At 39.9% G+C, this 144,179-nt stretch overlaps 2 protein-coding genes across 4 annotated transcripts; both read right to left on the bottom strand.

Annotated features, from left to right (window-relative positions):
* Positions 1-2,484: 2,484 nt before the first annotated feature.
* Positions 2,485-96,129, bottom strand: JAK2 (Janus kinase 2). 3 transcript variants are annotated; one of them, XM_063295076.1, is made up of 25 exons: positions 95,935-96,129; positions 75,408-75,464; positions 58,724-58,974; positions 49,960-50,083; positions 46,823-46,940; positions 46,371-46,516; positions 44,929-45,250; positions 43,789-43,908; positions 37,279-37,436; positions 30,513-30,624; positions 29,086-29,272; positions 27,141-27,268; positions 24,768-24,902; positions 23,519-23,606; positions 21,276-21,403; positions 19,880-20,018; positions 19,206-19,357; positions 17,901-18,051; positions 17,586-17,722; positions 16,512-16,701; positions 14,302-14,426; positions 11,175-11,347; positions 10,883-11,000; positions 8,697-8,810; positions 2,485-6,566 (listed from the first exon to the last, which is right to left on the bottom strand). In XM_063295076.1, the coding sequence occupies exons 3-25, from the start codon at positions 58,941-58,943 to the stop codon at positions 6,459-6,461; spliced, it is 3,393 nt and encodes a 1,130-aa protein (XP_063151146.1). In that variant the 5' UTR covers positions 58,944-58,974; positions 75,408-75,464; positions 95,935-96,129; the 3' UTR covers positions 2,485-6,458. The 3 variants fall into 3 exon arrangements, with proteins under 3 accessions (XP_063151146.1, XP_063151145.1, XP_063151147.1); XM_063295075.1 differs by lacking the exon at positions 75,408-75,464; XM_063295077.1 differs by lacking the exons at positions 75,408-75,464; positions 95,935-96,129 and adding an exon at positions 87,552-87,596.
* A 13,801-nt stretch (positions 96,130-109,930) lies between these two features.
* Positions 109,931-131,408, bottom strand: RCL1 (RNA terminal phosphate cyclase like 1). Its single transcript, XM_063295078.1, has 9 exons — positions 131,115-131,408; positions 126,153-126,224; positions 124,654-124,829; positions 121,704-121,778; positions 121,380-121,504; positions 118,649-118,774; positions 117,400-117,556; positions 115,449-115,552; positions 109,931-110,463 (listed from the first exon to the last, which is right to left on the bottom strand). Exons 1-9 carry the CDS (start codon positions 131,248-131,250, stop codon positions 110,313-110,315), a joined length of 1,122 nt encoding a protein of 373 aa, XP_063151148.1. The 5' UTR covers positions 131,251-131,408; the 3' UTR covers positions 109,931-110,312.
* Between the last annotated feature and the right edge of the window lie 12,771 nt (positions 131,409-144,179).

Genomic DNA, 144,179 nt, shown 5'->3' on the forward strand with positions numbered 1-144,179 from the left:
CCTCACCTCATGATACTTCACAGGCAACGGTAATCACAACAGAGATGCACAGGTGATCTCCACAGTTCAGTACATTATAGGGACTGCCACAGAAGCAGATGGAGCACAAGAGATTTGATAGTTCTCCATATCAGGACATTGGTTTCTTCTCAAACCACAGGAAGTTTCTCCCTTGCTTAGTTTCAGGGGATTCATTTGACTCCTTCTCCTGACCATCTTCTTATTGACAATGAGAAGGAAGAGACATTGGTGGCGCTGCGGGTTAAACCGCTGCGCTGCTGAGCTTGCCGATCGGAAGGTCGGCGGTTCGAATCCACGTGACGGGGTGAGCTCCCGTTGCTAGTCCCAGCTCCTGCTCACCTAGCAGTTCAAAAACATGCAAATGTGAGTAGATCAATAGGTACCGCTTCGGCGGGAAGGTAATGGTGTTCCGTGTCATCATGCCGGCCACATGACCACGGACTGGTCTATGGACAACGCCGGCTCTAATGGCTTAGAAACGGAGATGAGCACCGCCCCCTAGAGTCGGACACGACTGGACTTTATGTCAAGGGAAACCTTTACCTTTACCTAAAATCACTCTTACCAGACAAAGAAATAATTTAGTTTGCTTCATTTGCCCATGCCGTGCAGTCACCAACAGGAGACTGGTCACAGGGTGATTGTTTCTCTGTTGCATTCCAGTGCAGTCTTTCCAGGGCATTTGGGTCTACATGATTCCAGTAATCAGGTCCTCCTGCCTCTTTCTGATAGTTGTGTGATGTTAGATTCCAATAGGGATGAAGGCAATCTGGGAAGAACTGTAGGCTCATACTTCCCTATAGTATACATAGCTTATTCAAGCCAGATTTATACTCAAGGGTTACTAGGCAAGGCACCTTGACTATTGAAATTGGATCATTTGATACCTTCTTGCCCATCCTCCGGAGACTAAGGAAAGGGACGTTCTGATATCTTGACTAAAGAGACATAAACAGAGCTAGCTGTACCTTTTTCCATTTTTTTCCTCAAGCCAGCCAACCAGCCAAGCTGAAAGCTATCCCAATTCAGGCAAAGAAATTTCTTTCTCTGCTAAAGGGCATCATCAAGCTTATTATAGATGAGCCCATTGCTGTACTTGTTGCATCTCTTGGATGTGCCTAAGGAGGGCAGGAATTCACCATGGGGAAGGGGGCCCCTAGGCAGCATGTTTGCTTTAAGCAGTACCAGAAACGGTTAAGCACCTCTGAAAAAGCATGTGTCAACTCAATAGATTAGCAGAATGTTTGTCCATACTTTTGATGGATGGTCTCTATGTTTTGCTTAGGCTTTAGCTTCCAAGTTCTCTGGCTCATGCACTGGTATTAGATGTTCAACTAGGGAAGGATGTGTAGACATTACTGACCTCAATCCCGTGGAACTATGGAAAAGCCAAGCAAATAAAATAGCTGGGTTTGCCCATAGAAGAGGTTCAAATCAGTGGAGATAGCTGGGTTTCCAGGTTGTATTAGTTTTACTGTCATGTTCACCGTTCCAATGTTGCCGGTACATCGTAACGTTTCGCATGTCATTTGGCTGATGCGTGTTTCGTCTGGGAGGGGAGGAGGATTCCATCTCGTGGGATTGTTATATGTTGGCAGCTGGATTGGAATATGTTTGGGTTATCTCGTGTGTTCAAGGTTCCTTTCCCAGGACATCAGCAGCACCTGGGGGGAGGGGGGCGTTTGCAACGGCAGGGCGAGGGGCGGGATTACGTTTGAGCCGAGGGTTTTTAGTTTGTATTTGGCGCACTTTTACTCATTCTCAGCTTTCCCTGTATTTGCATACTATTCTTTTAATAAATCAGATATCATTAAGTTACTGCTTGTGAGTCTGAGCCTATTAGAGTAGGCAATCATTACATTTACAAACTGGCCACCAATTAAAGTAAACATTACCTAACCCTTGACCCAAGATTTTCTGAGCTGCAGGAAAATCAAGAAAAACTATTTGGCTTCCAAGGGCTTATATGAGTGTCACCAGTGAGGGTAGTTCAGCCTTCTCTGGGTGTTTGAGTTGGTTTTAAAAGTGAAATGCTTACTTCTCATCAAAAAGAACACACTCAGCCCCATTGTGGGAGAGGGATTAATCGGTAAAATGGGTGCTTAAGCCTCTGCAAACCTTAACAGCTTATTTTGACCCTTCAAATCATGCCCAAAGAACAAGGCAGAATCTTTAGTCCTACATAGCACCAGGAGGTTGGATTCTGCAAATGGGAAGCAGGATGTGCAATGCTGAAATCTGCCATTTCCTCAAGTCTTTCTTTTTTCTTGAGCTTCAAAGTGCTTCCATTGGCAAGAGTAGGTACTTTTATGAGTCAACTCATTTATGAAATGCCTGGATAGGGCTACACTCTTAACAGCAACACATCTGGATCATTATCCTTTATTTCAGCAGTGAAATAGCTTTAGCTTTGCAATTTGAGGAAAGGAGTCAAAATTATGTGGAAAAAATTAGAGGAAACAAAGTTCTTAAAAATATTTAATACTCTGATATCTTAGTATACATTTAAAGCAAATTATTCTGAAAGCTAGCATACTGGACCACAGACCAATTAGCAAATAAAAGTACAGAAGTGTTTTACAAAATACAACCTATTTATATAAAATGATATAGATTTTAAAAAGTTCTAAAAAGCAGTAGTTGTGATATTATCACTTTACTCAACAGCAGCAGTCTTATCTGTGCATTTTTTTCTAAAGCAAGTCACAGCAATTGTTGGTATCATGGTAAACCATTATGATAAAATGAATAGCAACTCTGGAAAAGGAAGAATCAGGAGGAGTCTTGTAGTACCTTTTTATATTAACAGATTTTATTAAAACACATACACTTTTGTGGGCTACAGCTCACTTCATCAGAAGCATGCTGTGGCTCATGAAAGCTAATGCTTTTTAATAAAATCTGTTAAGCTGAAAGGTGCTACTGGATTCCTCTTGATTTTTGGCTATCATACACTAACACAGCTCTCTTCCTACAGTGGAATAGGAAAGAAACTGAGAACATTGCTGTTGCACGAATTGTATAATATAATGTTTAAATGACATGTACAAAACTATTATCGCAGAGTTACAGACATTTTTTGAAACGCACTAATTTTCAAAAGAGATACTGGTTGTTGTTATTGTATTTGAATTGTATGAGCGACTAAGAGTTATCTGAAAGCACAAATGAAATCAAGATCTCATGCATATGGACAAGAACCAGAGACAGGTGCAATAGCTCAGCAAACACATTAATTTTTTTGAGAAGCCTCCTCTCTTGAAAGCCTCTTATGTCTTTTAAAAAGTTGCACCTGAACATTTTTAAAGCAGTCTCCAATCCAGCCTGAAAGACTGTATCCAGAAATACAGTTTTAAGAAACTTCCATGAAAATGTGGAAATATTTTTGCCAAAAAGCAGAATCTGCTTGAATTTCCATTTAAACAGTGCCAAAGTGAAATTAATAAAATGAAAAAGAAATTTGGACAAAGCTTAATTTTTGACAGCACTATCCTATACATGCTCACTTAGAAATAAATCTCACTAAGCTCAAAGGGATTTACTTCGTGCAAGTGTCTATATGACTGCAACAATGGAAATTCAAAACAGAGTAGGTTTCAAAACTCTTAAAATACTCCAAATATTTCTTAAGTATCTGAAATTCCTTATATCAGGAAACTAGAATATTTCAATTCTACTAGATCAAACAAAAAAAATACTCACTTGAAAAAATAACATTATGGAAGATCTTTTCCTTGCATTACACAAAATTCCCTGAGTTTTTTTTTCTTTATATGGAACATGAAATCCTTGATCAGATGGATGAAGTTCGATAATGATCAGACTGCTGCATATGTTTATCCTGATGCCTAGTGTTGCTTTAAACCTGATGCTACTATAATTTGGTTAACATGGGAATCCCCCCACCAAGCCATTTACCACAATATTTTACAAAACCAAAATGCAGTTTCTGTATAATAAATTCTAGATCAATGTACAAATGTGCAATGTATTGACCAAAGCCATTAAAAATATACACCAACTGTCTCTTAAAATGCTAATTATTTGAAAATTTTCAGCCATCAAAGGATAACAGACGTTTACAAAATATAACTATTTACAATTTCAACTTCCCTGCCCCTAGTTGCTTAGCATATTTCCCTACTCTTTAAAATAAAATTAAGGTTTTACCTGAGCAAATTAGATACTGGGATGCCTCCTCTCATGCAGGGGCTTCCTAACACCTCCCACCAATAGAACTACTGTTTGTACATGGATTCTCCAAAATACATGGGACCTGTACCCCTACTAGCAAGCTAGACTGAGGCTATGCCAGACCTACTCAGTCCCCTTTGATGCATATGCCAGTGCTCACAGCGGCACAAAACAATTGTAAACTGGCACTCACAGGCTGGACATCTGCATTTTGAGGTACTTGTTTAATCCTATACAAGATTCACATTGCTGCACCTTCTTCTATGCTTGAGGTAGGTACGTAAGTAAACTGACTAGAGGCTTACAGAACATGGCCACCTACCCTACATTTTGCCAAACATTCAAATGCACTTCAAGTTTTAATTTGGCTTTTATAGCAAAGAACCACTGCTTCTTTGACCAAACTTACTCATTTGATATTAGGAATTTAACTGAACTCAAATTTACCTAAAAGATCCCTTACGTTTCAAAAGCAAGACTTGGCGGTCAAACTATGGAACAAGGTAGAATATCCAATTCACTTGCTTTCCTCTGAATTACTATGGTCAACCCTTAAGTTGCCATACAGTTTGAAGACACAAGAGTGCCAGAAAGCGCTTACTATTTTGCAAGCATGAAGTTGTGCCACTGATACTGACAAGCATGAATCTGCAGTGACTAACACTTATTTCACAATTTAGGCAGTATAATGGCAACCAAGCCCTATTACATGGCTGAAGTTACTTACAGCCAAATGGCCCAATATCTCAAGAGAAGATGGGCCATGTTTGTCCTGGTAACATCAGAGACATATTTCTGTTGTTAGGTGAATGAGTCATCCTATGAAAGTTAAGGAAATGACAAGATTAACAAGGATTAAGCTGCTACAAGATGGTTTCGATCTTTGTACCTTTAGGAGACATAGCTAGAGCTTTACAAATCCACACACACCAATGTAGGAAAATAGACTGCTATATGCTTATTTAAAAAGGCAATTTTAACAGGTTTTCTTTTTAGAGGTACTTATTTGTTCCCTTTTTTCCCCAAAATATATACATCATACCACCTCAACATGTATCTGCTTCTCTCACTGGCCAGCCACTGGCTCAGATAGGCATATAGACAGTTGCTCAATCAAGTACTAAAAATATGGTTTGTTCTGTTCACTGGAGCCATAATGCCTTGACATTGGGAAAACTACCCAAACCCATTACAAAAATGCAAGCCCTTGTGTAAGCCATGAAAAAGGATGCCAAACCGTTCTGTTTTCTACCGAGAAGGCAAACAGGAATTCCAGGGAGCTTTTTGGAATGTAGTTAATGGCCACTCAGATTGCCTTTGTGAATACCAGTAGGGCATATGCCTCTTCTGCATCTTTTGGAGGAATCTGCTTCTGGGTGCCATGTTGAAAATATGGGGATATTCCGTGATATAAAGGTCACTCCAAGAACCAGTTGTGTTATCTTCCTCTCTCACCTTGATTGATAACTCTTTGCTTCTCTACTACACTTCCACTGTCTTTTTATATTTAATGCATATTCTCAAAGAACTGCATAATCATATATAAGAAATACACATTAGGCGAAGGAACAAATTAATCTCATCTACTTACGGAAAGCACAATGGACAAATGGGGAGTAAAAGACAGATTAGGCAGAATCAGTACAAGTGACCAGGTGAATTTGAAGTCCATATGCATTGCTAAGCTTCAGTTCAAAACATTTGTTCCTCTTGAAAGTTACGTTTTTGGGAATGTGAAAATTTTTAACAGTTGTGCTGAAACTGAATCATACAAATTCTGCATGTAATCTACTGTTTAAGAGCACAAATCTATATGTCTTCTTAAAATAAGTCCCACAGAAATTAATTGGGCATACCCCATGTACAGGATACAGGATGGCAGCCTAAATTATCTTCAGCTCAGAAAAAAAATTATGTAGACCAACTCTCCATTTTTCCATAACTTTTCTTCTTGGCATTTTTATTTGCAAATCTGTATTAGGTGATCCTGACTAACCACGGTTTTACTTTTTTAAAAAAGGAACTCCTTTTTCTATCGAAGAGCTTTCCGTTGGTGCATCGTGGCATTCCTGATGAAGAAACTAAGCAGAGATCTTCACCATGTGCAAGTTCTGATGGGATGATTTCCCTAAAGTCTCTGTCTTCAAAGATGGATGGGAAGGCCAATAATCTGCAACTGCCTAAGGAGCAAAGTACGTTTGCTCTGCATGTTTTCATGTCCCTTTGGATGAATTCCAGTATTTTCATCCACCCATGCTTTCCCTTATGAAATCCACTCTCAAAGCAAGATCCCTAAAAGATGGTCGCAGACTTGAATTATTATTCCAGCACTCTGCCATGATGGCATAAACCTTGGTAAGAGAAAAACATCAATATGAGATCATCATCATCATCATCATCATCATCGCAGCAGCAACAATGGCAATAACAGTAATAGCAATAACAACAACAATAATGCATTAAGAATCATAAGGAGCTGCTTATTTTATTTGAGACGATTAATAACCTTGGGACCAAAGACACTGAATACTTTGGTATACTATACATTATCTCATATAAAAATCTTCCTCTCTTAGCATCTTCTCCCTTGATATTCTTTCTACTAAATACATCTCATTCATACGCATACAATTCCTTCATTAAGCAAGAACAAGAATGAGGCACTGGCTTAGCCTATATGATTTTACAGAAAGAGAATAAAACTTAGCAAATAGTTGTAAACTGTACTATGGGAAAACCAGGAATTGATTACTTTCCCCAACTTCTATGTCTTCTTCTTTATCTTACCTATTAACTTTCTTCTATTGCCAATGAGGCCCATGATGGACATCATAATACTTAACTACGGAGAAAGAAAAATTCTCATTCCATTCAGCCATGAGGTTGTATCTAATTTAATATCCCTTATCGAGTAAATTTGGGGAAGCTTTGTTATACACATAAGATCATTCCTTTTTTTCAAAAAGGACTTCTATATTCTCTTTTGAGAATAGTTTCATGACATTTTACATTGGGAAGCGAAAATAATCTTAGGTAAAGGTAAAGGCTTCCCTTGACATTAAGTCCAGTCGTGTCCGACTCTAGAGGGCGGTGCTCATCTCCGTTTCAAAGCCGAAGAGCCGGCGTTTGTCCATAGACGCTTCCATGGTCATGTGGCCGGCATGACTACACGGAACGCCGTTACCTGCCCGCCGAAGTGGTACCTATTAATCTACTCACATTTGCATGTTTTCGAACTGCTAGGTTGGCAGGAGCTGGGACTAGCAACGGGAGCTCACCCCGTCATGTGGATTCGAACCACCGACCTTCTGATCGGCAAGCTCAGCAGCTCAGCGGTTTAACCCGCAGCGCCACCGTGTCCCCTTGAAAATAATCTTACCAACGTCAAATAGAGAAATAGAGAAAACATGTTATTTGACAGCTTTGCTATTTGTTACATTCAGACTGAATGTAACAAATGTAACAAATTTGTTTAACAAATCATTTGTCACCATAATAAACATCCACTGGAATATTTATTCAGGAATGTACCTTGCTCAATGTATCTGGTGGTATTAGATTTTAAACAAAATATAGGACTTCTAACAGCCAGGAAGCTTTTTAGACTGAAAACATGGATTCCAGATGGGATTACTGACAGTGAAATTATTATATTTCTAGGCTGCTGCTTTGTTTTTAATCGAAACTGCTAATTAGAAATTGAACTATTTTTTGATTTTGTAACAAACCTACTGAGAGGTAGAAACTGATCACAAAACTACAGGTAGTCCTTGCTTAGCGACCACACATTCAGTAGCCATTCAAAATTACGACAGGACTGAATGAGGGGGACTTATGACTGGCCCTTGAAGTTGCAGCCATCGCAGCATCCTCGCGGCCGCATGACCGTGATTTGGGTGCTTGGCAACCAGCCTGCAATTACAATCGTTGCAGTGTTCCGCAGTCACATGATCATCACTTGCAACCTTCCCTGCCACCTTCCCATAAGCAAAGTCAAAGGGGAACCTGGCAGGAGGTCACAAGTTGCTCCTGGCGCTTTTTCTCCCAAGGAGACCCCAGATGGCAGGAGGATCTTGTATTCCATAGTGCCTACCTGCGGCACCCGCCTATAGCTCTCGCTTGCTGGCCTGCTGGCCTGGGATGCAGTTTCAGTGGTGTAAGCAAGTGCTTCTGGATTACTGCCTCTTCCCACAATGCGGTCACATGAGGTCCTCACTTAATGACCCATGCCATCCTAGCTTAATGATGGCAATGGAGACTGCCTGGTTTGCTGTCACTAAGTGATGCGGTCATGTGACATCAGGCTTTACGACTGCATTGCTTAACAACGGAAATTCCGGTCCTAATTGCTGTGGTAACTCAAGGACTATCTGTAGTCCTATGACAAGTAAATATAAGCAATCTTTCTCTGATGAAACCCTCTCTACTAACTATAGAAACAATTCAGGCATACTCATTACATGTAAGGTACAACCCAATACCTCATCAGGGCATCCGTCAGGTCTTGGCAGCCTTCCATTATTCTTCAAAAGCTCTATCAAATGGAATACAATCATCTGGTTTTGCTTATCATTTCCAATCATGCGCATGAACTCCTAAAATAAAAATCTAAAGCTGAATTGTTGTAAGAATAATGATAAAGTTCTAGGATTATTTACTATTTATCTTTCTTTGTGAAATTTGGATATCAAGGCAGGTAATAAATACAGATGAAGTAACAATAATCTTAGGGTCAGTGCACACCTTTACTTAAAATTCAGGTAGATTTTGCACACCTTTACTTAACATCCATATAAATGTAAGATAGTGAAAAGCTTACTCCCTATTTAGGTAAGAAATGACAAGTCCAGCATTTTGAAATGGGCTAAAAAAATTGACCAAGGACTGTTATAGCAAGGAAATCATATGTCCCCCATAACTGGCTTCTATCTACAGTCTGGGTGCAGAAATATGGATCAGCTGAAGTTTCTAAACATCTGTCAAAGGTCTTAAGGAGTATAATTAATATACAACTCAAGCTTGTGCCATAATGGTCTGATTTGACATCTCTAACAATAAGAGCAGTTGGCCTACTAGCTTTAGTTCTGCAAACCCTGCTTACTACTTGCCAAATTATGAGCAATACCACTTAGGGCTGAATTCGGGAGTATACTGAAATGTAAACCTGAGCCTTCAAGGCAAATGTATCTCCAACAAATGTATGTTAAACCTCTGTTCTCTGATGTGTTTTATCTGAATTAATCTTTAGTTTATTTGACTGCATTCACTGGTATCAGCTAATGGTTTCAAACCTGAACTGTTTCCTTAAGTTATAAAGGAAGGAAATGGAGTTGGATGACATCAAGATACCAATAGCAATGAATCCCGAAATTTTGAACAGACTTTCAGAACAACTTAATGAATAGGAGACAAGTTCAAAACCAGATGGATCCTACAGATCAATGGCATGGCATCTAACGGGAATCTCCCCAGAGTGCCAATCTCCCAAGAAAGTCCAAGGTCATTTTAAAACCGTAACAATAATCTTATGCACTGTCCATAAAATTATTGTTTTCAAGACCCATCTTAGCCGGGCAGTGTGAAGCAGGACTATTCCACTATCTTTGCTGAAAGAGCAGCACTGCTCTCAGTGTTCCATCAATTGCACCTCGCATCAGCCAGTGCATCTGACAGAGAGAGAAGGGCCATTCCATTAGTCACAGTGAGAAATCAGCTCTATTTGGTTCTTCCTCTCTTTGAAATTTTTCCATTCAATCTGGTAATTGTAAACACTTCGTACGTTTAAATATTTACACTGCTTGCTTTCCTTTTCCTCCATATTCTTTTTTTTTCTTGCATTTCTCTTTTGAACACAGCAAAAACACATTTCAGGCAAGCTGTTCTGGAAATCTTTTCAACTGAAGACCTGGGAAAAAGTGCTTCAAGCAAATGAAGAGTGCTTTTGCATTATGTGCTTCAAGCATGATCTGTCATGAGTGCCGTTGAGCTGAAGACATCAGCACAACGGCACACATGACAATAACGAGGAAGCAGAGGAAGGGGCTCAAGGTAAGCATAGCACGCACAACAACAGCCACAGACTCTAGCCGGAGGAAGCAGCCATCAGCTCACAAAGCAGAAAGAAGAAAAGACAAAGGCTAAGCGGATCGCGAGGCACACCCAAGCTGTTAGCACAAGCGCAACGGAGATCGCCCAGCTGACAGCAATCACCGGCTGAATGAGGAAACCGATGATGGGCGATCCCGGGGCACCAGCTGGGGCCTCGCAACCCTTCACCTACCGGCAAGACAGCATGCGGGACAAAGGGGGGATGACGTAACCCTGGGTGAGGGGGCGCTGACCGGCGCGGGGTATTTAAACCCTGCACCGGCGCGCTCCTCTCACTCTCAGCTTTTTTCGCAACTGACACTACGTACGAAATAAACCGGAACCTGCTCTCCTATGAATCAGCGTCTGTGTTTTACTCTGCGGTAGGCAGTGCATGACATGATCTTTCAATGAGTCCCTGGTAATACTATATTTGACTCAAGGTACTTTTGGAGGTATGGCAGAAACATGTAAGAAAGTAGGGTGTGCTGCCCAGAAACGAATCTTGTAAGTCAAGAAGATAACTACAGCACTATACTTCCACATATAAAAATGATGTAGGCACATACACATTACTTACCGCTGGAGGGCTTTTATTCTTGTCTATATAAGTGAAGAGTTCATATAAAACCACACCAAAGCTCCACATGTCTGAGGCCACAGAAAACTTGTTGTCTGTTAATGATTCCAGAGCGTACCTGCAGGATAAAATCAGAGGACTCAAAAGTCTGCAAATGCAAATATCACTTTGTTCATAACCATGTTTAGTGACCTTTTTGTTGAGCAATTTATTATTGTTAAAAGCCAGAACTCTTATGAAATAGTCTATTGCATTCTTCTAATTTAGAATCAATCAGCAGTCAGAAACATACCAAAATATAGGACTCTCTCCTGGCTCCTTTACTTTGTAATACTCTTTATCCTGTGGCAAAACTTTTGTCAAGCCGAAGTCTCCAATTTTAACTCTGTTTTCATTCTCCACCAAGATATTTCGTGTTGCCAGATCTCTATGTACATATCTTTTTGAACCCAGATACTCCATGCCCTATGTATAAATGAAATGATAAAAGTAAAATTAATTGGTTTAGTGAGCACCAAAGATTTGGTGGAAGACATTATGAGTCATGTAGCTAATTTTCTGAATATTGGACACTTCTTTCAATATCATCTCATTAAGCTGATCAAGAATAAGGTACTGTAAATGATCAAAAATTGTCTTGTACTATCAGGGGGGGAAAAAAAGAATTTTACAACAGAATGTTGAACAGCAAGTTCAAAGTTGATTATAACTCACCATTTTCTGTCAATTACCACTAGATGTCATCTTTGTCTTTGTCAAGCGATGGGTCAGAATGATGAAATGAATTGTTCGGCTGTTAGCCTTGTTTCAGCATGCACTGATTTGTATACACTACAACTGACATTTACTATTCTTTGACATGCTATGGCAGAATGAGGCTTTGGGAATCTCTGACCCAAGCTTTGCTTTCTTTTTTTTTAGTTTGTATAATTCTGTTTTTAGCCCACTAAGAAATTAATATCAACTATTGCAATGTATTATTTACCTGCTTCGGATAAAAGCAGAAGGAATCAATCAATCTTTTATTACGGTCACAGACCAGAATTGTAGAAAGAATTATTTCTGTTCCTGGATATCTTTCAGTGAAAACCCATTGAAGTAAGATTTTGGATCTTGTATGTGACTGTGACTGCAACATTGCTAAAATTAAATCAGTATGGGCCTTTTTGGCCCCTGAAATAAATGACTTATAAAAAAACAGGATACAAATAAAAGCATGGTTTGCAATGTCAGCGTACCAGAGCTTTCAAGTAGCTCCAAATGTAAAATCAATTACTGCTGTTATAATCAAGGGAACGCACTGCATCAGCCAACAAGTGGAGAACTGTGCTTATGTGTAATGTAAATGTTATTACAGAAGACAAAGGATGAAAATGTTTTGCTATTTTGCCTCCTGTTTCTTCCCTCTAGTCAAACTTCCTTCCACAGTGGGTTTATCTGCAAGCTGTATGGGATGTTGCCAGGGTCTAGTTGGGACTGCCTGCTATTAGCGCAAACTGTTACCAGTCCCAGCAAACATCTTGTTACCAGTATCACTTTTGCTGTCACTATGCAAAAGAACCCTCCTCACTTTCCAAAATTCAAGTGGCCCATTTTCTGACTGAAAAGAAAGATTTTGGAAATTGACAGGTGGCAGCAGCAGCAGCAGCAGCAGCAGCAGCAGCACATGCATTCAATCCTATCCAGATTTCATTTGCAGCTGCTAGGTAACATATAACTCCATCTAGTCCAACATACCATGCCCGAAAGTAGCCAAAATTCATATTATAGTACAATTTCAAAGCATGCCTTTCTTCTTCCTTTACCTTTTAGAACTAGAAATTATCCTGAGTGGAAGGAGAAAGGATTTGTAGTACAGTAACACTGTGAAGAGCTGGGCCTCACTCCAGATTAACGTAAGAGAACAGAGAAGGGGCGGGTTGGTCTGCCTGGCTCTTCAGCACAAGTCTTACCTCCTTCCTCACAGTCCCTACTGTGGCAACTTCCCACAATCTGGGGAGACCTGCCTGACACTGACACCCCCATTTTTTAAACAAACGATATAGATAGATAGATAGATAGATAGATAGATAGGTAGTTTAAATACACACACACACACACACACACATTTTTTAAACAATATCTACACTTTTCTTTAGGAGGTGGTAGGTGGGACCTCCTCTTTTTCTCTTCGCTTCTGGCCTTTCTATAGCTAATAGGGGAGTCAGGAGACATGATCAGCTAAACTCCTGGTCAGAATGAGGCTACTAATTTCAGGAGTTTCAAATGATTTATTATCTAAATTAAAAATTAATGAACCACTTTATCATGGAAAGGGTAGCATTTTTTTTTAAAAAAAGGAGATCTGGATCCCTGCCAGCAGGAAGGATCCTACATGCTCATATATGCACATCCATACACCTACACACACACCCCGGCAGAATAAAATAGTAGTGAGGACATGAAGTACAGCTCAGATCATTCATAATGCAAGTTAACAAAAGAAACAAATTGTACTGAGCTCCACGTTTTCCTAAATGATTAATTTCTTCCAAGTCACCAGTGCTCCATCTAGGATGGGAGTGGTGGGTCCTTATGTGGCAGAAGCCAGCAGAGAGAGATTCTGTCCTCTCATGATGGGAGGTGAAGAACAAAAATGGCCCTGTCCCTCCCTTTTTAAAACCTCACTGGAGTGACAGCCATCAACTGCCCAGCTTCTGACTGCAAGCTTGGAATCTAGTTTCCCCTAAACAGGTCTCTGCCCCATGTCAAGAGTGGGAGACTTAATTTTGACTGATTAATTTGTTTGTATCTGGATATATGAGAGCTTCCTCCCTCTTTACTACAATTATGAACACTGTTTCCCTGGCATTTTAGTAATTTACACAAGAAGGCTCAACACTTAGCGATCTTACAGCTCTTCATGAAATGAAAGGTTCATTAAAAAGCTACTTCAGAGGAGAATGGAATAAGAAGTATCACTATCAAGGGCAGAGAAAAATTAGTTGACACACAGTGCAATCCCACTCTATACCTATGGTCAATTACAAACGGTTTGCACTGTTAATACATTATAGAGCATAACCTCTCTGCCATATTCTCTGGCAGCCACAGAAATGTCTTCCCTCCACCCTCATCAGCCAGATGAATAGGAAACTAGTGCATTAAACTGCTTTTCACTATTAGAAACTAGCATCAGGGGACTTCTAGATGTATTTAAAAAAATAAAAAATAAAATAAGCAAGCAAGAGGAGTCAAGATTGTGTTATGAGAAACAGACTGATTATAGAAAGGGGATGGATCTATTCTGTGTTACTGACAAGGGGAAAAAAAACAATTCCCTACAAGAATATTTAAGGTCTAGAGTTTATGGAAAACAATTAAGAGTTTAATTCTGTTTAATCCCATAGCAGGTTCAGGAGGGTTAATTAATTTATTACCTTACATATCTGAGAAGCATATTGTAGGAGTTTCTTATGATCCAGCCTGTCCTTGTGTTTCTGGAGATAATCCCGTAAACTTCCATAGGGTAAATATTCCATTATCAACTTCAAATTCCTCCGCCCTTTCCAAACAAACACAAATATTTAGAACTATAGTTTAAAATGATTTGTCCATATACAGTACTGAAATTCTCCTGCATGAGGCTAATCTTGACCTGATTATGGCCAGCAAATACATTTCTAAAAAAGAAGGGAAGCATCACAATAATTTTCTCTCTTCAGGTAACAGCATGCGCTAATCTAGAAATATCACTGAATGGTAGATGATCCTTAATATACATTAAAGCTTCAGAACATTGCACTTAAAGCTCTAATTCCATACAATTACTCCATGCCAACAAAACAGAAAACAGCGATTAGTTGAGCAAAAGCTCAATAACTAAAGACATTATATCATCAGTATGCTGATGATACCCAATCACATCTTTCAACCCTGGGCCAGCCAAGGGAGGCTGTTGAGATTCTGTTCCAGGGCCTGGAGGCTGTTTGGGTTTGGATGGGTAAGAACCATCTCTGACTCAAAGCTATCAAGACCAAGTGGTGGTGGGGGTTTGGGTCACCCAGATCTGGGGATATTCTATATGTGACCTTGGATGGGGTTGCACTTTCCCATTCAAGAGCAGTGTGTGATCTGGGGGTCTTTCTGGACTCACAGCTTTGGTTCGATGAGCAGGTGGCAGCTGTAGCCAGGAAGGCCTTTGCACAGCTTTATCTGCTATGCCAGTTGTGTCTGTTCCTTGATCACACAATCACTCATGCCCTGGTCACTTCACGGCTTGACTATTGCAATGTGCGCTATGTGAAGCTGCCCTCGAAGACTGCCCAGAAGCTTCAACTGGTCCAGAATGAAGCAGCATGGGCAGTGATGGACATACCTTGAAATGCCTATTTAACACATCTACTTTGTGACCTGCATTGGCATTCCAGATGTGATGCAAGGTGCTGGCTGTTACCTTAAAAGCCCTACACGGCATAGGGCCTGGTTTCTTGAGGGACCACCTGTCTCCCAAAGTATTTGCCCAGCTGATTCGATCTAGCAGGGTTGGCATGCTCCAGGTTCCTTCAATTAAAGAATGCCATCTATTGGGACCTTAGAAGTGCACCTTCTCTGTAGTAGTGCCTGCCTTCTGGAATGAGGTTCTCCCTGAGCTTCAAATGGCCCCCACCATACTGATGTTTCAAATGGATCTGAAGTGAGGGTGAGTGAGGCTCCCTTAGATCCTTTTTTTCCATTCCAGTCTGGTTTCTGTCATCTTGCTATCTTTTATTCCTTATTTCTGTTTCTGACTGTATCTTTTAAAAAAGGTTTTTACTTGTGAGCTGTGCAGAGTCATTAGGAGATAGGTGGGACACAAATTTAAGGAGGGAGGGAGGGCGGGCATATAACTTTCTATTCCGCACTAACAGCAAGACAGAAATATGAGAAAACTAAAGCAACAACTTCTGCTCTTCCCTGGCCAATGAACAAGATCTTAATCTGAGCATCAGACACGCCCTCAATAAAACAAGTGTCTGAAATGAAATCACACCTTTCTCAAACTATTAATATAGAGAAACATGTAGCACCCACATATTGTTGAACTATAACTCCCAATAGCCCCAGACAGCCTGGCTAACATGAGGAATAGTGTTGAGGATGGCCCCAAGCTCACCACCTTGATACCAGGTAGTGAACTTAGTAGCTTCTGTGACTATTAGTTTTGTGATTAAGGTAAGAAAGAGATGCCAGGATTATCTAGTTTGGTTTTTAAATACGATTACTTTGCTTCTAGCATCAATTAGCAGCTTTAAAAGTAAAGCAAAACAAGTTTTAGGTTTGACAGTACACTTTTTCCAAGCAAATATAAATATGTGCAATAGCTAAGAGATAATCTACTTTAGAAGCTATGAAAAAATAATTTTGCAATCATTTAAAAACTACAGCTAATCATAGTCTATTTCATGCAACAACTACAAAAAAGAAAAGAAAAAACCCCCCACAAATCAGGGGAAACAAATAAGCTTCTCAAATTTTGTGTGCAGCAGAAACTAACCAGAAATGTTAAGACAAAAACAAAAATGCTTCAATACGTTAACACCAAATATAACAAATCACCAACATATTTCTTAAGTAGGTAAAGAATAATGAGATTAAATGTGCAGGGTACCAGCACTATAGCACACTCCTTTGTATTTGACAATATTATCATGTTGCAGAGATTTGAGAATTTCAATTTCTCTTTCAAAATCTCGCAGATATTCTTCTGTGCTGTGCTGCAGCTTTTTCACAGCCACCACCTCCCCTGTATTGTCCTGCAGTGGATCATATCGACACATTTCCACACTGCCAAAATTACCCTGCAAAACAAAGAAATAGAAGCCTTTTGAAAAAGGGGTAAAAAGACAGAAAAGCGGGTACTATAAACTGTTCTTTCTGCACCAATGCAAGATTGGGGCTGATATAAGATGTGATCTGTCTAGCACTGTGCTGTGCAATATTCCAGCCATTAATGCAGGGCTTCTCAGCCAGGGTTCCGTGGAACTCTCAGGTTCCGTGACAGGTCACTAGGGGTTCCCTGGGAGATCACGATCTATTTAAAAAATTATTTCAAATTCGGGCAACTTCACATTGAAGAGGTACAGTAAGTTTCATTCTTTTAGTTTAAGAACATTGTTAATGCATATATACAGGCCTACCCATGGAACAAATGTAGTATTTTTGTAACTTCTGGCCTATATTTGAGCCTGAACGTGCAGGGGTTCCCCAAGGCCTGAAAAATATTTCAAGGGTTCCTCTGGGGTCAAAACATTGAGAAAGGATGCATTAATGGGACCTACCAGTGACTCAGTGAATATCCTGGTTCTGGTCTCAGGCAGGAATGGTATAATATTACAGAAGAATAGATTGCACAAGAGAACATCAGGGAATAAGCAGCAATGCTAAGGTAAAAATACAAATAGCCCTCCCAGTTTGCATTAATTCACAGTATATTCAAATAAAGGAAAACCAAATTACACAGAGAAAGAAAAAGAACAGGTTATGGCCCAGATAAATACACTCCCATATACCCTAGGAAGTGGTATACAAATCTATTCATTAAAAAAAATCTATTCATGAAAATACCTATGCAATATGAATTATTCTGATTAATGCACATCTATCATGGTCTTCCAATTTATACAGTATACAATTCTGAAAAAAAAATGGCATATCCCTGCAATAATATATCCAAGCTTCTTACCTTGCCAAGTTGCTGCAAGAATTTGAGGTGTCTCTCTTCAAAGTAAGTTGGGTCCCGTCCTTCAAAAGCTTCAGAAAACCCAAGAGCACCAATTCTCATATTTGGTAACATATCATTTTCTGTCAATAATTCATAATCTTGAAAAAGAAAAAGTTTCCCCAGTTATTTAAGTAAGTAATACAGGTTTTACATATATTACCTTATTGTTAACACTTACAACAAACGCTTGTCTAAAGTCAGTGTTACTATATCCATGTTCCAAAGGGAGGCTGAAAATCCAAGGGAATGGAGAATTATTTCCCCCATTTTACCTACCTGGAGTAAATAAACTGTTAAGATCACGTATAACTGCTCTGAAGGAGGGTCTGAAATCTGGTTCATATTCCATACAGTTGTTTATCAGATTTGCCAGTTCTGTCCAATTGGGAGCAGGAAGCTGATGCCTATCTTCATAAAATTGTAGCTTCTAGACATCGAGACATTATAAAGATTATTAATATAATTTTAGACTAATTTTAAGATGCTTTCTATAGCAAGAGAGATAATTGGCTACATTTCTTAGCATGTAACAAGTATAACACAAAAACTGTCCTGGCTCTTACACTCACAACTCAATTTAAAAGGATAGTAGGATTTTTTTTTTTTTTGCTAATTTCATAGCATTTATGTCTACTTAAATTTCTTCAACAATATTGTAAAACAAAAGTATTTATTCCTAGTGTACCTATTTCTTGCCAATCAGTAAGCATAGTCTACTGCTCAAATTATACATTTCCCCCAATTCCTCTTCCTCAAAAAGCCAATTATTTCAAATAAATAAATAAAGATTCACCAAATCTGCATAATGGGTGAGTCATCATAAATTAGCCAGTTAAAAGATGCCTCATGGAGCATTTACTAGAAGAGTCAGAACGTTTTCCCTGAATCAGTGATATCATAAACGAAACTGCTTAAGCCTTTTGAAATACCAGGCAAGATCTAGGGGTACCCCGTTTTCCTGTCCTGAACAGAAAATCACTTTAGAACTATTTAATAAATCACACTGAATTTTCTTAATAAGATTTTTAAAGCCTTACGTGATATCAAAAAGCTAAGACAAGTTGAACTTAATTAGTACTTGAATGAAGGACCACTAGGAAATCCAAGGACTGAAGGCTGGACTGAAATTTAAGAAAAGTCCAGGTGGAAGGCAAACTACTTCCATACAGTTACCAAGAAAACAATAAAGGTGCAAGGAACAGAGTTCAACCCAAGAAGGCTTGCTTAAAACAAAGCATAGCGTCAATACCTCTCTTACTTAATGCAATCCAACCCCACCCCATGAAATGGGGATGTCTTTCCAAGATCAACAGAATTAAGTGACAAAGAGGAAAGGGTGGGAACCAGCCTTTGCAGCAAAACGCTAAGGGGTATGGGTCATGTCTGATGACAGACCAGAAAGGCAGGCAGGGAAATCATACTTCCCAATATGTCAAGAAATGTTTTCTAGCCATTATTGTAGGGCAGAGTCCCAGGAAGAAACTGCACTCAAATATTAGAGCATTTAAAACTGGTGTGCATTAGCATCTAGCAAGTTTCATTGCAGAGGGGCAGAAATGCTCAACTTGACATGGCCCTTACCCTTTGAGAATCCAGTGCACTGAGAGGTTTGTCTCCCCCGCTGCAGATTTCCCACAGAGTCGTCCCAAAACTCCACTTGTCTGCTGCCAGACTCAACTGCTTGGGATTTTCAATGCATTCAGGGGGAACCCATGGAATCCTCTCAAGAAGAACTAGACAATGGAAAAAGTCGGTGAACTTTTATTGGGAATGAATTATAAACTTTTAGACTAAAGATTCCTGGAATATTTTAATTGCTTTCCAGTTGTATAAGTTCTTGAAGGGAAATTTATAATAAAGTAACAAAACAAAATAAAAATCAGTTTAGTAGACAATTAACTTTGTTAAGAAGGCAAATACCTTTGGTTAAGAATGGCATGATGTAGCCTATATGTTAAATTTATGCACTGATTTCTTTGCTATAAAATAGACTTGCTTGTGTGTATTAGGCATTACTAGTTAGAAAGCAAGAGTAGCTGCATAACAGATTGCAATTTTAGACAGCATAATACGTTAGCACTGTGTTAATAAAAATATGTTCCATAATTGTGGAAGGTTCATCACTCCTGGGGGGAAAAAAAGGAAACAGAAACTCCCTGGAATAAAATAATCAGTGAAATTAGAGAAAGCAAGCCACCCACTGACATTTTCAAGGTAGCACATAATGTGCTCAAATGGAGGAGTCAGAGACTTACTGTCTTTTGGCAAAACTGTAATGCTGATACCAGGATCGCTAAGTTTGATAAAAGGAAGGTTCCCAGACTTCCTATCTTCCTCTCTAATAAGCAAGATATTTTTTGCACATACATTCCCATGTACAAGGTTTTTATCCTCCTGAAAAGATAAATGTAAAGATTTAATTATTCCACTAAATATAATCTAATGGCCTCCGTTTAACTAATTTCTCAGTCTGACTTTGTTTACTTCAAAATACTATGAAATAATTTTAAAATATTAAGCATAAAGACATAAAATCAATTTGTTCCCCATCAAATTGCTGGGGCGAGAAAGGCACTTCACCTATCTCTTGAACTGGCCTTTGGCAAATACCAAAAAGCAACAAAAACAATAATATTGTGTACAGTCCTTCTCTAATTCTGAGATATGCCACCGTTTAGGGCTTGCTAGTCACATATGGTATTAGGCAGTATTTAAGATCTTGAGTTAGCTAGGATGAAAAGGGAGGGGAAATTAAAACTTTTTCTACCCTCTTAGATTTATCTATTATCGTCTGATATGTCCCAGCAACTGCAAAGTTCCTATTTTCAAAGGCCCAGTTAGTTCAGGACAGAGTGTGTCAAACACTCTGGATTTAATCCAGAGAGAGCTCACTAGCCACTAGGTCTATAGGAACACAATGATTTTAGAACAGCCTTTCTCCAATGATTATAATACCAGTAGAGAAGTCAGGGAATAAATCATACTACAAATGGTTCCTGGACCTAGCCAAAATGGCAACTGCATCATCTAATGTAGGAGAGAGCAGGGGCATCCATGGAAAGTAGCTAGGAGACAACTGGTTGCCCCCTCCCATGCTGCACAGCCTGACTTGTATGGACTGCATCTAAAAAAGCTGTGGTTCATTTCCAACTCTCAGTTGACAAATTCCTTGCTATAGACTACAAGAACAATTTCAATTCAAACTTTAAATGATGCATTTATGCAGTGCACTGACATGAGAATACTTCACCTGAACATGGTGGAAACAGTTTAGTGGAGTATAAAGTTCAGCAAAGAGGAGGACAGAAAACTTGAACCTAAAGGTCCTAACTTGAAGTTGGCTCAATATACAATTTGCCCTAGAACAAAATAATGCATGGTTTCTAAAAGAAATTACAGGCATCATCCAGCAGCTGGTAGGCCTGCATTACTCCGATTTTTCATCCTAGAAAAAGCAGCTGCCTGCATTTGTTTAACAGTAACACTGAAATTATGAAAAAATAGACACTCAGATTCTAAATAAGGAAATAATATTCTAACGAGAAGTTTATGAAAATGGATTGTTATAACCTAATGCTTGAAGTACCCTGAGTAAACCTAATACCAATAAAGCCTAACAGCAATACCAATAAAAATGAAAAAAGAACTTACCAGAAAATGCATTGCCATTGCTAGCTGTTTTGCAACTTCTAATTTCCACAAGATATTTATAGAAGTTTTATTTTTCTTCAAGTAAGTATCCAATGATCCAAATTTTACATACTCCTGGACTAGAATATCTGATAAGAAATATATAATACTTTATAATACAGTAGAATTCAAACAGTATCTTTTAATTACCACACTGGTTAATCTTATGTATAGTAGTCCAGTATGCACTGTAAATTTCTTAACTGAATCTCTTACTCCTTAGGACAATTAATGCTATAGTTTTTGGAAATACAATAGAGATTATAAAATTGCTTTCATATTTTTACCATAAAATGCTAAGATTTTGAACACAACTTATTCTAGGTAGCCAGACAAAACAACTACACCCTGGAGCATTATCAAAACGAATTACTTAATATGAATGTATATGGAATATGTAAAAAACAAAGTATGGTGTAATGGTTAAGGTATTGGACTGGAAAAGCCAAGTTTAAGTCCACCCACAACTGTGGAAGCTTGCTGGGTGGCTTGGACTCATCACTCTGTTAGCCCAATCTACTCCACAGAGTTGTGGTTGTGTAATAAAAAAAACCTGGAGTGGGGGTACAATGCCTTGAATCCTGGAGGAAAGGCAGAAGATAAATCTACCAAACAAATAATATTTCATTAATTTCTCAGACTCTATCCTGTCTTTGAAAAGTTGGGGACAGTATTAACAACCAAAGCTGACCCCAAATGTGTGCAAGATTAAATTCAGGTAAGCACGAATTATTTTTTCCAACAGTTTAGGATGATCATCAAATCTTTTCTAGTACTTTGCCAGCTAATCCACCTATATTACAGCAAAATGACCTCATCCCCATCTATTTGCTACACACTACTTCTAACTGGAAGATGTGAATTTCCTTTTGCTGACTCAGAGCTAAGCAGAAAGTTTTTCTCATGATGCTAAATACAGAGGTGAATGCAAAAACCATTTGATCAAGCATTCTAGATAAGCAAAGCTGAATTATGATTTGGCATATGACTTCAGACCAATTTAGCCACAAGCTTCTACTTGCTTATCAGAGCTTGAAGCGATAATAGGTAACTTGAATGTGTGAGATAAGGTTCACTGGAAAGATCCCACCAGAATTTCCCAGATCTTGACTTGGCATGGCTTAACTAGGCTTATATTAGGTTAAGGTTCTCCCACATACAGGCTGCATAAGATTCTTTATTCCATACTATGTAGAAACCACTAGAACAGGTGATTGCCCTCTGCCATCATGAACATTCAATTTCCTCTTAATGTTCATTGCAGGTGAATTTTTGATGCTTCTTTCCACCCTTCCCATGATTTAATGAACGTTTTGCCCAACACCCTCTTGCCTTGGAGGCAGAACTGCTGGTTCTTCATATAACTGACATTCTGCCCATAGAAATTCTGGCTGTCACTCCCACACTGATGGAACTTACAATTTTATTATCTTCTGATAACTCTCAGGAGCAGTCACTTTTAAGATTTCAGTGTAAGGAACGAAACAATAAAAATACCCAGGTCTGCTCTGATTTTCATATGGGTATAATTTAGTACAAACCATAAAGTCTAGCTTTTCAATGTTGTTTTGATGGATTAGGAAAAGACTGGAGATCTTAATAATGGGAGATCATGTGGATATAATGCAAAGTTATTAACTTAGACTGTTCACATGTTTTTTTAATGAAGAAAAAATGTCAAAATTAAGCAAAAAGACATTAAGAAAGCCTTTAATCAAAAATAACTTTCACACACATATACACAGTCTCAAAACACACAGTAGTCTTTATACTAGAATTCACTGCTATCTGGTATAATGAGGACCACCAATTTAAAAGGCTCTGAAAGGTGATTGGACAAGTAAAGGGAGGAGAATTTATTAATGACTAATAATCACAGGTTGTATTCTTCGAAACCAAGCTGCTATGGAGGAGGGCTACCATCAACTTGTCCATGCTTGTAAGCCTCCTGAAAGGTTCTGTTTGGCTCCCATTGACAAAGATTACTAGACTAAGTGAGCTGTTGATCTGATCAAGCAGGATTCTGATGTTTTCAAGAAGATGCATAATTGTTTTACACAAACCTGGTTAGTGTAAAACCTTCCGTATTTCATGATTACACCCATATTCGTTATTCAATTACTGTACCTCTACTACTACGTATACAGAGAGAACTCTCAAAAGAACTCTAATCAGAGTAGAAACCAATAATTGGATTTACTCACTTTCTTCTCCATAGACACAAACTCCATAATTTAATACTAAGTGTTTGTAAGAAAGCTGACTCATCATGCTTGCTGCTTCAAAAAAAGACTACAAGAAAAAGAGAATAATTAGGAAAGTGAATCAAAGTAGGAACTGCTTGGAATTAATCCAGTTATATTTTCACATCACTTCATTCCCCATCTTCTGCTACTTATTGCGCAATTAATTCTGCACGGCTGGTCTCAGGAGATTTTTTACAAAATTCTTTTGTCACCATGAACAAGTACTTCAATGGTAAATAGTGTTGATTTACTGGCAAGAGGAAACTCCGTGATGAGCAAATGAGTGCTTTTCATATCTGGTCACAGTAGACGGCAGCTCAACAAATGAATTGTTGGGAAATTGCTTTTGAATTCCAAGCTATAGAATTTTTTTATAGTTAGAGACACAACTTTATAGAGACCCTTTATCAGCTGTATCATATTATCAAATTCAACACATTTGCTTTCAGAAAGCTTGGAAAAAAACTGTTAGAGGCTGTTTGAGATTAAGATGATTCTACAACTGTTGATGGTGTAGAATCATCTTAATTTCTAATTAGTATAATCATTTTATCAACACCTCTTTAAAAAATCATGGAATAATCAACTCCATAACACCAGAATTTATCAGAACTGCCCAGCAATAAACAACAAACTGGGCTGCTCTAAAGTGTGCAAGACTGGAAGGAGAGGTCTACAGTTTTATCCTTCTGAAATCATGAGAATAAGATGTATTTATTAAAGTATACAGATTAAAGTATATTTATTTAGGGTAGGTGCAATGTTTTGGAACAATCTCTAAGCCAACCCTAATTCTGTACTAAAAAGCTGAATTTTGTAACTTCAGTAACTTATGGAAATGGACTTGTTTATTTTGTATAAATTATTGAGCTTAAACCATTCATGGGAGAGTAAGAAGAAAAGCTGCCACTTAGATCCATTTTTGCCTCTTGGATATTCAAAATCCTACTGTATATCTAAAATGTGTATAATTTTCTAAATCTTGCATACTTTTCAACAAAGAAAAATTCATCAGATTTATTCAACTGATATATGGCTATTAGTCAATAAATTTGACTTGCATCTTGGTTGTTCCTTTCAGATGTGATGCTTTTTTAATGCTTTTTTTTTCATTTCATAACATTTCAAACCAACATCATAGCCAGTAAAGAAAAAGATGTCTTTTAATTAATATTAATGAATAGGACTCTTTTAATTATATACAAACCTCAGAGTAGTTTCTGTGCATTATATCCAGAACTTTCAGCAAGACTTCAGTCTGATACAGTTTACCATAGTCTCCTACTTCTTTCCGTACTCCTTTGAAAATTTTAGTGAAGGTTCCCTGTCCAAGGCTTTCATTCTACCAAAAAATCCCAGAACATTTGAGATGGAAGGAAAAGGTTAGTCAAGCATTTTAGGCCACATGAAAAACAATAAAACAATTTTAAAAACCACTGATATAAGGAGGATGCTTTGGAGCACAAAGGAGAGATGTTTTTGTGGAGTCCTTGGTGCTCTCTGAGCCTTGTTGTTTTCTTGCAGACGTTTCATTGCCAGACTAGGCAACATCTTCAGTACAGAGAGGGAGTGGGCCTTGCTCTCAGTTTATATACTGTGCCTTGCCCTGCCTGTGTTGGCAGGAGTGTTGTTCTCTCCTTGGGAGTTCTTCAATTGGGCTGTTGTTTGCTGCTTGGTTGATTGCCTGAGTTAACAGTTCCTTGATTAGGGTGTATTGTGCTGTTTGATGGTTCATCTGGTGTTAATCCTAGTGTTGATTTTTAAATATCTGGGTATTGATAGCTGGCAAGAGAGTGTACTGGTCTTTTGGCTTTTCTATTCTCTCTTTTGAATGGTATGTAAACGTTGTTTACCTCTATGTGTCTGTTGATGGCTGCTTTGTCTGAGTGCCAGGTTTCCAGGAATGCTCTGGCATTTTTGGATTTGGCTTGGTTTAGGATGCTCAGAGTTTCCTAGCTGAAACTATGGTTCAGTCTGTCCATGTGTTGTGAGATTAAGGAGTTCTCATCATGTCTTCTGACTGCTAGTTGGTGTTCATGGATGTGCTCTGCTAGTCTTCTGCCTGTCTGTCCTACATAGTGGCTGTTACAGTCTTTGCATTGTATGTTGTAAATAACTCCTGTTTGTTCTTCTTAGGCTATTGGGTCTTTTGGCTTGCTTAATATGTTTTGAAGAGTTTTAGTTGGTTTATGTGCTACGGTGATGCCATGTGGTTGTAACAGTCTGTTGGTGGTTTCTGAGATGTTTCTGATGTATGGCAGTGTTATCCTTTTCATAGTTTATATTGGAACTATTATATTTATATTGTAGTGGGTGGGGTGGTGAGGCACTTTTTGATAAAGTTGAGCAGGTATCCATTTTGCTGGAAGATGCTGTACAGATGATCTTTCTCTTTTTTCTGGTGTTCTGGGTTGCTGCAGTGTGTAAGTGCTCATCTGAATAATGTTCTCACACAGCTTCTCTTGTGGGAGGTTGGATTGTTACTTTGGTAATGGAATACTTGGTTGGTGTGGGTAGCTTTCCTGTAGACTTGTGTTTCTAACTTACCACCATTTCCTGTACTGATGCGGATGTCCAGGAATGGTATTGAGCTGTTTTCTTCCTCCCTTGTGAATTTTATTCCATTAAAGATGTTACTGATGGTTTTGTGGGTTTCTTCCAGTTGTTTCTTTTGTATTATGACAAAAGTGTCATCTACATACCGGATCCATACTTTGGGTTGTATGCATGGGAGTGCTATCCTTTCCAGACGCTGCATTGCAATCTCTGCTATAAGTCCTGAAATCGGTGATCCCATGGGTGTTCCTTTGACTCGTTGGTATATTTCTCCATCAAACTGAAAGTAGGTTGTAAGGCAGAGGTTGATGAGGTCCATTATCCTGGGTATTCCTATTTTGGTGTATTTAGCTAGGTCAGGTGTGTTGCGCAGAACTGCAGCCATGGATTCTTTTGCTAATGCCGGATCTATGGATGTGAAGAGAGCTGTAACATTGAATGATACCATGATCTTATCTTCTTCTATTTTTTATGTTTTTGATTTTCTGGAGGCACTGTAGTGGGGAGTTGATCGAATGTTCACTCTCCTCTGTGAGGTGTCTGAGTTTCTTTGTAAGCTCTTTAGCAATGTTTGGTGTCCAAAAACATCATTTAGACATGTTTTTGGACACCAAACTACACAGCCTCATTTTTTTATACTAAAGAACTATAAACTGAGAGTAGGAAGGGCTGTAACAATAACAGTTTGAGAGCTCATCTTTATCTTAATAAAAGCACAAATCTACCTTAAAAAGGAAATGATAACACATCCTATTCTTAATGAATGTACTTATATAGCGAATTTCAATTTTCAATGAATAATGAAGGGAAACCTTACACCTTATATTTGTACACTTTTATCATAATAAACATCCAGCTTTTGCTAAGTGCAGTATTGTATAAATTATTTCCAGTAGCACACACCACTGAGAAAAAGCCTCATGACATTTAAATTAATTGAACTTAATTCCAAGAACTGCACTTAGATTAGGGTGTTGAAAGAACAAGGATCAAGAAACTAGAACAACTAGTCTATTAAACTTACAAAGATGAGGTCTTCATTCCGAATTTTGTGAAAAACCATCTGGTTGACATTATTATGTCTCTGCAAGGTGGGTGATGTTGGCATATCAGAATCTCCATTGCTCCTGAAGACAAGAAGGTTGGACTTATCTGCAACAAGTCAACAGAGCGCACGTTCATACAAACATATTTTACTCACTTGCCTTCTAACCTAATATATAAATTCTTTCCACCAGAAAATTATTTTACAAACTGATAGAGAATGTTAAGAAGGGTCTACTTGTGATGGCTCATTTATATACAAAAAATAAGAAAACAACCAACATGCAAACACAAACCATTGTTCATGTAACTAAGTATATCAGGCAAAATATTACTTAGTTTCACTTTTAACCAAAAGTGAAAGCTGCTGCTACATCCAACATTCTGCACTCAGCCATGAAGCTTCCTATGTGAATCTTAATTAATAAAACTGGGTAACCGTGGTACTTACTGCAACTCTCAACCTAACCTCCCCTCCCTGTTGTGTGAACAAAAATGGGGGAAGAGGGAAGCCATAGAATAAAAATATAATTAAGTACCTAGGTACACTTTATCTAACAATATGTTAGATAATATGTACTATTCTCTAACAATAGCATTAAGTGTATTTCTGAGCAAAATAGGAATGGTGTAGCATTGAAAGAAAACTGCATGCACATGCAAGATATATCTATCCGATATCACATGTTGCACCCTCAGTTTCAAAAATCTCCTTGAGTTAGTGATCATGTTGCATATTTCTTTGGATTGTTCAGGAGAGTGTCATCATACTTCTTATTTTAGTTCAAGCAATATCGCAGCTCCACTTCCAGCTACAAAATACAACACAGCATTTGCTTGCATTTTCTCCTGCACAAGAGAACAATCTGCCACTCCTGTAATAGCCACAGTAGTACAAATGATAATGCACAGAAGAGCAGCTAAAATCAGCAAGTCCTGCAACTAAAATTTTCTATGTCTTCACTTTTTCTCAATCTTCTGTCAGTCTCCAGAATTCCCGCGTAGCAGAGAAGCCACACAGAATCCCGTTAAAGAGGATTCAAGGAAATTCTGTCTCCTTCCTGAAAAGGGCACAAAGGGGACAAAAATATTAACACCCAGCTGCTATTTCTGTGCTAGTAGTGGAGATTGGTTCCAGAGTCAACTACAGTATACACATCAGCATTTCTGAAGCACCCAGAGCACAGCAGCTCCAAAGCTAAGCTTGTATAATGGTGCAAGAATTGGGCCATTTCTTAAATCCAAACAGATTTTAGAATTCTGTAGAAAAGGGAAGATGACTTAAACACTTCCTATATTTTATGGTTAACAACTTACATTCTTCTTTCTCTACTTTCCTTCTTGCCCTAATCCCAGTGTATCACAAATATCCATTCCTTGCATCACTTGTGCCATGCAATCTGGACACTGAGTGGAGCGTATAACTTTCATTGCAGGAGTGTGGAACTTAAACTGGATGGAGAATGAAATCATCCCCAATCCCCAGAAGATCCAGTTATAGTGGTCAGTAGGGGACTTTGTGAAAAAGGAGCTACAGTATTTTTCTCAGCATCCTTCTGCATGGCAAAATGTTCTCTGCAGTGAAGGAGGAAGACAGCAATTGCTCCTAGCCTTGTTCTACATAGAAAAAGGGAGCAACCTCTGTATTAAAAAAACAGAGTAACTGACCACATCTGGCTTGCTACAGAATAAGTAACCCTCTGATTTATTGGGTGGAGTAGATTGTATCTTGTATATATGGAGAGTGTGCCTATGAATGTGTATACATGAGTGTATGAGAAACTGTTGTTAAAAACTTCTGCTCTTTATTGTTTAATGTATGGCTTTGTATTTTTCTCATTGGTGGTAATGACAGCTATTTCTCTAATTCGGTTAGCCACACAGTACGGTCATCATCAACAAATAAAAAAATTTAAATTGCTTACCTTTTGGCTTTGGAGGGCAGCATCTGGTAAACTGGAAAATCATACTATCTGATCGGACAGTTTCTGTCCGATAACAATTCAACAAATCCAAAAGGTTGGTAAAACTTTTTCTAGTTCCAGTGAGATTATATTCTCCATTTTCATTTTTTGTTATCAAGCAGTGTTTATAATCAAGTATGCTGTTTTGCTGCAGAATTTAAGGCAAGTTTTAAAAAATCATACTTTAAATCAACACTTTTATTTGTAATTCTGTTAATTTTATAAAATATCATGCATAATTCCAGTTAGGCCATAAGGACTAGGAATATACTTTGTAGCAGTATCGGGTGGGGAAGCAAACTAAAAAAACTGGGAGAATAGAAAAGACTATTGTGGAAAAGGAATGGCTGGCTAGGACATGGAACATTGCCTTTCATTACTGGTTCCTTTGTAGCTTTCCAACTTTCATTAATTACACAAAAACTCGATTACAAACACATACGTTGATGGAGGGAACGAACTTATGCTTCAGTTTTACTTTGAATATCCAGCTATTGTGACATTAATACTTAAAGATGCAAACTGTAAGATCTGGTAGTTTTACCTGCTCTTATGTGCCATCTAATGCACCCTAATTTTGTTTTAACCTACAGCAAAGCTTACTAAAATAAAGGATTGACATAGCTCAACATTTCAGGTGAATTAAGGCTTTATTTAATGCAGACGAACTGAACTGTCCTGCTAAATGCTCCTTTAGCATATCAAAAATAAACTGTATAGCAAAATATTTTGATTTTTATAAAGCAAGCTCTGAACTTGAATCATCTTAATTGCTTTCAACTCTGCTTAGATATCACTCCAATGATAACAGATGCAAAAATTGGCAACTAAGAGACTAAATGTCAGAGGAGGAGAATATCAGGAGTGTGTCCTTCAAAATTTATCATAACTTCTAAAGTAAACTTCAGACACTTATGAATGTTGCACATTTTCTTAGCAAATGAAACCAATCACTTCTTGATAAGTTACTCTGGAGTAATAAATGCTCTGCTGTGACTTTTGAAGAGCTGATGCTAATAATCTTTATAAGCCATTTCAGAAGTGCCTCTGGGACTTCCTGTGTATCTTTCAAAACTACTGCTCTGTTGCCAAATACACACACATGGATAGAAATCAGAACCAAACTATGAAAATTGAAATATTATTTGGCACATGAATCAACAGAGAGAGTAAATGGGAAGATTAACAAAATATTGTTCCAATTCATTGCTAATTTTCATGAATATACATGATACTCTCAAAACAGAGTACTGATGACATTATTCTGAAAACCAAAGATGACTTTTTTCTAAGAATCAAGAAAGCAGTAGATAAAAAAATTATACCCAAAATAAAAGGAACTGAAATTTCTTCTAAATCAGTTGGGAATTTAGATCCTTAATACTAACCTGCACTGCAAAGGTAAGGAAGTATTTATTAAACTCCTTTGGACTGCAACGAAGAACGTAATAGCCAGTCTGATTGCCAGCTTTCTTCAGTTTATTGATTGCAAAGTCCATGCTGTTTTTAAAAAAACAGGAGGAAAAACAAAGTATTAAAAAGAGTTGACACATCTTCAGTTACAGAACATACTGGGATATACCAGATTTTAATCCTTTATGTAGAACTTTCAAACTGAAATTGTGATTCTCTTCTTATGACTACTTAGAAGTAGCTTGTACAGTGAACAAAACCTGTTAATTGTGTTGTGACATATTGTCATGAGTGCCGTTGAGCTGAAGACATCAGCGCAATGGCACACATGACAATAACAAGGAAACAGGGGAAGGGGCTCAAGATAAGTAGCCATCAACTTACAAAGACTAAAGAACAAGATACAATGGCTAAGCGGATCGCGAGGCACACCCAAGCTGTTAGCGCTAGCGCAACGGAGATCGCCCAGCTGACAGCAATCACCGGAGGAATAGGGAAACCGATGATGGGCGATCCCGGAGCGCCAGCGGGGCCTCGCAACCCCTCACCTACCGGCAAGACAGCATGTTGGACAAAGGGGGGGTGACGTAACCGTGAGTGAGGGGGCGCTGACCGGCGCGGGGTATTTAAACCCCGCACCGGCGCGCTCCTGTCACTCTCAGCTTTTTTCTACCACTGTATCTACACTACGAATAAACCAGAGCCTGCTTCAACGGAATCAGTGTCTGTGTGTTACTCGGAGGTAGGCAGCGCATGACATAAAGCTGAGAGTCATAAACTCAGCCTTGCCGAGCCCCACCGGACGACAACGAGCCGCGGGAGGAGTAGACGGCGAGAAGACCAGGAACGATGAGGCCGGCGCGACATGGACAAGGGGGGCGAGCCGCACGGCAAGAAGCAGAGGAGGACCGATCGAGGCCAGAGGCACCGCGGACTCCCGGAGCCATGGACGCCCACCCGGCCCAACCCGAGCCTCAGCTCCAACCCCAAGGGGAGATGGCGACGGAGGCAACCCGGCCACGGGAGGGAGCAACATACCTCCCGAGACCAGCGGAGAACCCCGCGCCCCACATCGCACCCCAGCCACGGGCGTGGAGCGGCAGCCCAACGGCGGTAAGCACGGGGGAGGACGAAGAAGCAACCCAGCCGACGGCGGAGGAAGCGGACCAACGGTCGGGAGGGCCTGAACCCCACCGGCGACCCACCCCCGCCGACACACCGATGGAACCGGCCCCAGCGGCGGCGCGGATCGCGGACGGGGACGCACAAGCTAGACTCGCGGCCATGGAGACCCAAATGAAGGAACTCCGGACCATGCTTCAGTCGTTGATGTCCCCCGCGCCGCCCAACGACGTCCCCGCACAGGTCCACACCCCGAGCGAGGCGCCGAACTCACACGGGCCAGATGACGGCCAACAAACGGCCCAGGCGGACGACGCCACAGGCCGGGAAGCGAGAGGAAGGGGCTCACAAAACGCCCGGGCCCCAAAGGACTTCCCCATCTTCTTTGATGGGAACCCCGCGAAACTGTCGTTCTTCATCACGAACGCCAGGGAGTTCATGGGGAGGCACGGACACTCCTATGACTCCGAAGCAGACAAGATCGCAGCCGTGGCGATCAAACTACAAGACCGGGCGGCGGACTGGTACATCCAACTGTACGAGTCCAGCTCCCCCGCCCTCGCCAACTTCCCCGCCTTCATCAACGAGATGAAGAGCTACTTTGAGGACCCAGTAGCCAAAGTGAGGGCGAAAAGCGCACTCCAAAGACTTAAACAGGGCGCACGCACTGTCCCGGACTACGCCCTCGAGTTCAAAGCCCTCGCGGGGAAGGTCAACGACTGGTCCGAGACCACCCTGCTGGAAATGTTCAAAAGGGGGCTCAACCGCGACGTACTTCAATGGGCCCTCTACCGCGACGACCCAGAGACTTTACACGGGTGGATCCACCTCGCGGGGAAAGCAGAACACGCGCACCGCACCTTCCTCATGACAACTACGGAAGACACGACCAACACCTGCCAAAAGGTACCCGCACCACACGTGGGGACGGCCGGTCCCACATACCCAAGGAAGAAATGTAATCGCGGGCCCTGCGGGAGGTGTGGAAAACTGGGGCACAAGATGGCAGATTGCTTCGCCAACCGACCGCCGGCCAGTGTGCCTAAACCCGCCCCGAAAACTAGCCTAAAACCACCTAACCCGCCGCCGCCCCCTCACCGCCGAATGACCGGAGCCACAGCGACACCAGAGGAAGGCTGGGACGCCTACTGGGGGGAAGAGGACGCCGTAGACCCAGACCAGCCGGCGGGAAACGCTCCCCGCCTGCCCTGAAACGCGTTGCGAGGCAGGCGGTGGGACAGCAGCGCGGACCACCTCGACGAAACGACGAAAGCTCCGTTATAATGGCGGCAATCAAACTCTCTGCCGGCAACGGAGCCACCACGGCCGCGGCACTAGTGGACTCGGGGTGCTCGAAAAACCTCATCCACCCCGACTTAGTCGCCAAACTCAACCTCCGCTGCTCCCCCCTCCCCACGCCGCTGGCATTCCACCAGCTGGACGGCTCAACAGCGGGAGGGAAACCAGCCACGATGCAGACCGAGCCGGTCACCCTGCAAATGGGCACTCACACCGAACGCACATCGTTCGTTGTCACCCACATCAGACGACCCATTGCAGTCTTGGGAATGCCATGGCTCGCGACAAACAACCCGCGCATCGACTGGGAGACCCACACCTTCACATTCGGCGACGGCGAGTACCGGGCGCCAGTTCCGGCGGGCAGAGCCAACCCCACTGTGGGACGAGCAGAGGCGACTACACAGGACAACGCAGCTACCACAGCAGACCTACCGGAACAATACGCCGACTTCTCCAAGGTCTTCGGAGAGGCGGAAGCTGACCAACTACCCCCCCACCGCAAGACGGACTGTCGGATTGACCTACTGCCCGACGTCCCCTTACCTAGACCGAAGATCTACTCGATGGCCCCGAAGGAGATGGCAACCCTCCGGGAGTTCATCGATAAAAACCTAGAGAGGGGATTCATAGAGCCAGCATGCTCACCGGTCGGAGCCCCCGTCTTATTCCGGGAGAAGAAAGACGGCACCCTACGGCTCTGCACCGACTACCGGGGCCTAAACGCGGCTTCCCTGTCCAACAAATACCCCTTACCCCTGGTGAAAGATATGCTCGCCCACCTGTCCACGGGCAAGGTCTTCTCCAAGCTGGACCTTCGCGAGGCGTACTACCACATCCGAATCAGGGAGGGGGACGAATGGAAGACTGCGTTCAACTGCCCCCTAGGTGCCTTCCAGTACAAAGTGCTGCCGTTCGGACTCGCGGGGGCCCCAGGGGTGTTTATGCAGCTCATCAATGAGGTCCTGCATGAACACCTGTTCAAAGGGGTCCTCATCTACATAGACGACGTCCTGATCTACACTAAAACGCACGAGGAACATGTGACCCTAGTCAGACAAGTCCTCGATAAGCTCAGAAGGGCGCAGCTCTATGCCAAACCCGCAAAGTGCGAATTCCATAAAGCGCGCCTAGACTACCTGGGGTACCGAATCTCCGGAGACGGCATAGAAATGGACCCCGCAAAAGTCGAGGCGGTGCTGAACTGGGAACGCCCCCGCAACAGACGCCAACTCCAGAGCTTCCTCGGCTTCGCGAATTTTTACAGATCATTCGCCCGGGGGTTCGCAGAGATAGCCCTCCCCCTAACGGACCTCCTCAAAACCAAAGGGGTGGGGGACACCCGACGCGCCAAGAACCCGGGCACAGTATTGAATTGGACTCCCGCGTGCCAGACCACATTCAATAAGTTGAAAGCGCTGTTCACCACAGAGCCAATCTTCGCGCACCCGGACCCAGAACGGCCGTTCGTGGTCCAAGCCGACGCCTCAGACTTCTCCCTGGGGGCCATCCTACTCCAAAAGGACCCCACAGGACTCCTGAAACCATGCGCCTACCTGTCGAGGAAATTTTCCGAGACAGAAAGGCGATGGCACGTCTGGGAGAAAGAAGCCTTCGCGGTAAAATCGGCGCTAGAAACATGGCGACATATAAACACCCACATATGTGCTTGGTCATCTTAAAAACAAAACAAAACAATAGACCAGAATCCTGCTGTCAACAGAAGCCAGACAACAGACTAATCATTGGTGAAGGGACTTCTCTTAGAGGAACATGGACTTGGAATTCTGATTCAGCTAAGTGGAAGAATTGTACCACCCTTCCATTCAAACAAAAACTTCTCAATTCCTGCCACTACTGACAGAATGCTGAGATCAGTGCATCAGGTAGGCTTTAAAGTCTTGGAAAGTAATTACTATTTCGCTTATTTCAGAAAATGCTGCTTTTTACTAGACAGGATAGTTGAAGCCTTTGTGTCACATGTGCTAATGCTTTCCTGTTCTGTAGGAGTGGCAATTTAGCAACTATATGAATTTTTTGCCCTTAATTTTTTATCAAGAAATAATTAAGCCAACAGATTATGGTTAAAGCTACTGTTCACTAATATATGCCTTTCCTCCACTCTATGAGGAGAGGGTGATGACCATAATCTTTCTGCTTTTGCAATGAGAGAGAATGTATGATTGATTTGAGACATTATAGCATCAGCTCCTGGTCATACTGTACAGGTAACAAGGGAAGCAATGAGGAAAAAACAGCTTCCCCCCGGTTCACAAAATGAATCTGTCAGTGAAATGACAATTCCTCTTCTCTCTCCTGATCAAAGACTACCCTTTCAACACTATTTCTAGCAAATAAAAAAAAAAAAAGCTAAAAATCATTTCCCATTTCCTTGACCAATGTCTCCCACCAGCTGAATGACACCAAATAAAATTACAAGTAGTCCTCGAGTTATGACAGCAATTGGAACTGGAATTTCCACTGCAAACTGATGTGGTCATAAAGTGTGATGTCATGTGACCTCATCACTTAGTGACAGTAATCCCAGCAGTCCCAGCTGCCATTGTTAACTGAATCCCACCAGTCATTAGCTGAGGACCCATCCCAATCCAAGCCACGCCCAGCTTGGTCCCTTCTAGCCCTGAACCATGGTAAGGTAAGGGACTGCCTCCTCTTCAATTCCCCCCACCCACTACCTCCCCCACATCTCTGCCTTTTTGGCTGCCTTGCACTCCATTGCCTCTGCCGGCCCTGTGCTCACCGGCCCTGCCACCCCTGACAAGGGATGCCCGGCCTGATCCCTACATGAAGGTCCAAAACTTTGCAAGAAGGCCACGGGCAATTTGGACAAGGGGCAGGCGCAGCCTTGGGAAGAAGGTCTGGCACAGCCAGCAGCTGCTGCGCAATGGGCCAGGCCAGGCACACCTCATCAGCAGGAAGACGGCGAAGGTCAGATGGGGGTACAAGGCCAGGAAGTGCAGGGCAGCAGAGGTGGCAGGGTCAGCAAGTGCAGGGTGGCCGAAAGAGCAGAGATGGGGGGACACAGGCAGGTGGGGGAAGCTGAGGTACCCCTGTGGTCATAAGTGCACGCAGGCTGCCAAGCGCCCAAATTTTGATCATGTGATCACAGGGGCGCTGCAATGGCCATAACTGCAATGGGAACTGGGTGTACTACTATTTGTTTGGTGCCATCATAACTTTGGCTGTTGAACAAGTGGTTATAACTTGAGGACTACCTGTAATTGTATAGGACAAAATGGGTTGGAAGCAACAGAGATTAAAATAAGAAATAATATTTTAAAAGAAAGTGGGACATCAGAAGAGGTTTGAAGAAATTTGGAAGATATAAAAGAAGACACCATTCAGAGAGTGGTTTCTGCTTCAGTTAAGCCAAAAACCAATTCTGCCTCCCACCAAAATAATGTGATTTCCTAAAGATGGAGACTAATATCTGACTTTCTCTGAGTGACACTGTTATGGTGAACTTTTTTCCAAGCAACTCTCACTTGATTTTGTTATTCATCAGTACCTTAACTGAAACATGTAATATATTTAATTCCTCAGAACATAAATATTTCTACACAGAAATAAATTTTCCTTGTCTTTACAGAAAAGAACAGGAAGAAAAAGTCTGTACCAACAGTAATTTCTTTTGCTAGCAATTTTCCATGTTCCCCAACAATCATTCAAGCAACTGATATATGGGAATAGATGTGTTGTCTACTAAAAACTTAATGGTATATAACATCTGGATGGGGACGTGTATCAATGCAAACAAGTTGAAGTGGACCCAAATAAACACTGCAAGATACACAATCTGCCACAAAATGATACTGGCTGTATATATGAAGAACTGCTTCTTTGCTACCAATGCTTTATTCACAGGCACAAACATGGATTGGTTGTGTGATGTCTGCAAGTGAACATGTATCTCCCATCCTCCTTAACTGCAGCACCCAGGACCCTTGCATCCCTACCCCCCTGCCTTGATTCCCTGCTCTCCACACTGGTCCCAGACATTTGCTGACTGGCAGTTGCAGGGAACTGTCCTTTACTTTTTCACTTCCTCTATGATTAGCAGTAACAGCAAGAGCAAAAACAGAGCTATTTTAACCTGCCTCCCAGGGTAGAAAGGAAAGCTTCTCCCTCAATGTGGTCTAAGTTCCATCTATAGCCACAGAGGAAGTTGTGTGTACAAATGAGCACACAATGTATATAATGACTGCTGTGCCACAAATGCCTAATCTAGCATCTGGTATGCCTCTATTTCCAAAAGGTAACCTATTTGTGATGTAAACGTCAGAATAAAGTACTACTTACGAAATTGGCCCATGGCAGTTGCTCTGGATATTTTCAAGAACTGAAGGAGGTGCTACTTCTTTACAAAGGTAATGATGAGCATCTGCAGTTAATCTATAATATCCATCAATTAATGATACAAAAGAAAGAGCATCCTTTAATGAATGAAATTCAGCTTCCTATAAAAGACGAGAAAAAAATGTTGCAGAAAATGTGAAGTAATAAAATGCAAATTACAAAAAGCATACACAGTCAAGCCTGACTGTTTTATTATGTTAAGCATCCATTATGCAGTGAGATGAATAAGCATGGGTTTTCTATCTTAACGTTACGTTTTTGAGTAGCTTAATGCTATTTTATTTGTTCACTTTATTTGCATGCTGCCCATTCCTGAAGGCTCTGGGCAGCAAACTTTATTTTCAGAATAGTTAATGCTCTGTGTTAGGCACTTAAATGCAAAGTTTTGGAAAGAGTTGATGAATCTGGCATGCAGGCTTCTGTCTCCTGCCAATTTAAGCTGAGCAAAGAATTATCCAGAACAAAAGCTTAGATCACCATATTGATACATCTTAACTAAATATAAACTGAATGCAATACAGATATTTAAGCAGGCTGCTAGAGAAGCACATTCCAAGCTTCCTTCTTTTATAGGACAGAACATATCTAAGTATATCTGTAATACTCAGCCAGGTGCTAGCTTTCTGGCCATGCCGGAGGAAGAAGCTTGCACTCCAGATACTATAGCCCAAAATGTCAAAAGCTGCCTACTCCTCAGTTTGATCACACTAAAACAAAATAAATACAATATAATTTAGCTACACACTCTCTCTCTCTCTCCCTCTCTCTCTCTCTATATATACATTATCCCTCCACAAAAAACAACCCTAAAGCTAAAAAAAATTAAATCTCAGTATCTCCAGTTAACATTAAAAAATAAACATAATAAACTGAAGCTGGATGAATCTGAATGAAGATAGTGAGATAGGGAAGATGAATGAAGATAGTGAGGAGCTTGGAGGTTAATTCCTATAAAAATTGGTTACAGGAACTATGTTTAGCCTAAAGAAAAGAAGTCTAGGGGAGTGTCAGCTCTTTGAGGTAGGCCAGGTCAGGAAACAAACTCCACAAGGACTGCTGGAACTCTACTTCGTTGTTGCAGGATATAACAACAGAATCTTGAAAGCCTGACAGAGTTTCTCTCTCCCCCCACTCTTATACCAAAGAGGATCAAGGCATGGCAATCTTCAGCTTCCTCACTTCCTCCTCCCTTTCAAGGCTAAACTGGTGTTTACCTAATAGATGTTGAATACCTTCTTCAAGGCCACCACTTTTCCCATTAGACTCAGTTTGCTCCTCCCGTGCAAAAAAGAAAAAAAAAAACACTGGCAAAGTGCTATGAGAATCAAACTGATGCCCCCTACACTTGTGTGACAACTCTCCAAGGTCACCAGACAAGTCTTGCCACCCTGAGTCAGACAGAGCTGGGGAGTCCACCCCTCCCTTCTTGTTGCATTGGGGCCTGCACTGAACAGTCTATCATGGCAGAAAGCATCTTCATCTTGGAATTCATTGTCTATTGATAGTGGAGATGGGCTTGTGCAGGAATTCCAGAAGAAACTGGTGTATGAGTTGTGGGGCATGGTTATCTGTTGCACTTTCCCATGATCTCTTTGATCCAGGGTAGCCCTTCTAGGGAATCAGATACTCCAAACACCTCCTGTGTCTAGAATCAGGACGTATTCTACTTCATACTCTTCTTCCCCATCTACCAGCACACAAGGGGGAGGAACAGCTTTAGAATGTAAGGGCAGGGGGGCTCCTCACAAACAAGCAAAATCTGATGGAAGACTGGATGAATTTTCATAGAAGCAAGCAAACAAAAGGCCACAAGATTTGCTAGTATCAGCCCCACTAGGTAGATCAGACTAAGAAATCAACTCCATGGGAAGGAGAAAACTACTTTTATTGGCTATAACAGAATCTTGCAAGTCTGATTATGCTATTCCTCCTCCTCCTCCTCCAGATTAGGGAAGTGTCTCTCTGAGCCTCCTCCAAATATTATCTATTTGTATTGGACTTTAAATATGTTTTACATCAGATCCAGAAGTTCTGGAGACCAATGTGGGAGTGGCAATCATAGATTTCCTGAAAGACATACCTATGGAGGAGTGTACTGAGCTGCTATAGGCCAACTCTGCAAGAGGTAACAGTTCAGTCCAGTTGTCCTGAGAAATTTAACACATGAAGTACTATTCTAATATTTGATTCACTCTGTTTATCCATTAGAGGCCAGATGACAGGAGGATGAGAAATGCATCTTAATGTCTATTAGCTGGAAGAGGGCCTTTCAAAACTCAGACGTAAATTGAGAGCCAGATCACATGATTTTATTATTCTGTTGAATGTAAAAATGGGGTCTATAAAAAGTTGTGCAGTCTCCTGAGCTGATGCAATGAAAATGAGCCATTTTGGTAAACAAATCCAGTACTACAAAAATGCTCACGTAAACCTTAACAGGAGGAAGGTCAGTCGTAACATCTGGTGAAACAAAACTCCACAGTCCCAATGTGGAGGTAGGGGCTGAAATAAATGGCTGGCTTTCTAGAAACCATGCTTCCCTGGTGACACATATAACAAGAAGCAACATCCTTAACATCTGCTCTTACCCATGGCCTCCAGAACTCTGTGAGTACCCAATCAAAGTTTTAAACACTCCCCCATGCCCATTAATTCTATTGTCATGGCAGAGTTGCAATATCAAGAATATATAAAGGGCTGCTGTGAAACAACTGTCTATCATTCATAGAGAAGGGTGAGGAATCAGTCAATGGGGCTCCCTGCCCCCAATCTCCCTGGAGGGTCTCTTCTCCTGAGGAGAGGCGAAATTGCTTGGCTACAGGATTGGGGTAAGGAAGAATAAGCATGGAAGGTCATATTCAGATTTATGTAATAAAACATCTGGTATTCTGTTGTGAATCAAGGTGACATAAAAACTGAAACAGTAGAAAAATTGTGTCCCACTCATCTGATGAAGTGTGAGAGTTTGTGCCTTTTGCAGGTGTTGCAAATTCTTGTGCTCTGTGCTTGCCTGTACTGGATGGTTTGCCCCCTGTAAGGAATATTTCCATTGCTGGAAATCTGCTTTCATCACAAGCAAAACTTTATTGAAAATGTCTAATTTCTTTCAGCTGGGAGAAATAATCTCACACACAGCACACACACAGATCTTTCCCCTTCTTTCATTGCCTGAAGGAGAACAGTGCCTAATGCCACACTGGAAGCATCTGTCTGCAGTACAAAAGCACCAGACTGGTCTGGATGTTTGAACAGCTGTGAAGGGAAAAGGATTTTTGAATCCTGAAATGCTGCTGGCACTTGGGTAAATCATTTGAATTTATGTCCTTTCTTTAGGAGTTATGACAAAGGTCTTGTGTGCTCTGCAAAATTAGGCATGAACTTTCTATAAAAATTTGCAAATTCCAGAAAATACTGGACATCCTTCACATTTCTAGGTGCTTGTCATGAGAGTATACTATACTTTTCCAGGATCCATTTGTATTCATACTATAGAGATTTGATAATATCTCTATATAATTATAAAATAATATAATTAAAATATATTATAAAATAATATAATCCGTCTTGTCAGATAAAATTTGTTCCACATCTGTCATTCCATCAACATATTTTAGACACAGTCTATCCATAGAAGTAGACATCATTACTGACAGTGTTGACATTGTAGTTACTAACTTCTGGCTCCATTCTTCAAAGATCTCCTTTAATATTTCTGATTTTATAACATTTTGTGTCATTTTGTAAGTCACAGTATTAAGTGACATCAAGAACTGGTTTGTATTTTTTCTTCTGCTTAAAATCTTTAGTCCCCTCTAGTCTCCAGTTTCTAAAATCATCACTTATCTTTTGTTATGACTTGCAATAACCAGAATAGCCAAAATAAATCTGTTGAGAAGCTGTTATTTTTTATAGTTAATTCCAAAATCTTACAGTAAAAGTCAATATTCCAAATTTATCCAGACCCTTAATCCATTTATAACTTCCACATCTGATATCAAAGGCAGTTAAAATATGTACTTCTCAAGCCCTACTTCATGAAAATGTGTGTTTTGAAGGCAGTCCAGTAGGTCTGAAGTAAGAGGCAGTAGGTAGTGATCTCTAATGGTCAAACTGTTTAGGAGTCAATAGCCATGAAGAGTCCTTGAGGAATTATCCTTCTTGAACAATAAAAATCAGGATGCAGACACTGGAGGTTTAAAAGGGTGAATGAAACCCTTCAGATTATTTACCAGGAACTCCTTCAATGTAGCTAACTTTTGAGTAAACCTAGGATATTGCCTCTTACCTGGGATTTGAACTCCTAGCTTCAAGTTGATGATAAGGTCATACACTTAATGAGGAGGCAACTTCCTACTCCCCTAAAACATCAGCAAACTCTGTATGCTTTTTTGGCAAGGAATGGGATTCAAGTGGGACAGGGAGAAGCATTAGAGTGGGAAGCTTACAAATGGTACTGTTGACATCTTTGAGCTGGGAAAAAAGTTACTTGCTCCCAGTGAGCCTCTGGGTTTGTAGCCAATCAATGCCTATACAGTGGGAATATATAAGGAAGCTGTAAAATAGAGTGGCAAGAATTCTGTAAAATCAGCCAAGTCTATTATGAGCTGATTGTATTGCAACATACTGTAATGTATTTCAGAACCTGAGGTTGAATGAAGAGTAACAGGGATAATAAGATGCACTTGCTTGTTGCCAGCTGCCTGAGTTCTTCTTAATTGCCTGAGGGTCCCTCTGAACCACTCTGATCTTTTCAGATTATTTGCCTTTCTTAAGAGGTAGAGACTTTAAGCTGTACCACAGAGTTCAACCCAATGATCAGCACCAAGAACAAACAAACTGAATAGCTTGAGTCACATACAGATCTGAAAGCAATGAATATGGCCTCTGAGCTGCCCAGAGTCCCCTGATCGGAGGAGATGGGTGGGGACAAATTGAATAAAATAAAATAAAATTTGTTGAAATTTTAACTTTAATGTGAGTTAAGTATTGTTGGCATCTATTGCTGTCCAGCCAGCCAAGGAGAAAATAGAGATGATGTTTTTCAAAAGCAAATTGGAATACCTTTCAAAGAGCCACAAAGTAGTAATGATGGGGAACTTTAATTACGCTGACATCTGTTAGAATACAAACTCTGCAAACATGGTTCTTTCTGTTTACTTTGAATGACTTTAAATCACCAGGCCACATGAACTGCATGCTTCTTTCACCAAGCAGAGGTTGAATTTGACGTCCCTTCCAATTTTAAGATTCTAATAAGACATTATTCAATACCAAGGAACTATTCATATTAACTATACTTAGTTTAAATATACTTAAATCAAGTTTAATTTTAATTTAGCCCCTTCCTAATTTTTTGAAATATAGTGCTTGAATTATCACTCGAGGACACATGCAATAATTGGTATGAAAAAGGTTTATGGGCACCAATTTAGGCCAGGCAGCTCAGGATTTTAAAAGGTCAGCATCTTATATTAGATCTCATACATAAACAAGAAGTCTTAGTATATGAGTCACTGCCCATAGTTATCTATAGACAAAAATATGTGTTCTGTACATATAATTAATAACCACATGTAGATAATCGTCACAACAAAAAACATCAGATTTCAGAACAAACCAGAATTCAAGTTCAATTAACAGGAGTATCAGCAAACATTTTGGTATAGGCTTAGAAAACATTACATTTCTCAGGAGCGTTCTCCAACTAAAGGAGAGTGGAAATTGGCCACTCTATCATTTTTAAAAATTGTGTAAGGGTGCTCTCATGTAAGGAAAAGGCACAAACATGGATACCTGGCATGTCGATCTTACTCAGGCCTGTTTAGATACAAATACCAATAGGCAAATCCATCAAATATTTACACACTGAAATAAGACATGGGTTTGGGATCACGTGCTTCCCTGCTGTTTTCTATCCTCAAGGCTAGAAATCTCTAAAACCTGATATTGTAACAGATGGCACACTACTTCAAATTCATTTCCAAAAAGAGGATTCAGAGTACCTAGTACCTATGTGGTATCTGTCTGCAACTCTTTAAAACAGCTGCAACTTTACCCAGAATTGTGTATGGGGATAGGAAAAAATGCAGTTTCTTTAAAGAACAACAAATGGGTGCTATGTTTGTACCTCTCTTCCACATATTCTAAAACTCCTTTCTGGGACTGGAAACTGAAACACTGTACAATGCTGACTGTAATATTTAGCAAAGTATAACAATCAGCTACATTAATCTTGCAAGAGAATAAGTAAGGATTATTATGTCCTCCACAAAAGCTTCATTTTTTAATTTGAGAACAATTTTACTGCACATTGTAGAAATAACTGTTTCTACGATTGCCTACTGTGGCTGTATTAGATACCACAGTAATGCTAAAATGCAAAGCACATTATCCGATCTATATGGCCAATCAATAAACATAACACAGAGTCACCAAAGGTGTTAGCTTTAATACCAGATTCTTGCTGTCCTGCTTGTGAATGGTTACAATTCTACTCTCTCCAGAACCTTCTTGGCTTGCTTGCTTAATACTGACATCTATAATATCAGGAAAATCGCAGTAGCTTTGTATGTCCTGCAAAAAAAAAAAAAGATGTTGCTTTGCAAGATAATCATTTCAAGTATTTAAATCAAGATTTAAATCAACTCAAAGGATGCAATTTTAACTTAATGCTTATAGATCTGACCTGGCAAATATTGCCAAACTAGAGGGCCTACTAGTAATAAATATGTCATGATTGTTTCTCTGACGATAACTGAGGTCTTTAGGACAGGAGGTCATCCCTTCCCTACCTGCTTCCTCATAACCTCTTCAGCCCAGTAGAACTAGGAATTGGAACACCTCAAACAGCAATATGATCAAAACAATTTAATAAATATTGGAAAGATTTCCAAAGCTCGACAACTAGAAGGAATCCATCTGCCAACATTCTGAATAAACTGCTGAAAGATTACTCCACCCTCAAGCAGCAACTGCAAATTGTGGTGAAACAAAGCTGGATTGCAGCTTTATTTCCAAACATGTCTGTTTTGTAGTTATATAAGGAAAGTCTTATGAAATATGAAGTTGTAGCATTACTGTTGAGATAAAATTAAAGGGAAATTTAAATACCAATACCACAGTGAGAAGTTGAAAATGCCATTTTGTGTTTTACAGTCATTTCTATTGCTAAACCAGTTTTCTCTGTAATGATAATACTGGTGACCTTAAGTAGTCTGGGTTTGCGATCCTTCTGGTTCTAAGCAAAAATTAAGAGGAATTACATGTGCATTAGTGTGCACAGGCCTATATGAATATTAAGAAGCAAGATATAGCTGGAACTTAATAGGATTAATCAAGTTCCTGCACCTCTGTGAACTAGGTGCCCACCAAGACTTACAAAGCCTTGAACCTCCCATCCTGCCTGTTAATTAGCTTCTGAGGATTCTTTCCTATACTACGTAATTTGTAAGAGCTAGTTTCTTAATTACCATACAGTGTTATTTCTAATTAGTTACTGTACATTGTAACGGCAAGGTAAAATCATTCTGGCATCCAGTGACATCTTAGTAGGTTCTACTGAAATAAGCATGAAAGAATATGATCAAAGATTACCTCTTCTGTAAGTGTTTCACTGACTTTTTGTTTTCCTCTGGAACACTGTATACCACCATTTCCATTTATAATAATAGTTGCAAAAGATTCTGCACCTGAAGATTCTCTTCCAGGATCCTTCACTTCAAATACTTCTGAGTAAAAGGCAGACTGGAGGGTTTCCAAATTAATGAGATACTTCAGTTTCAGATTTCTGGCAGTTGCTTTGCACTGGCTGAACTGCTGAATAAATTTCCGGAACCTGTACCTTATTCTTTTTCGTGTCAAAATGTGATAATCTTGGATTTTTTCTCTGATACATTTTGGCAAGAACATTTTGTAGCTGTGAATACAAAGCTACCAAATGAGTAACAAACATCACTAAGAGCAATTCAAAGGCAGTTATTTTTCTACAGAAGACCCGCAAACAAACCTAAAATCATTTTCCTTAGAATTATCAGAAAAAATCAAGAAGCTAATGCACTTATAAATCAGCATTTATATCACCAAACTTTCTATCTACAGCCAACAGAACTAAGGACTTAAGGAAAAGAAGAGGCGAGGCATGGCATGGCATGGCGAGGCATGGCATGGCATGGCGAGGCATGGCATGGCAATGCATTGAACTATACACAAAAAACAATTCAAGACTCTTACATTTGGCTGCATATTGCCCTCCGATGAAATGAAGCACACTGCAGCTCCTTCAAATCTGTCAATATCTGTTATCTACAATCCAATGTAGTATAATGGAAAATATGTACATCTTAGGACTGTGGAGATGAAACTGCTAGCACCCCATAGGCCAGTCATATCTTTCAGAGTTGTACATACTGTACTGAGCGCTTTGGGGAAAAGTAGAGCAGTGGGTGTGTATGTGTGTATGTTTTAAAATTGGTTTAAATTTTAATTTTCAATGTGTGAACAAAATGGAGCCCCCCCCTCCTCCTTCCTCCTGCATTTCTCTCTGAGGACCAAAGGACCCTCTGAAACAGATGACTGTGTGGTAATGGGATGGGGCGGGGGGGGGGGGCAAAAGGAAGAAAGAATTAACATTTCTGCTTGCACAAGTAGTTTTGGGCTTCTGCCAACAACAGATCTGAAAACCTCAACTACCGGTTGTGAAAAACAGTTAATATGTTCAGAAGCAGTTATTGCTGTAAACCTAATGAATGTCTAACCTATGCATTCTCAGATGGTTGTTTTTGTTAAAGAAAGTAGAAAATCATGACAGAAAGGGAGCAGAAGGGAACTGCCCTTTATACAACTGTTTTTCTCATCATCCCTTTAACTTTACCCTCATCTCTAGCAGAGGCATTCACCTCTTCCACCTAATACCAGTACTTAGATCTGAACTGCAGTGTTCTATCTAGATTGCATACTATAGCAAAAAGTTGCCCTCAGAGAATTTTTTTTACATATACTGTGTATGTGTTTGATGTGCCATTTCAAAAAATAATTACCTTACAGAATTGTAAATGGCTAATGGAGTTTGGTCCTTTTCTTTGGCCATTCTCATCATATCAAGGACGGCCATTCCAAGACATTCTTCCTGTGTTTCATGAGTAACAGCCATCTTTACCCATCCATGGACAAAATCTTCTCGCCACTGAATCAAAAAGAAGAGCAAGACCCCAGGATGAGTGTTTCACTGTGGGTTTATTTTTACTGTAACTTGACAAATCTTCCATAAGAATCAGTCCAAATCACACAATTCAGCAGTGTTTTGATGCTGCTCCCAATTTTGTTATTTCTGAAGAGTATAACTCCCAAGTATTTTTAGATAAGCAATACAGACATAATCAATCTGTGGAATTATCCATGCCTGAAAGATGCCATTCACGTGTAAAAATACAGGGGGAAGGACACAAAATTAAGTACCTACAGACCCATATAATGAGTTAACAATTTTTACCTGAGCAAATAGGTAAGACATGACAATATCATCAAGGACAGGACTCTCTGCACCTCGAGAAACGCCATACCGGTATGCTCGTATATTGCTACTGCAATACCAATGTGGGAAATAAAATCTGTATGGAAACAGTTTGTCACATATTAAAGTTTTTACTGCCAAATTCTCACAGAATAGACCCACTATGTTACTAAAGTCTACATGAGATAAAATTAGGGTTTTGAGTAGGTATGTTGTTCTGTCAGTCAATTAAAATGGTTTTATTTTTTTAATTGTTACTTTTAAATTTCAGAAAGTAAGTTTCATAAATTAAGCTATTACAAAACTCAAGGGAAGATCATTCACACAATTTTAACATAATTGGTTTTTCATTAAACCAAGCAATAATTTAATAAATGACAAATTAGTTTTCAATTTGAAATAAGATGCCTATCTTCCCTTAAACTGGCATTTAGCTACTAAACTTCATCAATTGACAAATAACTGTCAATAAATTGTCACTCAAATAAGGACTGTGCTAATTAATGGGGGGGGGGGAAATCTGATCCAGAGTGTAGTCTCTCTGTAAAGAATTGAAATTATACATAAAAAGGCGAATAAAAGAGCTTACAAAAAATATACAAAGTTAAAAAGAGAGAGAGAGCATACTCAACCCACCAACCACCCCCAGGTCTGCACAGAAGTTTGAATGAACTTCTGGTATGGAAGAAAGTAGGAACATCTAAGAATATGGCTTGCGAGAGAGAAGGCAGAAGCAGTTCTCTAGAGAAAGATATTGGACACAGTACAACTGCTGATGTGTATCAATGTAAATCCTAGATTCCTGCAGGGCTGAAGAACAGAGCTTCCTCACTACTGCCAGTGCTATCAGGTTACATTATGAAGCTGTGAAGAAAAGGTAAATCGGTTTCCATATAAGCTATCTCATAAGAAATGAAATAACCTGATTTATGTGTGTGATCCAAGACTAATCATCATGTGGGCACTGGTCTTTATGATGTGGGACTGCCCAGTAAAAACTCTTCTAGTCTGAAGCAACTACTTACGTTAACTCACAATTATTTTTCAGATCTGGATATAACTGCAGAGTGACTTTTCAGTCAGCACTTTGCTTGCTCAGAGGCTATTTCTACAATGATGGAAATCCTAATATACTAAAGAACTGCCCTTTTTGGCAATGCACAAGTAAATGATGTGTTAGAAAAAAAAATAACCCCCTAAGGGACATTTTTCTCACCTTCTGTATTTCATACTTCTTCTACCACAGCTTGAATTACAGTTTGGTATAATTTAATGTTCTAGACCAGTGTTTCTTAAAGTGTGGTCCTAGGACTCCTGGGGGTCCTCCAAGACCCCCTTAGGTGTCTGCAAAATCAAAATTATTTCCCAACTTATGTTGAAAAATAATACAATATTAAAATCCCATCAAACAATCAAATGCTTCAATTATAATTTTTAATACTGTAAATATAACTCATACAAACAAAAGCTCTTTTGGGGTCCTCCATATTTTTAAAAATGGGAAGGGATCCTGAGAGAAAAAGTTTAAGAAACACTGTTCTTGACATATCACATATAACTTTCCTTTTTCCTTTTTCATCCCATTTGCCCTCCCCAACTGCTAACCTAATCATGAGATACAAGAAGCTGCTACAGCCAAATGGAAGTTGCAGTTCAGTTGTTAAGACTGCCTGTAGCTACAGGTAGTTCTCGCTTACGAACAGTAATTGGGACCAGCAACTCCACTGCTAAGTGTATGTGAGGGCGATCTGGCTGTGACATCTGTCACCCCATTGATCACCAGGGTTGATTCGGCTGATCTGGCTGGCTAGGCGGGTGTCCCCTTCCTCCCTCACCACTCCATGTGCATCCTTCCCAAAGCTGCATGCTCAGTGGAAGAGGACAACCATCCCAGATAGAAGGAGTGTACCGATCTTCGGTCAAGGGTATATGATAGCTGCGCTTCCCTGCTAGAACCTCCAAACAAGCTCAAGGTCCATTTGTAGGAGAACGTAGGGTAGTCAAGCTTCCAAGACTCCATTGCTAAGTGACACAGTTGTAAGGCGCAATGTCATGTGACCACACCAACTTACAACAGCATTTCCTGCAGTCTCAGTTGCAGTCCCAGTCAAATCCTGCACGGTCGCAGCGTTCTGTGGACACATGATCACCATTTGCGGCCTCCTGCCAGCTTCCCCACTAACTTTACTTGTTGGAAGTTGGCAGTGAAGGTCACAAATGGCAGTCACGTGACTGAAAGATGCTGCAACATCATAATTGCGAGCTGGTCACCAAGTGCCCAAATCATGACCACATGACCATGGAGACACTGTGACGGCCACATCTATGAAGACCTGTCACAAGTACCCCTTGTTCAGTGCCACTGTAACTTCAAACAGTCGCTGAACAAGTGGATGTTAAATGAGGATTACCTGTATGCTCTTTTTATTGTTTAGGTGAATCTAGAGCCATGTAAGGGGCCAAAAAATATTATCAGCCCATGAGGCATGCATGTTGCAGGGTACTTAAAGAAGGGAGCCCGACTGCGGAAGGAACTGCACGTCTCCCTCTATGAACTCTGAGGCTCCAGGGCAGAGGCAGAGGAGGGTGACATTAAGTATATCCAAACATTTTACTCCTGAGTAAAAAACAATCACAAAAGGTAGCAAGTGGGATCCTCCTATGACCTTCAACTAAATAAAAGGCTTGCACCAGGCCCTGACTCACATGTGTCAGTATGCTTAACCCAACTCTTAAAATGTTTCAAGTTGGGTGAAATTAAGTTCCCAAGGTTTTACAGAATCTTAATCAGCCACGCTTCCCTAAAAACTCTGAATGCTCAGAATAGTAAGGGGCTAAAAAGAATATTGAACTTTCTTTGTATGAAACACACTTTCTATGCCCATATATTAAAATCTCAGATTAAAGAAACCATTAACTGACACTGTGATACTCTGATTAAAGTTCCTTCTTTACATATGACTGAAAAAAGCCCTTTAAAATAACATAAGAATAAAATCAAATGCTGACTCAAACCTTCTCCAGAAACACTAGCTTTGTTTTCAGGAACAAAATACTGCAATCTCACCCAAAACAGAGTCCCGTATACTCCCAATTAAAACTGCAATTAGTATTACCTTATTCGGTAGAGTACAGTGACAGTAGCTGATCCATCTATTTGGAAGGTGTAATTTGGAGGATACCAACTTCGGTCAATCTCATTCATTAGAGCAAACATGTTGTGGTACACAGGCAAGATCCCTGGTAAAGCAAAAGAGAAAGAAGGGCCTTACTTAACGATAGTAATTGGGACCGAATTTCCATTGCTAAGTGATGCAGCTGTAAAGTGCAATGTCACATGACCACTCTGCTTAGTGACAGAAATTCTGACACTTCCGGTTGCCATCATTAAGTGATTCACCACAGGTTGTTAAGCGAGGACATCACGTGACTGCCATTTGTGACCTCCTACCGGATTCCCCATTGACTTTGCTTGTAGGAAGCTGGCAAAGAAGGTAGCAAATGGTGATCATGTGACCGTGGGATGCTGTGACCAATATAAGTATGCGGTATCATGAGTACTGATGGTGAGCAGGAGAGGGCCCCTATTCAGGGGGAAAAACGCATGTGTAGTTTAGAGGCTTTGAACTTTCCTTCAAAGAAACTCAGAGCAGACCCGCCTTCAGTTTTGGGTTTATCTGTGTGGGTTTCCCACGGTCTTTCAGTTTGGCAGGATTTTCTGTCTACTAGAGTAGTTCAATAAACAGTAGAGACCAAGATACCGTCTCAGCATGGTTCTTCGCTCTAAAATAGGACAGACGACCAGTCATAAGTACCACTCATTCAGCACAGTCATAAGTTTGAATGATTGCTGAACACATGGTCATTAAATGAGGACCACCTGTAAAGTCTTTTACAGAAAGACCTGTAGTCTTTTACAGAACTTGTAACTAAGAGATGGTTAACTGGCAGCACCCACAAGGTTTCACACTTTCTTTGGATTTTAAATCTCAAAAGACTATCAAGAAAAAATAAAAAGCTAATATCTACATAGAAAGCATTATATTTCAGTAATCCTTTTCAGCAAGTTTAAAATAATGTTATACCAATACAATAGATGTAAACAAACATTACAGAGAAAGGGCTGGGGCAGGCTTTCCCTTCATCAGCAATCACCCCCTTCACCATTGGCTTTGATTTCACAAGTTATATATTCACATGCTAAAAATAGACAAGATAAAGTAAATGGAAACTGTTATGGTGTCTCTCTGCAAAGAAAAGGCTCTTTGGCCCAGTAGATGCTCAGCAGAATGGGAGTGGATTTCCAGTAATTTTAAAGTCAACACATGCACATGCATGCATGCACACTTACACAGAGAATCCATGCCACACCAACCTGTTCCAGAAAGTTAGGGAATCCTAGTAATAGCATGGGCCACTTCAAAGCAAGCAAGAAAATTACAAAAACCACCTTCCTCCTTGTATTAGGAAGTTTTGGTATATATAATTAGAGAACAAATTGTTTTAAAAAATTCAACATTTTTACTTGTGAATATACAGTGCATTGTTTTGAATGGCTTTATTCCTTTAAACCTAATTGCTCAAATTATTAACAATGGCAAATGAACACCTTGAAAATTAAATATCCCTTTTAGAAAGAATATATGTACTGTATTTATACAGTCACATTAAAATTGTTTCTACTTTTTTTTGCACCTGCAAGATTTTCCCCTCAAAAACCTATCATTGTGAAAAACACAAAAGAATGAACTAGACTGATCTTGTCTTTAAGGGAAAGTATGATATTGAACTGAGAAACTGAGGGTTGAAATGTCAATCCTGTAGACAGATCAAGACCTGTCAATCTGCCATCTTAAATTCAGAGATAGCTATATTTTATTCTTCCAATTTGCATTTCCTTTTGAAATACTTTCAACTAGAAAGCTAGGTTCTAATGCTAGCGTAATAACTTGAAATAATAAAACAATCTGAGGAAGCCCTTGAATTCATCTGCAGATCCTCCTGTCCATTCTATCTGAAGGCTCTAGAATCCAGATGAGGTCATCTACTCTGAGGATCAAAAGACTTTTCCAGACACAACCATACATTGCGATGGAGATATGCATCTGTTTGCACATTTTAACTGCAAGCAGCTTTGGAAACCAGTCCTAGCTGATGCATGGATATAATTAATTCATGATAAATAAACATTATTTATGAATGTACCTTCCCATTCCTTGCAAAGGAGCCAAAGTAGCTAAAAATTATGCGAAGATATCAGAAGTATTGATACAGAGGCAGGTAGTATGCACTTATTTAGATATTTTTCCATTGTTCTGCTCTTTCACTGCCTCAGTATTCCTCTAGGATAGTTCACCATCTTGTCTAACAGTTTTAACTTCCAAGGGTATGGAATAATGGAAAGGGACTAATCCTACATTTTACTGAAGAGCTGGTAAGTGGGTGCAAAATGTTCTGAGCTTAAAACATTCTAACTTCAAAACAGATGTTTCCTTCGTGTTCTGAGCAAAAGTCAAAATATGTGTGTTCTGAGAGTTTTGTCTCAAGCTCTGCACACCCACAATATAGCTACCTTGTTTTGCTCAAGAATAAGTGCTTTGCTGTTAATCGGAAGCACAGACTACATACTGCTGCCAGCAGTTTGCAGGATAGTTTCATGATGCTAAGCAAGTGCTTTAGTGTCCTCATGTGAAAATACATTCAGTACTCCTTTCCCTATTGATGCAGGCATGAATCCTCAAGCTTTAAGTGCTGCTGGACTACACAGCCCTTGGGCTTGCAGGATACCTGCTTTGGAAGAGCTGGGTTGACTTTTGGGTCCCTGGGTTGCTACCACCAGAGCTACGAACCCCCGTTCAAGACAGGCATCTTCATCTCCTGACCCGCCCAACAGCCTCTGGATTTCTAACAAAAGAATGAGCTAACTAGGTGAGCAGTCAGCACAGCTACCTTCTCCATCTGTGCTGGAAGAAGAGCTCCTCCCTCACCCAACATGACTGATGCTGCTGCAAGAACAATTATCTTGAAAATTATATGCCCATGTGTCACCACTGCTGCACAAGCTGTAAGGTCAGCTAGTTTCCAAGTGCAATCCAAGGTGCTGGTTATTACCCATGAAGTAGGCTGACCATACGTCCCGTTTTGAACGGGACAGTCCCATTTTTTTAACCTTTCCAGACCATCCCGTTGTTTTAATATAAATGTCCATTTTGTTCCGTTTTCTTAAAAACCTTACTTAAAAATTTGAAAGTTCCTGAGAACCTGTCAGAATGCAGTCTGACTTTGAGTGGAAGGAGGAGGAGCTCAGCAGAAACGGTGGGAAAAAAGCTGCAGAGCTCAACCCAGCGGGAAACCTAAAAAGAAAAAAAACAGGATCAGCTGATAGGGGGTGATCAAAGGAAGAGCGGATTGGCTCCTGCCTTGAAACAGCGGGAAGAAAAGAACGTAAAAGCACAGCCAGAGGAGGAACGGCTTGTCGGGGACAACCGTTCACTAGACTCTCCAGCCCAGCCTTGCCTCTCGCAAATAAAGGAATCTGAAGATTCCCAGCCCGAGAAAACCGGAGAAGTTCCTGCCTGCCGATCCAGCCTGTCGCCCAGCTCTGCCCCATTCCGCCAACCCAATGTCCCGTTTTTGTCTCAAGGAAATACGGTCAGCTTACCATGAAGCCTTGTATGGCACAGGGTTGGATAGCTGAGGGACAGCTTGTCTCCAATTGTTTTTGCCTGCCCAGCAGGTTCCAGCAGAATGGGGGCGCTCCAGGTCCCCTCTATTAAACATTGTCATATTGCAGGACAGAGGAAACATGTCTTCTCTGTTGCAACCCCCACTCTTTGGAACAGCATCCCCCCACAGATAAGGACTATGCCCTCTCTCCTAGGCTTCCAGAAAGTTCATAAAACCTGGCTTTGGTCCCCGGCCTGGAGTTAAGGTATTATTGTATTTCTGGAGCCCTGGTTTTGTTTTGTTTTGTTTGATTTGGGTTGCTTTTAAGATCATTTTAGTCCAGGCTGTCTGTGCAGTTTTATGTTTTATCTCTTTTTATGGATTTTTTTGGTTTTGTATGCCGCCCAGAGTCCATTAGAGCTGGGGCAGCTGGCTGCCTCCAGCTCCCTTTCCTCCTCCATCTCCACCTTAATCCTCCCTCTGACGCTATTTTTACAAGTTGTGGTTTTGGGGAGTAGGTTGTAGTTGTTGTTTTTTAAACAGGGTAGAGTTAGAGTGTATAACAAAGCAAAGCCAAAAAACTTACTACTAAATGGAATGGGAGAAACAGGGTGAAGTGCCTGAGGCTGGCAGACCACTCAGTATCAGCAGAGCTCCAACCACAGTCCTGTCCAGCCACAGTCATTCACAACCTCCCAATCCTCTCTTTCTCCAGCACTAGAGCAGAATCTACAGTAGCTCTTTGCAACTGCACTATGTGCTTAAGTAAGCTCTGCTTTGACCAAGCACTCCACGTACTGTATCAAGCCACAGCCCTAGTGCATGGAACAGCAGAGAATACTCAAATGCTTGAAATGACTGAGCTGTGGGTAGGCACAGCATCAGACTTTATATGAGACGTGATGGTGGGTTTGCAAGATCAGCCCTTCAGCATATGGACAATTTTGCTTCCAGTGGCTGCTTATCTCCAACTATAAATCCCCTTAAGTACCACCTTCAGGAAGCAGGAAGAGCCTTTCCCATATCAGTGATATAAGGAGGTGGTTCTGGGACTACTGTGTACACTATACCCTATCACAGGCATGCAGTTCACTATAGATATTTGGTCCAATCAAAAAGGAGCATGCATATCTTACCTGTCTCACAGCTATTGGTGAGGGTCAATCATAATATCTATCCTGTGCACATTTATACAGTTTAGACTTATGTTTCCAGATGCGCATATCACATTTCAATCTCTACAATTATTTCAAAACCTAAACAGAGAACAAATCTACTTCTTATTCTTCAGTGCTTTTAAAAACTTACTCTTCTCTCTTAGCTGCTTTCTGCATTTCAAGCTAAATTTTTACTGTTCTAGAAGCAAAATGCTACTCAGTTATATGTGAGCAGAGACCATGTTTATATTTATAAATTTTGCATTTATATTTATAATATATTTAATAATAATTAAAATAATACAATAATTTATAATCTTTAATAATAATTTAAACATTTAGGTACTGAATTCAAGTTACATATTTTGGGTTTTTCCCTTATGCAAGAATTCTGCATATCAATTGTTTTTCTAGACATAGGCTAGCATGTTGTTGTTCACCAGATGTTTTATCTAATCATTAGATATCAGTCCCATGGTATCACAATTCTAACATAAATGTAATTATTTCTTCCTATCTATTAAGAAGTGAAAGCTAACAGATCTTGAAGTAGTGAACCGTAGGAACCACCATGTTGCGTAAGAAGTGTTTGGTATTCAGATGCTTAAACAAATCAGGTAATGGATATTAAAAGAAAAACATGAAATGAATTAATATATTCTGGGCAACTAATGCCAAAAATTAATCAGCAGTGTTTTGGGATAATATCAAAACAGAGAAAGTCTGAAAAAGCTATGAGCTAAGATGTCAAATGTGAGATGTGAAGAGCTGCAGGGCTGTGTTAACTTGAAAGTATAATATTTTCATTTCAATTAGCGCACTGAGATACGGAGGTTTAAGCAGGATATTTTGAGTTACCTTGGAATATGTATACTTAAGCTTTTTCAGGGTATATTTAAATGATTGGACTGTTTATGAATAAACGTTTATGAATCCAAATATAGGGGACAGCAGATATTACCAAGAACATAATATTTAAACACAGTATTAATGTAACCCAATTATGGGACAGTTTCGTTAGAGAGGTGTGCAAAGCCTTTTGAGTGCTGGACTATTTTGGAAGTGTTTTAAGCTCAAAATACTTCCACAATGATCTAAACAACCTATTTTCTACTCAGACTAACAGTTTCAAACTTGAAATGGAATTATTATTTTAAACTCAAAACATGTTTTGCCTACCTGTACTTCTATAGTACTGGTTTGTTATCAGTAATGCAGCCAAGCAATGGAACAAGGTTTGTTTTTTGTTTTTTACAAGAAGAAAACGCTAACAGGTTTTATTTCAGTATTTCAATTCTCGCATTCTGCTTTATAATAATATAAAAAAGGAGAAATTCAATGTACTGTATACTATAATAACTGTTAAAATGATAACTGAATTATGATCCATCAAAAACATTTAGGTGCACATTTTGCTATAGTTAGTTAATTGGAAGTTAAACGTTTCCAGAATACTAAATTACAAAGAGGGGACACTATAGTAAAACCATCACGACACGACTTAAGCAAAAAGCCACGTCAGGTTTTTCTTTTCTCATCTTCACCTCTTCAATATGCAGATGATACCCAGTTACACATCTCAACCCCAGACTGACCAGGCAATGCTGTCAAGATCTTATCCAAGTGTCTTGAGGCCATGGAGGACTAGATGGGGAGGAATGGGCTTAAACTCAACCCTGGCAAGATTGGGTAGCTATGAGTTTTTGGACTCTCCTAGGGCCAGTAATGTGTCACCTTTAGTTTCTTTGGGACTGGTGCTCACTTTGGAGGCCTTCTTGGACTCACAGTTCCTGCCCAAGAAGCAGGTGGAAGTTGTGGCTAAGAAGACTTTTGCAGAAATCCATCTTGTGCAGCAATTGTGCCCTTCCCTTGAATGTGAGGCCCTTCAGACAGTCACTCCCACTTTGATCACCTAACACATGAGCAGCCTACTTGGGAATGCCCTTGAAAACCACTTGGAAGCTGTAACTGATCCAGAATGTAGTGGCATAGGCAATGTTGGGTATATCTCCTCAGGCCCACGTAACAGCTTTGCTCCATGAGCTGCACTGGTTACCAATGAAATTCAAATACTAGTTACTACCAATAAGCCCTTTGTGACATAGGGCCTGTTATCTAAAAGACCATCTGTTTTCCACGGCTTCTGCCTGGGCTGTACAATCAGCTAGAGTTGGCATGCTCCAGGTCCCATCCACCTGATGGAACCTAGGAAACATATCTTCTGTGTCAAAGCATCTGTCTTCTGGAACACCATCCCCTCCTTGAACTATACTGCCCTCCGCCCCCAAGCCATGGTCAAAACTGCTCTGAAAACCTGGCTGTTTCTCCAGGGCGAGAGTGGGTAATGAGTCCTGCATGGCTGATTGTCTTTTAATGGCTGTTTTTCTTCCAGCTTTATTGGGTGGGGGGTTGTATTGTATTATATTACTGTTTTTACTGTATGTTGCCTAGAGTTGGGTGGCCTTATAAATTATTTAATATTTAATAAATTAATTATAAATTATTAAATAATTTTATATTCATAGGCATGAATATTAAATAATAATTTTTAGCATTTCATTGTTTATTTTTTTCTGGATCATTCTATTCTTTTTAAATTAAAATCCATCATAGCCCTGTGAAACTTGATCTATGAGAAGAAGGTCGACCAGCATGACTAGATCAAATTTCATGAGAACCACTTCAGATTTGGCTGAGGTATCAAGATTAAAAAACCTTGCTCTTATGTTGTTATTTGGTAATTTTTTCCCCCCATTTTGGAGAAATTTACCTTATTTGATTTCTGCCAGCCACACAATTCTGAAAAAGAGCAGAATGCTAACTACTACTAATAAAAAAGAAAGCCACAAATACTAATTTTTTACTAATCCTGGGATTTTCTAATAACATACTCACTGGATTCAATATATATTATCTGTAGCTATGCAACCTGCCCCTCTCCTCCAGTATATGTACTCTGCAGAAATTTTAATATGGAACCAAGTATCAGTTCAGAAGCAGAAAAGCATTCTGGTGCTAAGATTATGTATCTGGGATGAAAACCAAGTCAGACAGAGGATAAAGATACATCTGTGACCTTTAGCATTCTTGCCATCACATAGCTCAAAGCCAAATAGTTTCACTTACTGCTTTCTGTAGCAACTGCCAAAGTTAGCAAATCTTGCTTTTCCAATGCAAACAATGCTATCTTGTTAGTTTTTTTTAGTTTAGTCAGTTACCTGCTGGCAAAATGGTGAGTCCCGGCCCCTCCATTAAAACAAACAAACAAACAAAAAGAGGAAGGTACTCTTGTTCACTTAAAACACATTATGAATACAATTCAACTTGAAAAATTAGCCCTATGCAAGCATTTCTAGGCATCTGCCTGCAGTATTTTACAATTTAAAATTTGGAGTGTAGGTGGGCATAGATATATGAATTCTGTCCTCTAGCTCTCATCAGCTTTTAAGGAGGTGAACAGAAAAGGTTACATAAAACAGTAAGAAAGCTGGATAAGCTGGGATTGCAAATGCATTAAACATATTCACTTGTAGAATATGCAAATACATTGTGCAGAGAATATGCAAATACATTGTGCAGGAATACTGGGGGCTAGGCTTACCTGCACCCCTTCTCTATATTTTATTTCTCTACAGGTGGAAATCAGACCTATCGTCATACCCCTATTGCTCTTCTTCTGCAAGGAAAACACACTGCAGGACAAAAGCAAGGATATTTTTGAACTCGGTATTGTGACTGAACTGTGGATAAATCAGAAACCAAATTCTTCCACTGACTATGCCAGAGAAGGAGAGAGACAGGGGAAATAGGAGTCTTTGGGAGTCAGGTGGCATACAAACTGAAGAGAAAGAGAGAAAGAAAATAAATACAAAATTTGTCCAAACAAGACTAATATGATGAGTGACTGTTACACATTGAAAAGAGAGGGTCCATTCCAGGAGTTGAATAGATCATGGTCCAGAGAAAGCACAAAACAAACCAAAAATGCAATTTTCTTCCTTGCTAAATCCAAACAAAGGAAGACAATATATTTGTACTAATAAAAATATGCTCTTACCGCAAGCCTTACAGGCAGCAACACAGATTTCTTCAGCAACATACTCTCCAGCTGGAAACTCTAGATAGTCACCTTCTGTCTTTCCTGGGGAATTATAAAGGTAAATTCGAAACAGTTGCTCTGTCTGCCTGGAAATGGTAGGATTTCCAACAATGCCACCATTTTGGTGAATAGTAGAGGATATTGTTCCTTCCATATCTGTCACTGTAAGTAAGGCCATGATAACTTTACATTCTGTTCAGCACATCTGCCTGCAAGAAATTAAGATGAACATTTGTAAAAAGAGTATCTAGAATATTTTGCATTACTTAGGAATGTCAGAGAAGATGCAATTTGATCCCACTGAATTTAGACTGAATAGATGAAACATTTAAAAGATTCTATAAGATTTAAACTGATGATCTAAGGGGGAGCTTACTTTAATGCCTTTTAACCTATGCCAAAAACTATGCTTTATTTTAAAAATGTAAGACCTAAAACAGAACTTATAAAAACTAATTCTATTCAAACTGAACCATGCTCACAACCATTTAATAACTTGTTTTAAAATATAGCTAGAAGACAGTAAAGATTATCATTTTCAGCATGCAGAAAGAAGGTCCACTGAAAGCTTTAGTTATTAACATGAATTCAATCCTTGGTTAACAATGGTAATTGGGACTGGGAACTCCATTGCTAAGTGACACAGCTGTGAAGCACAGCATCATGTGACCATACAGACTTACAACAGCAGTTCCAGATGCAGATGAATTCTGCGTGGCTGTTAGGTGTGATGTCACGTGATTGCCATTTGCAGCCTCCTGCCAGCTTCCCATTAACTTTGTCAGAAATAGGCAGTGAAGGTCACAAATGGCGATCACATGACAGGACACTGCAACAGACGCAACTATGAGGATTGGCCAGCTGGAAAGTAATTTTTGAATGGCATTAATGTTGGGAAATCAGAGTTAGTTAAAATTCTAAGATGGATCACTGCAGGTCATACATGTTAACAGTTAAAAAGGGAAACTCTAACTTTTATTTCCTGACTAAAGGAAAAGATGTCCCCGGTTTAAATCAACTTTTTGCTTAACTTCTTCAAAAATAAAACTACTGGAACAGTAAAGACAGGAAACCAATCTCAAAACTTCTGAAATGTTGTTCTATAGCCTCTATGTGTATACATTATTTGTGCGCATGCATGCACACACACACAGAGAGTCACGCCCCTGAAGTTTTCAAGGCTGGAAAAATCTTGTGCATTTGGTTGCCAAAATACATAAACAATCATCCAATAAAATATTTTTCTCCTATTTCCTTTCTTCTTCCCATGAAGTACAACCAAATTAGCCTTTTCAAGAAAATGGCCACCCTTCTTTTTAAACAAATTGTGCTAATTTGTAGGAAAAGGCTAAATAAGCCTCTAAGCATACAGCCTTGTACAGTATTACAACAATATCTTTAAAAAGATGGTTAAACCAAGGTCCTAAGGAGAATTTGTCTTAAATATTTGGATTTAGTTTATGGGGGGATAAAAGCATTCCAAAGATTAATACGTTCTCTCTTTGAAACTTTAAGCATTTACAATATTTGATGATACAGTTTTATAGGGTCACTAGGGTAATGTCTGGCAAATAATGCTTCCTATAGTAGAGAACCAACTTCTCAAAAGACTAAATCCAGCAAAACGTAAAGAGATCACTACTGAATTTCTAAAATCCAACCATACTTATCTTCAACACCAAAGTCCGTCTGCAGCACCAAAATCAAAGCAAAGCAAATCAAGACCAGATAGGACTTTGGGGACTGAAGCCTTATTATGCTTGAGAGGAAGGGGGCTGGGATTTGCTGCACCAGGACTCCTGAATGACTGTGGTTATTGCTCCAACCCCTGCAGAAATACAGGTAGTCCTTGCTTAACAATCACAATTGAGACCGGAATTTTGGTTGCTAAGCAAAGCGGTCATTAAGCGAATCTGACCCAATTTTACCACCTTTTTTTTGCAGCAGCCATTAAGCGAATCATGTGATTGTGCAGCAAATCACACGGTTCCCCATTGATTTTGCTTGCCAGAAGCTGGCCGGGAAGGTTGAAAATGGCAATCATGTGACCACAGGATGCTGTGATGGTCATAAATGCAAACTGATTGCCAAGCACCCAAATCGTGATCATGTGACCACAGGGACACTGTGACAGTCATGTGAGCATCAGCTGTAAGTCGGTTTTTTCAGCACTGTCGTAAGTCTGATCCGCCATTAAACGAATGGTCATTAAGTGAGGACGACCTTATTAAGCAACATTGACAAACGCATAAGCCAAAGACAAAAATCTGGCACCCTAACAAGAGAATAATACAAGGTCATTTCAACCTTCAAAGCAATAGCAGAGTGATGTAAAAATTACAGATTGAGCTAATGCAAAGATGGGCTACTCCATGGGCCTTGGATACTTTCTCAGAGTCTTCATTCAGCCCTGCAGCATAGAATCAATGATTTGTCGATTACTGGACAGCTGATTAGGAAGATTAGTTCTGTAGAGGCGGAAAAAATAATTTTATTGGAAAAAGCCTCATTTTTTGCTCCCCTTACTAAATAATCTAGTTTTCTGCCACCATTTGCAGCAATGAAGCTTCCCCTTTCATCACAACACCCTTGAAAACACTGCTAACAGGAGGAAACCTTGTTTCTGGCATCCCAATAAAGATAAATAGCTTCCTGCTGCTGTTAGCAGTAGGAACTAGTTATACTGAGCAACATGACTGGGAAGAAAGGAAAAATATGGTTTCCCTCCCAGCTATGGGCATCAAGATCACTGTGAACAAGAGAGAGCAATGGGATTCTCCCTTCCAGCCATTTCTCTGCCAAGAGGGTGATGGTGATGCACTCAACTGACAATTGATGTGGCCTCATGTGAACATGTGGGGGGGGGGATCCTGCCTTTTATTCCCCAGTACTAAAGCATTTTATTCCATTCTGTTTTAATTTTCTTAATTTTCCTTTTGAAATTGGAGACCTAATAATAATGGGGCGGGAGCCTGCACAGATTAAGCAATTCAATACCTTCTTGATATGCACTTTATGACATGATCCAAAGTTCACACCATAATAAACGTGACTGCTTTTAAAGCGCCACAAGATATTTGCTGCAAGAGATCCCTTCAATATTGTAAAACACACTTCTATTGTAGCAGCTGCAAAATACAGTCTTGCAGTTTGTGTACCTGATAGCTTTTACATGACAAATAAGGAGCTGAAAGGCAGCTGGTCCCCTTACATAGAACGGTTACATGAAAATCTTTTCTATCTGACCCTGGAACAAACTGATATCTCTTATTAGCTTTAGTTATATACACTGAATTATCTAGAGTATAAGGATTCAGAAAGGGATAAATAGGTAGGCTCCTGCAGAAATATATGCATTTCTTAAAGATTAACGCTTTATCACAGTCTAGTTAATAAGCTACAGTATGTACATTTGATATTAAGGAGATATTTTGGATCTCATAGCCAACATGCAAATCATAGCAGTCCTGACTGAGATAGGATTTTTGATTATATTTTTAGCTCCAGAATGCCTCAGCCCCAAATAAGCAAGGCTCTTTAATCTTGCACAACTACAGACTGATACCGATTTCTGTCCTAGGTAAGATTCTAGAGAAGAAAAAAAAACTGTCCAATTCTTCACCCTCGACAGACCAGGATCACATTAATACATTTTCTAATTTTATTCTTCATGAACTTACTTAATAATATTTTTAAAATGCAAGGGGCCTCAATGATAGAAGCCAGCATCTGAGATACTATGACTGGACACAATGGAAAAATATGTCAGGAAGACAGTCCAGGAAAAAAATAAAGTTGGCAGACCATGAACTATATTTAGAAATAGCATCCTGTAGAGCAGTGCTTTGTGGAAGTTTTAGACTTCCACATCTCCTTATATAACTGGACACTGAAGTGATCAAATGACTCCTGAGATAAAGATAGTATCAGCGTTATTAAACATAGCTGCAAATTGAGAAGAAAAAGGGTTAGATTACTGCCCACTGTTAACAATTTGTACTTTTACTTTTAGAAAATAATGTATTTTAAGTGAGACAAACCTTTAGATCAGGTGTCCTAATTTTACTCATGCATGTCAAAAACACTACTGGGTGTTTTTCAAGTATCCACAATAGAAATTCCTTCTTGTGTAAGAGTAAAGGGTGAGCAGGTTTCTAAGGTTCAGGGGCACTACTCTGCCTGCAGACCCTCTGAAGAGCCACAAGAGGTCATCTGGTGATGTGGTGATATCCCTGGAATGAAAATATTTGATGGGCTTTAATGGTGGGAATAGGAGCAGCATCTACGAGGCAGGCTGTTCTCTGTCTCACTCCAATCTTCAAAAATGAATTGAAATTACAACACTGAACTTTGGCAGCAATAAAGAGATTGTAAAGGAGGAAAGTGGGGGATTATTTTGACTCCTTGAGACCTTCCACTCTTATTCCACTCTATCCTTAATTTTGAAAAAAAATTAGAATGCCAAAATTCAGCAGCATGATTTTAGAAGGTTACAAGAGAGCCAGTTTGGTGTAGTGGTTAAAGCCTCAGGCTAGAAACAAGGAGATCTTAAGTTCTAGTCCTGCCTTAGACATGAAGCCAGCTGGGTGACCTCAGGCCAGTCACTCTCTCTTAGCTTTAGGAAGAGGGCAATGGCAAGCATACATACATACTTACAGGTAGTCCTCACTTAACAACCATTCATTTAGCAATTGTTTGGAGTTACAACAGCGCTAAAAAACCAACTTGCTACCGTTCCTCACACTTACGACAGTTGCAGCATCCTCACAGTCACATGATCATGATTCAGGCACTTGGCAACTGTCGTGCATTTATGACGGTTGCAGCTTCCCGTGGACACATGATACCATTTTCTACCTTCCTAGCCGGCTTCTGATAAGCAAAAGCCATTAGGGAATCGCGTGATTTGCTTGACCATGTGATTCGCTTAATGACCACAGTGATTCGCTTAATGACCATCACAAAAATGGTCATAAAAATCAGGTCCCAATTCACTTAACAACCGCATTGCTTAGGGACCTAAATTCTGGTCCCAACTGTGGTAGTTAAGCGAGGACTACCTGTACATAGTTTTTAGAAATCTCTGATAACATATGCCGAAAAAAGGCAACTCAAAAAGAGGTATTTCAGACATACTAAGCATAGTTATAAAGAGCTTTGGAAAATAGTGATTATGTACTCAATCATCAGTCAGTCAATCATGAACTCATCTGTTGTGAATCTATGCCTATTCAACTGTTTAATAAATGTTTTAGTAACTGTAACTTGGTAAATACCCTGAAAACAAGTGCTGCAAGATCTTGGTTATGTAGCCATGAACTGTGAGCAGCTTCATGTATTCAGAGTATGGATACTCATGGATGAAAAATATGCACATACTGTTCTTACTATGAAAAACAAATTACTTTCAAGAACAGCCTCCCTTCTCAGAAACCAGAAACAATCAGGAAATAATTCAATCCTTCCTTTTATGTATATGAAAAAGTAACATTGTATCAGTGTACATTCTCCACACCTAATGTGACACTTCCATATTTCATACTCAAATATTCCCACTGGCTAGCACTTACATTTCTACAGAAGCTTAACTTGTGTCTTAATATACTTGAGGCATTTATGAACTTTGAATTTACTCCCTGGGTGCTTACTGCTTATACCATAATTATGCAATAAGCATGTTTAAAGATTTGGATTTTAAAATTTATATTAAATGCAGCACATATCATCAGTGGAATAGCCCCTCTATAGATCAGGCAAAGGTTATTTGCACAGCAAGATAATGGTTCTAAATAGACTCATTTTTGGTAAATTTAGGAAAAGGATGATTCACTAGTATGTAACTGATATGGGACTATGGCATATAATAATGCTCAAAGGAGTATACATTTTTTATAACAGATTAGGATTTGGCAGCCTTTGCACAAATTCATCTTGTGTGCCAATTGCGCCCATCCCTGGATCAGGAGGCCTTGCTCACAGTCACTCATGCCTTAGTTATCTCCTGTTTGGATTACGGAGATGCACTCTACAAAGGGCTGCCCTTGAAGACCATCTGGAAGATGCAACTGGTCCAGAATGCAGTGGCACATGCAATTTTGGGTGCCCCATGGTTCACTCAAGTTACATCATTGCTGCGTGAGCTGCACTGGCTTCCAGTTGCTTTCCCGTGCAATTCAAGGTGCTGGTTATCACCTTTAAAGCTCTATATAGCACAGGGTCAGGTTATTTGTGGGACTGCCTCTCCCTGAGGGTAACTGTTTGTCCAACTAGATTAGATAGGGTGGGCCTCTCTCTTAAATTTTGTCACCTGATGAGACTTCGGAGGTACACCTTCTTGGGAGCCACACCAGCCCTTTGGAATAGCCTCCCCGCCCCCAAGATCCAAGGGATCCCTACCCTTTTAGCTTCCTGGAAGGCCATGAAGACCTGGTTCTTCTCCCAAGCATTGGGCTAAGATGGGGGGCTGAGCTGCGAGGCTGTTTGGCCTGGCACCTGGAAGGAAGGGTGATTTTGTTTTTATCCTTGTTTTTATTGCTTGTTGTGAGCCACCTAGAATCATTATATTAGATGGGTGTCCACATAAGTTTTGTAAATGAATGAATGAATGAACTAAAAAAAAATCAGGTTATATGTTCTCCAAGCAAAGTTTTACTTTCTCCTGAAAGGTAGGGGAAGGTAGCCTCACATTTAGAAAGAACTAACTGTTCTGTGCTTACTCAAACTATCCATGTAAAATACCAATACATAGGCACATTTTTATATTTATTCTTGTCTCAGTTACTTTACTGTTTCAAGGAACTCTACACATAATACCAAACAATTATCAAAAACAGCCTACTCCAAATAGGTTCCATTAAGGTATGTTTGACTACACCTCCATTAATCTCAACCAGGTGAAATACATCTGTAGGTATCAGGTTTTATGTCTTCCCCATTCCATGAAAAAACTAGTAATGCACAAGCAACCAATGACCTAGCATAAGCATTTGACAACTAAATAAAAACACAAAGGACATTCAAGCATTAAAAAAAAGTTTTCTTTTAAAACAGTTTCAGTAAACAGCATTTTTCAAAGTATGGGTTTTTAACTAAAGCTGTTACTTGTCTTCACCCGCTGTGATATAATGAAACAAATGAGGCTAAAATGGGACACACAGCAAGCAGCATCTCTCACGCCTGTATTTAAACAGAATTAGTAGTAATGAGGAATATAGCATCCAGCTGTTTATTTCAGATGTCTGCTTAGAACTAAAGGAAATTCTCCCTTGAACGATTGGTTTCAAAGAAACTAACTATGAAATGATAGAGCAATGTATTCTATTTAACATTACAAAGTGTCCTAATTAGCAAGTACAACCTAATAAAATCTATATTTTAACATGTTGGCTCAACAGGAAATGACATTACTTTTTTCTATTCTTATGGAAAGTACAGATCTTACAAGTTTAACTCCATCTTCCCCTAACTATTATATATGTTGAGAGGGACCCATAGAAGTTTCCCTCCAGAATAATCTGGAAGGCCACAGGTGCCCCATCTCTGTTACAGAACCCCAATTACTTGATCGTCCAATTCAAGCAGAATCCCAACAATTAATCCTAATGCAATCTTCACAAAAGAGGAAATATACCTCCAACCAATGATAGTTCCTCTAGGAAGGTGCATCAGGAGCCAATCTTCACATCCACCCACCTTCAAATATAATTAAAAAATGGATGCACACGGACTTAACTGCCTGACCTCTAGAAGGCAGCCAGGAATTCAACCTCCAAAAGCTCTATCCCTAATAAAGGTTATTATACAAAAATGACCACCTACGCAACCTTTTGGAATGTTCCTGAAAGCCATTTAAATGCCTATGCTTTGGAAACACAGAGCAGAGTATTCATTTGTCTATACACGTACATTTTGGTAGAGGTGGAAGCAAGGCAGCTGCTGAAAAAAACTACCTTCGTAACTGCTTCATCTGTCACATGGAGACAGTTAAACAAGAGAGTAAGGCTCAGTGGTTGGGCAAAAAGTAACTAAAATTTGTGGTGGAATAAACTAAGTGAAGAGTAAGTTCTTGTGGCGTTGATTCCTTTGAATATTGACTCATTCAATTTTAGCAATGGATAACCAAATTCTTCTGATAAAGTTTCGCAAAGAATATGAGGCAACAACATTCATTAGTCTGTGCCCAGCACCTAGTATGCAAAGCTACTCTGCCTCTGAATATGAACGTTGTGCTTAATTAACAGAGCTAACTGGGGAGGTTCCCTAGGACAGAACCAGAACTGAACTTTGCAGATACAACCTGAGATCTCTGAAACTTCAAAAACTGCTACTAAAATATTTTTAACTGACAGAAGAGAAAAATGCATATATACATGAGGCATCTTCACATAAATTTAAATGTAATATAGTTCCTCTACATCAAATTAAATTCACATTAAATAAAATTACATTTCTGGAAACATTTGCAATATCGATTTCATTTCCTTGTGCCCCTTTTTAATAAGCTAATGAAAAGAGACATAAAATACAAAGTATACAAAGCATGTTCTCTTAGATTTATGAGGACCTCTTTCAAGCCTTATTTGAAATGAAATACATCCAGTGTTGAGTATGAAATTAATAAACATATAGAACATGGTGTTTTAACAACTGTTTAATATAGTATTTGTCCACCAATGGGCTATATATTTGCTACATATCTGAAAAGACAGCTAGCCTGTAATCTAGATATAAAACAACATGCATAATGAAGATCACACTTATCTCTACAAACACAGCTTGACGGAAAGCAGAAAACCACAAAAACAGACCAGGGCTTTGAAAGTAAACACCACTTGGAAAAGGAAAAAAGAAATGCGCAAAAAGAAAAAAGCTGCTGATGTAAACACTTGCCTTATACCATGAGAAGGTTAAGATGTCAAAAGCTTTTACTGTTCTCTTCCCCACCTCACTGCATAGCAACATTTTCTGATTCAGCTGGGAAATAAACATTAATTTGGATTGAAAACGCTTACATAATTCTTGACCAATCCATTCCTGAGGATTTGGAACAAGAGAGATCACCCAGTTTTGGGTTCACACATTCTACTGGGTTATGATTTGCTTAAACATCATTTGCTTAATCACCTACAACTGACTGAATTCATATACCATATTAATCTATAAATCATGGTTTACAAACTATACTGGCTAAATACATACAATACGCTACGCTAAAGCCATGCAAACCTGATTCGGTCTTAGCATGAGTTAACCTATCCACTACCTATTTTAATCAGTTTGGTCCTTTTAAAACTGTTGTTTTAAAAATAATCTCACTGTTGCAAACAAACCCCAGCAACTGTTTGCTATAAAAGTATTTTATAGGAAAATTTGATATACTAGCTCACAAAAGACTTTGGCCACTGATGCAAAAGTAGTCTACCCATGTTTATATCCAAACCAAACATTCATATATTTACTTCTTTATCATCAGGTTATGACTTCACTGGAGTTTATTTTGTAGAAGCAAACAGTGTCAGAATGCCATTACTGTTTGTTCTTGATCCTTTTCATAAACAAACAGTTACTTCATGGAAGTTAATGATTTGGGGTCTTTTTCTAGAAGGCTGAAGTACATTTATAAGCATATGTACACCTAAAATACTTCATTTAAACATACAAATAATGCACAAATTATTATAACTAATACTCTGGATGGGACAGTCAAAAATGACAAAAGATTCTGCTCACTGGTTTCAGATCAGTTCTCTGGTATTCAAGGTCTGCATTTTAAGATGGTATCACATGAATGTGTTTTTCATAGATACTGATGGAAATCAAAACTTTGTAGACAATGTTTCTGCACTATCATCAGCATACACATAAAATCCTTCACTTACTTCAGCTTTTAGAAATGAAGAGGAACTGGGGAGTATCCCTCATCTGAACCTTTAAAAGCAGATTCTTAAATTGCATGGGAGAACAGCCACACAGAGCTCTCTCTGCAGGTAGTCCTCGGTTAACAACTGCCCTGTTTAGCGACCATTTGAACCTACGATGGTGCTGAAAAGGTAACTTTGTCACCGTCCTCGAACTTATGATGGTCGCAGCATCCCTGCTGTCACACGATCGCCATTCAGGTGCTTTGCAACTGGCATGCATTTACTACGTTTGCAGCATCCCATGGTCATGCGATCACTATTTGTGAGCTTCACAGCTGGCTTCTGACAAGCAAAGTCAATGGAGAAGCCAGCAGTAAGTCACAAGTTGCGGTCATGTAATGTTGTGCTTAACAACCACAGCGGAACTGACATCATAAGTCTGGCACAGTCACGTGATGTTTTGCTTAATAGCTTGAGTGCTTAGTGAGGGAGTTGCCGGTCCCAATTGTGGTAGCTAAGTGAGGACTACCTATATTTATGTTACCTAATACGAATTATCACATACAAGCAGTACACAAGTAACATTTATTATTCATAAAAGTGTAATAGGTTCTATGCTAAGTGGAATGATAATTTAGTGATGATGATGGATATTTTGAACTACCCCAAATGTTAGGGGGGAAATCTTTTTAACAACAAAAACAGTAAGACTCTTCTGCTCAAAACTACACAGAAGAAATGTTAACAAAAGATACAGTGATGTAGTTAAGTGGGCATAATCTACTGTTTTCCTGTTAAATATACATTGTACTTGTAACTAATTCTTCTTTTACTCCATAATGCTATAACTTTAACACCTCCATATAAGAGGTAAACACATTTTTGTCACCCAAAAGTGTTAGGTTCTTATGGCTGCTACTTAAAATGGCCCTCTTGAGAAATGCCACATGAAACTGTGACTAGATAAACAGATCAATAACTTATGTTCAAAGATACATGGAATAGTACATACTCACTTCTCACACAGCATTACAGCATTTTTTCACCATTCTTTTTTTTTTGCAAAACGTTATTGGCAACCTGTTAGTAATATCCATGAGGAAATATGCTCAGCAAATAAATACATGTAGATTATCGCAAAGCTTGGGAATTTTGTTTTAATATTTCTTCTCTGAAATTCAGGTCTCTATATACTAATTGTCATCCAATAGCTGAAAACATGGCATGTTCTCTTCCACCTACTGGTAGCGCCAAGTGGAGGGCTGTCAGTAGATATGTAAAGGTCCAATCTGTTTTACATATTCTGGTTTGTCAGAAATAATATGGATTTTTGATAACTATCCCTAACAGTTTTTTGTAAGTAGTATATTACCACAGTTAAATCCCCTGAGCAAATTTAATGAAAATTTCTCTTATGTCTTCCTTTGATATACATGTTCCCCCATGTCAGGGGAAATTTTAATCATAGAATTAATCAATGACAGCTTCTAGGGAAGGGGTTCTATCCATCTGGCACCCTCCTCCTTTGCATAGGTGCACCCAGGAGCTGACTGATTTGCCTATCCCAAAGGGATAAGGTACTTGAGGGTGTTGTTTGCCAGATGCTCTGCTTCATCTCTTCCACATCTTTGGAAAATGTAAAATGTTAATAAGTACTTCTAAAAACATAATAGAAAAGACTCCCTTTGAGTTAAAGTCAAATTCAGATTTTCTTAGAATCAGTATGGAAGTTGTTTGTCACCATTTTCTTCAGAATTTTGTCTCAGTCTGCTGTACATTCCTAGGAGTCTTGGTTGTTTCTGTATAAGTGCTGACTTGATCTGATCCTGATTAGTTTTTTGGCTAGGCACCGCTTTCTTGAATTCATCTTTCACAGAATCTCCCCCACCCCTCAACACAAAAGATTTTTGACTGGACAAAGTTACTTCCAAGCAGACCCTATTCAACAGTACTCTGTCCTGTTGATGAGTCCACTTTTGCAGAGCGACTCCTAAAGAAATATATGAAAGATTCCTTTACATCTTTCATTATGAATGTAATCCAAGTAGACAAAAAGTCAATTTTTGCAAAATTCACCTCAATCATAAACTTACAAGTTAGTATTTCAATGTCTGAAGATAATGCTGTAAGAAAGTTGTTATAATTTCTGTAAGCAGACCTTTGAAAATCTCATTCATACTGTTATTTTAAGGATGCATTTTGAAAATACTGATATGGCAGAACCCCCAGGAATAGAAATCTCACTCCAATTTTCTGCCAAAACTGAAGCATCAACCTAAATATTGTTCAGCAGAATATTCTTAACTGAAATTTTGTTTACCTGGTTATTTCTTTATCTGGCCCAGTTCTGAAAAATGTACGATTAATCCTTAATAATGATTACAAATTTAAAAAAACACATGGGATTATAGTAAATTGCCAAGATCCGACCATTTTCAAACTCTGTTTTGGCAGTAGAAAATGGATTTACTTGAATACCTTTCAAAGAGGCTTTTATCAGTGATAAGACACTGAGGATACTTCAGTTGCCTTAATAAAGTACCTTAGAAACTAGATGAGGAAATGTAGCACTGTAGTACTTCTGAACCATCTGGCAGCTTTTGATGCTATCAGTTTTAGAATAATCCTGGACCACCTTTGTGTAGTGATTTCCAGTCTTTCCTGCTGGCATAGGCTCAGAAAGTGGTGCTGGAAGTTACATTCAAAGACCATTTACAGCCAGGGCTGATGCCTTTTACAGTAAATATAACCTAACTCCTCCCCCAGCATTTACCCTATTGGGTAAGTGTAGTAGATCTTTTCACCTAAATTTAAAACTGGTTTATAGTTTTTAAAAGGATTGCTCTGCCAGGAGTATGGTACTTGAATATGATTTTTAAAAGTAATCACTTGCCTGCCTGTTTCTTTTTGTCTAGGGAACTAAAGAGACATTTTTGTTCTGAATATATAACTGAGTATTTTCCCTCTAACATTAGAGTAATCACTTCAAATTCTTACTGAATATGAGATGCTAATTTTTCTTCTTCCTGCAATGGAAATTCTATATTTTAGAGAAATATATTTAACAACATAAGACTTTTAAAAAAACAGCCCTTTGAGTCATCTAATTAAAAGCTAAAGAAAACTGAAACTGACATTTAAAAAAAGGAAAGAATCTTCAGCAAATCTCCAACTTCTACCACCTTAGCTGGCTAAAGAAGATATGGGTCAGGAGCAGCTTTGCCTTTCTCTGCTGGCTTTATAAGATCAGTTCTTAATTTTGGATGTGAGTGAAATTGATGATCTGAGAGCAGGACCACTACCCAGACAGAAACAGTCTAGTGTAGGGTAAGGGAAAGTTTAAGAATAAAAAAAAAATTCAACATGTGAATCCCATCCTTCCTTAGATTAACGTATTTTTAACCATACATAAACTATTTTTTAACTATGGGAACTGCTTTGAGTGTTTTTAAGGAGAATAAATACTGTCAGTAACATTAAAAATTTAAATATACAAGTCAAAACAATGCAGTTCAGAAAGTGATTGGAGATTGAGAAAATGCTAATCCAATTTGCAGATACAACAAAATTGGGTAGAATAAAACATAGCGATAAAATTCAGAACAATTTGACATGTTAAAGAAATGGGAGGAAAATAACAGTGAAATTTAACACAGATAAATGCAAAGTTCTTTAATTAGGAAACAAGAGTCAAATTCACAGGTACAGAATGGAAGATACCTGGTTAGGCAGTAATACTTGTGAAAAAGGCCTTAAAGCCTAGAACAGCAGTTGATTATACAGCAGTTGATTATACAGTACAATGAATATGCATCAGGAACATGATGCGAAAAAGGACAATTCAATTTTAGCCTGCATCAACAGAAGTATAGTTTCCAAATAATTCTTTCAGTGCTCAGTTCTGGTCATGATATTTTAAGGAGTCAAATTTTAACAGTTTATGTGTTGCAAGCAGAAGCTAAACAGCCATCTGCTATGGATAGTTTTAATATGAATTCCTAACCTGAGCAAAGGGTGGGACTTGAAGGCCTAATGACCCTGTTCAGTTCAATGATTCTATGATCAGTGGAAGCAGATGTGTTTGCTGCCATCAATACTGACAGCATGAGGGCAGTCCACAGTTCTGATCATGTGGCAGGGGAAAGGTGGGTTGGGATTCTTGGGGGATGTAATTATGATTCTTCTACATACTTGAAGAATTATCCTCTGCCCAAATAAGCACATGCTTAACATCTCTCCCTTTTTTACAAGCCAACTTACTTGTACAGTGGGTGGAAGTATGTTTGTAGTAGGTGGTTTATAGTAAACAGTAATTTTAACACTTTGGCTTTGTTCTTTTAACAGTATACTTTCCCTCCCTGTGTAAGAGAGTTACCTTGAGTACATGGCTGAAAGCCAGATTTTTTTGTGTTTTTAATTAACACAGAATCCTATTGCTTAAGCAACACATACAAAGAGGCCTATGTACACATAAGAGACTTAGGCATATCAGTTCATAACTTGTGAGCAACAAATGCCACTTCTATAATTTGCCATCTCCTCTACGATCTCAATGAACTTTCAAAACAGCTTAGGTGATCTTAAAATAACATAATAAAAGTCATTAAGCAGTGAATAAAATCACATGCACTGTGGTACAGAATAACTTAAAAGGCTTGTGGAAATAAGATTTTCAGCTGGCAAAAATATGAGAGATACCATTTGAACCTCCTGACAGGAACCAGAGTATCACTACCAAATCACCACTGGGAACCAGGAAAGAGTATCTGAGGATGATTTTAATACTGAGTGCCAATATGCAAGCAGGTGGTCTTTAAGATACATGGCTCCAAACTGGAAATATACCAGGAATTAGTGGAATTGTTTCACAAGTGACAAGAACCATTTCTGAGACTTGGGCCTAATAAGTAACCTGGCTGCAATATTCTTGATTTCACCTACTCTCAGAGCCCTGTGGGACTACCTGCTTTGGCCCTTTTATGCTAGATCTGCAAGTTGCTGCAGCAGTGCACTTGACGCTCTCATGAAGGAACCAAATCCTTTAAAGAGCCAAATAAAGTACCTCTGTTAACATGGTTGCTGCACTCTACATTACGGACTCATGGCAACTGCCATTTATATGTGAAGTAATTGTATAATGGCCTCAGAGACCTAACTTTAAAGACAGAAGGCAAAAAGGTACAGCACTAAACCAACCCAGTGCTATGGCAACTACTTTACTAGCCGTGGGAACAAGGCAGGGAGAAACAGCAAATACTTTAAATGTCTAGTAACTGCTGTCACAGTACATTTTTAAAGCTAGACACACTTGGCTTAGAAATCAGACTAAGGTAAATACAAGCACAGATAACAGGTTGGCAGACTATTGCTCTAGCTTAAAAAGAAAGGGCACTGAACTCATTTTGGCTATCACTCTTCAGGAGAGATACCCTCTCTGCCTTGTGAAAGAAACAGCATTTAAAGCTGCAGCTGGGCTTGTAATTATCAGCCCAATCCAACTCACAGGGTTGTTGTTGTGGGAAAAATAGGAGGCAAGAGTATTAGGTATGTTTGCCACCTTGAGTTGACTACACACACACGCACACACACAGATACACACAAATATAATAATAAATAGCAACATACATCACTTAACACCGCATACCTAATTTCTAAACTTTACACAGACAAAAAAAGCAAAACCTTCTGCAGCACTTTATGGTACATAATTCAAAATACCATGGGGCAAGGATCATTTGGATGGGATGTATAAATTTAAAACACATCTGAGTTTCAAGTGTTTTTACAATAAAGTTCAATGACACTCAACGTTAGATATCTTTCAATAATGTATCACTGCTCTAAAACTTCAATGACTTAACTTCTAACTAATTCTTGAAAGACACACACACAGAGTATATACAACTGAATTAGAAATTCCCCTGATTTTTTTTTCTCCTGTATGTCCTCAGTCTTATCAAATCAAGAGCACATGGAAGATTCTGGTAGTTCAAAACACTTTAACATTTTTAGAACAGTAATTTTTACAATTATGAATATTTCTCCCCTATTAAATCAAGATGAACCATTTGGGTGCTTAACATTTTAGGTAAAAATGTTATGATTCATCCTAACGTACCATATATCTGCTGTACAAAATGGTTTGAACATATTTCAAGTCTGGAATAGCTGTTTTCAAGTGGTTCACACATGAAATGAAGCAGCCACGTTTTTGGATTTTTTAGTTCAAGAATGAAACAAAGCGGGGTAATTTTTTTCTAATAACAAACTGAAACACAGCCCTTTTGGGTGGAAAGTATTTCATATATTTCATTGAGTTTTTTAGTTGCTCTGACTATAAGTTGTCTTGCCACTTTCCACTGGGGTGTTATCAGTTATATTCAGTAGAGAAACAAATTCTACACACTCCTTTTTTACTATAGAAACTTACATGATAAAGTGAGCTGTAGTCCATGGAAGTTTAAATAGTAATACATTTGTCAGCACTAAGGATTCATACATCTGTTTATGTTTCAGCTGACTAACATATATAGCCCCCTTTTACTGGATTTTAATTAGGTTGTTTTAAAATATTTTTTATTGTGAATCACTTTGCTCATCATTCTTCAGCAAAATGTAGGGCATAAATCCAATTACTTAGTGGCTAATTTTCATCATAACTCTGTCTTATTACATATAACACTAGGACTTTGCACCCATTCATAGCTTCATCTTGATTCTATGCATTCTTGCAGTCATTAATTATACTCTAATTTAGGAACTGGGCAATTAAATAGTTTTACCTGTCTCGAAGATATTGCTGAAAAGTTTTGCTGGGTGAGACTGATGTTCAATTATTACTAAAAAGGAAAGAGAAAAAGTTATCATGTTTTATCTATGCCATTCAAAAATTTATACTTAAACATATATCTCAATATGTAGTTTATATTATATGGGCTTTCAAGATACTGTAAAGAAAAATTAAATTCAATTAAAACATTATGATTAAATTACTCTAGAAAACAGATCACCACTTGGGCTGTAATCCTGTTTTATCAGCTCATGAGCCCACTGTAGCCTTGGATCCTACACCTTCCCTCCTTCCCCTCCAATTTGGCTTCACTGGCAATCAAGGAGATCAGAAGAAGGGCTAAAGAAAAGGGCTAAGTTTGAATCCAGTGGCAAGCAGTCCTTGGGTTGAAAAGGAGTCCATCACGTCTGCTACAGCCATTCAACTCAATTAAGCTCATCTTTCAGAATACATGTATGGACTATACCTTCAACCAACTCTCAACTAGAATGAACATAGTTCGCTTTTATTTAGGATCCCAAAATTTAAGTCACAAAGTTATGTATGCTCATTTTCCTAACAAACGTGTTCCCCCTTCCCCCATCTTACACAAATAAAGCAGCAGGGAACTAAAATCACCTACTTGTCTCATTAAAAATATGGCATAATGTACTGCAAAACTTTTTATCATGTTTGTACAAGCATGAACAACTCCGGATTTATTTATTTATTTATTATTCAAATTTTGCTACCGCCCATCTCCCCCAAAAGGGGGACTCTGGGTGGTTTACAATAAAATTAAAACTATAACAACAACAATTAAAATCTATAAAAACAATTACAAATATAAGATGCAATATAAATAAGTATACAATCCAAGAGGTTAAAAATTCTGATCAGGTGGGAGGGGCTCTAAGGTGCGAGCCAACCCCATGGATGGTTGCCCACCTGCCCGCCCCATGCAAGATGGCAAAACCAGATTTTCAGGGCCCTCCTGAAGATCAGAAGTGAAGGCGCCTGCCTCACCTCTGAGGGCAAGATGTTCCAAAGGGTGGGGGCAACTGCAGAGGAGGCCCGCTTCCTGGACCCCGCCAGATGGAATTCTCTTATTGACGGGGTCCACAACATGCCCTCTCTCCCTGACTGGGTGGGGCGAGTCGATATTATGGGGATGACACGGTCCCTCAGGTAACTTGGCCCCATGCCATATAGGGCTTTAAAGGTCATAACCTACACCTTGAATTGGACCCAGAAGCAAACTGGCACCCAGTGCAGCTCGCGCAGTAAAGATGTTATATGTGTTGATCTGGGGACACCAAAAATAACCCGCGCAGCTGCACTCTGAGCCAGCTGAAGCTTCCAGATACTCTTCAAGGGTAGCCCCATGTAGAGCGCATTGCAGTAGTCAATATGGGAGATGAGGAGGGCATGAGTGACTGTTCAGAGGGCCTCTCGCTTCAGGAACGGGCGTAACTGGCGCACAACCCGAAGGTGAGCAAAGGCCATCCTGGCCACGACTGCCACCTGCTCCACGAGGAGTCGTGAATCCAGAAGAACCCCCAGATTACACACCAGGTCTGTCTGGGGCAGTGCCACCCCATTCAGAACCAAAGATGACAATTTCCCAGAAACCGAGAGCTGTCAACCCACAGCCACTCTGTCTTACCAGGGTTCAGCTGAAGCCTGTTGTTCCCCATCCAGGCCCCCACAGCCCCCAAGCACTCAGACAGGGCAGTCACCGCATCACTTACCTCACCCGGGATGGAGATATACAGTTGAGTATCATCAGCATACTGATGATACCTCATCCCATGGTGACAGATGATCTCACCCAGTGGTTTCATGTAGATGTTAAATAAGAGAGGGGAGAGAACAGAAACCTGCGGCACCCCGCAATGGAGGGGCCGAGGGTCAGATCTCTCACTCCCAATCACCACCGATTGGGAATGGCCCTGGAGGAAGGAGGTGAACCAGCGCAAAACCATGCCGCCCACCCCCAACTCCCTGAACCATCCCAAAAGGATACCATGGTCGATGGTATCGAAAGCCGCTGAGAGGTCAAGAAGAGCCAGGATGGATGCACTCCCTCCATCCCACTCCCGCCAGAGATCATCCATAAGTGCGACCAATGCAGTTTCTGCATTGATGAGTTACAGATCACATTATCCATCTTAAGTGGCATCACCAACAAATATATGAGCCACAATGTCACTGTTTTATTGGAAGTGAGTGCAGAACTAAAGGACTAGCTGTAGCCTCGTCTGTTTTTCAGATACAAGGTTGTTTTGTATTGTTCCAGTTATCAGTCTTGAGAACATTCAGCTGGTACTTGATGACCATATACCTAACAATTCAATACCCTTCTGACCCTTATGAAAGAATATAAAATCATGTATTTTTCAGATTCCCAAAAAGAACAATGCTTATTTTGATAAAGTTTCAAAAGATACTTAAGATTACTACTCCTAAGTTGCAAATAGTTTTATAGAACTGAGTTTTACTCACCCACAGATTCCCCAATGTACCAGCTTATTTTAATTTCTATTCATTCTTGCAATTAAAAAATAAATAAATTGGAAGTTAACTTTCTGAAAAAGCAAAGTACCAGCCTCAAGCATCATCTTTATTTCCAATACTATCCACATAAGCTTTCTCAGAGAGTAAAATGGTAAGCAAATGAAACCCAGCACTTTGTTTGGAAATAGGCCTATCTGCCCCGAAAATAGGCAGAAGCAAGCTGGAACAGTAGGGAGCACCTTGAAGGGGCTACATGGATGAGAGAAAGTTTGTGAACCCTTTAGAAATATTCATAATACTGCAGTACTTTAACCTCTTCATCTATTACTAAAGAAACTGTAGATAAAGTACACACACAAAAAAACTACTGCTCACTATCCTTGTTGAAAAAAATATGCAATACCCTAGGATAGCTGTCTTGTCAGATGTGCCAATTAATGAGATGGCTATCAAGTACTATATGAGTTTGAGGGATACTTCTCTCTAAAACAGACACACACGCATGCAGATTGCCATGATCAGTCTGCTCTTCACAACACAGGTTTGTGGAAACAACTCATGTCCCTTTAAAAGAGATATCTGAAGATGTCAAAAAAGGGTTGTCTATGCTCAGGAGGCTAGAAAGGGCTGCAAAATCACAGTCAAAGTTCTTGGCCTCCCGCTGTTCACAGTTAGCAGATGGTATACAAAAGGATAACATTTTTGCTACTTTTCCCTGCACTGGTCATCTAATAAAAATCACCTCAACAAGAAGACATGCAATAATCAAGGTGACTGCAAAGAACCCTTGAGTAATGGCAAAGGATCTGCAGGTGGCTCTTCCATTGTCTTATATTCATGAGTTCATGAGTTCACCAAAAGCAAAACAGTGAACAAAAAAAGTTTGTATGGGATGATACCAAGAAAGAAACCACTGCTCTCCAAAAACATTTGCCATCCATCTCAAGTTCACCACAGGCTATCTGAATGACCCAGGGGGATGTAATAATAATTATTTTATTTTATTTTATTGTGCCTTCAAGTCAGTTTTTGACTTCTGACTACTCCAAACTGGCTCTCATTAAAATTGGTGTAGAGGTTAAGATATCAGGCTAGAAACCGGGAGACCGTGAGTTCTAGTCCCGCCTTGGGCACAAAGCCAGCTGGGTGATCTTGGGCCAGTCCCTCTCTCTCTCAGCCCTAGGAAGGAGGCAATGGCAAACCACTTCTGAAAAACCTTGGCAAGAAAATTGCAGGGACTTGTCCAAGCAGTCTCCGAGAATTGGACACGACTGAATTGATTTAAAAAAAAAAAAAGATAAAAGTTTAACTTTTTGGCTTTAATGAGAAATGTTACGTTGGAGGAAATGAAACACTGCACTGCAGCTAAAGAAACTCATTCCAGCTGTGAAGCATGGCAGCATATACTGATTCGGGGCTGCTTTAAAGCCTCAGGACCCAGACAGATTGCAATTACTGAGGGAACAATAATTCTGGATTATATCAGCAAATTCTAAAGAATGTCAGGTGTCCATCAGCTGAAGCTTAAACAAATGTGGTTCATGAAGTAAAACATGAATTCTAACTACACAAGTAGATATTCAACAGAGTAGCTAAGGCAGCAGCAGAAATTTGGTGTTCTGGACTGGCTGGGGCAGTGCCATGACTTCAGCCTGAAAGAAATATTGTGGCATGACTTGAAATGAGCAATTCATGGAAGAGAGCCCCAACTACCAATCTGCTAAAGCAATTATGTAAAGACAAATGCATCAAAATACTTTCAACCTAATGAATAGGATTGATCAACAGATATAGTCTTAGTCACCTCCCGATTGGATTACTGCAATGAGCTCTACATTGGGCTGTCCTTGAACAGTATTCAAAATGCAGAGGTGCAGGCAGTTATGGGTGCTGGTCACTCAGCACATGTGATATCTCTGCTGCATTGGCTGCTGGTATGCTTCCAGGTACAATTCAAGGTGCTGGTAGTTACCTTTAAATCCCTTCATGGCTTGGGGCTGGGTTACTTACAGGACCATCTCTCCCCAATGGTGCCTACCTATCCTGTTAGATCTGGCAGGAAAGGCATGCCCCAAGTCCTGTCTGCAAGAGAGTATCATCTAGCGGGACCCAGGAGGAAGGCTTTTTCTGCCATGGCACCTGCCCTTTTGAACATCATTCCTCCCCCCCCGCCCCCCAAGATCAGACTTCTCTGGAATCTGCTGGCCTTTCACAAGGCATTAAAAACTTAGCTTTGCTGTCAAGTCTGGGGCCCTGATGGCCTGGGTGAGCCTGATTTTTGGTTATATTGACTGTGAGATGCTATTTTATGCTGTGTTATGTTATTTATGTTTTTAATTAGTGCTTGTGTTTTTATTTTGTTTTATTTTAATTGTTGTGTGAAAGGTCCTCTATGTCTGACCCTTTGAGGGGACGCCGCTTTCATGACGTTTTCTTGGCCAGACTATAGCAGGGTGGTTTGCCATTGCTTTCCCCAGTCATCACCTTCCCCAGCAAGCTGGGTACTCAATTTACCAAGCTCGTAAAGATGGAAGGCTGAGTTGACCTGAGCCGGCTACCCGAGAATCCAGCTTCCATTGGGATGGAACTCAGGTCATGGGGAGAGTTTTGGTTCCAATACTGCTGCCTACCACACTGCACCACACGAGGCTCTGTTTTAATTATTAGCTGCCCAGAGTCATGTATATCAGATGGGTGGCCATATACTTTTATTTATTAAATACATACATACATACAGGTAGTCCTGAATTGCATTGGCAATTGGGACTGGAATTTCCATCGCTGTGCCATGTAGTTGTAAAGCACAACATCACAGGATCGCATCACTTAGCGATGGCAATCCCTGCAGTCCCCATTGCCGTTGTTAGGTGAGGACCCCCTCACAACTTCCTGCCAGCTTCCAACAACCACAGTCAGTGGGGAAGCCAGCAGGAAGTTGCAAGTAGCAGGGGGCTTGCAAGCAGGCTGGCAGGCAGGTAAGTGGCTACTGCCAGGTGGAGAAGGGTGCATGAAGGTGTGCGAGTGGTGGGGGAAGCATGGCGTGAGTGCTGCAGGCCTTGGGGTGGCTGCTGCCAGGCGGGGTAGGGTGCAAGAGGGTGCGGGACTGGCAGTGGAGGCACGGTGCAAGCACTCTGGGGCTTGGGATGGCTGCTGCCAGGTGGGGGAGAATGAGTGAGTGGCTGGGGAGGCGTGGCCAAAAGGGGCTGGGGAGGGTGTATGGGTGGAGATTTACCTGGGCAACTTACAACCTTCCCTGCTGGCTTCCCCATTAACCTTGCTTGTGGGAAGCCAGCAGGGAAGGTTGCAAATGACAATCACGTGACTGCGGGGTGCTGCAACTGTCGTATGTGCAAGCTGGTTGCCAAACACCCATATTGCAATCATGTGACTGCAAGGGTGCCGAGATGGCTAGAACTTCCAGGACCAACTGTAACCACCACTCATTCAGTGCTATCATAATTTTGAATGGTTGCTGAACAAGTGGTCGTTAACAAAGGACTAACTGTAAATGAAATATTTGGTTGAAGTTACAGGTTGGTAAAAAGGTCAAAGTGGTAACATCTCCTATAAATAACTTTCTGCAAGTATTTATATAGAAGACAATCATTTTTTCGTTGTCCTGGCAAGCTTTCTTTGGGTCAAGTCTATAAAGATATACTAGATAGTAATATTCTTTAAAAAGTGCCTTTAACAATTTGACACTACAGGTTAGCTTAAATAAGAACATCTTCCCTATTTAAGATTGGGAAGTTTTTAATCTTAAAGCCTTTGTGACTGAAAGTAAGGGAGAATCCATACATACATTATCATTTTCAATAGCCACTACCTTGATATATATTTTTGTGACAACTTTTCCACAGAAGCAGGACGTATCCATTTATTACTGCAAACTACATTTTTCTGTGAAGGCCATTAAACATGATGTGAGTTATAAATTAGTAAGTAGTACATGCTTTGTGAAACCTGAAAAACTAACCTCTTGTTTTAATAAGTGTTTCCAAATGAGTCATTCTACTATAAAATACATTCATTTGAACATGATGTTACAGCAAATATGCTAACAGTAAAGTAGGGGAAAAGTGGAGTGAACCACCATAGATACGAAATAATTGTGCAAAACAGTCAGTCAATCAATCCATGAGTACTAGTCATTAACCTAAACCAAACAAAATGAAAATATATCAAGGATTTTGCCACTACATTAGAAGTGGAGCGACTGATACGCCACATTAGCAGTGATGTTCTTAAATAAAATGCTTATATTACAATAAGCTTAGGTTCGTCAATAAAATATCCTTCACTTGGAACTAAAGGAAACACCTTTCAAATGTTCAGAAAATATACAGTAAGCTAACAACTGGCCTTTTTTTTTTGCTATAACTGAATCTACAAACCATATTTGTTTTCTTTCTCTGAACTAAAGAGCACTCAAAAGCAGGCTGATAGGCAAATTCCAAACTTTGAGAACATGCAGGTGCTCTCAACGAAAGGTTGCCATAGGGGTCTAATCTATTTCCTGAAGGTCTCCTAGCTACTACTGCTAGATACTCACCTCCACTCACTTCTAACATTTTTTTCTGAGCAGATGTGAACTTCTAAGCAAAACATTGGCTCTATGGAGCTCATCTGGAATCCAGAGGCAGTTTTGGAAACAACAATGGTGATAGATTCTAGCATTTTGGTTTTTAACATACCAGCTCCCTTCACTACCTTAAAAAAAATTAAGATACTTTCTTTTAAAGTATAAAATCAGGTCAAAGGACCAATTTGCAGGTACATTAGCAACCTCAGGTGTCAGGTTGGGAACTCTGGTTCTATAAAAATAAATGGTAATTCTTAAAATAAACAGCCAGAACAGTTTTAGGTGTGAAATGAAAATCCTATAGGTTCATTTTATGAAATTATCAATGGTTATAAAGCAGAAGATGTCTGAAAAATTATTTCAGGATTAATATAAAGAGTTCTCTGCACAAAAATTTGGAAGACTACAGTAATTGTCCTGTTTACAGTATGTTTCACACAGTTTTAAGCCATCTCTATGGGATAAATACAGATATGAAATCCTGTTCTTAAAAGCTAAAAATACCAACAAAATCTCTATCCTCTCTAATATTGATATACATTAATACAGCCTTGTTGTACTCCTTTGCCAACCTGAAGCCAATCTATTCCACCATGTACTCTCCATACTGTGGCTTCCTGATTTGTATATAAGTTTCTCATGAGGACAATGAGATGTTCTGGAATTCCCATTTTTCTGAGCATCTTTCACAGCTCAATGTGATCAACACGATCAAAGGCCTTTCTATAATCAATGAAGCACATATTGACTTCTTGTTGATATTCTTTGGCTTTCTCAATTATCCAGTGTACATCAGCAATAATTTCTCATGTTCCTTAGTCTTTTCTAACCCTTACTTCTTTAAGTTCATTCCATAATTCCTCCGATTCTCTGTCAATGAGGTTCAGGACTTCAAAGTGATTCTTAATGTTCTCCTTGAAAATGGTGAGTATATGTCAAAATCATATCATGGAAACTGACTGGGTTTCTTCTTCTTTAGCTTAACTTAGAGCTTGCACATGAGCAGTTTGTGATCTGTTCCACAGTCAACACCTGGCCATGTCTTTGATGTTATAATTAAGCTTCTCCACCTCCTTTTAGCAATAATATAGTCAATTTTATTTCTATATATTCCATCTGGTGATGTCCATGCACAGAGGTATCGTTTTGGTTGTTTGGAGACAGTGTTAGCTATGAAGAAATCACTGGAGTGGCAGAAATTGTTAAGTTGGCCTCCTGCTCCATTTGGTTTTCTAAGCCATACAATCCAACTACATTTTCTTCTTTCATGTTTCCAACTTTGGCATTCCAGCCTCCAATCACAAGCAGCACATCTTGTTTGCATGTTCTGTCAATTTCAAATTGAATTGATCATAACACTTACCAACCTTCTCTTCTGCTTTGGTGGTTACAGCATAAACTGGAATGATCATCATATTAAAGGGTTGTCCACAAAGTATAACTGATATTATTTGGTCATTGACTGAATTATAGCCAAGTACTGTTTTTGCTATACCCTTCCTAACTATAAAAGCAGCACTATTCCTTCTTTGTTTTTCATGTCCTGAGTAACAAATGGTGTGATCTTCTGACTGAAAGTGTCTGATCTCAGTCCATCTTAGTTCGCTGATGCCTAAGATGTCAATCTGTAATCACTTGAAATGAAGTGACTACAAATTAACATCTTAGAGGCATCAGTGAATTTCACTGTGTTGAACTTTCCTATATTCACGCTTCTTACATTCCATGTTCTTACTGTAATTCTGCCTTGCTGCTTCAGATTTTCTTTTCCTGAATGGCAACAGCAGCACTAGACATCCCAAAGCCTTTAATCTAGCCACATCATAAGCACCATTAGTACTCCGAAAGAACCTCAGATCTTCCTCATTAGCATGTTGAGCGCCATCCAACTTGAGGGGCCCATCATCTGGCACTACATCGTCAGTGATTTTATATTTTCTATCCATGTAGTTTTCTTGGTAAAAATACAGGTGTGGTTTACCATGGCCTTTTCCCATGCAGTATGAATTAATGCCTTTGCTACTGTGTCTAAAGTGATCATCTGCCTCCAGCATCTTCCTGTCTCGCTGCTGCTTTATATAGGTACCTGCTTGCTTTAGCTGGGCAACTGGGATGACCTTCATGCCTTGGGTGACCCTGCTGAGAATATATACTCTTGGCATACACTCCTAACATTCTTTGCTCATCCTTCCCAAGAACACCTTGTCGCCACAATGGAATATTACCTATAACATTGCAAATATGCTAAGGACAAGAACCAAACTCTTTCCAGCAACGAAAAGTAAATATGAAGATACTTCATGAAATATGAAAGAGATAGATGGTACTACACAGTGTGGTGTTATGAAATAGACACGACTTCATGGCAACAACCAGTTAAAGCTCAATTTTAGTCTTTCTTCAAATGTTACATGACAGTAAGTCTTAAAGCAGTTAAGGCAGCAAATGATTAAACACTGTTCTGGCTTGAGATGTTATTAGTTTTCAAATTCACAAACTTTGTTCATTCATCTCCCCTTCCCTTCCTGCCCCAGATTTGGTTCTGCAGATGTTCAGCTTACTTTCAAAGTTAAAAAGTAGGCTATATTAACACCAAACACAGAGTTTCTTGGTTTGTTCACATTTTACATAGACAGGACACACTGCAACCTGTTATTCAAAATGAAACAAGATGTTGTACTCTCCCATCAAATGCTAATATAGCACCCCAAAATTTAAGCCACAAAGTTACGTGTTAAAGAGAAATTTCAAAAGCAAGCAATGCGTCGTAATTATCAGTAACTCTTAAAGGAAATTCTTTAGCTGAGTGTAATTTCTAATTTGGTTACCTATTAGATTACACTGAAAATAGCAGGAGAGAACTACCATCACATAAAAAACCTCCCCAACTCTACAGTTCACTACAAAACCATTACTGTATGCACCACTACATACATCTGCTTTCAGGATCACCCTATTTTCTCTTGGACTAGAGGCTAAAAAGCTTATGCAGTGTTATTTTTGAAACTGCTTAGAAATTAAATAGTCAAAATTATATAAAGAGAATGTTCTATTTGTAAGGAATACTTTCAGTGTTGACTGTTTTCATGGAAAAATCCCCACTAACATTTATTATGACATGCTATTTCTCAACATCATTTATGTGCTTGCCAATGACAGGATAGAGAAACTTTTTTTCCCTGAGGCAAAAGAAATAACTTGTATCTCTAAACTATTAGGTTCAGAGTTGAATTGGACTATTCCGGCACAATTTGTGTGGTGAGATTACTTGTGCTTGATCTAGTTACTAGTTTAAAAATAATAATAATTAGTTAAATAAATACATAAAACCACCCAGAATCCCTCTGGTGGGAGGAGATGGGCGGTGACAAACTTGAATGAATGAAAACAATTATTCATTCATTCATTCATTCATCAAGTTTGTCACCGCCCATCTCCTCCCACCAGAGGGATTCTGGGTGGTTTTATGTATTTATTTAACTAATTATTATTATTTTTAAACTAGTAACTAGATCAAGCACAAGTAATCTCACCACACAAATTGTGCCGGAATAGTCCAATTCAACTCTGAACCTAATAGTTTAGAGATACAAGTTATTTCTTTTGCCTCAGGGAAAAAAAGTTTCTCTATCCTGTCATTGGCAAGCACATAAATGATGTTGAAAAACAGCATGTCATAATAAATGTTAGCCTTTAACTGCAACAAAGTTCAGATTTTAAAAAATTTTATCTGCTTGCTGGCATTATTCTCATCCCATAAAGAGAGAAACGTATCTTTTACTTACAAATCCTTCATAAATACACAATTTTCTGCCACTCATTTAAGAATGAAGCTGATCAAGTTTTTTACCACGAGTTAATTTCAAGGAAACTGAAAAAGAATCATTATGGATTCAGACCCTCAAAGTTTTCATTCCTACCGTAAATTTTCTCTCAAAGTCACTTTTTAACTCTGTTGACAAGCAAAACATCTAAGAAATAGAGGAGATGCTTGATTCACAGGAATCTTCCATGACCATCCAGTTAGATGAATAGTGGTGCTTAAAAGTTTGTGAACCCTTTCAAATTTTCAGTATTTCTGCTAATAAATATGACCTAAAACATGATCTGTTTTCCACAAGTCCTAGAACTAAATAAAGAGAATCTAATTAAACAAATAAGTAAAAAAAAATTAAACCTGTTCATTGGTTTATTGAGGAAAATGACCCAAAGCTACATACCCGTCTGTTGCAAAAGCATGTGAACCTCTAGGATTATCAGTTCACTGGAAGAAGTTAGAGTCAGGTGTTTCAATCAGTAGGATGATAATCAGGTGTGAGTGCAGGAGGTCCTGCCTCATGTAAAGAACAGAATTCTGGGTATTCACTATCAAAGTCTGATCTTCACAACACAGGTATGTGGAAGTATGTCATGGCTTGAACAAAGGAGATTTCTGAGGACCTCCAAAAAAGTTGTTGATGCTCACCAATTTGGAAACGGTTACAATACTACTTCCAAAGAGTTTATACTCTACCAGTCCACTATCAGGCATATTATGTACAAATGGAGGCGATTCAACACCACTGAATTGTCCTTGCTGCCACGTCCATACACTGCTTCATACACCACCTTTCAGTGTTTAAACTTTGCAACTCTGTCTTTTTGAGGAACTCATAAATTCCATCAAACAACAACTTTCTTGGTCTTCCTCTTCCTCTAGACTCATTCATTCTCTCCGTGTACCCAAAGCACCAATATGGATTTTTCATACTAGTCATTCACTTCCAATCTGTTGTCATTCAGCACTCACTCATCCTTGACACTATTTTTTTTGTTGTACCACATTTAAGTACCCCCTTTTGCACTCAACTTACTTTTATGCTCACATTATTCTAGTTTTTTTATTTTTATTTTTTCCCCCTAAAAGATTTCAGTTTGTTTTTCAATTGAATTGTACAGCTTCTATGTTATATTAAAGGTGGAAAAAATTCTGAAGTGATTTATCTTGGTCTGATTTTTTTACATCTCAAAAACCTGGCATTTTAATAGGAGTTTGTAGACTTTTTATATCCATTGTACCTGTACAGTGTTTGTTTCAATTCCTCTTTTCTATCATTCCCAAATCAATCAATCAATCTATCTATCCAACCATCCATCCCTTTCAGGATTCCCTCACTTCAGTTTTCTACTAAATCACTTCATCACTTTTAATTCCTTTCACTCTTCTGGAGGCTCCTTGTTTAGCCCTCTTCAGCCACTGGCAAAAGAACTTTTTGTATCAAAATCTGTATTTTCTCTGCCTCTGTCTCTATTTCTCTTAACTGTTCCTCTCTCCTTGACTCTTTTTTCCCCATGGAAGAATCATACTCTTTCACTTCCTCCATTTGTTCTACTTTGCTCTAGTTTCCTTCACTTCTTTCCTTTTCTTACACGTTCATATATTCTACAAAATTCACTCATAACACTACCATAAAAATGGTCTGTTAGAATCTCTCATCACCCTTCTATTCTTAACTAATGCTTTAAATTTATTTTGTAAACAACCAGATGGATCATGCTGTTAGATATATATTCATTTGTCATTTATATGCATAAACAGACAAATGCTGTTTGTCCACTTAAACCACATATTGAGATAAACAAATTTTTTCTAAAGAGATATTTATAGTTACCGTTGTTATTGTCAACCCTCAGGCAGCTGAGCAAGATTAAGGAAGCAAGAACTACACAGATTTCAGTGTATTCACTTTAATGCTTGTCTGGGGTAAACAAGGAATCTTGGAAACTGTAAGAGGAATTTCACAGCCTCATTTATAATAAGTTAATTAAAGCTGAATCTCTTTGACTGATTTGAAACTCTTCTTCCCAGTGTTTGCCTTCTAGTTCAAGTACAGATAAACCCTTTTATTCCTTTCCCAGCCTTCCCACAATCTTTTAAACTTACTCATTCTTGGGTCTCTGAAAGGCCCAAATCAATTTTTTCTTGCATTCTTTTGTCCTGTTCCCACCCAACCATTTACGACACCCAACATAGTAACTTTTTCCCTGGATCACATTCATTCAGTAGGTTGCACAATTTTTCTCAAGACTCATTTCTGGTACTTCCATTATCATGTTCACTGGAGTGAAACTTGATACTATCACCTATTTATGAATTCTTCTTACATGTGCACTCACAAAAATCTGCATCACACCAATTCATCTGACATAAATTTCAGCCCTTTTATTCATAATTAAACCTACACCTTTACTTCCAAGCATGAAATCTTCCATATATCATGATTGTTATTAGATGGGCCCATAGATAATGACCTCTGCTACCCATCATGGCTCTGGTCAATCAAGGTTTTCACATATGTCTTTGAGCATTACAAAGTTTCTATGAATACAGAATGGTATCCATGATTACAGGATAACTACCTGTATTGGGAACCCTTTACATTTAGAGCTGTGCACATAAAGTCTTTCACATGAATTTGAACCCCAGTAATGGATAGTTCAAGACTGCAGGGTAGCCTTCACTTGTACTGTTTTATTTGCAAAAGTACCCTACTGCAATTGTGCTTTATTGTACACATAAAGTTTTCAACTGATGTCATCAGTATGACTTTATAGTGGGAAGAGGCTGCCTACTACCACTTATGTATTGAGCTGTATATTTTCTTGAAATGCCTGAATAGAGATTTTCTTTTGATCAAGGTAGATAGCTTTACACTGTAATAACTCACTATACTAAAGCACCAATTACTGGTATGAATTTGGACAAAATAACAGGTTATCATTAGTTTTAGCAGCTGCCAACAATCTCCTTCATAATCTAAAACACCCAGCCAAGAGCCTTGTGACATCTTCAGGGCTGACAGAATATTCCAGTACATTCATTCAAGCACCATAGCTCATTCTGCCTTGTTTCAAGTAAAGTGACTCCTAGGCCCCAGAACTTTATGCCAATTAACTGCTAGTCTTTAAATTACCACAAGACTTTTAGCTGCATTATTATTATATTAAGGTATTGAAACTAGATCCAAACCTAATTGTTAGGGTGAACCTAGGAAAATAAATGGGACAAATTATTAAGAGAAGATTAGTTGAAATCAATGGCACATAATCTCCTCTAAGAATGGTACTGATGAAATCCAAAATCATCTATGCACCTACACTCTTGAAGTCAGCTCTGGAGCACTGAGGCTGGCAGCTGAACAGGAAATTTCTTCTCTCCTGATTTCACTGATAGAATTCACTTAATGCTTTCATCCCAGCACAGAACTTGGTTCATAAGAGAGGTGAGCTGGCGGGGGGCATGGTACAAAGGCAGTGTTTCTCAATTGCATCTCCCACTTTTATGTAATAGCCTCCCCCTCCCCAATCTGAAGGCTAGATTGCAAAATGATGATAAAATATTTGCCAAAGCTGTACAAAATGAACTGTTCCATATAGCTTTTGGTTCTTAAAGCTACCTATCCTGATGATGCCCACAGGTGGTATATCTAGACATTATACTGCTTTTTATTTTTTGATTTTATGGATGATCACCCTTTTATTTATTTTATTATTATGTACTATTTTATTTTCATCCTGCAAGTTGTACAATTTGTTGCTATACAAATTCAATAAGCAAGTAAATAAATATTATTTTCCAAATAATTCTTCTCATTTTTCCTATAGATGACATGCAAAATGCTTAGAACTACTGGCTCAAATTTAAAATATATTTCTTTAAAGATCTGTTTATGCTGTGCTTTCCACATGCCTACAATACAATTTTCACTCAACATGTCCTCTACATTCTGAAAAGCAAAAGGAACCATTTAAAAAATATATTTTAAATATTGTACATATCCTCAGATTAATTTTTTTAGCCTGACTAATTTGCATATCTGTTTTTAGAAAAAAAGAAAAACAATCGAAGACATTCCTCCAACAGTCACTGTGTTACGTTTCTTCATTTCTGTTGTGACAAAAGAGAACAATGGGTCTTTCAGAGTTTATAACAGCTCTAAAAATGATTGTTTGCTTAAGCTTCAGCACAGACAACTCACATGAATATATTACAACCTCCAATAGCAGCCAATATTATTCTTTTGCTAGAGATAGTTCAGGATGTGCCTCTTTTTGAATTGTTTAAGCATGTACATCTACTCCCAGGCTCATACAATTACTTTAGAAACTGCTAATGGCAGCCTTGCATCCATGCGTACACAGAGCCTGGAAGTTCCAAAGCACCTTTTTCAAAGGATTTGTACAGAGGAGCATTAAACGAGGCCTTTACTCTGTAGATCTAGATCTGAAGACATTCCTTAAGTGATGTCCTAACAGCCAGGAACCACGCTGAGACAAGGAATAGGTCTCTAGTGTTTTATTACTGCTACATAACAGAAAATCCTAACAAACTGCAGAAGTGCAGGAAAAACCCAGACATATAAACCCCAAAGACTAAGGCGGGCCCGATCTGTGTCTCTTTGAATGGCCACCTAATAGCTCAGTACTACGCATGCGCTTTACAGCCTGGATGGGAGCCCCCTGCTCGCCATCCTCACTCATGACAAGTTACTTATTTGCTCAGACTGAAGCAACTGATATCTAAGAAGGAGCTATTAAAATTACAGAGAATCAATTTTTTTCCAAATGTACACTGATGCATGACCAATGGTCATTATGAACTGTACAGGCATCAAAATCCATCAAACAACTCAGTGCCTTTAAATTTCTGTAACAGTCATGCTTCAAGGACATAGTTTAGTTTGCCCTTTTCTAAAATAAAATCAATCCTCTTCTTTGGTACCCTTGTAATAATCCTTTTATTTGTCAGTCAGCAATTTTTTAATAAGATTTTATTAAGTTTCACGTGAAGATAAAAGCTACAGAAAAACAAAAAACTACGAAGAAAAAAAAAACTAAAGAAGTGTAGAAACACAAAAGAAAACTTTTCAAAATTACAAAAAGAGGTGACTTCCGACTTTTAACAGCAAGGATATACAACAATTTTCCATAATCAATCCCTTACTCTATATCAAACCAAAATCACATTATTTCTATAAATCATTCCATTGGCATATTATAAAAATCACTAAATACAGTTGCTCCCTCCCCTTAATTAAAAGTGTGTGTGTGTGTGTGTGTATGTGTGTGTGTGTGTATATATATATATACACACACATACACATATATACATACATACATACATGCACACACACACACACACACATACTGTATATATACTGTGTGTGTGTATATATATATTTCAATGGTATCTTAAAGTATAAATACTGTTCAGCTACTGAGTTCATAAGAAAATGGAGAGCATTTTCTTATTTTCTTTTTTATTGAGAGCATAAGATAAATTGGATTCAATTATATATGGGATACTGGAAAGAAAAAATTGGATTCAATTATATACTGGACACTGGACAGACCTTAAACATAAATTTAATAGTATTGAACAAAGCAGTGTTTCATAGAACAGCATTTCTTTTTGAGAAGAAGTCCATTGTACCATACAGATTAAATCAAATGAATCTAATAAAAATCTGAATTAATTTCACTCTTATTTATTCTCTTTCTAAAAAAATTGATTCTATTGCTCTAAAACTATCTCTAAAAGCAGCTTAGAAATATGGCATGTCCAAATAACATAACAAAATAACTATCTGAAAAACAACTCAGTAACTACACAGCAACAATTTAAAAAATATTTTAACTTACTTTGTAGGTATATTTATGCCACAAGAGTAAAATAATCTGTCCTTTCCCATAGCAGAATTACCTTTCATTTCCAAGAGCTAATCGTTTTATAAACTATAAAATACCCCTAAACCACAGAGCCATATAAAGTAGCAATTATGTAATTAATGGTATTGAAATGTAAACATTGCACACAAGAGATTTCAGTATCCTTAGCCACTTTTTGTAGCTTCACAGGGTGCCAAATGCTTTAGAAAGAATTCCACTCAAGATCATACTTTAACTCTTGTGTTACCGATATTATCAACACCAGAGGGCAAATGTGATGTAGCACCCCACACTATTTCAGTTTTTTGACTGATCAAAACCACTTCTACTTCATAAGCTCTTCGAAAGTTTACCATCTCAGTAAATCTGAAAGCAGCACTTCCTCTTCTTTGAAAAGCTGCGTATTCAATAACAAAAACTGCACAACCTGCATCACAGGGACTATAAGGGGCCCACAGGGGTCAGGCACATACCCTTACAGTGGCCAGGTACTCCTATCACCAGCAACCAATTTCCACATGGATATTCTCTCTGAATCATCCTGCTGCCTTCTTTGTACAGGTGGTCCTCAGGTTACAACCACTTATTCATTGACAGCGCTGAACTAAGGTATTTATGATGGGTCCTCAGAGTTTTGGCCATCGCTTCTCCCGCTGCCATCATGACTGCATTGTTCTTGATGTGTAGAAAAGCAAAGAGATCCAATCTCTCTGCTCTGGGGGGGCAGGATCAGGCAAAGGAGAGATTGCCTACAGAAATTGTTTTTTTCCTCCCCCCACAAAGCAGAGCAATTGCAGAAGAAAGTATTTCAAGAGAGTACTGCAAGATGTTTGCTTAGTGCACCCACAGCTCCCAGCTGCCAGCATCACATTGCTTTTGATGTGTAGAAGAGCAAACAGTTTACTCTCTTGCAATCCCTTCCTCTCCAATCATTCTGCTCTGCAAGAGAGGGGGAAAAAAACACAGTCCAGGCACAGGACGTGTACTGCCTGTAATGGTGATCATGTGATCACGTGACTGAGGGACACTGCAAAGGTTGTAAAAGGTCCTCAATTGGCTGTAAAGTTGAAGGTGTGGTCAGTAAGTGAGGACTACCTGTAGCTGTAGATGGGATTTAGGGGTTTCTGTGTGCTCAGGCCCAGCCTCCTTTATCTGCTTCAGGTGACATTTTTCCTTTGATCCTTGAGGACTGACTTCCTTCTTATCTTCCTCCCCAAAGGATCTTTTTGACAAGATTCTTAGCTTTTGCCCTCCCTGCTTAAGTGCCCGCTTCATCTTTAGGTTATGGCAGCTTCATCTAGTCTCAAACTCCAATGGTCGTTGGCAGGTATGTGTGTACAGTACATGTCTACATAGCCAAAGTCCTAATCAGGGCGCTTGATATCAATATAAAAAAAAATTCTGATCATCTGAATATTTTACATGGTTTACTATGGGAAAAGCAACACCATCCAATCAATATTATAATACTACCTCTAGGGGAAAAAAAAGATGGAATTTAGCTGCAGCCTGCAGTCACATTCCTCTCCCCAGGTGAACTTTAAATGTCCAGTTTGTAACAGAGCTATTGTCTATTTAAATCCCAGATTTTTAATCTGTGTCCAATTCTCAGAAACTGCCTGGACAAGTCCCTGCAGTTTTCTTGGCAAGGTTTTTTGGAAGTGGTTGCCACTGCCTTCTTCCTAGGGCTGAGAGTGAGTGACTGGCCCAAGGTCACCCAGCTGGCTTCGTGCCTAAGGCAGAACCGAACTCACGGTCTCCCAGTTTCTAGCCCGATGCCTTAACCACTACACCAAACTGGCTCTCAAATCCCAGAGAGTCTACGTTTAATGGTGCCACCCCTTCTCAAGGCCAATTTGTAGAGAAGATCAGTTATTTCATTTGCTCTATGAAAAAAGGAAATGCTCTGATTTGTTGCCTAAAGCATCAGCTCACTGAGGAATATTATAAAGAAAGCAATAAATTATCGAACAATCATTCCACAATCATGTTACCAAAGTCAAGAAGATGGAAAACGTGTTCTTTGGGTTTCCTTCCCTTTCAAGAGCAATGTAATTCTCATTTATGTCTCTAGTTCATACATGCCTTATATATATTGTACTGACAAACTTATGGAGGATAGCAGTTTACAACATACTGGAGAGCCAACTCAATAACACCGAATCTGGATAATCTGCTAGATAAGACTGCTACCTCTATACCTTCATGCCCTTTCCCAACTTAAAATCATACATGCAAACCTGTGGAAGGAAGACCTTTTCTCCATCCACAGCTATAAACAGGCTGGGGGGGGGGTTGTTCCTAATTAGATGGCCCTCTATTTTCCTTTTAATTTTAAAACATGTGGAGAGTTACACAACAGAACATCCATTACACCCAACTGTACTTCATTTTGCTGTTTGTGAACCAACGGTTCACCTGTAGATTTTTTATACTGCTTTTTAAAAATTGTATTACTAAATCCCCAACATTACAATTTGTTTTCATTCCCCACAAACTACTATTACATTCTTAGAGTTGCAATTGAGCAGTATTAAAAGGACAAGGATAGAAGGTGTCTGTCAGATCAAGTAAAAGGAAAGAGTGATAAATAGTATCAATTCCCTAAGTTATGTTACTGTAAATGTCTATTCTGGCTAGATTCACTTAATATGCAAAGCCAAATTGTGGTTTCACCATTTGTGGCAAAAGCATGCTGTGCAAATACAGCTAGGTTTATATATATATAAATATATATAAATATATATAAATTTATTCACCGCCCATCTCCCCCTCATGGGGGACTCTGGGCGGTTTACACGCGTTGGCTGTAAAACATGACTTCTTCCAATTGTTCTGCAGGAAGTCAGCCACCCTTCTCTTCTTCCCTGACTCAGAAGCCACAGGACCGTTGTCTTTTGAGAAAAAGTCTCATTTCTAGAAAATCAGCTTTATAAGCAGAAAAGAACGCAGAATAAAGGAACTGTCATAACAGACAAGTTATACTTGAAAAGAATCTCCTAAAGTTTGTGACATATCACCCCAAAGTTCTAATTATTTTATAAATGCATGCCATATATTAGGATGGCATTTCTTGAATAGAAACATCTGTGGGGCAAGAAAAGAGAAAAATACGCACACAGCATGAAAAAGATGAGTAAGAGGCCTCTTCTAACCACGGCCGAGTTCCTATCTCCTAAGGCAGTTACAGCCTAAAGAAAATGGTCGGCTTTTAAAAAAGGCGGAAGAAAGGACACCCCTTGGCCTCCATCAAGTTTAACCCCTGCCTATTCTAACACATAGGATACTGTATTTCGGTTTCGCTTATACCAAAGGCAAGGGGGATTTTGGGGATAGGCGGACAGATGGATAAAAACCCAACAAGCACAAGCCTCTCCGCTACAGTAATGTGAATGACAGTACGAATGACCGGCAACCTCCCCGCCCTTTTTCTCTTAATTTTCCTTTAAAAACAAAAACAAAAACTGGTATTACCCAGTTAGGTTAATGAAACGTCTGCAAGCAAGCGACCAAGCTGAGAGGACCAAGAACTCCACAGTTCAACCCTGAGCTACAGATATTCTCTCCTCCTGAAAAAGAAAAAAAAAACTTTTGCTTAAAATCAAAACTGGCATCCAGACGGAGCGCGCTGCAAGCGCGGCTGTCCTGTCCCCGCTCGCGAATGCAACTGAGCAAGTCCTACAGATCATCAAATAAAGTAAGAAAAAAACGGGCGCCCGGGATGTTACCTCACCCGAGCTGGTCTTTGCGGAGGCTTCCTCCAAGCTCTCCGCTGAACGTCTCCGAGTTTCCCCCAGCTCTGGTCACCGGGAGGAGAAAGCGAAGCTGCTCCCCATGCGCCAGCAATTGCCGAGCTCGGCCTTCGGCGGGGGTGGCAGGCGAGGTCTCTTTCGTTCGTTCGGGTCCGCCTCTCCTGCTCCAGGTCTTCCGGAGGCAGGGCGAGGGGGAGGGGAAAGAGCCGCCGCCGCCGCCGCCGCCGCCGCCGCACAGCGATCGAGACCGAGCGAGGAGCAGCAGCCGACGCTCGCCGGGCCTGCGTTCTACAGCTCGAGCGCTAGCTGCGTCACCAAGCAAAACCGCGGAGCTTCCTGGAGAGGAGTGGCGCGCAAGGCCCCACCCCGAGGAGGAGGAGCCAAATGCCAGGTTAATGAGTCGCCTTACCTCCCAAAGAAGGAAAAGCAGCCCGGTCAAAAGTCAGGACGGGCTGATTCAGTCTGGCGGCGCCGGTTAACTGATGGATTGTACTCGTCCGAGCTTCCTGGATGGTTTCCGGACTATTTCAGGCGGTAGCATCGAACGGGAGTAGAGCCAATGCCTCCAATCAGGCTGATTCTTAAATCCGTAAGGAGGGAGCCTTTCTAGTGCTCCAGAGATCAGAAACTGGCTGAATTGGCGGGACAATGCTTACTCAGTCATGGTCTCCTCAGCCGTATTTCCTGGCTTCGCCAAACACTGAGATATACAAAAACTAACCACCATTCTCGGTTTATAAGCACCCCCAGGCTAAAATGCAATTAGCGTGTGAGCCAGGGTGTTCCAAAATGCCTCAGGTGTGTAAGGATGACTCAGTGCTGTGTACTGGGACTGTAGCCAATCCTTTATGTGTTATCTTTGACACTGTAGAGAAGAGAGCTGTGTTAGGCAATGGAAGCACCAAATCAGAAGGGGTGTAAGCACTGGCACATTTGATTGGAGGGTCTGACAAGGGGCCTGACAGCATCTTTTTAGACTAATACATTTTATTGAAAGGCATAAGCTTTCATTAGATAGAGGAATAGGTAAGTAAATTAACAGAAATATATTGTCCACATCACAGAAAAAAAATCCACTCTATTCTGTGCTTATTAAACCCCACCTCAATTACAGCATCCAATTTTGGGCACCAAATTTTACTATTTAGAGAAACTGGAACAGTAAAGGCAATAAGGATGATCAGCAGACTAGAAACTAAATTGCATGAACAGAGATAGAAGGAGCTGGTCATGTTTAGCCTTGAGAAGACTAGGGAGGTTTTGATGGCACTCTTCAAATACCAGAAAAGAAGTCACACAGAACTTCCTATTATTCTAACAGCAGGACATGGAATAATGGATTTAAGTTACAGGAAGGCACATTCCAATTAAACTTTATAAAAAAAAAATCCTGATTACATGAGCAGTTTGTCAGTGGAACCAGTTATCAAGAGAACTGGTGGAGTCTGCTTTACCGGATGAGTTAAAGTAAAAGATAGACAATCATCAGCTGGGGTGCTTTAATTTGGATTTCTGCACTGAGCACTGGCTGTGACTTGATGGCTTAAATAGACCCTTCTACCTCTATGATTCCATAGAACAACAACAAAAATAATCTGAGATTTGGCTTTTTTTTTTCCAGGAACAAATCTGTAAATTATTTGGAAATGACTTGTTATAAAGAATAAAGTTAATCATCTTAAGTTTGTTTATTGGGAAAAGTAGGGGAGAAAACAGTTCTTTCCTGGCCTGAAATTAGAAGAGCTTACACAATATTCCCGTAAGTATAATGTGCAAAATGTTCCAGCACATATCTTACTTTGCCCCAAGTAGAGTTTTGAAAGCCATGATGCCTAGTAACATCTTTGAAACATCTGTGAATCAGCATTTAGCCTGAGATTATATGCACCCGGGTCATTTCTCTTAAAGCTGTACCTTTGCTAGCCCTTGCTCGCTAAGGTATGCTGTGCTTTACTTGGAACAGAATGGAAAGATACTTGGATGTCTACTGTTTGCATCCAGTGTAGTAGAAAATCCAGTGTTAGCTTCAACAGAAGGAAAATAAGATCTTCTGAGCAGATGGATATTGCTCAGAGGAAATGAGAAGTCGTATTTCCCCTGCAGGTTAAATCAAATAAATTCAGGAGAAAATCACTATTGTGTATCTTGAGTACCAGGGAAATTGTACCAACTGCACTAATAGGTACAGCTGAAATATATTTTCTCTGTAAAAAAAAAAAAGTTTTGAAAAACTGGGTTAAATATCAGTACAAGATAGATAAATAATGTGCTGGGGCAGAACAGAAATGAACGGGGCGGGGGGGGTAACTATATCATAGCATGAACCATTCATCAAGGAAAGGATTTTTCCTTATTTTAATAGATACCTGCTTTATAAAGACACGGCCTTTTTGCACCCTCACATTCCTTCCCTTTTAGTGTACATTCTCTGCAGTATATTACAGAATGGCAGTTCTAAAAGAAAATGTTAAATACGTTTGCATAATATCTGGCAATTTTGAGGGTTAAGTAAAGAGATGAAATATTACGCTGTAACCTAAAATACATCCTCTTGCATAGGAACAGAAAGGGCTCCAGGACTAATGGGAAGAGTAAACAAAAGCCACCAAAGCCAAGAATTACGAGCTTTGAAGTTTTTTCACTCTGCCTGAGGTTGTTGTTAGGGTCAGGTCAGCACTGGAAGGAGTTGCTACCTTGGAGCATTTACCACCTGAGGTACTCCTTGGGTTGACCCATCCCTCAGTTCAGAGCATACTTTTCCCATACAGAAAGTTCCAGTCCCATCCCTAACCTCTCAAGGAAAGACAAGAAATACTCTTGCCTCAAATCCTGACATTACTAGACTAAATGCAACAATGGTATGAATTCTTCACAGCCGCCATGCCTGTGCAGCAGCCCCTCTCAGCTTACCTTTTGCAATCTGGGGGACTCAGGCAACCTTCATGCAGACTTAGCTCTGCCCGTGTTTGTCACTGACACTAGGGTTGTTGCTGCATCATAGCTGCTTTTTCTTTTCAGCAAGCAGATGGATTGATTGATTGATTGATTTCAAGATTTATATGGCTGCCCAACTCAGACAGTGTGACTCTGGGTGGTGTGCAACAGGTGCCAGGCAAAGCTAGTGGTCGTCAGGAACCACTGAGGGTCAGAGCGGATCTGTGCTTCATGACACCTGCCCTATAATCCCTAAACTGCCTTCAAATGCTGGTTTAGAAATAGTTTTGCTGGGTGAGAGAACAGATGTGGGTGTTCCCCCCCTTCCCTAGCTTTTAATTAAAGCTGCTGTTTCTGGTTTCAAATATGATTTTAGAAGAAAATATCTCCCTAGAATGCCAAGAGAAAATTAACTGGAAGGACACTGTAAAGGTGTGTTACCTCCCTTTGTATAAATTAGCTCTCCCTCCAATGCTGACATGAACATTGGCCACCCACTTTGTTTTCAGTAATGGGGGGAAAGCAAAAGAAAATGTATAGGACTGCAGAGGGGCAAGGCTTATAGATGTATTGGGCTATGGATGGGCATAGCTAGTTGGTCCAATTCCCATCCTTTCCTCAAAACCGAAGAGGCTTTTGTCCAGAGCAGGTTCTAGGCCTAGACAACCTAGGCAGTCCCCTAGGCTGCCAAACTTTAGGGGGTGCCAAAATTGAAAAGACTTCTGAAATACACAATATGAGTATAAAATTTGATAATCTTTCCCTGTTGCTTTAGAACTTTTTCTTTCTGTGATTTTCAACAACACCCACAAAGGTGGTCAAGTGGTAGTGAACAGCACACCAACCAGGCATTGCAAGTCACAAAAACAAAATTATTGTTACAGCTAAGGACCTCTGGGGGCTGATAGTATTACCGAAGCAAGTCAAAGGTCTGATAGGAAGGTAGTGAGTGAGTCACATAGCTATCAGCTTGTCTGAGTTATTCCTGGAAAAGTAGTAACAGCACCCTATGTGCACCAGCATGCCTGCTAGGGTTAAATAAAATCATACAGGGCACAGGAATATGACTTTGCCTAGGGTCCCAAAATGTCTAGAGCTGGCCCTGATTTGTCACGTATTATGTAACGTGTGGAAGAAGTCTTTATAGGAGAAATATATTGTCTGGAAGTGCCACAAGAACAGGGAAAGTTATGAAAAAAGGAAGGGAACTAATTCCCAATTCAGGGTGCTCGTATTAATTCATAAAGGCCTTCAGAGCTTGAGAACACAGTATTTGAAGGACTTCCTCTTCCTGTAGGTTTCTACCCATATCCTGAATCGTCTTTGGATACCTTGGTCCAAGTGCCCTCCCAGGCTGAGGTGTAGCAAGTGGCTGCCCCCAAAATAGGCCTTTAATGCCCTCCCCAGTGAGGCAAGGCTGGCACCAACTTTGTTCTCTTGTGGACACCAGGGAAAGTATTTTTGTTTTCTCAATTTTTAAAATCCATTAATGTCTTGATTTTAAATACATTTGCGGATTAGAAATGTTTAGAACGCTGCTTTTATTGCGTTATGGGTTATCATGTGTTACATATTTCTGTTACAGGGGAAACCTGGTTTTGCAGTGCAGCGTACAGATTAAAACAAAATAAGATTTCCTCATATCAAGCAACAAAAAAAGCATTTATCACCATAAAAGGAATCTTAAAGAAGTTTGGTCCTTTTGAGGTTCCTGTTCAACTAATCTGCTCAGGTTTAAGCAGCTTCCCTCTGGATATCAACACCTTTTAAAATCAAAGCCAACTATTTTGTTGACAATGCTGCAAAGGTTTGTTTCTGCTGCTTCAGATAGTAGAGTTTGGGTGCCATGAGTGGGGAACAATTCGTTAACTTTTTATTATTTCTTTCTTAGTGCCAGGGAGTAAAATAGACATTTGTGCAATTTTCTGCCTCATATGCCAAAATAATTTGGCTGGCATGGAGTTCTGTGCACTAGACTGTACATGCATAAAACATGATTTAGAAGAAGGAGTATGGATCTCATATGAGTGTAGCACCAACTTCCTTAAAGTAGCAGCACCTTTTTGGCAGACCTGCTTGGACACCTGGAAAAGTCAGGCTACTTTAAGGAATATCACAGAGATGCTGGGCTCATGAGGGGTCAGAAGCACATCTTCTAAATAATTTTCAAAGCCTGTCGAGCCCTACTGTGCTTCTTAGGTTGCAAAAAGGGAAAACTATCATTGGCTGCTCTCTTGCATTGCCCTGTGAATGATGCCTATGTTAGATAGCACTGATGAACTTTCTCTATCTATTCATGGAAGGGTTTCATAGAACACAGAGGAATGTTTTGTCACTTTGACACCTGGAAGGATACCAATTTAATTAAATTAGACAGTTGTGTATGCTGGAAATTTGCAGATTGGAAAGATTGGCAAAATGCATTTGATGCCAGTGCACGAGACTACTAGTTTAACCCAAATGAGCGGCATTCACAGAGATGTCTGGATTTCTCCGTGTTCCTGTATAGCAGATGTGGATGTTTATGTGTGTGGGATCTATACTGGGATTATCCTGGCACAGGATATGGTTAATTGTTTTCCTCCTGATAATCACACACAGTGATAGGATTTATATGATCCTAAATTGTAACATTATTTATTTGGTTTTGGCTTAACTGTTGTGTGATCTTAAATCGTGTAGCTTATTCAATTAACTCTGGCTTAGAGCAATGTGTGAATGATATCACTTTCTCAAATTATTATTTGTTCTTGTACAAAATTGTGTAAATTTATTTTCTCTGTATTTGAGGAAAAAGGATAAACTGCAGTTGGGGCAGTTACTTGGTAAATGGTACCTGGGAAAGGATTAAAGTGTCCTCATTCATGTCATTGTTCTGGAGACAGAATTTTATCAGCATCCTTCTTATAAGGAATGTATGTGTTCAGCTAACTGTGTAAGCTGTAATTGTCAAGGAAAATAATAAGCTTCCTTGTCTCAAGAGCTCCAAGGCTCTCCTGGGGGATAAGGATGCCTAAGAATAAGTTGGAATATGAGGGAGGCTGGCAAGTACATGATAGGTATAAGTTGGGAGATGGCATGAATGGAAGATAAGGGAAGGGAATAACCAGCAGAAACCAGTAGAAGATAATACAAAAATGCAAGCATGCGCACATGGGGGATATCTTGTCCAAAAGTAACCGGACAGGTAATTGTAATGTTAAATTCTCCTCCCATTATTAGATCATTCCACTCCCAAAGGAGGGGCCAAGATGGAATTTTACACCTGAAGGAGGGCAGAATCCCTAAATGGTGATGGGTGTAGATGTAATGTATAGTTAACATAGATAACACAAATGTATGCATGCCTATGTACCCTGTGACAGAAATGGTCCAATAATCATCTTATATTTGTAACTGTATCTTATGGATAATGGTATAAAAGATGCTATCTACTAACACAAAGGCTCTCCTTTTCAGAGGAGAGACCCCCTTGTTACTTGAACGCTCAAATAAAAGGGTTATCCTATTTCTCACTTGGTGTGTTTATTGGGACCCATACCAGGTTTAAAGGACTCCGGTCCTAAGCTGTGATTTGCGGCCCTTCATTGTCACAATTTGAATTAGGTTCATATGGCTGGAAGAGTTGACTAAATCAAATTTGGCTGAACAACACATATAGCCATAAATCAGGGAAAGCAATTGGCAGGACACATGTGACTGCCAGCCTTATATTTGCATCTTCTAAAAAATGCTCCCAAAATTGGATGCAAAGCACTGATTTAGGGAAATATGAGATTTAGGGATATGTGATATTTTTTCCTCTTTTTTGGTGAGTATAAGGGCCCAACCCCATTGCCAAATAGCCTGAAAATTTGACTTTTGCCCCATGTTGGGTTCACACATCACAAAAACTAAAATTAAACAACCCACTTTATGGCTAAGTGCACTGAGAGAACCAGGCCATTGTTTCCTCAGAGTCCTTTCTCTGGTCATTAAAGCAGTTATCCCATAAACAGGGGGAACAGTAACAGGGAGAGAAAGACAAATATTAGATCTCAAGAGATGGAAGATTAGATCCCTGTTGTTTTGCCTCAAGTGAGACAGAAAAATTGTGTTGTCTACCATACTGAAGCCAGCGAACCACAATTTAGCCTACCCAGTGCAAACCCAGCCCTTGGCAGCTACTTTATGGTTCAGTGTGTCATGCAAAGCAAGAAAACTGGATTGAGTAAATAAAATTAAGTTGACCATGGGTAAGGATATCATGTGAATCCAATCAAATGCTTAGAGTGCCTCATTCTTTGTTTAAATCTCAGGCAACCAACAGCTTTGTTCCAAATAACACCTTTGAGATAGCTAGTGTGGTGTAGTAGCTGAAATGTTGGATTAGTTTTTGGACAGCCAGGTTCAGGTGGTCCTTCAGTTGTGGAAACTCACTACTGTACATAGCTTTGGGCCAAACAAGCACTGTCAGCCAGACCTACTCTGAGGATAAAATTAGGAGAGATACTTATGTGAGGCACCTTGAGCTTTTGGAGAAAAGATCCGTGGTAAATCTAACCACATCGGCATCAACAGGGGAAGTAAAAAAAGATGAGAGCAGACATGATAATGCAACCAGAGCCCTGCCTCTTTGTATGTGCATGATGCCATTGTCAAACAAATTAAAAAAAAATTGGGAGGAAAAAAATGGTCATAGACTTACTCACAAGATCTAGCTCAACCATGGAACAATTATATAGGGATCAAAACTTTCAGAAGCAATCAGTGCAAATTGTTTTTCTGGTCTAATTCATCTTACTGTTTCAGGCTTCTTAAACTATGTTAATAACATTTTTGATTGATAGTCAGCAGGTTATACAACATGAGCAAGTGTGTTTCCCAAATATAGCTGTTTTAATTTTGCTGCTTTACCCTGTACCCTAATGATGTTCTTTTTCTGGCCTAGAAAATGCATCTCCCTCAGATTATGAGGGAGATGCATTTTCAAGGAGCACAGGGAATGCATATGCTTGTATTCATGTCCCTGACTGTTAAACATTCTCAAACCAGTTGATTGTGACAATACTCCTTTGGTAAAACATTTACACTGAGGTTATAACAGTGGAGGTAAAAGTTTCACAATTTCAATATTCACTTCAATATGTTTTTTTTTCTTGGTAAAAGATCAATTTAAATGAGCAAAATGTGGTGGTTTTTTGATAATTTTGTTTAATTATCCATAGTCTGATATTCTCTAAATACATTAAAACTACAACTTTCAAAAATTGCCATGTTTGCTAGAAATTCTGGAGGTTGTGGTGGTAGCAAATATGGAAGACATCAAGTTCAGGAGACTGAGTAGAATACTATCCCCCAGTGGAACAAAATTAATTAAGTGGGAACATAATTTTGGAAAGGCACACCTTAATATGATTTTGACTTCCTACACTGCATTTCCCCCCACAGTAATTAATACTCTAAATGGGATATACAGTATGGCAAGACACAAGTCAAGCAAAAAACCTTCCTACTATATTTTAGTTCCTATGAAGAAGTGAATGCAGAAAAGTTCCAACTAGAAGAAGGCATAATTTTCATATACTGTATTGGCTGGCTTTGTGCATTATGTCAAGCCATAATGTACTTTTGTTTATAGAACCTTCACTTTATAGATGGACCTTACATGATTAGAATGATAAACACATTCCTAACTCCAAAAATTTAGTTTATAAATGGGAAAGGGTGTTCCAAAGAAAGTGACATGAAGCTTTTATAGAAAGAACAAATTAAGGTCCAAGAAAATCCTATATATTTTGAAGCAAGGCAGAATAGAATAGAATAGAATAGAATAGAATAGAATAGAATAGAATAGAATAGAATAGAATAGAATAAACTTCTATTGTCATTCCACTATACACCAAGGTGCACATTAAAATGAAATTTTGTTGCAATTGGCTCACAAAAAATAATTACTATAATATATAATACATATTCTTTACCATTCCACTCCCCTAATCATTATCCCTAATAAATAACACGGTCCTACATACAACATGTACCACAATAAAATAAGAGGGGATTATTAAGAATTCAGGAGTCTAATAGCCCAGGGGACAAAACTGTTACCTAATCTAGCTGTTCTGCATCAAATGCAGCAGAACCTTTTCCCAGAGGGTAGCAAGGAGAACAAGCCATAATGAGGGTGGGAGGTGTCACTGATAATATTTCGGGATCTAGACAGACATTGTGGATATGCTATATCCTGAATAGGAGGAAGTGAAATCCCAATATGAATGTAGCCATATGATTTATTTCCAAGAATGAGATTAGGCTCAGTGTGAAATCTGAGGAGCTGCACAAATTACCCAAGCCAGCATGGTTTTATTGGTCAAGCTCTGTTTGAAACTTTGGTTGCACTGAGTAAGTGCAAAGTGCTATTTTACCACTTCAGTGTATGGATCTTTAATTCTCCTTACAATAAATATGTCATTTTCCTCTCTAGTAGTTTATAAAGTCATCCAACCTTTGTGCCAAAAAACAGTAATAAGGACAGACTTTAATATTATGTCAGCTGAGTGGATGATACCATGAAGATACTAGTATAAGTCACCACTGGGGAAATTCTAGTGAAGCATATTGTGCAGATAGTCTGAGAGCTTCCTTAACACAACAAAACCATGTTCTTCTTGACAATAGAGAATGCATTCACAATGATTTGCTGTGAATGGCTCAGCCATACTTCCTAAAGCTGGAATATCTGAGCCTAAACTGTGGCTTGTGTGAATTCAGACCACAGTTAAGCAAGTGATGACTTGGGACAATGTATGAACTATAACAATGTTAATTGTTTCTGGTTTTGGTTTACGTTGCTTCCAAGGCATGACCTTGAAGAGTAACTATATATATAAGTCATACCAAAGGATGTATGTACACTAAAGATGGGATAGAAATGCTTATATTAAAAAAGGCTCCTGCTATGGAACTCCATTAAAAACAACACAAAGCAGTTCTATGCTATTGTCAATATTTTGTTGTTCTCCAGATATTGTTGGACTTGGGGCAGTTTCCAAAATTAGGTGGCACTGACTGAGGAACCAGCAAAATCTGCAGTGTCCTCTGCTTCTTCTCCTTTGACACATTTTCTTGCAGGGTTGGTGAATATGTGGCCCTTTCACTGTTTCTGAATTATACGTCTCAATAGCCCTACCCAAAATGATCAGTGGCCAAGGGCGATAGGGGTTATAGTGCAACAAAACCTGAAGTGTCTGATATTAAGACACAGGTATCAATTTTTCTGAATAGGATAAGTATTTGTGGTAGAAAACATTCAAGTTGTTCTACAACTACACTATCGGTTCCAGTTTTTTAAAATATACACCTGACCTGCTGGTTTGGGTGATGAGAATTATGGTCTAACAGATGTGGAAGACAACAGTTTGGGGAAGTTTGTGCCAAAATGAAATCATATGAATTCAGATTCTTTTTCTTTCTTCATGAAAACAAGACCCATTTCTTAAAAACAGTTGACTATAGCCTTTTTAGAAGGGAATCTGCTTCATTCTGAGTAATTGAGAGCAAAGAAAAAGTGGAAACTATGGTGGTGGCAAATCACTGATAATAAAGAAAACAATGACTTGCAATGTAAAACTTGCAGAATAACACTTCAACATTACAGCAAACACTGATAAAGCACACTGTTTATGTGAACAAATTACATGTAATTCCAAGTCTCCCAAATTTTCTTTGGCTGAGATATGATGTCTTGTTATAAAGTTTGACTCAAGTATTGGATAGAACACATAGCCCAATATGTGTAGTTAGTCATGGTGATTGTTTAATTCAGTGTTTCTCAACCTCAGCAACTTTAAGATGTGTGAGCTCCCAGAATTCCCCAGCCAGCCATGTCCACACATCTTAAAGTTGCTGAGGTTGAGAAACACTGGTTTAAATAGTAATGAAACAAAGTAATGCTTTAAAGTGTTTTGGCACCACACAGGGAATAGAATGTTCAATCAGGGAAAGCCACATGCAACTGGGGGTCCAGTCAGCTGATCAATCCCTTTCCCCCCAAGCAAAGGGATTCAGATTCACTCTTTCTGCTTCTAATGACTGGAGGGATACCATGAGAGCCAGACTGGTCTAGTGGTTAAGGCAATGGGCTAGAAACCAGGAGTCTGTGAATTCTAGTCCTGCCTTAGGCATGGAAGCCGGCTGGGTGACCTTGGGCTAGTCCCTCTCTCTTAGCCCAACTCACTTCACAGGGTTGTTGTTGTGGGGAAAATAGGAGGCAGGAATATGAGGTATGTTTGCCACAATGAGTTATATAAAAAAGATGGGATAAAAATCTAGTAAGAATAATGATATTTCTCTCCTTTGAAGGGGAGAAAAGGAAAATCTTGTTTTTCCTTTCCTCCAACAGAGGAGTGTGAGAATACAAATATGAGTGGAAAGATAGTTTGTGTGAGGGGTGGATCATACATCTGGGAGGTGTGCCTTTGTGTGGGTGTGAGTTTGGGGGGAAATGGGTATATTCCTTGGGGAGCGTCATGTTAAGGTGTGTCTACACATGCCACCTTCTTGGGTGTTTTCTTCAACTTGCCGGTCTAGCCAACAGCGTTCTGATTTTCTGGTGATCTCTTACCCAAGTATTCATCAAGTCTGACCTGTAGGTTTTTTTTTTTCAAGTTTGGCCCTAACATCACAAGAGATAGTAGCACCTAGCCAAACTTGGAAAAAAAAACCCCTAAAGATCAGACTTGATGAATACTTGGGTAAGAGATCACCAGAAAATCAGAACGCTGTTGGCTAGACCGGCAAGTTGAAGAAAACACCCAAGAAGGTGGCAGCAGCAAACCACTTCTGCAGTGTTGCAACCCCCCCCCCCAAAACCCACATAATTACAAATCCATGTAGTCACCAGGAATCAACTTAATTCAAGTGAGACTTACCTTTAAAGATCTCTGTCACCAGTGGCCACTCTGATGGAGGTCAATAAAAAGCATTAAAAGGGCTCAAGATCCATCTCTTTTGGTTTAAATGATAAGGCAGTTCAGCCCTACTGGATTCTTAATGGCACCACTGTCCCTCTGGATTGATTAATTGTGTTATTCTTTAATTTAGAGGGCTGCAGGAACTCTTCCAACTCAGTGGCTCTTCTAAGCTAGATTTTTTTAATCAGTTACACTGCCTGCACCAAACCTAGTTAGACACTTGGAATCTAGGTACAATATCTTTGCTAAGATTGATCTTTCTTAAGAATAGCTGTAACAAATATTAAGGACTGAACTTGCTATACATTTATGTTCATCTCTGCGATTGTTATATGGATCTTCTTTTTCCTTTTTAAAAAATTATTACTGTCATCATTGCTTTTGGTTGTATTAACACTGTTGCATTTTTTTTTGTTAACTTCACTTAAAATTATTTTTAATTGACAAAAGGAAATAAGTTAATGGTATTAATGATGCATGCGTCTATTTGCACTCAATTAGTTTACTGTATATGTTTAAATAAACAAAAACACATGTCTCTCTCCAGTGATCCCATTCCAAAACAAACTAGCTACAATACCTATACACCTATACACCTGAACTATTAAGATGTCGAGCCTGAGGATGGTTCAAGGAAGGTGAAAGTAGCCTGATGGAAGTATTATTCTTCATGATATATATGCTGATTTATCTTCTCTGTCATTCTGATTAAACTGGTTTATAAATTAATAAAGCTATACAAGTTTGCAGAATCAGCCACATGTCCATTTTGTATCACCTTGAATTGTCTTGCTAAAACATCTGCCTTGTGTCTCTGACAGACACCATACAGTGGATGATTAAAATCAATGATTAGCAATATGATATAAATCCTGATGACACAAGAATTGTTTGGGGGCTGCTGAGAAGACAGAAAGCCCTGTTCTTTTCCAGCTTCTCTCCATGGACTTCTGCTGACCATTACCCTTGTTTTAGAAAGACCATCTCCAGCAGAGGGAGGGGTTGCCTTTATACATGACAACAGCCATCTCTCTCTTGTGAGGATGTAAAGAGTGCATCTGAAAGCCCATCATGGACACACCCAGCCCCTCCCTCTGTTGAAGATAGAAAAGTTGTAATATTTTTTAAAAAGGGGGTTAGAATTAGAACTTTGGGGGATGAGGTTAGGTAAAGAGTGGGGGCTTCCATCTCCCCCAACAGCCTCTGAATCTTCAACAAGCTGGAGAAGTCCAAGTCATTAAGAGGAGAACATTTGTTTTAGGAACTTTTATTCCTGGAGAAACAGTAAAACAGGTAGCTAGGAATGTGTGTTACATTTTTATTTCCATTTTTTATATTTTGCTAGTCTCAAGTTCTTTATTTTTCTGCACAAATGAGGGAAATGGGTGTAATTTCAGCTTTTATTCATACTTCAGGCTATGTAGAGTATAGGAAGATTGTTTTTCTTTAGAATCGCTTGTGATCTGTAATAATAATCTGAAACCTCTCCAGTGTGAGATTGTAGGGAGGAAGGGAAAGGAATGAAAGAGAGAGCAGACATAAAAAATTAAAAAGAGCACATGAATTAGTTGACAGGTTATCTTGTAAAGTGTAACTTAGCCCAGGTGGAAAACGTGTTTCAAACCATTCAAAGAGACTCAAGGGTTTTGCTTACATGATATTAGGCAGAATAATGGCCATCCTTTCTATAATGATTTCCACGAACCAATTACTGGTTCAGAATCACTTCCAGATACAGAAAATTGAAATTATACTACGGAGTCAATAAGCTTCTGCAGCAATTGGCTGCAGTTGTCACTGTATCTGACTAAAGAATAAGATATGGGAGAAGCAATTTTAGCATCCATTTACTCAGAATAAAAGGCTAAATTTATGCATTTAGCCTCTCTGTTCAGACTTCGCCGTAGGGTCAAGAAAGAATAGGATATAATGGAAAAGAGCTCTTCCTTCTCCAGACAGATACTTTTGCATACTGTCTACCATATTTGAAGCCTTCCTCTTTGAAAAAAGCCAGATAACAAAGCTTCCAGCAGAATTTAATACATGCTAAAGAGCTTCCTGGAAAAGGTCAACCGTAATTTTAAAACAATATAGTATAAATATGTTTATTGTTGCATCTGATATTGAACAAGATTTTAGCACGTGCTCTTTCCACAACAAAAGGAAGAATAAAGATGTAGATTGTGGGTCATGTTCAACACCTAGAATGTCCAACTCCAAAACTAACCATAAATGCTTAGAAGTATCTTCAATAAATGTAACCTCCAAAATGTCCTTCAAGTCCAAAACAGTGTCTTGAAATTGTCTTTCAAAGTGATTAAAATGCAACATCTACTGCTTTAGAAAGTGAGTCAGTCGCACACACAAAATCCAGATATTTTTCCTGAGTTGAACATGTGCAGAAAAGTACAGTATATCAATAAAAACATTAATTATCATTGTATTTTTAATTGAAATCCATCAGCAAAATATCATTTTACTGTTTTACTAAGATTAGAAAACCCAGTGCCAACGCAGGTCATTAAGACTTTTTCACCTCCCTTCCTTTTCTCTTCGAACGATTTGGTTTCAATTTTAAACATAACCTGGAAATAACTTCTCAAATGTCGCAGAAATTCAATTCTAAAAGAAAAATAAAAAAATCAGCTATAAGTATACATCTCTTTCTAAACTGTAGTCAACATGAACAACATCTGCACTTCAATAGCAAACACCTATTAATGAAAAAAGTCTACCTGATTATTTGTAAAATACATTACTTTTCTATGCTCAAATGTTATAAAAAGTGAAAACAAAAAAGGTGAGCAAAAATACATACCTCCAAAGTGAAGTTTTCAGTTAACTAAGACCAATGACAGCTGAAGCTAAAAAACATTTATGAATAATATTTGAAGGATATATTTTAAGTTATATTTTCCGGAACATTACTTGTTGGATATGAAATGATAAATGTTCAATATATAAAAGCAATTTCAGCATAATTTTAAAACCTGTGTAGTAAGGCAATGCTATTTTCCCACTCCTAATTTTAAAATATTTAAGGAAATGAAAAGTTACAAAAAACATAAAATACAAACTACTCAAGTGTCTTCTAGACTGTTAAATCCCATGGATTTAAATGGATGATAGCTGAGCTAGTATTCAAATTGTCTAAGCAAAATCAATGGGACTGAAAAATTGATTGGATGTAATATTAAATAAATATGTAATTACAATCTAATAAACAATAAATCTAATAAAGTATCATTTAAAAAGGGGAGCATTACACATAAATCTTATTTTTCTTGTCATAATCCTTTTCAACAACTATTTGCCATTTCACTATGCAATGCTATATATACTTACTTAGGCAAACATGGATAGTTTGAGTGAATATACATAGGACAGTGCTTTAAATCAAAAGTATGTTTTGACAACCCTACAAACACACCTTAAAATGCCTGTTTAGAAAGATGTAACCATACTAATACAAGCAAAAAGCTATAATACTGATGTTTTAGACAGAGAGGTACACAATATGCAACTGAAATGGAAATTAGCACTATTAATCTTGCCACAAAAATTCCTGAAAGACAAAAAGATAGGTGCATTTTACAAATGCTACTTGTTGACGCAGCTGGAGTTATCACAGTAAGGTTTGTTATTTAGTCCTACATGTGGTGATGACTATAATCTAATTGTTCCTGGAAGATCTGAGACTATTGATAATACATTCCTAAAGAGCCAAAGTTGGAAGTGGCTGTTGTTTTTAGAAAACAAGAAAAATGTGGACTGCTTTGCAGTCTTTTTGACAGAAATAATCAATCACACCATCTGAATGGAATGGACATTTACTTTCAGGCAGTTATTTCAAAAATATTATCATATGTACCCACCCACTGAATTTAAATATAGAAATTTGGTATGGGAAAAGTGTGTGTGTGGAAAAGGAGGGAGGGAGCGAGCGACAATGCATATATTCATAGTTCACCCTCACAGGAAATACTGCTGTCATTGGAAGTGGGGTCAGGGCTCCTTGCTCTTAATAATTATGTCAAAGAAGGAATTTCCCCAAGTTCAGCATGCCATGCAAACTATACTCTTCTACTCCATTATTCAAGGTGCAAGAACTATGTCTGACTTTGATCTAGCCACCGTATTCAAAAGTCCATTTGCCCACTTGTTCTATTTTATAATTCTTTCCTTTCATATAGCATTTGAGCCTTGTGAACCCTGATCACCTTTCTTTTTTTATAAGAATTTTATTAAATTTAAAGCAAAGAAAAACTACAGAAAAAACAAAGAACTACAAAGAGAAAAACGATTAAAAAGGTGTAGAAACACAAGAAAAAAAAATTAAGTTACAGAGAGAGGTGACTTCCGACTTTTAACAGCATGAATATACAACAATTTTCCATAATCAATCCTTTACTCTATATTAAACCAAGATCACATTAGTTCCATAAATCATACCATTGGCACGCTATAAAAATCACTAAGTATAGTTTCTCCCTCCCTTTATATCAAAAGAGAAAAGAATATACATATATAAACCTCCTAATCAACTTCCACTCCAAAGATAACATTTATTTATTTTCTTTCTACTACTATTCTATACATTCCTGTCTACTATAATAAAGATCAAACTAAAAAAAAATTATTTTAACCCCATCTTTATTATTTTTTATAAATAACTGAAGGTGGCAAACATACCTAATACTCCTTCCTCCTCCTATTTTCCTTACAACCACCAACCACCACCCTGTGAGGTGAGTTGGGCTGAGAGAGAGTGACTGGCCCAAAGTCACCCAACCAGCTTTCATGCCTAAGGCGGGACTAGAACTCACAGTCTCCTGGATTCTAGCCCAGCACCTTAACCACTAGACCAAACTGGCTACATATAAATTGTCTACCATTATACTTGATAATACAGCAATTTTAATAATCATAATCATGTCAAACCCCAAACCAGACATTTTTATTATACCTTAATAATCTTAATCCAAATAGAGATAAATGCAATCAGCCAAACCCTTAAAGCAATCCAGTTAAATATTCTTAAACCCTTTTCCCACTTCAAAATAGACCAAAGCATTTACATATCCCCACAATACATACAGGGCTTTTTTCTTAAAGAAATCAAACAGCCCAACTGCCCCCCTCAAAAACTCCAAGTTCTCTTCAGGAAACCTCCCATAGCTAATAACCCCTTCTTTTCCATCAAAAGATCCATTTCACTTATGCCGTGCAACTCAATCTCTCCCTTTAATTTCTTCAACTCAACTACCCAATCTTTATCCAACATCTCAGCAGAAGTTGAAGAGACATTCCTGTCACTTGTAAATTCCTCAATTTCATCCATGACATCTCCAACCAGATGAGACATTTTAAAACTCATATTTTCCACAATGTCCTGAATGCCTTGCATAGAAACTTGGTAAGAGTCAGAAAGAATCTGCTTAACATCTCAATGGAAGTCAGAGAAAGTCTGTTTAAGGTCCTCCGTGTCTCAAGCAGTAGATTATGGCGCCCCCTAGGAGCTTAACCAGCAAAACTTAAAGATATGAAGGAATGTGTTTACTTAAGTGAAAGTGAGATTAGCAGGCAATTCCCCAGGGAAAGTAGGAACATAAAACTGAAAGTTCAAAGCAGCCAATTCAATGTGTAGGAAAATGTTAGTTTCTTCAAATTTAGTACAAAAATAATAACAGGGAGACAATTATTTACTCTCAGTCCTCCTTAATATTTGGATGGAAAACAAGCCAAAACTTAAAAAGAATTTTTAAAAATTAACCCCAAAAATACTGGTAAGCACCAAGAGAACCTGCTTCTCCTTGCTGTAGAAAGCCTCTCTTAGGGTACACATACTTAAAAAAATATAAATTGGGTGATTTAGAAATGGGGTGGCTGGTCTTAGTGTCCCTTTAAGGCTACAGCGTCACTTGGAAAATGGTGATGTCCTAGCCTCCTGGCTAGCTCTTACCAGAGGAGCGCGAATGTAGTTTGCAATCTTCTGGCTGCAAGCAGCTGTCCAGAAGACAGATGGGGTGATTTCGAGTGTTTTCCTTTCCCAGAAAAACACTCCTGAGTTTCAGGAAAAACTTGCCTGAGCCCAAAAAAAGTGCCGCGTTGTCAGTTCTGCCCACGGAGCCCGCGGGCACAGCTGTTCAATCTGCCATGTCCCCACTGGAAGTCCCAGATCACCTTTCTAAGCTTCTTCTACTTTCCACATCTTTGCTCCTCCTATTGATCAGAATATGAATGATGTCCCCATCTGCCCCTCACCCAATAACAGTTAAAAGCAAGGAGGAAGGAAAGAAAAATGAATGGTGTAACAAAGCCTGATTCACGCATAATACTAAACCACAAACCAAAGAAGCTGACAGTTCTAGGTACTGCAATCCTGACCTGTCTGGAGGAAGCTACAGTGGAGAAGTCAGCTTCATAAGCTTATTACCAAGCTGTTAAAAAAGACTTAGATTTTTTTTTGACTAAGCCATGCACAATTGTTTGCACATTCCTACAATACCAATGGCCATCTATCCACCAATGTGGCACACAAGTTCTTCCTCTCCTTACCATATCCTGAAATTTCTTACTTGGCTCTCAAGAGCAGGTAACAATGTCCAGCAGTAATTTCATAATATAACCCATCTCATTGTGATGGCACTATCATTCTTCAGTTATCACAGTACTGTACCTTTCGTACATACAGCACCGGTACCATGATAACCGAAAAAGGACAGTTCACAGTCTAGTTGCATTAATATTACTCCATTGAAGTACCCCAGATAGTCTGCAAACTGAAAGGAACCCCATTTTCCCTCCCAAAGTCCAGGTTGACAAAGCATGTGCAAAGCCTCATGCTCCCATCACTTTCTACTAATTCCCTTTCTACAAATGGCTTTGCATCAGAGATTTAAGAATGCATACTCAGAAACATGCATACACACTGCAGTATCAATAATAACAATAACATCCTGCCTTTATTTTATACAATTCAAGCCAACCTACATAATATTCCCATTTGCCTATTTTCTCCTCAACAAAAGTCCTGTGAGGTGAGTTGGGCTGAGAGAGAACGACTGGCACAAAGTCACCCATCTGGTTTCGATGCCTAAGGCGAGACTAGGACTCACAGTCTCCGTTTCTAGCGCAGTATCCTTAACCATTACACCAGACTGATTCTTGGATCCACCAGAATGGATCTCAGTTTCTTGTGAACTCTGACAAGAACTTTCTGAAACTTGTGACATGAACATTTGCTATTTCAAAATACTTGCTCCTCAGTGTAATTGCTATCAAAACTGTAAGCCAGGGAGTTATTCCTGGTAACAGACACCTACAAAGAAACATGTTACCATAGATATATTATGCATGTTGGGATGTTGTCTATATAATGCAATCTGTCCCTGCAAGTTTCATTTGCTTGATTCATGGTGAACTGGTAAGAAATTTATTTGATGGCATTCATAACAGTAACATACTGCATAGAATGTTCTAAACAACAGCATAAGTAGTTCTTTTGGCAACAACTAACTATTCCAAGTAACAGCTAAAAATCTTCCTGTCACTGCAGTTGGCAAATTAAGGAAGAATAATTCTGGGCTGTGGGTGCGAAAACTTACGTGTAAGGTGATAATGGTCCCAGGAGGACTTTGGAAACATCTTGCTGTCCAAGGGTCATAAGAAGCAGAATGAGGCTTTGGTTTATTGAGTCCACGCACCCTCCCTGCAAAGGTAAATTCTTTAATAATTAAGCTTCGTGGTAGCCACAAAATATAGATAAAAGGGGAAAAGGAAACTGGGAGAAAACACAGGGTAATTCTGCTCCTACATTTCAAAGGTCAAAAGATAAAGAAATTATTTCCACAAATCCAATTGCACAGAAACATGTTCAAAATTATATTAGACATATCTATATACCTTTAAACAGTCCTCCAACTGCTTCCTAATACTGAAATTGTGACCAACTGTCATCTCATAGAGAACATCCCTCTGCAATGGTGCAACAGGCACATGGCAATCTATTTCACAAGTACAGCTTGTTCCATGGAGCCCACCTCAGCATGGGTGCGTGTGAAGTACAAAACAAACAAACAAAACCAAAAAGGAAGAATTTTCTATTTCTTCATGAGAGAGGAATACATATGCAGAAGAGGACTTACGTGATAGTAGAGTTTTTGCAAACCATGAATGTATCAGTGGGTTATGCAAATTAAACTGAACTCCTGATTTCAATAGCAGTTGTATCAAGCCAAGAGTAATAGACTACTGCAGATCTAGAGCCTTTCCTTCTTCAACCAAGCAGCTCTTCTTCTCACTTAAATAACTGTTTTTTGTATGCCTTGCAAATGCAAGGCAGCTGCTGGCTGCACCAGGCCTTCTTCCCGAGGCCACACACACCCCTCTCCAAATTATGTGCAGCCTTCTTGCGATGCTTCTCATGATGCTTCTGAGGCCTTCCAAAGCACTGCAAGAAGGCCCTGTGCAATTTGGAGAGGGATGGGCGCAGCCAGGCACGTCTTGTCAGCAGTGGGAGGAAGAAGATGACAAAGGTCAGTTGGGAGCAGCAGGGCCTGCGGAGCACAGGGCAGAGGGCTGGCTGGGGCTTTGCACTGTGGCACTAGGGTGGCTGGCCATGGTGCAGGGCTTGAGGTGGCACTCCTCAGCGGCGCTGGGGCTGAAGTAGTGGGCTGTGGGTGGTGGCAGCCGACTGAGATTGCTGAAGGCCCCCAGCCTCTTTTTCAGCCCAGCACTGCTGGCGCCACCCCTGCAGTGCAGGGCGGCCAAAAGGGCAGAGTTGTGGGGGAAGATAGGCGAGTTGGGGGAGTTCAAGAGGAGGCAGTTCCTTACCTTACCAAGGCTCGGGGCCGGGAGGGACAGAGCTGGGAATGGCTTGGATTGGGGTGGGTCCTCACCTAACGACTGGTGGGAATCGGTTAACGATGGCAATGGGGACTGCTGGGATTTCCTTTGCTAAGCGATGTGGTCACGTGACATCGAGCTTTACCACCACATCACTTAGCGATGGAAATTCTGGTCCCAATTACCACCGTGACCCAAGGACTACCTTTATAGACTTCTTTCAATTGCTAACCAAAAGAAAGATGTATTTTATTTGTTGTATTTGGAAAAAGGCCTTTATATACTGTATAACATAGCTCTACTGTCGCTGCCTAGAGAATAGAAAGCTTATGTCGCAATACACAATATGGGTAGAATTAAAATTATATAAGCATAAATATGCACAGAACTAAAATGTATATGATGACATTCAGGAGTGAGGCATTAGCACAGGCTTCCTCAGCTTGGTAGCTGCTGGAGCTACAGCTCCCAGACTTTCCAACCAGCATGGGAGAACTCATGAACTAGTGTGAGTCTTCTAAAAGAGTCTTCCCACCTCTGGTGCCTTCCAGGTATTTTGGGAATACCACACCCAGAATTCCCAGCCAGCAAGAGTGGTACCATGAAGACCAGGAATTCTGGAAACTCTGATTCCAACACATATGGAAGACACTAGGTGCAGGGCTGGACTAGCAAGTTTTCTTCAGAAGAGACTTAAAAACAGCCACTTACTCGGTGGATCTCTTCAAGGAGTAACTTTGCACAGTTTACACCAAGGTCTTCTGGAAGTATAGCAGCACCCTGGCCCTGGGGATTAGAGGCTAGTTCAGCGCTAAGGTAAGTCCCATTTGTAGTCTCTGCCACAAGACACAGACCAAAGCCAGGAGACCTGAAAGAAAGATGGGTGCAAAGGAGAAATTGAAGGGAGAGGGGTTTTTTTTGGAGGGGGTATATTTACTTTCAAGTCTTTGATAAAAGTGTCCATACCTTGACAGGTACAGTGGTTTCTTAACTACCATACAAGTATTTGAATACGCATGATAGCCACCCCAACGTTGACCATAAATTTGATTGTGTCATTCTTTTTTCTTTTTATGTAAGAACATAACAAGCAGCCTACCATTGGGTCAAGCAAATTGTCCACTAAGCCAGCTATTTCTACTGTGACCAGCAGCAGCTTCCCAAGATACCTAACAAGGGCCTCTCTCAGTTCCTGCTCTCAGGCCCGTTTAAATCAGGAAAAGACAAGGATCAAATCAAAGACCTTCTGTGGGCAAAGCATCTGCTCTACCACTCACGGGTTGACATACAAATGATGAGGGAGCCAAAGAAAATCCTTTGCCAGAAGCTTTGAAAACAGGTGAGGGCCAGCAGCTCTAACCTGCAAGTCTCTGAGATGTCAGAAGAATGGGAATGAGCTTGATCACTGGGGTTCAAGAAAGAAAGGTCAAGCTGTCTTTCTCCAAAGAGTCAGTCCTAGTTTTTCCAAAATGAGGTTATATGGCCTAATGGGCAAGTAATTATAGTCAGTTGAATGGACAAATATAGGCATAATCAATCAGTGGCCTGCGCAAGGTCCCCATTTGGCACTCACGGAGAATTCCTAGATTGCATTGCTGATATAAAGGGGCAAAAAAAAAATCTGATTTGCAATGATGCAACTTTCCTCCTTCTTCTGGTAAAATAACAGCTAAGTTGTGCCAGTTGAAACCCTTAAACTCCCCAATATGTTCAAGCTGGGACGTCCATGTATGAAATCTCACTTTAGCCACAAAGAGCAATTGGGCTAATAGCAAGCGCCTGCTTCCCCAAATTCACTAGTTCCACTCCTACATCCCTTCTATGGCTATTGGAAAAATGACTAAGATGACTGAAACGACTCTAAAAACATGCTATACATTAGTATTAGATAGTATCATGTTCAGTTTAAAATCTTTGAAGCTGTAATATATACCTCCAAAAGAATTATCTGAAAACTTACTTCCCAGAGCTGGTCCCTTTCATATGATCAGTATGAATGTAAATATCTGGTAGGAATTTATTCAGGACGCTCCTTGCAGAATCCACAATTCGGTTTGCTATCTGGGGGGACACCCTGACAGAATAGCTGGTTTAGGAAGCTAAGGAAATATTTGTGAAAATACTTTAAAACAAAAAGAGGGTCAGTATCAGAAGAGGACTTTTTGTGCATTTCCTTCATGAATGCATGCACACCTGTGTACAATATACATGTGAATATTTTGCAACCAAGAAAAGCAAAATAGAGAATGCAAATTACAAGCCATACTATGCATATACTACTTACACCAATGCTCTTCTGGTGTAAAAGTTCATAGCAAATGCACTCTGACTAGCATGTTAAGCCTGTGGAAAGTTAGAGTGATGTTATACCGAACTCCAGACAAATTACCAACCTCTTGAACTTCAGAACAGCCAACCCAACATGGAAAAAGTGGTGGCAACTTCTCACCTAGATCTGATGTTGAGGGGCATGGCTCATGTGTGGTTTAAAGTTAAACAACAATGTAACGTTAACAACAACAAGCCAAAGTCAGATGGTAGTTACCCCCATCCTCTACAAACAACATTTGAGCTTAGTTCAAGTATTGTCATTAACTGTGAGAGATAAAGCTGGAAGAATGAAGATCACCCAGGAATCTGATTTATAAAACTATCTTCATAGAGAGTATTCTTCCCTAGTGAGTTTCACAATTGGATTCTCTCTTTATTATCTAGTAATGTTATCTGATTGTGTTTTATTGGTAACAGATACCAGTAAAGCAGCTCAGCCATAGCTGATTTACTGAAATGAATCCACTAAAACAATGAATTTAGATATGAATGAACTCATGAGGAATTAAATATCTGCATGGTTTAGCAATGTTTTCGGACTTATTTCTACAGCTGATAAAAAATACTGTAGTGAACCCATCTGAATTCCACCTACTCACCACATGTTGTGAAAGTGAACCTCTATATTTTGCTAGAAAGTTCAGGCTACTCAACCACAGCTGAGTTATCTATATTCTTATACACATCCAATGTCCTGAGTACTGATGGTGAGCAGGAGGGGGCCTCTATCCAGCGGGGAAAATGCGTAGTACTGAGGAATTAAGCAGCCATTCAAAGAGACACAGATCAGACCGCGTTAACTTTTGGGGTTTATCTGTCTTGGTTTCCCCACGCTTCTTCAGTTTGTTAGGATTCTGTCTTATGTAGCAGTAATAAACACTAGAGACCTACTCCTCGTCTCAGTGTGATCCCTGACTGTTAGGACAGGTACCTTAACCCATTACTGCCACCATGAATGCTACCACCGACCGCTGAAAAGGGTGGCAAGACTTTATATTTGAATTCTGGTGTATTGTTTTGCTTGACTTCTAATTAAATATGTGTTGTGTAATCCTACTATTTCCCAGAGAGGTTCTCATGAACTTAAGCAGTAGAGTAAGGTATGAATCTATTTAGCACAACCATATACAGACAATAGTAATCAAGGCCTTTGAGCCTAGTGGTTCTACAAGCCTTTCCAGCTGGATCACCTTCCTTGGGTCTAAATGAAGACAACACTAAACTTCTGAAACAGGCAGTGTTGTGCAAATATAAAGGACAGATTTACACACAAACAGATAACCAATATATTTGAGTTCTTCTGTAAGAAGCACATGCTTATTAGATGATTAGGAAATGCCCGTACAGTAACATCATCAGCAGATACTCTTGAGTGTTGTGGTGCTTTCCCTGCTTGCTCTGATACACATTGTTAGCTGACAACACACACTGAAATAAACAATCAGAAATTCAGTCTCCAGTAGGACTTCCAAGCACATATTCATAAAATTGTAACCACAATTAACTTTGGCTGATGAATGACATGCCTACAAGAATTGAATATTACTATGCGGCAAGATTATTGTATGCAGAAAGTTGGAAAGTGATGAAATACCTACAGTGGAAGATTGGATTGTAAAATTAATTGAATTTACAGAAATGACCAAGCTGACCAGTCTGGTCAAAGAAAAAAATGACAACGCATGCATAGTACTGAGGAATTAAGCAGCCATTCAAAGAGACACAGATCATACCCGCCTTGACTTTGGGGTTTATCTGTCTGGGTTTTCCCACGCTTCTTCAGTTTGTTAGGATTTTCTGTCTATGTAGCAGTAATAAACACTAGAGACCTATTCCTCGTCTCAGCGTGGTTCCTGGCTGTTAGGACATCCATCATGCACAGAAACTTATCTAACACTGCAATGCATCCTGCTCTAACTTATCAGTTGCTTAATTGTATAAAGCACAATTGGTTGAGTCTGCACAATGTGCTAAGCCATAAACCATGGTTTACAAAAAAGCATAGGCTGGGCTCACATAACACACTAAGCTAAAACAGGGCAAATCACATTATTTTTATGAATTGCATTTATATTCCATCTTTTCTGACAACTCAAGTTCTTCCCTAAGTTTATCCCCCGTATCAGCAACCCAAAGGGATAAGTTGGTCTGAAAGAGATAGATTGATCCAAAGTCAATCAGTGAGTTCCATGGTTATACCTTAACCAGTCACACTACATTGACTCAGGGTAATGTGTGAATCCAGTAACTGATCTTAACAAGGCTTACTCATAAATTAAGTGGATACAGACCTAAAAACTGAATCTTTGAATGAATAGGGCAGTCTAGAATTCTCTTCAGACATGTTTAAAGAAGGATACGCCATACCTCTGATACGCTTAATTTTACCAGGGTCAATGTACTGAATAGGTTTTAATACTTTCTTCACAGGACAAGTGAAGATCACTTCCCCTCCTCCTTTGGGGGGCATACCTCGCCTCGTTATCTGAAAATAATAAAAGAGAATCTTTGACTATCTATCAAAAATCCAGAGGACTTATAGATTATAGTAAGATAATGCAGCTGCCAAAATGAAGAGGAAGAAGATTGGGTCACCAATACTATGGCCAAGTATGAACTCATAGAATTTTTTTTTTAAGACATCTCTTAATTGCAGCAAAGTTCTGATCAATAGCAAATTTTACCTTCAATTCTAATTCTTCACCATCAATTCCAAATCTTTTCAACAAAGGTAGAGCAGTTGCCTTAAGAACATCCACCTGAAAGATATTTATTACGAAAGCCTTTTCATTAAAAGAGAATGTTTTCAATAATGAGGCAACAAGAAATTAAAAGTTCATTATGAAAATAAAAATTAAGTCTGTATATTAGCTGATATGTTAAAAAAAGGCAAGGTGATATATAAGCAACCAATGTATTATATACGGAACATCACTTAATCCTGATGAATAAATTAGCTACTAATCTATTCTTGTTTCCCAGGCATGGAATGCCATCCATAGTCCACTGTTTCTAGGAAAACATTTCTATGAAAAAAAAAAGTGAAGTTATTGTTGCAGCACCTCCAAACCACTTTGCTACCAAAAGGCCTATCTCCTAGACTGACTTTTTCCTTTCCTTCTTATTGCCGCATATGCCTGTTAGACCATCATTTAGCCCTATCTAGGCACTGTCCACAGATAGGGTAAAACATCAAGAGTACAAGACTGAGGCAGCAGATACTGTACAAATCCTACTGCTGATGCCCCTAATTTCCCCGTCTGAACATGAATAGAAACTGTATGTAACTCAGCACCCTAGGTTATCAGAAGTCACATGTGAACAGGGCAATGGAAAAGTGGACATGGTCAAAGCAGAAAATAGGGACACTGGAGTAAAATACATGCCAATAGAAGAGAATTTATGTAGCTCGGGGTTGAATTTTGGAGTCCTTGGTGCTCTCTGAGCTCGGTTGTTTGATTGCAGACGTTTCATTACCTGACTCGGTAATATCATCAGTGCTAGTGAGGGTGGGGTTTGCTCCATATACTGTTCATATACAGTAGGTTGCCCTGCCAGTGTTGGTGGGGGTGTGGTTTTCTCCTTGGTTTAAAAATACATGCTTTAAAAAAATTCTTTTTTTATAGATAAATTTTATATTCTCCCATCTACCTTTTCTCAACTTATCCAGACTTTGAACTATTCCATCTCTTGTGACTTTTTAAAAAAAATTGTAAGCTCTTTACAATAGGGACCTTTGACTCACTCAAGATTCAAAGACAGCACCAGATATGTAAATGATAATATACCTAAACATGAGACCATTTTGAAATTAATTCTTCTAGATTAAGAACTATTGAAAAATGACTACTAATTGTAATGTTGCTATTAACACACTGATTCCCAAGGGTGTATGACTTCACTGTAAGAAAAGCTGAATAGAAATTAAGCAACTTCATTGATTTTATGTAATACATTCTAAATTGAGTAATCATGATAGGAAGGAGGAAACAAAGCTCTACTCCTGAAGAGATTTTATTCAATCATCTCTCTGGTCCCTGAAGTTTCAGTAAGGATTACCCAAATATTGATTTGCACTTGTAAGATACTTGCTTTAACAGAAAAATAAAAAGAAAACTGACTTTCGTGTTTACAGCTACTTTTGGTGTTTTTAAAATGTGCTCTTACAAAACTGTAGCATACATATGCAAATCTATTAACTCTGCAGTCTATTGTCTACAGGTCAGAAGTGCAGAGTCAGAATTGAGAAAGCGTTTTATACTCTGCAGAGACATAATGTGAGTCACTGATTTTGTTGGAACAAAAATTAAGTCTTTGCCTGAGCTCTTTTCAATACAGGTACTGCTTGCTTAATGACTTAATTGGGACTGGCAACTCTCTGCTAAGTGAAGCAGTTGCTAAGTGGGAAATCACCTGACCCTGACTGTGCTTTCTGGCTGGAAAGAGACAAGACTACTCAGTTTCACACCTTCGGCTTTTGTTTGCCTCATAACCTTTGGAATGCTCGCATTCCTGCTTACTGTCTTGTACACGTCGAAAGCAATGCAATCGCGTCAGCAGCCCAGTACTGGGAGCCACAGGCATGCTATGCAAACAGCTTGTTCTCTTGAAATCCTTTCTCTCCAATTTTTCTGTGCTGCAAGGGTGGGGAGAGAAAAAAAGCAAGCAATTTCTATAGGCAATCTCTCCTTTGCCTGACCCTCTGCCTCTGCCAGCGTGATTGCACTGCTTTTGATGTGTAGATGAGCAAACAGTTTACTCTCTTGAAATCTCTTCCTCTCCAATCTCTCCACTCTGCAAGGAGGAAAAAAAGAAAAAGCCACAGGTCAGGCACAAGACAACACATGCAGACTGTAATGGCGATCACATGACTGAGGGACACTACAAAGGTAAGACATGATTGTAAATAGGCCATAATGGGACATATTTTTTCACCACCGCTGTTAACTTTGAATGGTTGCTGAACTAATGGTCAGTAAGCTAGGACTACCTGTACCAGTCCCACCCAAGTCTTTCCTCAAACATGTCTTATCTGTGTTTGTTTTAGGCTATGCTAAGCTCTGGGCTAAACACAATGACTCCTTCCCTGCAAAGACATGCTATCCATGTATGAACAGATTCCAGTCAAGCAAAGTACTCAGGGCTTCTCCTTGGCTCTTTGTTTTTTCTCAACACTAACTGACGTTGACCTCTAAAAGGGCAGCCACATAATACTGCATCCTGTTCCCAAGGCACACTCATTTACAAACTTTCTCCATACAAGTTACATTATATGGGAAGGCAGAAAAAGAATCTGCAATAATGAAAACATACATGTGCCTGAGTGTGTGGGGAAATCTCACATTATCCTTGGGGGCCACCACATAAAAGATCATGCATGGCTCCCTATCAATGGCTCAGCTATCTTTCTTCTACAGGCTTCTTTTTTGCACTGGAATGGAGCTAGCTCTTGCAGCATTTGACAACATCCTTGTTTCCTCTCTCTTTTTAATGCACAAATCCTAACTCTAATTGCAAGTAGGGTTTCCATAGCGGAATTCCACAGGGGAACTCCAATTCCATTTTGCAATTCTGTGAATTCATTGTACACACAATGTCCTAGGAAAAGGAAAATATAAATGGGTAGATACTTACTGATGGATCTATTTGATCATTGGTTATACCTCGGAGAACAATTCTTAGTGCATGTTTCATGAATGGGGCTAAGCAGAGAAGACTCTCTAGATAATATCCAATACTACGATTTGGACTGCAGTCATGTTCCAGTGAACCCCCATGGAGCAGGCCAGGCTGATAATACAAAGTAGTACCTGTTAAAAAAGCAACAGAAATATTATTGCAAAAGCTGTAGAGACATAAAAGGTGACATTTGCCTGTCAATCAGTCTCCATGATATGTACAAATGTTTCCACAGGCCTACAGGGCTTTGTGGTAGTTCATTCTCATTGTGCAACCAGGACATTACAGCAATGGGTGGGAGAAAAAATAAAGGTCAGGAATGGGAAAATGCACAGAAAGGGAGAGTTAGGTCACCCCACCTGGACTTGTACTATCAGGCTGCCCTGTAAGGGAATCTACCAATAATTACTCTACAAATAAAAGAAAGCCTCAAAATGTAGAAAACAAGAAAATACACATTCCCTTAGATGAAAGAATCTGCAGAGATGGCAAAATTGACTTGTTTGATTAGGGAAAGGACAATAACTACATTTGTTAGTGACTGGAAACCCTTTATGGACTTATTGCTGAAAACACAAAAAAAAGGAACTTGTGATTTATGGCTTTGATTATTAGAAAGGATAAAATATGGAAGGAAGGGAGCCATGATGTAACTTTAGAGAGAGAGAGGATAAAATATAAATGCATTTATAACTGCTGTAAAGAAGCTCAGAAGCCACTTTATATTTTTGTTTTTCCCTATCTTTCTCCTTTTGTCTTTTATTTCTTTTCTATTTACTTACCACTTTTCTGTTACTTTACTTTCTTTTTTCTTTAAATTTGCATTGTTTTTACTTTGCAAAAAACTATAAGAAAAATTAATTAAGAAAAAAAAAAAAAGGAAAACACATTCCCTTTCTCAGATCTCTAAGCCTACATGCTTAAGCACTTGTAACTGAAATATTCTATCAATTCTATATTTCTTCCCATATCTACTTCCCAACTTAAAGGTGTAACTCCTCAAAAGAGGCGTCCCTTGTACTCCGCAAGGTGGGGTTCCCGATGTGGTACCTGGTGACACAAATATGACTATGAACACCTTCCTTAGCAGCCATCAAGCTCCATGAGCCACCTCTCTTTTTTATGTTTCTTTTAATTTTTTTTTTAAAAGGGAAGCTAGCAAGCTGCAAAATGAATGGGCCCCTTTAACTTTTTTTAAAGAACAGAAATGATGGGCAGCTGCCATATAATGCTTAGTCTGGCCACATTTCCAATTTCCTAGAAAAAGGACAAAGATGAGAAGAAGTAGTAGGGTGATGCCCATCAGAGCAGAGAGGAGGATAAAAGGAAGGGCAGAGAACATGTTAGTAAAATAGTGCTTTTAAACAATTATGTTTCCTAAAGTTCCAAATACGCCACCAGCTCCAAAAGATTGGGGCTCCATGTATGATGATGGCACTATACATAATAAGTACCTGTTTGGTTTATTTCAATCCTAGAGCCATTGGTTATCTTGTCAATCAGCCTGAGAAAGTTTGCTTCAAAATCTGTCAGAAAAACATACATCAAATTAGATTGCTAGCATTCAGTAGCTATTCCAAGAACCTTTATGGCAATCAAACAGTATGCAATTGTGCTCATAAACAGTTAAAATAAGTTTCTTAATCATGTGATTAAAATAGACAAATGAGTAAAATCTGCTCTGATTTTATGATAGAAAAAACAGCACAGTAAGAATTTTTCTCCAAAAATTTCCTATTTGCCATCCTATGCATACAGTCATACAACAAACCTCCTCCTCCAATATTCAGAGGCTTCAGTTGGAGTGCACTTCCCTTCCCAATGTTACAAAATAAAATACGCATGATTGTTCCAAAGCAATTCCATTTTTCTACTCTTGTATATATGGCCAATTTCAGGCTATTTTCAAAGAAGAAGAAATTAAAGAATGAAATAGGAGTAATTTATCTACCAAAGAACTCTAACTCCTGTTCCTTATTTTTGGAAAAAGAAGGAAAAATATCATGCCACTGAAATCTACCAATTTTATAATGAAATGTCAGCAGCTTGCTGGGGGGCCACTATCAAGTGTCAGGGCAGTGGTGGGCAATCATCACCCTTAGGTGCTTATGTATGCTTAGATAGATACACATAAAGAGACCCATAAAGCAACTATAACTAAAAATATTGCAACACCACAAGAGCACCAACTAAGCAGAAGTAGCTAATTAGTTATATTTTAGCCCCAAATCATTTCACTTTAATTCCTAGTCCTGCTGTCCTTATCATTTTTTCTCACCTGTTACATTTGGATTTATACCTTACTATAGTAAAAAAGCAAACTCACCATGCTTCTTTAAAAATAAATTTGAGAAGGACTTCAGTTGTATCAGTGCCAGCTTTATTAGCCCTACATTGTTCCTATTAATACCATAAACAATATCCAATGTAATTAGATATTCTCTTCCATCCATTTTCTATTTCAGCACATATTCAGTCATAAATTAATTGAACTCATATATCTGTGAATAAGGTCCAATGTGATCAATCATATTGACTCTCAGATAGGACTGTGGTGTTGACCTCTTAAGGCCGAGATATGCACCTCTACTGATTGAAGCACTACAGCAGTCTTTGCATGGCACGTCAAAGGCCTTTTTAAGGAGAGGGTTTTAAGAAGGCTTCAGGTACCTATTTTGCTCCTTAAAATCCCCCCCCTAATGCAAAATTGGGACTCACTTTGGAGTCCACCCATTCTAGGAAAGGCCCCGGGGCCACAGAGAGGTACTGCCAACCATATGTAGCCCATGCTCCACTTTCTGCAATCCTGTCTTTGGGGCAAAAAAAAAAAAAAAGTGGAGAACAAGTGCCCAGAATGCAGCCTCATCTTACATTTGATTGTTTACAATCATAAAATTGCAGACTGGCAATACTTCCATCATTTAAAATACCCTTTAACTACTATATATCTGCACATAAGCCAATAAAAAGTATTGTTCTGCAGGTTTTGGATACTTACCTGTTTCTTTAGGGAATAAAAGGGTGCTTTTAGTTAATTATTGACATTATGATGCTCAAAATGCAACATTAGTTTCTATGATGTGGGTCATGTACTATAGTGGCTTTTGGGGGGTGGGAAGACAAAGGTTATTTATACATAAATTATTTTTTGGAATGCTCATTGCTTTTGTAAATGCTTATGTTCCCTTGACTTTTTTCTTGGTGGTTTAGAAATTGACCAGTGGACAAAAGAAGAGATATGACATGCTTTTATTGTTGCAAAAAAGCAGTGCAAGGCTGGAAGGACACTCATTCTCCATCAGTTATAGAATAGTCTGAAGACCTCATCTCTCTCTACACTTAAATGGGCTTTCTGCTGCTGATAGTCTTATTCTGAAGATTATTCAGAAATTTGGGGTGCGCATATTAGTTGATACATGTAATTTTCTTTCTTTTTTTGAACTGACTTAATTGTAATTAAGATTTCTGCTAGGAAGGAAGAAATGTGGAGGAGAAAGTAGCTGATTTTAAGAAATAATTAACACTACTTTTTAAATTTACTGTTTAAATCATTTGGTCACAACAGTTGTTTCACGATTGATTTCCATAATCAGTTGGTCTGCTCTGGGATTGCTGATGATTAATTTGCATCAGATACTAGTGTAATTATAATCTGTAGTTTACATTGCTGCAGTTATGGCCTGTTTTGTTACACTGGTGGAAGATGTTCTCTCCTATTCCACAATTTATTTTAAATTAGGAATATGAAAAAAAATTGAATTTCAGGTTTTTTCCTCAGCTGGCAAAGGAGCAATGTCTGAGTCATCTTCTGTCCAGCCTAAGCAGGAATCATTAAGTGTAAGTGATTTCTCTTCCAACACTATGCAGCTTAAGGGCAACAAGCTTCTCCAGCTGTACAGTAAGAGGGGTGTCTGCATGTCCAAATATCTGGGGCTTACAGAATTTCCATGCCTCTTTTTGGCATCAGAAAAGCCATCAAAGCCCATCAGAAACGGATTCAGGAACAGAATTCCCTGAGTCTCTCTGTCCCCACTGCTCTTCCATAGACTTGAAGGTACCTGGTGTTTCAGACCCTGTAGTCCTTCAGTGCCATCTCAGGTGCTCCCAAGATAGGGACTGCTGGGAAAGTGAAAGTGCCACTGTTCCTACATTTAGTACAGCCAAAAAGATGGGGAGGGCAAGCGGATAAAAAGGAAGGAAGGAGATTTCTGAGTGTGTTGAGAGCATCATGAATTGAGGGAAGTAAAAAAAAAAAGAGGGGAAAAGAGTAAGAGAAACAAGATGCAGTGAAACCATCAGAGAGGACTACAGGAAAAAAAAAGGGGGGGGGACTGAGGGAGATGCCAGTAAAGTCATTGTGATATAGAAAAGAAAAGAATATAGAATACATTTCCTCTACAATATAGAGGGAAAAAATGGTGGGTGTGTATGGTGGTGGTGGTGGGGAATAGTAGAATAAGGAGACCTGTGGGTGCAGAAACAGAGAATGAAAGAGAAAGGGAAGAGAGCCTGCATTTGGGAGAGGAAAAAAAGGCTGAATTAACAGAAAGGGAGGTTCAGAGGAACCGCCAATGGAACAGCTGCAGAAGAGGGAGCATGCTGTATTGGAAAAGAAAGAAGCAGGGAACTGTCAATAAAGAGAGGTGTAATAAGGAAATGCAGTTAAAACGTTTGCCTGTTTCGATCTGGGATGGAAAAATTAAGGAAGACACAGGGAAAAGAGGTACCACAGAGCAAGCAAAAGTCAGGCAGCAGGAACTTCCTAATTTGCTTTTCTGTTTTCTTCCAAACATCACAGACTGGAGGAGGCTATATATTTTCTATCTGTCACAGTGTTTACTAAATTGGCTCTAACACATGTAGTTTGTGGGTAGATTTTGAGTTCCAACTTCTTGGCTCACACTTTGCCCTAGTTGTTTTGGGGCTACTGGCAATTTATTCCATCAGCCTGCAGGTGGAAAATGCTTTATATAAATGGTGAACTGAGACTACTAACATAAGGCCTGTAAAAAAGAAAAATAGGGTACTAATTGAGAAGGGATAGGAGGTGTGGAACTTGGAGTCCCAGGGCAATGAGGCCCAAAGAAGCTTTGGGTGCAGCACCACAGTCCCAACCCCCAATTGCTGCCAAATTGCAATGTAAATATGATAGAAGTGGTGAAGTTTGGTCTAGTGGTTAAAGTGCTGGGCTAGAAACCGGGAGACTGAGAGCTGTAGTCCTGCCTTAGGCATGAAAGCCGGCTGGGTGACCTTGGGCCAGTCCCTCTCTCTCAGCCCAACTCACCCCACAGGTTGTTGTTGTGGGGAAAAGAGGAGGAAGGAGTATTAGGTATGTTCCCCATCTTGAGTTATTTATAAAAAAAATAATAAAGGCAGGATAAAATTTTTTAAAAAGTTATTAAACAATTGGGCATTATAATATTAATTGTAGTTAATACCCTGGTTTCTCTTCAAATGACATAAATCTTATCATTTCTGTACATACATTTAATTTAAATGAAATCATCTTCCCTGGTCTCACCCATCTTTTCTCCTGAACCCACTTACTTTCAGGACTGTGACCCCCAGAACATCGAAGATGAAATGCAGCCTTCAGACAGAAGAAGCTTGTGCATCCCTCTATTAAAATGTGTTTACATTTATATCCCCACTTTCCAGCAAGAAGTTCTGACTGAATCAACCCATTTCATTCCCAAGTCCAGTCTGTAGGTTAGATCTAAGTCACATCAACTTGCCAAAGTCCAGTGTCACTTCATATAAATCTGAATTTGAACTCAGGCTTCCTACACACCATCCATTGTTCTATGCACTGGGCAACCCAAAGATGGTCTACATCACTTGACAGCTCCTTCTGGCAGCCTGAAAATCAATTATTTGTCTAGTTGTAAACCTCCATCGCGTTAGAGAAGCTCCCACTGCCAATGTCGGAGCTTCTCCAGCCTAATCAACCACTTGACATTCTCTGAACCTGATGTATGAACAGGGACATGGCGCCTAAGCATTGGCAGGAGGGTACTGGCACCTCGCCCCACGGTCCCTTTGGCAGACCACTAACAACCCAGTGGATTGAACTGAGCTATTTTTCACGCCAGCACACAACCTGCTTGCGGATTCAACAGTCTTTCGCGCTAGGGAAATCAGGCGGCAGCGGCAGCATAGCAACGCGATGTCTCCTCCCAGGCTCCTGCGAACAAAATCAAAGGGCGGGCTCCGTCTTTTTCACACCGTTTCAGGTGCGCCGCTGGCTGCTGCTGTCTCCACGGGAATTTAATCCACCCGCCAGTCTCCTTTCAGCAGGCGAGCCTCCAACAGCCAGTCTCAGTACCGCCCGCCCGCCCGCCCCCTTCCCTCCTCCCCACCATCCCCACCCCCAAATCATCCCCAGGGGTTCGCCTCGCAGCCCCAGACCAACCAACCTCTGAGGCCGGGGTTGTCATCCTTGGCCCTGATCTTGCGGATTTTCACCGGCCGCCCGCTCAGCGTGGAGAGCACTAGCCTCTGCCGCAAAAAGTTGCACCCAACATAGCTGAGGGAGGGAGACTGGCTCGCCATGTTAACTGGCTGGGCGCCGCTGCCCCCGGCCGAGCCAAGCCGCCAGGTCCGGAGCCAGCCAAGCAGGCAGACGAGAAAGCGCACTCGTTGTTATGATCGCGGCGCCGCCACGGTTGCCCCGCAGTGCCCAGCGCGCGTCCACGTGGTTTGGAACAGGAAGATCGCACGCGAAGACATCGGCGGGGTCAAAGGGAGAGGGGGCGGGTCCTACGGAAGCGGCGCTAGTTAGCCAGTCAATGGGCTTGGCGAAAGGCAGCGGAGAGGAGGAGGAGGAGGAGGAGCTCCGGGAGGATGACAAAGGCGGCTTGGGAGAGGGACGGTCGACGGGTGGGCAGCGAGCGCTTTCTGCCCTGAGAAGTGCCATCGCAAGGGCTGGTAATGGCACAGCAGCCAGCAGCATCTTTTCCAGGTCGAGTGGGGGTAGGCTGTGTTACACAAGACAGCGAAGTACGAACCAGCCAAGTGTTATTCTATCGACAGCTTCTCTGGTATTGCACACCCGTCTTCCTTCCCCAACGCCGCCGTTTTGAGGTGCTGCATTATATGCAGAAGGCTCTGCCTGCTGTACCGTTTTTGATTATGTGCCATCAAGTTGGTGTCGGCTCAGCAACTTCATAGATAGACCTTCTTAAGGAGGATCTGTCCCCAGTCTGGCCATTCTGGGGTGGGTCACTTTTCACATTTATCCTTAACAAGGTCTGTTCTTGAGAAGAACAGAGACTCACAAATGCTGTTTTTCTGTTGATACATGTGATGTTTGGAATAACTTCCCCCCAGAAATTTTATCCCCACCCTCTTGGCTTTGAGTGAGTTACCAGAAACTCCATTATTTTGGAGAGCTTTTGATGCATGAATTGATGCTACTGGTTATTGATTGGTTTATGTGTAACTGGGGGTTGATAGTTTTTAGTTTTATAATTATATCATTGCAGAGAGCATAGGGAATGGCCTTGAAGGATAGGAAGAAGAGCACCTACCAAGGCAATGATCAGACAAGAATGGTTTGAGCCCATTCCAAGAAACTACTTTGATTAAATGTCTCAGGCCCCTCTCTAGTTCCCATGAAAATAAAGGGTGGGGGGGAGCCCACTTGAACTTGCAAGATTCTGTTACTATAGCTGCTACAATAAAAGTAGTCCTGACCTATATGGCATTGGTCTCTTAGTCAAGTCTGCCTTATAAGGCTGACAATCATGGACATTTTATTGTATTTTTGTGGATGCAGGTAATCCACCAAGAGTTTATTTTGATTGTGGGGGGTTGTCTAATAATTAAACAAATGAACAAATATTAATATCTGTATACATTATGATTGATTATAGAGTTTTTTAGATATATAAAAGGGTTTGTAATCTAGAAATGGAGAAAATAGAACAAAGGAGAGTCAGGGAGTTCATGATAAACAGGGAAGGAATGATTCCTTCAGTTGGAAATATCTAAATTTGCTTCAAATAAGTAATTCAGCTGGTCCAGAATGCGGCTGTGCGAGCAGTTATTGGTGCCCCAAGATCGGCACATGCGACACCACTGTTATGCAAGCTGCACTGGGTACCAGTTTGCTTCCGGGTCCAATTCAAGGTGTTGGTTATTACCTTTAAAGCCCTACATGGCACGGGCCAGGCTACCTGAGCGACCGCCTCATCCCCCTAACATCAACCCGCCCCACCCGGTCATGCAGAGAGGGCATGCCACGAACCCCGCCGGTAAAGGAATTCCACCTGGCGGGGTCCAGGAGGCGGGCCTTCTCTGCAGTGGCACCCGCCCTTTGAAACATTCTGACCCCGGAGTTGAGACAAGCCCATTCGCTCCCGGACTTCCAGAAGAACCTAAAAACCTGGTTCTGCTGCCTCGCTTGGGGTGGGAGGGCCACCAGTTCATCTTGGGGGTGGCTATTATAGATCTCTCCCCAATAAACAAGACCTATGCTGCTGGATTTTATATTTTTTACTCTGTATATATTCTATTTTTATATAGTATTTATATTGTAATTATGTGTTTTAATTTTGATTGTAAACCACCCAGAGTCCCCTTCTTGGGGGAGATGGGCGGTGATGGAAATTTTAAATAAATAAATAAATAACATACCATTCAACATCGTAGATGTCATGTTCACCGTTTCAATATGCATTGTACGTCGTAACATTTCGCATGTCAAGTTGCTGATGCGTGTTCTGGTTGGGCGAGGGGAGGGATCACGTTCGCACTGAGGGTTTTTAGTTTGTATTTGGCACGCTTTTGCTCATTCTCAGCTTTCTCTGTATTTGCATGCTATTCTTTAATAAACCAGATATAATTAAGTTCCTGCTTGTGAGTCTGAGTCTATTAGGATAGGCAATCGTTACATAAAGCTGAGAATCACAAAGTTTTACCGTTAGCCCCTTTCCAGATTTGATCTGTGAGGGAGTAGAGCTAGCGATGACAGAACCCAAATCCAAGACCGGTGGAAGCGAGGAAATGAGTGACGAGGTGCCCGATTCCATGGTTAGGAGAACAGAGAGGAACCCTACTCCAGAACCCTATGGAGTCCAGGAGGGTTCAAGTTCCAGCCTGGAGGAAGAGGAGGTTGGAGAAGGAAGAGCACCCAAAACCACCGGAGAGTCGCCAGGCGAGCTAATCACCTGGGATAAGGCGCAGGGACCCCTACCAGGGATGTCCAGGACGTCCTGGAAGCAGCGGTACTCATTATCCCCAATCGTCGTAAGGACGGAGGGGAGGCAGCAGGACAGACGAGGAAAGGAGGATTCTCAAACCCCTGAAAGGCTAAGGGTAATGGAGGCGAAATTGGAGTCGATGGAGTATATGTTTAAGAAATGGTCAATGGCATGGGGGCCCCAGGTGAGGAGCGAAGGGGAATCAAGCACCAGGTACTTATCCCCTTCCCCCCCCCCGCGACGCCACCACTGGAGAGAGGCAGGAGACGGCACAGGGCTGAGGCGAGACCTCACAGAGTTCGTCTTGCAGAATCCCTGCCTCAAGATCGGAGATCCCCAGCAAGCAGGGGCGCGACTGGCCGACCAGATGTTGGATGGGGCCCGCCCGGAGCGGGAGTGAAAGACTTGGCCGTCAAATTTGATGGGGATCCAACTAAGTTGTCTTTCTTCCTCACAAATGCAAGGAATTATATGGATGAATTCGGACCATATTTCCATTCCGAAAGGGCCAAGATAAATGCCATTGCCAACAAGTTGAAGGGGAGGGCAACTGACTGGTACATTCAGTTAAGCGAAGCAGAAGCTCCTGAGCTTGATGAGTTCGAAGAATTCCTGTGGGCGTTGAAGTTGCACTTCATAGACCCATTAGCCAAAGAAAGAGCAAAAAGGGCTTTAAAGGAGCTCAGCCAGGGGCAGCGGTTGGTAGCAGACTACGCCCTGGAGTTTAAGGCTTTGGCTGGGAAGGTTGAGGACTGGTCCCAGTCTACCTTAATAGAGCGATTCAAAAAGGGTCTGAATATGGAGGTCCTGAGGTGGGCGTTGGGCAGAGATGACCCAGACACCCTGTATGAATGGATACAGCTGGCCGGGAAGGCTGAACATGCCCAAGAGACCTTCTCGCAGGCCAAGAGGGCGGCAAGGCAAGCGGCGATCGTCAAGGGACCCCGAACCACTGCAGCGGCTGTGAAGCCCGGGTATCGAGCCTGGGAGGAGGAGAGGGAGCGGCGTTATGCCAAAGGCCAGTGTCTCCGGTGCAGGAAGGAGGGCCACAGGGCGGCTGCTTGCCCAAAAGCCAAGGCAGTGGATCGGTCTGGAAAAGCGGCGGGCAAATCGCCATCGCTGACCGGGAGAATGACGGCGGCCGAGGGGGAGACCGAGGTTGATGAGGTACCCTACTTCGGTGGAGAGGAGGAAAGTGATCCGAAAGAGCCGGTGGGAAATGCCAGCCACCTGCTCTGAAAAGCGCCTGTGGGCAGGTGGAGGAGGATGGGCGCGAAGATGTGTTGGTGAGTGAGAACTGTCCCACTCTGAATGTGAAGGTAAAGCTGGGCTCCCACACGAGGACTGTTGAGGTTTGGGTGTTAATTGACTCGGGGTGTTCGAGGTGCTTAATGCACCCTGATGTGGTTGCTGCTTTGGACCTACCCAGCTTCCCCCTTCAGCAGCCCATGGCTTTCACCCAACTGGATGGTTCAACAGGGGGGGGGGGGGCGGTGACCCATTTCACAGGAACGGTGGCGTTGCAATTAGGTAGCCACCGTGAGGGGTTAAAGTTTGTAGTGGCACCTGTGGGTCATCCCTTGGTCATCCTAGGGATTCCCTGGTTGGTCCAAAGAAACCCCTACATAAACTGGGAACACAGGACTCTGACTTTCGCAGATGGCTTTTACCAAGCCCCTACGGCGGACCGAGTTCCGTGTGCTGTGGGGGGGAGGGCTGCGGCGGCAACCTCACGTTTCAGTGTGACACCTCTGGAGGGCTTACCGGATAGATACCAGGAGTTTGCTGATGTGTTTGGGGAGATGGAAGAGGACCAACTCCCGCCTCATCAAAAAACTGACTGTGCGATAGAGTTGGTCCCCAACGCTCAACTGCCCAAGCTGAAGATTTATGCAATGACTCAAAAAGAGCTTGAGGCACTACGGGACTTTGTTGATAAAAACTTGGCCAGGGGGTTTATCAAGCCAGTGAATTCTCCAGTCAGAGCCCCCATGCTGTTCCGTGAAAAGAAGGATGGCATGCTAAGACTCTGTACAGACTACCGGGGGTTAAATGCCGTCTCAATATCAAACAAGTACCCTTTGCCGCTAATAAAAGACGTTAGCCCATTTGTCAAAGGGCAAAATTTTCTCCAAGCTGGATTTGCAGGAAGCCTATTTCCGCATACGAGAGGGGGATGAGTGGAAGACTGCTTTTAATTGTCCATTGGGTTCTTTCCAGTACAAAGCCCTACCTTTTGGGTTGGCGGGAACACCCGGGGTGTTTATGCAACTGATTAATCAAGTGTTACATGACCATTTGTTTCAAGGGGTACTGGTGTATCTAGATGATGTTTTGATTTACACGGAAACTGAGGAGCACGAACGCCTCATTAGGCAGGTGCTTAGCAAGCTTAGGAGTGCCAAACTTTATGCCAAACTTTCTAAATGTGAGTTTCACAAAACTCGACTTGACTATCTGGAGTATAGGATATCTGACAAGGGCATTGAGATGGACCCCGTTAAAATTCAAGCGATCTTGGGGTGGGAACGCCCACGTACCCGGAGACAACTTCAAAGTTTTCTCAGATTTAGCAATTATTACCGCCAGTTTATCCATGGGTTCGCTGAAACTGCCTTGCCCCTTACTGATTTACTATGTACCAAGGGGTTGGGAGACACACACAAGGTGAAGAACCCAGGGGCAGTGCTCAGTTGGACACTTGACTGCCAGGCAGCTTTCGAAAAACTAAAAATCCTTTTCACTGCTGAACCCATTTTGCAGCACCCCGATCCCACTCGACCATTTGTGGTTCAAGTAGATGCTTCTGATTTTTCAATTGGGGCGCTCTTGCTGCAAAAAGATTCTAATAATCACTTGAAGCCTTGTGCTTATTTATCCAGGAAGTTTTCTGAGACCGAACGACGGTGGCATGTTTGGGAGAAGGAGGCTTTTGCAGTAAAGGCAACTCTAGAAGCGTGGTGCCACCTCTTAGAGGGGGCTAAATGCCCTTTTGAAGTTTGGACTGACCATAAAAATTTAGAGGCACTCCGCACTCCCCGGAGACTCAGTCCTAAACAGATTCGATGGGCTCAATTTTTTAGTTGTTTTGATTTCCAGCTGAACTTTATTCCGGGTAGGAAGAACTTCCTTGCTGATGCTCTCTCACAGTTACCCCAGGATTCGGTCCACGCGACAGATCGTGGGCACTGTCTGGACGGAGCCACAGCTGGGTCTGCAAGCTGTGACTCGCAGCCAAACCCATGTGCAGCTGCCTCCGGCCCCGGTTTCGCCCGCAGGGAGGAGGGTGCAGGTTCCCTCTCAATTGCAACAACAGTTTCTCCAGACACTGAAATCTGATACTTGGTTGCAGGCGAACAGAGACAATGTTTCCTTTGACAGTGGTTTGGCTTGGAGGCGAAACCGCCTCTATGTCCCTGAACAGTTGCGGGGAGAAATCTTAGCCCGATCTCACGATGATAAGGTTGCTGGACATTTTGGGTTTGTAAAAACATTACACCTGATTTGCCGCCAGTTTTGGTGGCCCACTGAGGCGAGATGTGAAAGACTATGTAGCCTCCTGTCCTGTGTGTGCCATGTCAAAGCAAAAAGGGGGTAAGCCGCAGGGACTCCTGCAGCCAGTGGTGAGCTCATCTTGCCCTTGGGAGGAGATTTCTATAGATTTTATTGTTGACCTTCCTCCCAGCCAGAAGAAGACAGTGATTTGGGTGGTCAAGGATTACTTTTCCAAGCAAGCCCATTTCATTCCATGTGCTTCTATTCCTTCTGCCCCACAATTGGCACGCCTTTTTCTAATCCACATCTATCAGCTCCACAGTAACCCCTCCCATTTGGTGACCGACTGTGGGACACAGTTCACTCCCCAATTTTAGAAATCGTTTTTGAAGTTGATTGGCACCAAACAGGCATTGTCCACTGCTTCACATCCTGAGACTGACAGATCTATGGAGGTTTTAAATTCGACCCTTGAGCAATTTTTAAGGGCATTTATAAACTACCAGCAAGACAATTGGGTCGATTTGCTCCCTTTTGCTGAGGTAGCTTACAACAATGCTGTCCATCAGAGCACGGGGCACACCCCTTTTAGGGTGGTTTCTGGGCAGGACTTCGTGCCCATCCCTGAGTTGCCACAACCTCCTACCCAACCCTGTTCTGCTTCTGATTGGGCTGCTCAACTGGCTGATTCATGGCCGGTGATTCAGCAGGCTTTGGCTGATGCCCAGTCTGCTTACAAGTTGCATGCAGACAAGCGGCGAGCAGTTCAACCTGATTTTAAAGTTGGTGATCAGGTGTATCTTTCCACCAAATTCATGAAATCCCCACAGCCATCACGGAAGTTGGCCCCGAAGTTTATTGGCCCTTTTCCCGTTATTGGCATTGTGAATCCGGTCACTTTTAAATTGGATTTGCCTCGCAATCTGAAACGTTTGCATCCTGTTTTTCATTGCAGCTTGCTCAAGCCTGTCAGCCACTCTTCCCATTGGCATCCCCAACCTCCCCCCCCTGCTCCGATCATGATTGACGGGCAGCAGCATTTTGAGGTGAAGGACGTCCTTGATTCCCGCAGGCTTCATGGCACCCTTCAGTACCTTATCCGCTGGAAACACTTCCCTCACCCTGAGTGGGTGTCTGCTCGCGACGTTGACGCTCCTGTTTTAGTTAGACGCTTTCATCTGGCTTATCCTTTGAAGCCTGCTCCTTGATGTTTTAACTTTGTTTTGGGGGGGCGGTATGTCATGTTCGCTCTTTCAATGTGCATTGTACATCGTAACGTTTCACATGTCAAGTTGCTGATGTGTGTTCTGGTTGGGCAAAGGGAGGGATCACGTTCGCACCGAGGGTTTTTAGTTTGTAATTGGCACGCTTTTGCTCATTCTCAGCTTTCTCTGTATTTGCATGCTATTCTTAATAAACCAGATATTATTAAGTTCCTGCTCGTGAGTCTGAGTCTATTAGGATAGGCAATCGTTACAGTAGATTAGCAGCTTACCTCTGTGTGAACTATTAGTAAATGTGCTTAGAATTGTAGTTTGAACATTGCAAGCTTTAAAGTTTTATTCTCACAGTTCTTATAGAATTGAATTTATTTCTACATATTCTGTATATGTGGAGGAAATTGAGGGTGATACTGTTATGAGACTGGATGTTGGTCAGGATGATCCATTTCTATTCGGTAAACTTTGGACTGAATTTTTTTTAATAAATTGAACTACTAGTGAGGAAGTCTTCAGGCATTGGGAGTGTTTGTGTTATATGCTAAACCACAAATAAGCCAACCACATTTTAACTTAGTGCATTGTGTGATCCCAAAAAACGTGGTTGCATAAATCACGGGTAAGTTAGCTATTAGTGTGTCCTGCAAAAACAGCCAGTATATTTCAAACCAAATTTTGAATCCTTTCTGCTCTGCTTTTTTTTCCCTTAAAAAAACAACCACCACCACTGTTCCTTCAGAGTTGGAAGAATCACAGTGGGTAAGTGTATGCAACACTCCAAATAAACCAACCATATTTTGGCTAAGCACAATGACCCATTTTGGAAAGGAATTACAGTAATTGTTGGAGCATATTCATTGCCATCCAGATGCCAGGCTCTCTTTCTGGTCTATCCAGACATCATTATAGCACTATGGGTTCCTCTAGGAAGAAGAAAACTATATAAATAGAATTAATTATATCATTATTGAATCATCATAATCTTCCACTTATAATCCAGTCTTTTCCCTTAGCTGCTTCTATTTTTTTTCCATTAAAAAATCTATTTAAAAGGATCATTTCCACATCATTCTAAGGCATAATTTGTTTAGTCCTGTTTACTGAATAACAAACACTTGATTGAGTTCACATAACTTAAGCCACAAGCAAGCAAACCACATTTTGGCTTAGCCTGTTATACAAAACACAACCACATAATACTTTCCCAAATAGGTTGACCTGTTGTCTAATTTATTGCCTTGCAAATATATTTTTATTCTCTCTGTGCTTGTTATTTCCATTGGTAAATAGAATATTCTAAAATATTCTAATATTCCATTATATAGTTTTATTTTCATGCCTTTGCTGGTTGCTGTGATTTATAGATGTTTTAAAATTCTTTTAAGCTGATTTTATGGTATGGCTTTTGACTTTATTTAAATGTTACCTTAAAACTCTCAGTTCCTTAATAATCATTTTATTTATTAAACTTGTTTGCCGCCTGACTCTTAACATCAAAATATAAACACAAGTTTTCCATTGTTAGTCATTCTCAAACTGTGTTCTGCGACTCACTGGTGGAATGTGGAAGTCCGTGAGATGTTCCATCGCAACCTCCCCACATTGACCAACAGGAGTCCACTCTCACCTCAGCCAGCTGCATTTATCAATGTAATGAATAACCAGACTGCATGTTCAACATGTTCAAATAATTAGCTAGAAGTTCAGTCTTAATGCAAAGTTCAGCAGGCCTAAGATAATTGAGATGGGACTTTTCAAGTCTTAATCTGTAAACCAGATATATATTTTAGGTAAAAATTAGATATTCCCAAATATGTATGTGTGTATACTTGCAAGACATTCTGAGATTTAAAAAAGGCAAAGTCTGATTATACAACTGATAGTAATGATAACAATGTATAATAGACATTCCAAATTTAATAACAGAGCAAAAACGTTTATGAAATCTATTTGGATTTTATACTTCCTATAATTCCTATAAATATTTAAAAGATTAGTGTCATTTGTTTTAATTTCTCCAAAGCCATGAAGAAACCAAAACCCCATCAAGTCCTTAGGTAATTCTTAAAATCAGTTATTGTACTACTTTTGAGCAGTAGCTCCATGGTCACTTTTCCCTTTCCTCCTTATTTTTTGATGGTGAATTTCAGCCATACAGAGGTACAGTATTTCAGTAATGTTCCTATACATATGTTGAAGGACTGTGGGCAGAACTGTTAAATACAAATAATAGGATTTAAGTTTTCTTTTAGATTTTTTTAAACCCGCCTTTATTATTTTTATAAATAACTCAAGGCGGTGATCTTCATTTACTGTTTTTCTTCATCCATGTAAAATTTGTAAAATTGGACACGACATTATATTTTTTCGTTGTTTATTCGTTTAGTCGCTTCCAACTCTTCGTGACTTCATGGACCAGCCCACGCCAGAGCTTCCTGTCGGTCGTCAACACCCCCAGCTCCCCCAGGGACGAGTCCGTCACCTCTAGAATATCATCCACCCACCTTGCCCTTGGTCGGCCCCTCTTCCTTTTGCCCTCCACTCTTCCTAGCATCAGCATCTTCTCCAGGGTGTCCTGTCTTCTCATTATGTGGCCAAACTATTTCAGTTTTGCCTTTAATATCGTTCCCTCAAGTGAGCAGTCTGGCTTTATTTCCTGGAGGATGGACTGGTTTGATCTTCTTGCAATCCAAGGCACTCTCAGAATTTTCCTCCAACACCACAGTTCAAAAGCATCTATCGTCCTTCTCTCAGCCTTCCTTATGGTCCAGCTCTCGCAGCCATATGTTACTACAGGGAACACCATTGCTATCATATCATCACTATTACTGATGCCAAAAGTGTGTGTGTGTGTGGGTGTCCAAAATGGTCCCATCTTTCACAAAGCATGAATTTCCCTATGTTTATTCAACTATAAAATGGAGACCCATGGCCCATTGTCTTCTTCCACTTCCATGCATTGCTTGTTTAAAAATAATTCCTTATCTCTTCTGGCTAACCTCTGGAATTTTGCATTTAACTGGGCATATCTCCCCCTATCACTGTTGCCTTTTGCTTTCCTTCTTTCTTGGGCTACTTCTAGTGTCTCAGCAGACAGCCATTTTGCCTTCTTGGTTTTCTCTTTCTTTGGGATATATTTTGTTGCCACCTCTTGAACAATGTTGCAGACTTCTGTCCATAGTTCTTCTGGGACCCTATCTACTAAGTCCAGTCCCTTAAATCTGTTCTTCACCTCCACTGCATATTCCTTAGGAATATTAGTGAGCTCATATCTAGCTGATCTGTCGGTCTTCCCTAATCTCTTGAGTCTGATCCTAAATTGTGCAATAAGAAGTTCGTGATCTGAACTACAGTCAGCTCCAGATCTTGTTTTTACCGACTGTATAGATGTCCGCCACCTTTGGCTGCAAAGGATGTAGTCAATCTGGTTTCGGTGTTGTCCATCTGGGGAAGTCCATGTATAAAGCCGTCTCTTAGGTTGCTGGAAGAGAGTGTTTGTTATGCACATTGAGTTGTCTTGGCAAAATTCTATCAGCCTATGTCCTGCTTCGTTTTGTTCACCCAGGCCATGCTTACCTGTAATTCCAGGTGTCATTTGACTGCCCACCTTAGCATTCCAGTCTCCTGTGATGAAAATAACATCTCTTTTAGGCGTGTTGTCCAGTAGGTGCTGCAGATCCTCATAGAACTGCTCTACTTCAGCTTCTTCAGCATCTGTGGTTGGGGCGTATATTTGGATCACTGCGATGTTAGATGGCTTGCCCTGAATTCGAATTGAGATCATACTATCGTTTTTTGGATTGTATCCAAGCACTGCTTTAGCCACTTTACGATTAATTATGAAGGCTACTCCATTTCTTCTGTGGTCCTCTTGTCCACAGTAGAAGATCTGGTGGTCATTTGATGTGAAGTGGCCCATTCCAGTCCATTTCAGTTCACTGACGCCCAGAATGTCTATCTTTAATCTTGACATCTCACCAATAACCACATCCAATTTGCCCTGGCTCATAGATCTTACATTCCAGGTTCCAATGGTGTGTTGATCCTTAGAACATCGGATTCGCCGTTCACCACCAGCACCGTTGGCCGCTAGCCGTCCTTTCGGCTTTGAGCTAGCTGCGTCATCACGTCTGGGGCTAGTTGAACTCATCCTCTGTTCCTCCCCAGTAGCATTTTGACCATCTTCCGACCTGGGGGTCTCATCTTCCGATGGTATACCGACATATCTCTGGTTGTACTGATCCATTTAGTTTTCACGGCAAGAATACTGGGGTGGGTTGCCATTACCTTCCCCAGGGATCGCATTTAGTCTGACCTCTCTGTCATGACCTTCCCGTCTTGGGTGGCCCTTCACGGTTTAGCTCATGGCATCATTGAGGTGCTCAAGCTCCAGCACCACGACAAGGTAACGATCCTTTGCTGAAGGACATTATATTTAGTGATTATCAAAGATGTTTGGATAAGCATAATTAGTCCTTAATTACTAATTACAGTATTCCATTAGCATTCTGCATAAGCACAGGAGGACATCCTTTAACAAGAGATCACCACATGTGAGAGGGTGACAGATGTCTCTTCTCTACATTATTTTAAATGTTATATGTATGTGTAAAACCAGTTTACACTAATGTAATAATAAAGCTATTTTTTTTCATTTGAAGTATGCAGCTGTCTATTAGAGTTATCTATAATGGTGAAATGTGATTTCTGTCTCCAAAGTGAGAAGCAACATCATCAGTGTGGAATAGAAACAACAATAGACTCGTGGAGGAAAGTTTAAAAATCATTATTTTAGGATGTTTGATAATATAGTGGAAGTATTTGTATAGTGCCTTAACTATTTGGAAAAAAATAATTTCTCTCAAAATACAGCTATATGAGTTACTGTGTAATTAATCATTTCTGCTTCTCTTCCTGATAAGGGTATTCACAATAAGATGAATACTAGATCAAAATGGGACAACCCACAGGCCAAGCCAAAATCAAATGTGTCTGAACACCCTCAAATATATTCCATCTCCATCATAAAAAGTTTGACACCTAATCCTTCTTAAATATCTAGTGAGGTTGCCAATAAACTTGAAAAAATAATATTTAGATTAAATAGTCTCTCCTTAAGATAATAAACACATTTAACATTTTTAAAGCACAAGATGATAGATTTAATTTATAGTTCAGCACTATCATGAAATCCCAGAAACATAGGTTAATAAATCATAGGTTAACCATGGGTGAGTAAAAAGTCACAATTCTTGATAGCCTGTTCTTAAATATATTATAGCTAAACATTTTATTAAGAGGCTGTTATATATGGATTCCAACATCGTAAATTATTTAACAATTTATTTCAGATGGGCTACATTCATACAGCATGCTAACCTTGGCAGATTTGATTGATTGATTTATAATTAGAGGCTGCGCAATTCCAGACAGACTGGGCTGGTTACAATTTAAAAAGTAAGAAAACTGTAAAACTGAGAAAAAAGAACCATGTACCTTCAGAAAACTAGAATATAACAAAACAACAGAGGATCAAAACCCATCCTGCCCCAAGGCCAGGGAA

Source organism: Candoia aspera, chromosome 2 (assembly GCF_035149785.1).
Source record: "Candoia aspera isolate rCanAsp1 chromosome 2, rCanAsp1.hap2, whole genome shotgun sequence".
Taxonomy (NCBI): domain Eukaryota; kingdom Metazoa; phylum Chordata; class Lepidosauria; order Squamata; family Boidae; genus Candoia; species Candoia aspera.

Excerpts from the sequence above, each read along its gene's own strand:
- RCL1 (XM_063295078.1), bottom strand. The coding sequence starts at position 131,250 with ATGGCGAGCCAGTCTCCCTCCCTCAGCTATGTTGGGTGCAACTTTTTG. Across the intron at positions 126,225-131,114 it reads TGACAACCCCGGCCTCAGAG|ATTTTGAAGCAAACTTTCTC; the intron begins GTTGGTTGGTCT and ends TTTTTCTGACAG. Across the intron at positions 121,779-124,653 it reads ATGATCAAATAGATCCATCA|GTGGATGTTCTTAAGGCAAC; the intron begins GTAAGTATCTAC and ends AATATCTTTCAG.
- JAK2 (XM_063295075.1), bottom strand. The coding sequence starts at position 58,943 with ATGGCCTTACTTACAGTGACAGATATGGAAGGAACAATATCCTCTACT. Across the intron at positions 8,811-10,882 it reads AGAATAAAAGCCCTCCAGCG|GAGTTCATGCGCATGATTGG; the intron begins GTAAGTAATGTG and ends TTTTTATTTTAG. Across the intron at positions 6,567-8,696 it reads CTGACGGATGCCCTGATGAG|GTTTATGCCATCATGGCAGA; the intron begins GTATTGGGTTGT and ends TCTCTTACCAAG.